The sequence below is a fragment of the Mobula hypostoma genome, chromosome 2 (genome assembly GCF_963921235.1).
Source record: "Mobula hypostoma chromosome 2, sMobHyp1.1, whole genome shotgun sequence".
Classification (NCBI taxonomy): domain Eukaryota; kingdom Metazoa; phylum Chordata; class Chondrichthyes; order Myliobatiformes; family Myliobatidae; genus Mobula; species Mobula hypostoma.
The window spans coordinates 201,991,231-202,135,409 of NC_086098.1; the positions used below are offsets into that span (position 1 = coordinate 201,991,231).

General features: G+C 41.0%; 2 protein-coding genes across 2 annotated transcripts; both read right to left on the minus strand.

The window, feature by feature from the left end:
• Window positions 1-3,335: 3,335 nt before the first annotated feature.
• Window positions 3,336-34,389, minus strand: nsfl1c (NSFL1 (p97) cofactor (p47)). Its single transcript, XM_063041414.1, has 9 exons — window positions 34,238-34,389; window positions 30,800-30,891; window positions 28,632-28,703; window positions 25,931-26,096; window positions 17,559-17,651; window positions 13,982-14,091; window positions 12,494-12,631; window positions 7,922-8,086; window positions 3,336-6,301 (listed from the first exon to the last, which is right to left on the minus strand). The coding sequence occupies exons 1-9, from the start codon at window positions 34,340-34,342 to the stop codon at window positions 6,139-6,141; spliced, it is 1,104 nt and encodes a 367-aa protein (XP_062897484.1). The 5' UTR covers window positions 34,343-34,389; the 3' UTR covers window positions 3,336-6,138.
• A 10,037-nt stretch (window positions 34,390-44,426) lies between these two features.
• On the minus strand, window positions 44,427-58,230 carry LOC134336570 (protein FAM110B-like). Its single transcript, XM_063030858.1, has 2 exons — window positions 58,042-58,230; window positions 44,427-46,561 (listed from the first exon to the last, which is right to left on the minus strand). The coding sequence occupies exon 2, from the start codon at window positions 46,312-46,314 to the stop codon at window positions 45,325-45,327; it is 990 nt and encodes a 329-aa protein (XP_062886928.1). The 5' UTR covers window positions 46,315-46,561; window positions 58,042-58,230; the 3' UTR covers window positions 44,427-45,324.
• Between the last annotated feature and the right edge of the window lie 85,949 nt (window positions 58,231-144,179).

Consider the following 144,179-nt stretch of genomic DNA (forward strand, 5'->3'; position numbering starts at 1 on the left):
TTATTCACCCATCACATGGGGAAAGCATTTCGTCAAAACTATGAACTTGAAATGTTACTTTTGTTTCAAAATAATTCATGATTTTGAATCTTTTTCAAACGTCAGCATCTACAGTTTTGATCCTTCAATCCTGCTTTTATTAAATTTCATCTCCACCCCTTTCAGAAGGATGTCGATTATGACATCTAGAATTGTATGCAGTACTGAAGCTGACACTTTGTGATTTAGAAGATACATTCAAGGCATTTAAAGTACAGGTTTCACTTTTAAACAAATGTTTCTCAACTTGTCCTACCATGATCATAGATTTCAGAAATCCGCTTTTGTATCTACTTCAAAATTATATTTTATGACATAGGGATAAGGCGATTGTCCTCAAGCCTATGCTGACTCACAAAACAGTTCTCCTTCACATGCCCATCAAGTCCACACTGTTTCTGCTACCTCCCACTTAACTTATACCAGCACATTCCTGAGATGGAACAGACGAACACTTGTGCTAACAAGAGAGAATGTGGAGACTCCACATGGATGTTATTTGAGAGCAGGATCCAAGCTGAGATAGCAGCACCACCTATTACACCACTATGCACCCATAACAATACAAATTAGTTTTCATATTTTTTCCTACCAACATGAACCAGTTGTTAAAATTTTACATTATTTTCCAACGCAGATTTAAATTCATATGTAAAAGAAAGGACCGGGGTTTCCTTTGAATGTATTCAATTAAATGAGCTGTTAAGAAGAAATATACTATTTAATTTCAGTTTTGTAAATCTACTGTTTTCAACCTAGTCATTATCCTATGCAATCGTGTAAGACAGAGGAAGACAGGAACTACTACTAGAAATAAGGGCCATATCATGTAATTCACCTTCATAAATCTTATTGGTCATTTGCCCGATCAATTATTTGGTTCACAATACCCAAATACAAGATCTATTTCTACCGATCATCCACTAGCCGGTCTGCCTGCCAGACCCCTCCCCGGTACCATCTCAACTTGGTACCACCTATCATCTGTCAGTCCCTGCATCACCTTTCGCTCATTTTCATACTAGATAGCTCCCTTCCACATTCTCAGTCTTGATGCAAGGTGTTGACTCAAAATGTTGACCATGATTGTTGCTGAAAGCACCGAGTTCCTCCAACAGTTTGTTTTGTGTTGCAGATTTTAACAACAGCAGTTTCATATCTCCTAGTTCAATAAATATCTGTAATGGAAAACTTTAATAACATAGGCTAAAAGACAACCATTTGTCCAGATCTACATACAAAGTTTCCAACAGTTTACTATCTATGTAATTCACTGCATCTGAACATCTTCTTGAAGGAATTATCAGAATCAGAGTTATTATCACCGGTATGTGACATGAAATTTGTTATCTTAGCAGCAGTTCAATACAATACATAATCTAGCAGAGAGAAAAAAATGATAATAAAAGAAAACATAATAAATAAACAAGTAAATCAATTACGTATATTGAATAGAATTAAAATGTGCAAAAATAGACATACTGTATATTCAATAAAAAGTGTAGTAGTGTCCAAAGCTTCAATGTCCATTTAGGAATCGGATGGCAGAGGGGAAGACGCTGTTCCTGAATCGCTGAGTGTGTGTCTTCAAGCTTCTGTATCTCCTACCTGATGGTAACAGTGAGAAAAGGACATGCCCTGGGTACTGGAAGTGTTTAATAATGGATGCTGCCTTTTTCCAATACCACTCCCTATAGATGTCCTGGGTACTTTGTAGGAGCTGGTGGTAGACCTGAGGAGAGCTGAGGTACCGGTGACCCCTGTTTCCATCCAGGGGGTCAGTGTGGACATGGTGGAGGATTACAAATACCTGGGGATACGAATTGACAATAAACTGGACTGGTCAAAGAACACCGAGGCTGTCTACAGGAAGGGTCAGAGCCGTCTCTATTTCCTGAGGAGACTGAGGTCCTTTAACATCTGCCGGACGATGCTGAGGATGTTCTACGAGTCTGTGGTGGCCAGTGCGATCATGTTTGTTGTTGTGTGCTGGGGCAGCACGCTGAGGGTAGCAGACACCAACAGAATCAACAAACTCATTCTTAAGGCCAGTGATGTTCTGGGGATGGAATTGGACTCTCTGACGGTGGTGTCTGAAAAGAGGATGCTGTCCAAATTGCATGCCATCTTGGACAATGTCTCCCACCCACTACATAATGTACTGGTTGGGCACAGGAGTACATTCAGGTAGAGACTCATTCCACTGAGATGCAAAACACAGTGTCATAGGAAGTCATTCCTGCCTGTGGCTATCAAACTTTACAACCCCTCCCTTGGAGGGTCAGACACCCTGAGCCAGTAGGTTGGTCCTGGACTTATTTCCTGGCATAATTTACATATTACTTATTTAATTATTTATGGTGCAACTGTAACGAAAACCAATTTCCCCCGGGATCAATAAAGTATGACTATGACTAGTGCCCAAGATAGAGCTGACTAGATTTACAGCCTTCTGCAGGAGCTTCTTTCAGTCCTGTGCAGTACCCCCCCCCCCCTCCAATACCAGACAGTGATGCAGCCTGTCAGAATGCTCTCCACGGTACAACTGTGTAAGTTTTTGAGTGTATTTGTTGACATGCCAAATCTCTTCAAACTCCTAATGAAGTATAGCCGCTGTCTTGCCTTCTTTATAACTACATCGGTATGTTGGGACCAAGTTAGATCGTCAGAGATCTTGACACTGAGGAAATTGAAGCTGCTCACTCTCTCCACTTCTGATCCCTCTATGAGGATTGGGATGTGTTCCTACGTCTACCCTTCCTGAAGTCCACAATCAGCTCTTTTGTCTTACTGACGTTGAGTGCCAGGTTGTTGCTGTGACACCATTCCACCATTCCACTCACTCCCGTACACCCTCTCATCACCACCTGAGATTCGATCAGCAATGGTTGCATAGTCAGCAAATTTATAGATGGTATTTGAGCTATGCCTAGCCACACGGTCATGTGTATACAGAGAGTAGAGCAGTTGACGAAGCACACACCTGAGGTGTGCTAGTTTTGATCGTCAGCAAGGAAAGTATGTTTTCACCAATCCGCACAGACTGTGGTCTTTCAGATAGGAAGTCAAGGATCCAATTACAGAGGGAGGTCGAGGTTCTGCAACTTCTCAATCAGGATTGTAGGAATTAAATGCTGAGCCATAGTTGATGAACAGCATCTTGACGTAGGTGTTTGTGTTGTCTATGTGGTCTAAAGCCATGTGGACCTATTGAGATATATTTATATAAGATGTGGTCCAATAGTGCATTTTTAATTCATCAAAGCCAATGAGGAATACATGGTGATACGTGATACTTAAAGAAATTTAGGCTTTATTCAAGATGTCACTTATTTAACTAGAATTTAAGAAAGTTAAAAAGGTACACTAGATGACAAAGGGGCTGTTGAAACTACTTTTGGAATTGTTGGTGACTTGAAGACATAAAAAACTGGTTATAAACAAAATGAAATACACATAATTATGTTTCCATTCTTTTGATAAATTAGGGTACCGTCAGGCATCACACTTCCCACTTAAAACTAATTAAAATCATAAATGTAACCAACTAAAATCAGAATACCCGGTTATACATCAATGATTCCCTGATATCAACACTGATAATTGTGAAGAGAGCAAAAAATGACAGGGCAGAATAGTCCGTGTATTATTGGAGCATCGTAAAACATTGTCTCTGTTGACGACTCATTCTGGATGAGTGCAATTAATTAAGTTAAACGAATCAAATCTTATATTCAAGAGATACTTGGAAAATAGTTTGCCTTTGGTTAGATTGTGGACAAGCTGTAGAGAGAAACACTTCCTTAGGACTTAAAATTTTTAACCTTTAACACCTTTCTTTCAGTAAACACCCTGACCAACATTGGTGAGTAAAAGGGTGTTTGACTTATTTGATTTTTGAAGTTGTGTTATACATGTCGACTGACATGTTTGAGCTCAAAGTACTGGCAATATTGAACTGCAAAGTGTTTCACAATTTCTAAAGATATTATCAAACTTTTGATAAATGCCCATTTTCTTTGTAAAGGATTAACACTTAATAAAGAGTTAATCAGAGGCAAGGAAGAGGGGAGGGAAGAATCACAAATGAAATAGTTTTTTATGAGTTGCAGAATCATCTAGTGAACCCATTTCAAGCACTTCTAGCTAGTTGCACTTATAAACTTGCCCATCTCTGCAATACACGACAGACAAAAGCACATTGGGAAAAGCACATTTGTGTGTGCAAGTTGGGAATTAGGCACCAATGTCATCCTTCCTGTCAAGAGTAACATTTCTGCCTATGAAATGTAATCTATGTAAAATCTTCCATGAAACAGTACAATCTGACATCTTAATATAAAAATGTATACTTTTGTTACATTAAAGTATGGTAATGTTTTGTTCCTGTAATACAAGCTGAATAAATGGAATTACAATACAAAATATTTTAATAGTCTTTCATTTGTGAATAACCTAATAACTCATTAAGATTTTGAAATTATGACAAACCATTTAATATTTCCAGGGACACACGCTCTTCAGCTTTGTTAATAAATTAATTTTAAAATGCAGATATCACCTAGGTTTGAAGAGCCATCACAAATGGCCACAAACAGCAGAATCATTACTTCCAGTTGGAGAGTGATCACTTGATTGATACTGGCAAAAAAAAACATCAAGCTTAAGAACTGTGTATATTCTAGTCACACGTGAAATGCTTAAAATGGCAATCTTTGGATTTACTTACTTTGTGCAGATTTACTAGTTGCAACCAGTCCAACTAGCAGAAAGTAATAATTTCAGAATAATACAATCTGCAACTTACTGTTCAAATACCTTAGCATCACCAAATCTAACACTTTTCTATTATAGATACAAGATGAAAAACATCTCTATCCTTTTGAGCTTTGTTTTACGATACTCTTCTGTAAACTATCCTGGGATATTCTTCTTCCATAAAAAATGGTTATATTAAAATAAACTGGATGTAATATCCATAAAAAATAAACTTGAATTGCTTTCGCCAACCTGTTTTGACACTACACTTTGCTTAACATGACAAGGTGTTATGTTCATGTTTGACATCTGCTAAATGTGTACTCAGAAAGCAAGGCAGTTTTCATCAATAGGCAATAATTCCAAATTTTAGAACTTACGTTCAAAAGCCGCATCCTCCATAATCCTCATTCTTCAGGGAGAAAACTGAAGAGTTTTTATTCCCATTTTGCATCCAATGGATACGAGACTTTCAAGATTATGGAAGGTTATACAGTACCTTCAATTGTTTCTACTGGTCAGAGAGTGCCAAGGTTTATCATAAAATTACAGTTTAAAGGTCTTCATTCTACTTGGAAGAAATTCTATGCCACAAGTCACTACTAAAGTGAAATTTACAAGTCAGTTTGAAAGGAATTTCAGAAGAAAAACAAGCTCATTTTATAACATAATAAGTGGATTTGGATTGACTGGTAAAAATAACACCAACGTTAATAACTGAAGAACAGGAACAAAAATAGATGTTCTCTTAGCTACAAGTGAATTTCATTCTGAAACCTAATGAATAGTAGAAAGTATTTTGACCCAAGAAGGACAAAAACTTTTTAGCAAACTTCCATATTTGGCAAAGAAAGTCACAACTCAGGCTGAAAATAAAACTCACAATAACATTGTGCTCAGATTATTCATTCAATGCAGCGGTGTACAAAATGAACAATGCTAGGTACAAGACCCATTTCACAAACATAGAATGTTTTAAATTTGATTTGATTTTTAGAATGCAATTTCCTATCAAGGTCCACCTCCCCCTATACAATTGCAGTCACAAATGTTAGAGCTAGTTGGGATGTATTAACTTATATTGGTGAATTTGAATTTTAATGTATAATATTTCACTTCAAAATTGAAAAATTATACATAAATCAAATACACAATTAGGTTTTTAAATCACAAAGTCACGCTGAAAGCTGTGTAACTGAATGAGCACATGAATAACCTTAAAGGCAAACTGTTTTGTCTAAAAGCATTGTCACCAATTTATTACAACCAGTGAGTTTAACTAATGGAAAGTCTGAACAGTTCAAGTACTCCACCAACATGAGGTTAGATGGAGAAGTGCATTCATTTCAGCCTCTGTACTATTACAGCATTCAGCAGATTGGCATCTTTTAGGGTTTCGTTCTCATTTGTCAGCTCTTTACTAGGGAAGGTTGTCATCAGCACAAAAGGAGTATAAGCCAAAGCTGGGCGGGCGTCGATAATAAAATGTCGAACATCCTGAATCCTGTAGACAAGAAAACATCTGTCAGGTTTCTTAAAATAAGGCATAAAAATCAAATTTCAGACTCTCTAGGGTGAATTCTTCAAAATTTCCAGAGAGTACCATCATGTCCCTATTGTTATTGTGTCAACAAATCTAATCTTAACTAAATTGCAATAAGTAATTAACTCTCACCCCGCCCCGACTTCTATATGTAAATAGAACACCTCATCTACTATACAAAGAAATTCCAATACAGATGGGTTTTGAAACTGCACAGCTTTTTTTTAATATTTAAAGTGGCATGCTGCTAGATTTACACCACAATTTTAATTGCATAAATCCTTTGAAAAAAAGATTAACAATTTAGAGAATTTATTTTTCTTTTACAGCTAAGATCAAAGTACAGCTGCTGATTATCTTTCTTGGGTATTTAGACCAGAAAATCTATGAATCAGAATTATCCCATCTCACAGACAGAACTATCCACTGGGCTGACATCAGGGATTGGTTGTAACTGATTTTGGAACTCTGAATACAGGAGGAGAAACATATTCAGCCTGAGTTCTGACCTAGGAAACCAGTCATTTTCTAAAGGTTATCAAAGAAATCCAACTGAATATTCAAACACTAAGTACCAATATATTAAGAGTCAAATAGTTCAATCAAAATCCTAAACCTGAGATGCTGACTTGAGGGCTTATTCAAAAATGAAGAATGATGAACAGACTCTGCAATTGCAATACTTAGTAACCAGACTACCTTTATAGTGCCCCAAGCAACATCATTTCCGCAAGATGGCACTGTGAGAACCAAGATGACTCATTATTTACACCATGGGAAGATTGCATTTGCCGATCCAAGATACTTTTCATGAAATCACCTCTGCATTTCATGAACAGAATTTTGATAAAGTGCTAATAAAATAAAATTATTTCATTCTAATCTCAACTGTTATATTTAAAAACCAAGTTACGCTTTTTCTTGCATTGGGATTCAAATACAAACAAAACTTTGCTTAGAACTTTAGCAATTAGGTCTAACAACATGATAATTATTGAAAGGGAAAAGGAAAGTATGCATGCCTCTTCCTACAACTTTATAAAATTCACTATTTTCCTATAATCTGAATAAGGCACATTCTTGCTACATAGATCAATATAAGAAATCTGGTTTCCTTTTTGTGCTGACGTATGATGGAGATACAGTACTACTTGCCTTAAATCTAAAGGGCAGAGAGATACATGAATGCTGTGATGTCTTCCACATGAAGCTCAGTATGTATTATTCATCAAACCATACCCAACGCAGGACATGCCAGCAATCAAGGTTAAACTGACACTGAAATTATGGGTCCTCTTTAAGTACCAGTTGGCCTTCAGTACCAGAAATATACAGTTAAGAGTCGGTGCTTTTAGTAGAGAGGTAGAAAGAAAAATAAACAAATTTTTTTTTCCCCTGATGAAAGCTTCCCATGCAATGGCAAAGCCAACCAAATGTAATTTTCTATATAACATGAGGTAATACAGGAGAGATATGGGAACTAACAGGATACAATTTTATACATAGGCTAATATAAGACATTAACTCACTTACAAAATCGAGAAATGGCCTTCAAAATAACATTAGCTTCCATCATCTTACCTATGCGTATGATTAAACTTCTGAACAAGACGTCCTCCATCTGCAAGTCGAATCTGGATACTGGTGGTTGGTTCTGATTCATTTAGATTTACAGAAGAACTGGCCTTTGCTTCATTTTCCGCTTGCTGCGCTGGAGTAGTTGTAGTTACTAGCTGGGGTGTGGCACTGCAAAATAAAAACAGGGTTGTTTACTGTGTAGATCACACCTACTTAATACTAATGCAAAACAGCAACTTTATCTCAATTAAGGGGCATTAAACAGAAATTTTACGCAAGTATGCTTTTTTAAATCTAGTCTAAAATGTAAAATAATAGAGCTCCAAAAAGGTTTAAGCTCAAATATCCCACAACTAAGATGTCCTTCATTCTGGTCCCACAGCAACAAAACAATTAGCAGCTACTTCTGGCAGAAAAATAAAGCAAGGAATGCCATGTTCTGATGAACAGATTTGACCTCTTACAATGTACACATTCAAATGAAAGGTGTACTTTCACCATGAAAGTTGAGCATTACACTCTTGTGGAATTGGAGCTGCAGCACAATCAGGGAACCGGTGGAGCAGTAATCCTCATATGAACAAAGCATGACATAAGAGTACAGAAAGGGAAGAATGGGTGGGTAATAAGATAAAGTGACTTGATTCTTCAGGAAGCTCTGTTAGAGAACATGGTTCCCAACCGTTCTGACTAGAAATATGTTGTGCAATAAAAAATTCTGGACTTGCTGTTGACTATTAAATCAAAAGAATGGAGATTACTGCAAGTGTTCAAATAGACAGATCATGCCAATAGGGATTTTAACCAACCTACTATAAACTGGGAAATCCCAAGTGGTATGGAATCTCAACGAGTAAATGTTATGCATGACTGCTTTCCGTGCCAATGTGCGAGGGACTCCAGGAGAGACATCTTTATCTAGTGAATAGCAAATGAATCAAACAGTACATTATGAATGGAAGTAGTGGCATCCCATGGAGAAAGCAACCATAACATGATTATATTTTTAAAAAATTGGAATAGAACTAATATTAAGTGCATGTTTAAGAAGGATCAACTTCAGGGAAATAATTATAAAATCAGTAAACCTCAGCTGGGATTAATCAGATAAACTTAAGAATGCAACTGTTATGAATACAGCATGTGCTTATGTATACTGAATGAGGCAACACTATGATGAAGCCGGCCAGTGGTGTAATGCCATCAGTGCTGGACTTTCAAGCCCAATGGTCCCAGATCTGAATCCAGCCGGCTCTGTGCATGTTTTCCATCCATGCTGGGCTGAGTGTCAAGCGAGCAGCTCGCTCTTGTAAAAAAAGAAAATCAGACAAATGCTAAAGAAATTGCAAAAAAATGCCACCCCATGCACCACGATAAGGGAAATATCATGGATCTCACTTGTAAAGCACCTTAGCAATTAAGGTACATTTTCATACTTTTGGCTAAATAGTGCAATTTGTAGTCACAGGCATAACTAATCACAGTATTACTTGGGTCTTCCACTGAATGACAAATCACTGAAGCTCAACAACTGTTGATCCTTGAACTTGTATACATTTGGTACTAATTAGATCAGGCAGGATTAAATAAAAACCAGTATTTCAAGTTACACTACTATTACTTTGAAAGAAATATAAGCACCTACGAATGAAAGGCAATTTATTCACCTTCAACAAGATTAATGGCTGGAATATCCTATGTTAGATTTGTTGAAATAGCAACACGAATTTACATGTTTTTGGTTGCAGAAAGGGTGGGTGTAGAGCTACTCAGTTTTCATAAAAACAAACACCCTCCCTTCTACATTATTAGAACGTCTTTGACAGAGTGTCTTGTACATGCATGCAAAGATTGACAGGATTAGAAAAAAAACATTCTGCAACTTTCTCTCTCCTCCTCCTACTAACCACCGACTTAGCCCTAGAGGTCATCTCATGACAACTTAATTGCACGTTACACCACAATCTCACATTCAATCTTTCTTGCTAACCAGCTCTGATAATTCCTTAAACTTTTATTGAGTACAACTATAACTTACAGAAAAAAATATATAAAACAAGCAATGATCAAGATTAGGCAAACTAGGAATAGAAACAGATGCAAGAGGTACTGCAGATGCTGGAAACCTAGAGCAATAAAAACAATGCACTCGAGGAGCTCAGCAGGTCAGGGAGCATCTATAGATGGAAATAAACAGTTGATGCTTCAGGTAAGACCCTTCATCAGGATCCGATGAAGGGGCACAACCAAAAACGTCAACTGCTTATCCCTATCCATAGATGCTACCTGACCTACTGAGCTCCTCCAGCATATTGTGTGCATTGTGCTAGGAATAGAAGCACATATACTGAACCCAATACTATCCAAACCAAATTTCTTCCTAGAATCCAGAGACTAAAGATATATATCTAGCAATCTGATATTTAGTTGGTGTTTAGATGTTGACATTATACAGATACAGGTGGCTGTACTTTTAACAGAGCTATGTGGGAAATACATTAGGCAGAAGGTAAGGAGGTAATTTGGCTTTTCATGAACAGAAGCAAGCAGATAGTTGAGAACTTTTGAAGAGGTGAAAAGCTCCTGCTACAGGAGTAGATGCAGAGGATTAGAGTACTACTAACATAATACAATATTTAAAATGGGAGACATGGATAACTAATTATAAGCCAATTAGTTTAATTTCAGTGGCAGCAAATTCATGGAATCAATTCATCAATTTAGACATGCAAAGATTAATAAATTCAGTCAGCATATACTTGTTAAATAAAACAAAAACTGCAGATGCTGGTAATCAAAAATAAAAACAGAAAACACTGGAGGTACACAGCAGGTCAGGCCACATCAGCAGGAACAAAAAGAGAGCCATTTTTTCCAGATTGAAGACCTTTGGTGCAAACTAAGTGTCTTCAACCTGAAAGTTTATTTTAAGTTTTATTCTTGTAGATTGGCTCAACCTGTATTTAACACTTTGTTTTTATTTATTAATTGCAGATTGCAACTGAATAACCTAATAGGGTTTTGTTAGGAGATTACAAAGGGTGGATAACAACAGTACACTTGGCATAATCTACACTGAGTTTTAGCAAGGCTTTTAAAAGTTCATACTTCCAAGGTTGATAAGAAAACATAAAAGCTCACGAGATCCATAGGAAAGTGGTACCTTGGATCCAAAACTGGCTCAGTAGCAAAGAGTAATGCTGTTTTTCTGACTGGGAATATATTAATAAGAGTGAATAATCATCGTTTGATTATTGCAGGGGCGTGACAAAGATTCCATTATACAAAAACTGGTTCTGTGCTAATAGCAAGGAGCAAAACTATAGTTAGATATAAATGATCACTTTTGCAGAAATAGAAAATCACTAATCCAGAAAAATGGAAGATAATGTATTTAGAGAATTGCAAAGATTAGGGAATGCAAAATAATTGAGAACAAACAGAGAGGTGTAGAGAAACAAAAAGGATTTGAAAGTACATCCATGCATTATTAGCAGTAGAACGTCAGATGAATAAGGCAATTAGTAAGACATGCAGAATGTTTTTCTTTATTAGCCAAAGCACAGAGCACAGAATACTAAAACTCGATATCACACTTGACTAGATAGTCCATGACGGGACCACTGCATACAATTCTGTTCACATTATAGGAAAGATGCACTTCCATTAAAGCAAGCAAAAAGGGAATGAATAACATGTTGTTAGTGTTGAAAGCTGCAGCTATGAAGATAAACTGGATCGGCAGGAATTGTTTTCCTTGTAACAGAGAAGGCCAATAAAAATTTTTACTGGAATAATAAAGTGAATAGATAGGATAAATAGGAAGGGCCCATTTCTATAAGTAAAACAATCAAAAATTATGGGGGCTAGATCTAAACTAACTGATGATTATCCAAAGAAGTTTGGAACTCACTGTTGGAAAGTGTGGTAGACGCAAATCCTTACCCCACTTAAAACAATATTTTGATATACACTTAAAGAATCATAACATACAAGGACCTGGACCAAGTACTGAAAAATTAGATTAAGCTGGTTAGTGTTTCTCATTCCACTACGTGTCAGACATAATGGGCTAAATTACCTTCTCCTGAGTCTTAATTTTCTATGATTAAGGAAAACACTGGAATTGTTGTCTTGGGAGTCATAGATCAAATGGCAGAGCGTATACCCCATCTATATGGGGAAAGGCAAAGAAATGGGAAAGTAACATGGTGCTTACAGCAAAGACTGAATTCAATAAAGGCTTATGATTTGAACATTTTCTTTTGTCTTTCCAGGTGCTTCGGTATAACTTGTAAAGCTGACCAGTGTAGTATGAGCACTTTATTTCTATATATAATGTGCTATTAAGCTCCTGCCAACGTACCATCAGGAAGGATACTGCATTAGTTTACTCAATTTCTCAAAGAAAGAACAATTCCTTAAATGCTCACCATCTGTTACATAATCATTCCCCCAGAACATAGTGCATAAATCTGCTGGAGAAATTTATAGTGACTTCTAAATTAAATCCATTTAAAAAAGTGTTTAAATTATTGACTTTTTAAAGAAATGTGTGCAAATGACTACCATTACCTCCCCAATTTTTGTCCTTCACCTCCAAATGCCTTAAATACAGGCTTAGACTTTACATATTCTTGATCCCGATGATCTTCCATGTCCAGATTTACCTGCCCACCTCGAGCCAATCGCCGCAGCTCCAGTGGAATCTCACTGCAAAGGGCAAAATGCAGAGATACTTATTCCAAAATATTCAAATGTGAATCAACATAAATAACTAAAACTTACCTTCTGTACTCAATGCTCCATGCAAATAAAAATAAATGCCTGGATTTTTGCAGTAGTAATAAAAAATAAATTACTCTTAAATTGATAGCTCAAGCATGGTTTAGAAGTTGTGATTTAATGCAGTTCCACTACCTGCAGTCTGCTCCAAAGGAATCAAAGGAAATCACTTGAACCAATGTTATAAGTTAAGCATTGTTAAACTATTAAACATAAACACATTGAGTGACATGAATGCCTCCATACACAAAAACACAAAAGAAATTCAGCAGGTAAATGGAATGCTGTATTAAAGTGCAAAGGGAAAGGTGGGTGGAGTAACAAACTCTTGCTGAACTGTATAGAGTTTTGGCGAGACCATACCTGGAAAGATGAATTATACAGTAGTTCTTCCCTCCTTATTTAATAATGAAAGTATCTGTGGACCAAATCTGAAATGAAGTATCCCTCCTTAGAAGGAAGTACATTAAACAGCCTTAAACCTCCAGGAGTTAAGAACGAGATGCCCAATTTGAAATACATGAGATTTGAAGAGGCTTGATAGAAGATACTGTGACAGTCCATCCATTGGTGGCTCCACCTAGGACTGAAAGCATGGTCTCTGGATTTGAAATCAATGACTTAAAAAGAAAATAAATCCTCCTAATTGTGACTCTTTGGAATTCTTCAACCTTGAAAATATGGCTGTTGGTTCAAGTTCAAGGTTCAGATAGATTTTACGTGTACAAGAGAATCAGGAGTAATCAGGAGTCAGACAAGAAAGTGAAGTTCCAAATAAATCATCCAGGGGCTCTTGTTTCTAAGATAGTTATGTACAAACTAATTCTACAAGAAAATATCCTTACACCAGCTTTAAGTTTTTATACGGCATACTGCACCATAATTACTGCTCATCAAATTGTCTGCCCTCAACTAATTTTATGTATGGCAATTGCCTCATGAATTATTTTGAAATGAATGATATGATTTTTAATTTGTTAATCTAAGACAGTAGATGGAGTTCATTATGAAATGACTGTTGGATTAATTCACGCCTGCAACAGCAAGCAGCACAACGTCCTGCAAAAAAAAAACCTCATGCATGTCCTCTAATTGCCACTAGATGGCCCATATTTGCAAAATGCCCCTTTTATAACAAACCAAAAGCATTTTTACCAGACTAGATGAATTTCAGACATTTAGCTCCTGCATCCAGAATTTATCTATTACCAATTATCTCAGAGAAGTTACTTTGTACAAGAGTTATTTGTAACCAAACTACAGCAAGAAACCACTTACCCTCTCCTAATAGATTCTAAAAACTGAGCATTTGTGGGGTCAGTGTAATTTCTCAGCTCACCATCATCAACACTGAAACCACTTTTCCAAAGCTTCAGTACAACGTGAACCTGTTGAATAACATTCAAATATAAACTGAATTCAGTAAAATCAACTTTTAAATTAAAATAATACCTAAATCATCATTAGCTTTAAGGCAAACTGATCCCTTCTCTAAACATTGGTCATTTATTTATTGACTTAAAGATTCCCAATGAGTCAGAACGTACCTATATTTACCCCTAGCTTAACCAAAGGAAAATTTACAAAGACCAGTTAACATACTAACCTGCACATCTTTGGACTGTGGGAGGAAACCAGAACTGTGGGAGAAAGATACCCTAGCAGGGATGACAGTGGAACAACAATGGCAGGTACTTCTGGGAATAACACAGAAGGTGCAGGATCAGTTCATTCCAAAGAGGAAGAAAGAATCTAAGGGGAGTAAGGGGTGACCATGGCTGACAAGGCAAGTCAAGGACAGTATAAAAATAAAAGAGAAGTATAACATAGCAAAGGTGAGCGGGAAGCTAGAGGATTGGGAAACTTTTAAAGAGCAACAGAGGATAACTAAAAAAGCAATACGGGGAGAAAAGATGAGATACGAAGGCAAGCTAGCCAAGAATATAAAGGAGGATAATAAAAGCTTCTTTAGGTGTGTGAAGAGGAAAAAATCAGTTAAGACCAAAGTTGGGCCCTTGAAGACAGAAACCGGTGAATTTATTATGGGGAACAAGGAAATGGCAGACGAGTTGAACAGGTACTTTGGTTCTGTCTTCACTAGGGAAGACACAAATAATCTCCCAGATGTAATAGTGGTCAGAGGACCTAGGGTAACGGAGGAACTAAAGGAGATTCACATAAGGCAGAAAATGGTGTTGGATAGACTGATGGGACTAAAGGCTGATAAATCCCCAGGGCCTGATGGTCTGCACCCCAGTATACTTAAGGAGGTGGCTCTAGAAATCATGGACGCATTGGTAATTATTTTCCAATGTTTTATAGATTCAGGATCAGTTCCTGAAGACTGGAGGGTAGCTAATGTTATCCCACTTTTTAAGAAAGGAGGGAGAGAGAAAACAGGGAATTATAGACCAGTTAGCCTGACATCAGTGGTGGGGAAGATGCTGGAGTCAATTATAAAGGATGAAATAGCAGCACATTTGAATAACAGTAACAGGATCGGTCCAAGTCAGCATGGATTTACGAAGGGGAAATCATGCTTGACTAATCTTCTGGAATTTTTTGAGGATGTAACTATGAAAATGGACAAGGGACAACCAGTGGATGTAGTGTACCTGGACTTTCAGAAAGCCTTTGATAAGGTCCCACATAGGAGATTAGTAGGCAAAATTAGAGCACATGGTATTGGGGGTAGGGTATTGACATGAATAGAAAATTGGTTGACAGACAGGGAACAAAGGGTAGGGATTAATGGGTCCCTTTCAGAATGGCAGGCAGTGACTAGTGGGGTACCACAAGGCTCAGTGCTGGGACTGCAGCTATTTACAATATACATTAATGATTTAGATGAAGGGATTAAAAGTAACATTAGCAAATTTGCAGATGACACAAAGCTGGGTGGCAGTGTGAAATGTGCGGAGGATGTTAAGATAATGCAGGATGACTTGGACAGGTTGGTGGGTGGGCAGATGTATGGCAGATGCAGTTTAATGTAGATAAATGTGAGGTTATCCACTTTGGTGGCAAGAACAGGAAGGCAGATTACTATTTGAATGGTGTCAAGTTAGGAAAAAGGAAAGTACAACGAGATCTAGGTGTCCTTGTTCATCAGTCACTGAAAGTAAGCATGCAGGTACAGCAGGCAGTGAAGAAAGCTAATAGCATGTTGGCCTTCATAACAAGGGGAGTTGAGTATAGGAGCAAAGAGGTCATTCTGCAGTTGTACAGGGCCCTGGTGAGACCACACCTGGAGTACCGTGTACAGTTTTGGTCTCCAAATTTGAGGAAGGACATTCTTGCTATTGAAGGAGTGCAGTGGAGGTTCACGAGGTTAATTCCAGGGATGGAAGGACTGTCATATGTTGAAAGATTGGAGCGACTGGGCTTGTATACACTGGAATTTAGAAGAATGAGAGGGGATCTGATTGAAACATATAAGATTATTAAGGGATTGGACACACTAGAGGCAGGAAACATGTTTCCGATGTTGGGGGAGTCCAGAACCAGAGGCCACAATTTGAGGATAAGGGGTAGGCTATTTAGAATGGAGTTGAGGAAAAACTTTTTCACCCAGAGAGTTGTGGATCTGTGGAATGCTCTGCCTCAGAAGGCAGTGGAGGCCAATTCTCTGGATGCTTTCAAGAAAGAGTTAGAGAGAGCTTTTAATGATAGCAGAGTCAAGGGATATGGGGAGAAGGCAGGAACGGGGTACTGATTGTGGATGATCAGCCACGATCACAGTGAATGGTGGTGCTGGGTCGAAGGGCCGAATGGCCTACTCCTGCTGCTATTGTCTATTGTCTATTAACACCCGAAGGAAACCCACGTGGTCACAGAGAGAACGGACAAACTCCTTACAGACAGCGCTGTAACAGCGTCACACAACCGCTACACTACTGTGGCACCTATACTAATGAATCCCAAGTACCTACCTTCAGTGAAGGCTACAAATCTACTTCCCTAAGATGTCACACAAGTCAAACCCCAGTAGCATGCTAAATAATAGCCGATTTAGCTCAAAGGATGCTAATAATAATGTTGGAAATTTTAAAAATGTAAGCATGTTTAACAAAGTCTTCATGAAGTACAGATATTTGGGAAGAGACTACCTAATGTTCTGTTTTGAACAATTTTCTTTCCGTGAATTACTTTGAATACAATATTTATTTCTAGTTCCTTAAAGCTTCAGCTGACTTTAAAGGGTTTTAATATTCATTCTAACTTTCTTATTGATCGGAAGCTAAAAATGCACTTGAAAGCAACTAGCTTCTTTGCTACTCTATTTATAAGGATCCTGTATCTTTGTAGTTATAGCAACCCAGAGGTAATGGGTTCAAACTTAAGCAATTCTGATAAATGTAATTGGTTTATTCGTTTAGAGACAGTTCTTCCACTGCTACCTGATCTTGCTTCACGTGACTCAAAATCAAACTATGCAGTTAGGTAGAAATATCTCCACTTCAGTGGTGGGGGTGGGGTAATAAATCCTGTCTATACATGTGTCTATTTAATACAACAATAAAGTATGCAGAAATACGCACTAGTTCTGAAGGTGTGGAGAACACCTGACTTAACTCCCACTGGAAATTTGTTTAGTGTTATTTGATGTTATCATGTAAATTGCTCTATAGAATCGACCTTTTATTGGGACAATACTTTTCAGATTATACACAAATAGCAAAGCAAAGATTGACATATACAAATTATGTTTCAAAGTTGTCCATATATATTATTATCTATTCACACCATTGTTACCAAGAAAATAACAAATACCATTGTTTCCATCGTAGTTTTCACTTTCAAGCAGAAATACTGGTTTTACTTAAGACAACATGCATTTTCTTGGAACACTTACATCTTGTGCGGTTTCAGGTCTCCGCTCTCCTGTAACATATGCAGACTGTTCTCCCTCAGCTGCACCCAAACGGTAACCACCACCACCAAATGGCTTTAGAAAAGACAGAAGATAAAGTTTCACAGCTTAATGAAAAAAATTAAATACACTAATATTTTTATTGTAGACAAAACCAATGTATTAACTCTCTCAAACAACATAGGTTAATAACACTTCTAAAACTGAAACTGCAAGCAAGCATGATACCAGAACCAAGCAACAAGAAATCCTCTGAGTCAATGGCGAAATATAAACCCTGTAGTATAGGACTGATCTAATTTAGTTGTTAAGGTGCTAAAATTGGTCTCAGCAGCACCTGGCTGGAAGGTGTTTCAGAGGAGACTGAAATGCCCATGTAATGAATGTTTAATGATAAAGCTTGACAGCAATGCCCAGCAAGAATATCCCATAGCTGAAAATAAAGAATAAAAATTGACACACTTGTGAGAACAGAAAGTGCACATGTACTGCAAATAGTCTGAATCTCCAAGTCATTAAAACAAAAGTTACAAAAATTATTTTCTAGATACTATCCCAGTATCAATAAATCAAAAATTCCAGAAAGGACAGAAGCATAACAGACGTCCCCAAGGTCTTTGAAGTCTTTGATAGAGTAAATGTCAGAATGCTTCCATGTCAGTAAAATGAGGACAAATACCAGTTAGTCAATAATCAGTCTAATAGCAATGTGATACGAAACCCCTTTACTTAGAGGTTAAAATGTGAAAAATCACTTAATAACTTCTTGAATGGACAATGCACCCACATTTTTCTTTCGTTTTTGTTCTCTTTTTGCTCTGTTTAATTAAATTTCTATATACATTTCCTTATTGCAATCTGTAGTTTTTTTTATTATGTATTGCACTGTACTGCTGCTAAAAAAAATTTCATGATATATAGTCATAGTCATACTTTATTGATCCCGGGGGAAATTGGTTTTTGTTACAGTTGCACCATAAATAATTAAATAGTAATAAAACTATGAATAATTAAATAGTAATATGTAAATTATGCCAGGAAATAAGTCCAGGACCAGTCTATTGGCGCAGGGTGTCTGACCCTCCAAGGGAGGAGTTATAAAGTTTGATGGCCACAGGCAGGAATGACCTCCTGTGACGCTCTGTCTTGCATCTCGGTGGAATGAGTCTCTGGCTGAATGTACTCCTGTGCCCAATCAGTACATTATGTAGTGGATGGGAGACATTATCCAAGATGGCATGCAACTTAGACAGCATCCTCTTTTCAAACACCACCGTCAGAGTCTAGTTCCATCCCCACAACATCACTGGCCTTACGAATGGGTTTGTTGATTCTATTGGTTTCTGCTACCCTCAGCCTGCTGCCCCAGCACACAACAGCAAATATGATCGCAATGGCCACCACAGACTCGTAGAACATCCTCAGCATCGTCCGGCAGATGTTATAAGGACCTCAGTCTCCTCAGGAAATAGAGACGGCTCTGACCCTTCTTGTAGACAGCCTCAGTGTTCTTTGACCAGTCCAGTTTATTGTCAATTCGTATCCCTAGGTACTTGTAATCCTCCACCATGTCCACACTGACCCCCTGCATGGAAACAGGGGTCACCGGTACCTTAGCTCTCCTCAGGTCCACCACTAGCTCCTTAGTCTTTTTCACATTAAGCTGCAGATAATTCTGCTCACACCATGTGACAAAGTTTCCTACCGTAGCCCTGTACTCAGCCTCATCCCCCCTGCTGATGCATCCAACTATGGCAGAGTCATCAGAAAACTTCTGAAGATGACAAGACTCTGTACAATAGTTGAAGTCCGAGGTGTAAATGGTGAAGAGAAAGGGAGACAAGACAGTCCCTTGTGGAGCCCCAGTGCTGCTGATCACTCTGTCGGACACACAATCATATGCCAGTGATATTAACCCTGATTCTGATTCTAAAAAAGATGGGGGTAATTTTACCCTAGAATCAGATGCAGACAAGAAAAATAAATTGGATGAAGTGCTATAGAACTTCGAAGATCACTAAAAATGAAAGCCCACTATTAGAATTTATGAGGAAGGTAAAAAACAAAGCATTTAAGATATACTAATATGCATCAAAATCATTAACTTAAATCCCTTTACTGATTTGATATTTGCATGAAATGAAATAAGTGAACAGTTTATTATCCAGGGAACAGGGCAAATTCTTGAAGTAGATCTAATCAAATTCTGCTTCAAAATATTGTTTCTAAGGTACACTTGTCCACAAATTGGATATATAAACATTTTTTAAAATATCCCCCTGAAAAAACAACTTTCAAATTTTAATGTGAAATAATACATTTTACTTCTCCAATCATAGTACACAAAGAAAAACTGCCAGAAGATAGCATAATGCACAGCTGCCGGGAGATAAAATTTACAACACTGCCTATTCTACTCATAGTCCAGCACAGGTATGTAATTGAACACTACTATAAAAATCAGCATTTGTATAGTATTGGTACAATTGTAGGGCACCATAACTGGTGGAAACATACATTATTCACAACCACCAACTTTGAGTTGGGGTTCACTACAAGAGATGGGTCTGACGTGATGACGTTTTATGCCAAGTACTGTTACCATGCTTTGTGTTCAGTTTTTTTTTAAAGAGTACAATAAATGAGTTGTTACGGTTTTTCTTAAACATAAAACAACCTCACGCTGTTTTATTTCTGAAAACCTATCCTGGTCTCCCTGATACTCTACGACAATTCCAGAGTTATTGAATATTTTGGCCAACACAGTCACTTTGAAACTGGCAGAGCTCTGGAAGCAAACTGCCGTTGTTTGGCTTGTACAAGTCAAGGCCCAATTCGCGCTGCAAGAAATCACCACCAACACCACCAAATATTTCTATGTGGTAGTGTCACTCAGTAACTCCACGGCTGCAAGAGTGGTGAATCCACTAGAATACCCGTCTGAACCTGATAAACACCAACTGCTGAAAAGTCACCTTTTACTGATTTTTGGACTACCGGAGTCTGAACGCGCCTAACAGTTGCTCTGCTTGTCTCTGTTCGGTGATGCTAAGTCTTCAGAGCTAACGGACGACATGCTGTCTCTTCTGGTAAATTACCATCCTTGTTTTATTGTTAAAGAACTCTTAATGGAGCAAATGCCTGATTAAGTTTACATAGCCCTCACTAATGCACTCATAAAGATTATAGGCAGTTTGCTAAAATGATTGATAGTCTCCACTCAGTGCGCAGTGGTGCATCATTCCTCTTCCTTTTTCTACCTCAATAAGCCCAGTCAGCAAAGCCAACATACAGATGCCTGCAGTTGAGAAACAGACAATGCTGGGCTTGTGTTTTTACCACGCTTGCTTTGGTACCAACGCTAGGAAGTGCCAACCGCATTGCAGCTTTGATAGTGGTAGAACGGATCATCAGAAGTCTGTGAACACCATGGGGTCCAGCTGCCAGTGTCATCTACCGTTCATTACGGACACCTTTTCAGGCCGACGCATCCTGTGAGACTTGGGTGCTTAAGTGAGTGTGCTGCATCGCCTATTGTTGAGAAGGCAAATAGCGACAAAACCTTGCTGGAGGATGCCAACGGCAGCAGGATCCAAACTTATGGGACACGGCTGGTGACATTCTGCTTCAGTGGGCAATGTTACACATGGGACTTCGTCCTGGCTAAAGCAGCTATATCTCTGCTTGGTGCAGATTTCCCGTGTGCCCAAGGGCTATTAGTTGATCTTAAGAACTGCCAGATTGTGGATGTCAAGGTCTTTTGGTCATTACCCTGCTCCCCCAGCAAGTTCCTCACAACGACTCTGGCAAATGCGTGCACAACTGCATGTGAGTTTTCTCTACTGCTGGGCGAACCTCACGAAGCCTACATTCTCCACTAGTCACTGGACATGGGGTCGTGCGCCACATTTCTACAACTGGCCCGCCAGTCCATGCCCACACATGTAGACTGGACTCAGAAATGCTGGCAACCGTGAAGGCCGAGTTTGCCAACTTGGAAAGACTTAGCATTGTACGTTGGTCAAATATAGCTCCTAGGCTTCTCCCCTCCATATGCTGGTGGTTGTCACTCATGTGGCTATTACCAATGCTTTAACGAGGTCACCACTCCCGATTGTTCCCTGGTCCCACACATGCAGGACTTTTCAGCACATTTAGATCACAAGATCACAAGACAAAGGAGCAGAAGTAGGCCATTTGGCCCATCGAGTCTGCTCCACAGATCCCCCATGAGCTAAACTATTCACCCATCTAGTTCTAATTTCCGGCTTTTTCCCCATATCCCTTGATACCCTGACTAATTAGATACCTGTCAATCTCCTCCTTAAACACCCTCAATGATTGGGCCTCCACAGCTGCATGTGGCAACGAATTCCACAAATCCACGACCCTCTGGCTAAAAAAATTTCTCCTCATCTCTGTTTTAACTGGGTACCCTCTAATTCTAAGACTATGGCCTCTTGCCCTGGACTCACCCACCAAGGGAAACAACCTTTCCACATCTACTCTCTCCAACCCTTTCAACATTCAAAATGTTTCTGTGAGATCCCCTGTGTGCTTGGAGGACATTCCCAAAATGGCTCTGAGATTCTGCACATGCCATATGGGCTGAAAAATGCAGCACAAACTTTCCAAGGGTTGATGGACTCTGCATTAGAAGACGTAGATTTTCTTTTTGTTTCCCTGGATGTTGCCAGTGCATCCAAATCTGAACATGCATCTCATCTCCGCGCACTTTGAGAGCTTAAGCCAACATAGATTGATTATTAACCCTGCTAAGTGCTAGTTTGGATTGTCAACAATTGACTTTCTCACCCATCACATCTCTGCAGAAGGTGCAAAACTCCCTCCATCAAAAGTAGCCACTATGACGGATTTCCCACCGCTCCGCAATACTAAAAAAACTACAGCAGTTTTTAGACATGATGAATTTCTATCACCTCTTTATTCTGAAAGCTGCAGAACTTATGCTCCCTCCTGTATAGTGCACTTAAAGACAGTACCCTTAATCATGTCCTTGACTGGTTAGCGAGCATGGCAAGAGCATTTGATGACACCAAACAAGCTCTTTCCAACACAATCCTGCTGGCACACTTGCTTTCCAAAGCACCTATAGCCATTACTACTGACACTTCAGACTACGCTGTGGGTGCTGTGCACAAACAGTTGGTTGAAGGCATGTGGCAGCTGCTCCCCTTCTTCAGTCAGCAGCTCCATGCCCCCGAAAGGAGATATAGCACGTGTGACCATGGGCTTCTCAGTTTCTATCTGACCACCCACCATCTTTGTTGTCATCCAGAAATGCAATTTCACAGTGTTCGTTGACCACAAACCTCTCATGCACACAATGGCCAAAATATCAGGCCCTTGGTCTGCACGGCAGTAACACCAACTGGCCTACATATCAGTGTTTATAACTGATACACAACATATCAAGGGGATAAATAATGCTGTGGCTGATTGCCTCTCACACCAAGCCATTGAGGCTATACACAAAGGCTGACTATGACAGCATGACAGCCAACCAAGCTATTGACCCAGAGGTCCAGATTTACCGAATAGCAGTCACGGGCCTGCAGTTGGCTGACAACAAGTTTGAGGAAGCTGGGGTTTCCCTCCTATCCAGTTGCCCTTACCCATACTGCACACAAACTGGAGGTGGACTGTTTTTGATTCCATAAATGGCTCCTCACATCCGGGCCGGAAGGCCTCACAGAAACTGACTGCACGAAGGTTTGTGTGGCATGGCCTTAGAAAGGACATGCGCGATTGGACTGCAGTCTGAGTGGAGTACCAGCAGGCCAAAATTAACCATCATGTTCAGGTGCTACTGGCACCTTCTGAGGTCCCTGAATGACAGCTTAGCTATGTCAACATGTACAGTGGCATGCAAAAGTTTGGGCACCCCGGTCAAAATTTCTGTTACTGTGAATAGTTAATTGGGTGGAAGATGAACTGATCTCCAAAAGTCATAGAGTTAAAGATGAAACATCCTTTTCGACATTTTAAGCAAGATTAATGTATTATTTTTGTTTTGTACAATTTTAGAGTGAAAAAAAGGAAGGGAGCACCATGCAAAAGTTTGGGCACCTCAAGAGATTTGAGCTCTCAGATAACTTTTACCAAGGTCTCAGGCCTTAATTAGCTTGTTAGGGCTATGGCTTGTTCACAGTCATCATTTGGAAAGGCCAGGTGATGAAAATTTCAAAGCTTTATAAATACCCTGACTCATCAAACCTTGTCCCAACAATCAGCAGCCATGGGCTCCTCTAAGCAGCTGCCCAGCACTCTGAAAATTAAAATAATTGATGCCCACAAAGCAGGAGAAGGCTATAAGAAGATAGCAAAGCGCTTTCAGGTAGCCGTTTCCTCAGTTTGTAATGTAGTTAAGAAATGGCAGTTAACAGGAACGGTGAAGGTTAAGTTGAGGTCTGGAAGACCAAGAAAACTTTCCGAGAGAACTGCTCGTAGGATTGCTAGAAAGGCAAATCAAAACCCCCATTTGACTGCAAAAGACCTTCAGGAAGATTTAGCAGACTCTGGAGTGGTGGTGCACTGTTCTACTGTGCAGCGACACCTGCACAAATATGACCTTTATGGAAGAGTCATCAGAAGAAAACCTTTCCTGCGTCCTCACCACAAAATTCAGTGTCAGAAGTTTGAAAAGGAACATCTAAACAAGCCTGATGCATTTTGGAAACAAGTCCTGTGGACTGATGAAGTTAAAATAGAACTTTTTGGCTGCAATGAGCAAGGGTACGTTTGGAGAAAAAAGGGTGCAGAATTTCATGAAAAGAACACCTCTCCAACTGTTAAGCACGGGGGTGGATGATCATGCTTTGGGCTTGTGTTGCAGCCAGTGGCACAGGGAACATTTCACTGGTAGAGGGAAGAATGAATTCAATTAAATACCAGCAAATTCTGGAAGCAAACATCACACCATGTGTAAAAAAGCTGAAGATGAAAAGAGGATGGCTTCTACAACAGGATAATGATCCCAAACACACCTCAAAATCCACAATGGACTACCTCAAGAGGCGCAAGCTGAAGGTCTTGCCATGGCCCTCACAGTCCCCCGACCTAAACATCATCGAAAATCTGTGGATAGACCTCAAGAGAGCAGTGCATGCAAGACGGCCCAAGAATCTCACAGAACTAGAAGCCTTTTTTAAGGAAGAATGGACAAAAATCCCCCAAACAAGAATTGAAAGACTCTTAGCTGGCTACAGAAAGCGTTTACAAGCTGTGATACTTGCCAAAGGGGGTGTTACTAAGTACTGACTATGCAGGGTGCCCAAACTTTTGCTTCGGCCCCTTTTCCTTTTTTCTTATTTTGAAACTGTAAAAGATGGAAGTAATCTTGCTTAAAATATTAAAGAAATGTGTCATCTTTAACTTTATGCCTTTTGGAAATCAGGTCATCTTTTACTCGCTTACAGTAACAGAAATTTTGACCATGGGTGTCCAAACTTTTGCATGCCACTATAACTTCCTCTCCACCACCCCCGCCCCCCAACAGTTTCACACACATCCTTACCATGGTGTATCATACCACCAAGTGGCGAGAGGTCATTCCTCTAACATCGAAAATGACTGCTGATGTGGCTCAGGTGTTTATCAGCACCTGGATTGCTAAGTTTGGCACCGCATCAGATATTTCCTCTGACCATGGTCCCTAGTTCATATCAGATCTCTGGGCTGTGTTAGGCTACATCACACCATGGCAAATCACCCACAGTCCAATAGCCTATGCGAGTGCTTTCACTGCTCCTTAAAGGCTGCTCTGAGGGCTTCCCTGATGGATGAGTGTTAGCATGAGTCTCCCGTGGGTCCTGCTGAGGTTCAGAACAGCTTCAAAAGAGGACCTGCATTTGGAGGATTCTGTTACCACGCCCGTCATCATGACATGACCATGAATGTCAACACACCTCTGGATGAGCCAGAAGCCTCTGCTGTTCCTCCACTCATGGAACATAGGACTCGAGCAGAACGGCTCGTCCAAGCGCAAGAGAGGCTCACAACGCTGGTATTAGTGAATTCTGGGACTGGGGGGAGTCCTGTGTAGGGTAATGTAATTGGTGGAAACATACACAATTCTCAAAAATTCGCAACCATTGACATTGAGTTAGAGTTCATTTTAAGAGACTGGTCCGACTTGATGTTGTAATTATGTAAAGTATTATTACTGCTGCTTGTGTTCAGTTTTTTTTGGAGTACAATAAATGAGTTGTTACTGTTTGTCTTAAACAAAACAGCTCATTTATTTGCAAAAACCTACACACTTACTATGATAACTGTCTAGCCAATCAGAAACTTGCAAGGCACTTATAGACCGGGAAACTTAATATGCATACCTTAGGTTTACTGGTTTCTCCAGGACTTCTGCCAGCTCGTTCAACAGCAACTGCACCATGTTCCTTTGCTCCTTTAAAAAGGTCTTCTACAACTTCATTTGAATTCTTCTTTTTAGGAGGACCAACAATTTGTTGTCCACTTCTTTCTGAACCACCGGCATAAAATCTTTGAAACAGAAAACATATCTCAAATTATTTGTTATGTACTGGTGACTCACAGAAAAATTAAAATTTCCTTGTATTCTAATGATCAATTGTATCTCAATTAATAAGGCCAAAAATATTCAGCAACCACAAACCCTTGCATTAAAAAAAAATCCAGAATTGGATAGTTATTTGATTTCCCAGTACAGGTTTAGCTTCAATGAGCCCAAACCACATGCTATGCTCCAATAAAAGGTAAAGTTAATAAAACATCATCATCATGTGCCAAAAAATAGGAAAACAGATTATTATCTGAATGGTGGCCGATTAGGAAAAGGGGAGGTGCAATGAGACCTGGGTGTCGTTATACACCGTCATTGAAAGTGGGCATGCAGGTACAGCAGGCGGTGAAAAAGGCGAACGGTATGCTGGCATTTATAGCGAGAGGATTCGAGTACAGGAGCAGGGAGGTACTACTGCAGTTGTACAAGGCCTTGGTGAGACCACACCTGGAGTATTGTGTGCAGTTTTGGTCCCCTAATCTGAGGAAAGACATCCTTGCCATAGAGGGAGTACAAAGAAGGTTCACCAGATTGATTCCTGGGATGGCAGGACTTTCATATGAAGAAAGACTGGATGAACTGGGCTTGTACTCGTTGGAATTTAGGAGATTGAGGGGGGATCTGATTGAAACGTATAAGATCCTAAAGGGATTGGACAGGCTAGATGCAGGAAGATTGTTCCCGATGTTGGGGAAGTCCAGAACAAGGGGCCACAGTTTGAGGATAGAGGGGAAGCCTTTTAGGACCGAGATTAGGAAAAACTTCTTCACACAGAGAGTGGTGAATCTGTGGAATTCTCTGCCACAGGAAACAGTTGAGGCCAGTTCATTGGCTATATTTAAAAGGGAGTTAGATGTGGCCCTTGTGGCTACAGGGGTCAGGGGGTATGGAGGGAAGGCTGGGGCGGGGTTCTGAGTTGGAGTATCAGCCATGATCATAATAAATGGCGGTGCAGGCTCGAAGGGCCGAATGGCCTACTCCTGCACCTATTTTCTATGTTTCTATGTTTCTATTGTATGAAGTGGGCGATCATGGTCTTCCATCTGTCGTTAATCTAAGCATTGCCAACAGGGAAGACACCCTTCACACTGTTGTTCTTATTCTTTTCTCTATCTATGACCATGATTGTTCCTGACAAATTTTTCCACAGAAGTGGTTAGCCACTCCCTTCTTCTGGGCAGTGACTTTACAAGACGGGTGACCCCAGCCATTATCAATACTCTTCAGAGATTGTCTGCCTGGTGTCAGTGGTTGCATAACTAGGACTTGTGACATCCACCACCTGCTCCCATAGCTTCACCTGACCCTGACCGGGGGTGAGGGCTAAGGAGGCGCTAAACCTTGCCTAAGGGTGACCTGCAGGCTCACAGAGGGAAGAAGCACCATCCTTTGTTAAAGATGTATCGCCACCCTGTCACCCAGTTAATAAAACAGAGGTACATAATCAAGCATCATATAAGCACTGAACCCCATCTCCACACCACAGTAAGCAAGCCAAACAGTGTGCTTAAACATATTCAATGCATACAATGGAAGCTCCGTTCAAGAAAATACCAATTTCAATGGCTGCAAAAGAAAATCATGAAAAGCTAATATTCTATCCCTTTGAGCAAACTAATCTACACATTGTTATTTTCACTAAAAGATTTTTAGTTTAAAGAGTTGTACAGTTCAAAATAAACTCATCTGTGCCTTTGAATATATAATTAGGACTGAAAGTAGTAATTTTGATGACCAATTGAAGTAGCATGCATGCATATAATCAAATGAAATAGGCAATAAGCATCAGAGGTCATGGACTTGGTACCTAGTTGGGCAGATGCTGCTCATCGGCAGAACTCAATTGCCTATTTAAAGTGTTTGCATATTTTAAAACTATTACCTTCTTACACTTCAAAAGAGCACAGCTCCATGCCTCACCAAATTTTAAAATTCCCCACCCATAGATAACTAAAACCCCTTCAGGTTAAACTTTGAAAGCTACATTATTCCACTCATTTTTGAGGTCAGACTGAATACTCCACAAGTGTTGAGTCTCAGCAGTGGAAACATCCCCCAAAATATGAAGAGAAGAGCACAATTAAAAAGACTAATAAAAACAACTGCAACTCAATTGTCAAGAGCACGAAGGTATTGACTGCCTGTATCTCACACCATAAATCACACACAAGAGTCCACGTTGGCTTTTCTGTACAGCTCACTACTTTTGTTCTAGAACTGTAATGTTTTCATCTCACTGCAGATATCCATTTAATTATGCAAGTCCAGACAAGTTAGAAACTGAAAACATAGAATTCAAAAGAAAATCTGAAATAAAAAGAGGCTGGTGGTATTCAACAGACCAGGCAGCATCTCTTTCCACAGAATTCAATCTGTCTGCTGAGTAGTCCCAGCATTTATTTTTTTAAAATTATAAATGAAAACATGTTTCCATCAGAGGATTTTAATGCAGAATACAAATACCAGAATATTTTGAGATTATTTATTTTACAAACCTTTGGCCTTCATCCTCCTCTTCATCCTTCTCTTCATTCCACAAATCTCTGAATGAGGTTACTCGGGCATCACTACAATTGCAACCAACACTTTACATCAATTATGTAAAGGACACTTACAATAATCTGCACACTGTTTTATCAAACAAATGATTTAATCATATGCCTATCCTCCTTTAAATGAAGTAATATTCATTATTAGTTACTTCTCTGAGGGAATATGAAGTTAACCAATGCACAGAACACTATCATATATTATAGCAGTGAATGATAAACAGAAATTAAAATAATAAAACATTTTACTTAGCAAAACTCAGTGGGCAAAAATACAGGTTCTTATAAAGCATTGATGTAATATTATAAGTGATTATAGTAGGTTGCCAGTACATTTACTCTACAGCCAATTCACAATATATGCATTTATAAAGAAAACTTCTCTCTGCTCTTAAATAGGAATTGATTTGAGGTACATTATTTATAATGGGATTGTATCAATTTCTTTTCCTTTTAGTTCTCTTGCAGATGAACTCTTAAATTCATTGAGCTTTGTACGCATTTGGCCTGATTAAATGGAGTTTATTGTTCCATTCTCCCATAGGCTTTACTCAACATAGCAACTGACAATTCCCCAGTGATTAGCTTGTTTTTATTCAAAATCAAAATACATCACACTATATCCCAAGAAGCAATGAGAAGCATCAAAGTTCTCTCTGGATGGGCCTCCAGCTCAGTGAGAAGATGCAAAAAAAAAGTGACACCGGCAAACAGAGTGGCAGGTGTAGATAGAACAGTCTAAAATAAGAAAGATGTCAATTTAACATACAAAAGCAATTAAGTAATTCATGCTCTCAACATTACCACTGACTAATATTGTTACAATGTTTAACTCAGAGAATTTCTTTTTGCATTATGCAGGGGCTGGGAAAAATTCTGATGTTGTTTTGTCACTCTGTGTCAAATATTATCAGTCACAAAACTGGCCACAACATAATTTGGAAGCACTGAAGCAACAAAGCATTGGAACAGTTTTAAGCTAAATTATATTCCCGTAAAGATATAGCTATAGATTCAACATTCAGATCTTGGAAAACTAACTCTAATTTCACTTTTTATATTTGTTTGCCTATAACCAAAGTGTCCGAAAGGGAAATTAAACACATTTTCAATACCTGATACTCACTGTAAGCAAACAGTATCCCAAGGGCAAAAACCTCAAATCATAGCTGTTAGTTCACTAAGGATAAGCATAACTTACAATACCAGCAAAAGAAAGGACAATGTTATTTTGCATGACCACTATAAATTTCAAATATCTAGTCATCATCCAAAAATTGCAAATATTGGATTTAAACTTTCAGCACTAACTATATATGCATCTAGGGGTAAAAACACCAATAATAATGGCACATTACTAACAAATAGAAAAGAACAGAGGGGACCTGAAGTGTACATCCACAAATCTCTGAACGTAGGTCAAATAGATAGGTAATTAAGAAGAAATACAGGTAATTGCCTCCATTGGTCGATGCATAGAATACGTAAGCAAGAGTGCCATGATAGAACGTCACATTAGTTAGATTAGGGTTAGAACACCATATACATTTTGCAGCACCACACTACAGGAAGGATATGATAGCGCAAAAGAGGATGCAGGGGAGATTTGAGGAGGTGGCCAGGCTGGGGAAGTGCAATTACATGTAGAGACTGTCAAGGCCAAAGTTGCTCTCTTTGGGAGAAGAAAGGGACCAAGGAGAGATTGTATTGGAGGCAGAGACAGAAGAACAATTACGATTAGCTGCGAAGTCAATAACCGGGATGGAAAGTTTTGGATTAATTGAGAAAATAATTAATCATTGAAAAGTGAAAATCGGATTGTTGCCAGAAGGAAAGTCAGAAACAAAATTCTCAATCACAAGTGAACTCAAAAGACCAGAAACAACAAAGTTAAGGGTTAAAAGCCGAGAAGAAAGATTATGTCAGAGTATATTCAGCCAGCATGAACCTATTGGGCAAAATGACTTCCTTCTATACCACCAAATTCTATGAACGGTCAAAAAAACTGATATATGTGGCATATCAATGCTTCAATAGGTATCGATGACTAAAAGAAGACATAAGAGAATAGCACAGGGTTAAAGAATCACAGAAGAATACATTAATGCTCTCACCTCGGCACATTTCTGGAACCGCTGCTAGATTCAGGCTGAGGTAGCGTTATGACATCATCACCACCATCTTCAAAAAAGCTTCCCAGTGCCAGCTATAAACATTCAGAAGCACACAACACTACATTAACTTTCTTGGAGGATCAAATTAACTTACTGATAGTTTAAAAAAAATCACCAATTTTATTTTAAAAGTGGCATCAGGATCAGTCATGAGCCTATTAATCCTTTAAGTCGTACAACACAGTATTATGAGATAGGTATTTCAATGGCAATAAAAAGATTAGAAAATCCTGCACAGTTGGAACCTTGTCCAAAGTCCAGCAAACACAAATCAGTATATTAGCAATTAAAACCAGAATGAGCTCATTCAAACATATCAACATTTTGAAGTCCTAAGCATTGCAACTTTGCAAGCATACCTTTTAAAAATTAAGATAATTGAATCTGCTTCCACCACTCTTTCTCGCAGTGATATCCACATTATAACTACCTAGTGGGTGTAAACATTTTGCCCCATGTTACAGCTTTCTTCTTTTATAAATTACCTTTCACTGATATTGTAGCATCTATTTTACTTTACCCAGGTCCCTCACAAAATTCAAAATATCAAGTTAATCCTAAACTTGTATCTTTGGTGAATAACCCAAGCTTCTGTGGCACGTCCATGTAATTGTTCTTCCTTTCCAAGGGGCGATTTTAACAATTTCTTTCTTGGTCCTTCACATTCCCTGAGGGTCCAGCCAGCATTGACAGTGCAACTATTTTTTGTTTCATAGAGGTTAAACATTGCATTCTTGTGTTTATGCTTCCATTTATAAAGTCCAGGATGCTAAGAATTACACTATTCACAATTGCAAGAAGGTACCAGCAGAATTCACTGTACTACTGTATTGTTTGCCGCACACCAGCATGAACCTCTCACACTCATGCACTCAAGACAATGCAAATTACCTACACTAAACAAGACTACTCTCAATTAAGGATAACTTTATTAAATACTGGATAAATTAAACTATAAAGCCAATTGATCAATGTACTTTGCATGCAAAACTTCAACTTATAGTGCTAGTAAGGAGTTGCTATTGATCTACACCAGCAAGAAGAAAGTTCGTTCATGGCTTCTGATCTTCAACTCTATCAAGAGACTTCTGCTAGAAGCTGTGAAACTAGATCAAAACAAAGGACAGTTCATCCGTGATTTTGACTATATCAGAATACATTAGTAATATTGACTTCGTAAACTAACAATTGAAGAACAGCCATTTGACAGAAATAGCAAGAGAACAGCTGATGTTATGGAATTAAAAGTCTATGGATCACCATGACTCAGCAATGAAAAAGGTCATTACCAGAACAGAACAGGACCAACTCTTAGACTGGCATGGATCAGCATTACCTTTAACGTGTTTAGTTCTCAACTGTCTAAAATGTTTCATTCAGATGAATCATTAGCTTTACCACATACTGTTAATACATTCAAAACAGGAGGGGGCAAATGAATTCTGTGACTGTTCCACTCACCATGACTGTAACTGCTCATTATCTTTGGAAGTGCACAAAGTATGAAAATATTTGCAATCTCAATAGTCACAGTTTGCATCAAACATCGACACCACCGCCAAATTTATTTTTTCTTCACTGCAGCATTATCTTCCTTTGTGTTTTCTCATCACTTTCATAAATCTCCCCCTCAAGGTTTAATATTCACTTTCAATTTTTTTTTTCCCATTTGGTAAGGAAAGCACAGAAACTACATCAAACATGGAAACAATTTATAACTTGAACTGTCAACTCTAATTTTATTTCACTTGCTTATATCACACTTGCTTAGATCATTTTGTTTCTGTCAAGTGGTTATCAATCTCTCTTTGGTAATGACAAACTTGTTAGAGTCCCATTGCAAATTAAATATAGTTTGAAACTTTCACTTTCACTTTGCAGTTACCAAGTTTAAACCTCCCTGTCATGCTTTCAATTTTTAGGTATATAGATTTTGAAAACCTCTACTTGATCCCTTTTTAATTTAAGTTTCATTAAAAGTTACGTAACTATACATTATCAGTTGAATTATTATTCTGACTTAGAAATAAAATTTCCTTTCTTCATTACCAACTGAGTCAAAAAGACAAAATCATTTTAACCAATAATAGTGTGGCAACTTCACCACACAGAATGCAGTTCTTCAACGTAATTACTCACTATTGTACCACCTTCCTGAGGCAATTAGTACTAGGCTTGCTCACAATGTCCACAGCATACAATAAATATTACACCCCAAAAAAATCAGTTATTGTATCATTGCAATTTCAACCCTTGTTAAAACAATTATTGGCATTCAGGAATCTGCTTTACCCAAGCAGCAGACTACATGGTCACCACACCACTCTCAAAGGATAACCACCCACTCTGTTAAAACTGTGATCCAGCATTTGGGTATTACAAAATACTCCTCTTACTAAACAAGTAAACTACATAAACTTGTCACAGTATTTGGCTCATAGACTTAATAGAAGAAGGTGAGAAATAGAACTTCATATCCATCAAGAAAGACTAGAATCCTCCAAGAGAAAAATAAACTGAGAGGTGACTTCAATAATATGGTGGTTTTTGGTTAGGATAATCATTCCAGCCAGAGACCAGAAATATGGATGCTAAATGTAGGATAGAAATCAATCAAAAGTACGTAATTTAAGATAAAAGACGAAGGGTCTCGGCCTGAAACGTCGACTGCACCTCTTCCTAGAGATGCTGCCTGGCCTGCTGCGTTCACCAGCAACTTTTATGTGTGTTGCTTGAATTTCCAGCATCTGCAGAATTCCTGTTGTTTGAATTTAAGATAAACTTCGTTTCCTGCTATATAGTGTGATTGACATGTAAAATTTGTAACAGCTCTCTGTAACTGCAACTTGCAAAGCAGGACTTGGGGGAAATCACAGAAAAATAAATCAAAGGGTAAAAACACTGAAAGCCTCAAGATAAACAAGGGACTCGCGGGACAGACTTGCAGAATGGAAGGCCCTGTCCCGTGCGGCAAATGCTATAATGCTACGTACCCACCATTTCAAGGACGATAATGGAATCAAATCAGGTGTACAAGACCTTGCACTTTTCCATCTACAATCATCCCCCCAGCTCAGAACCACCTAGACATCAAACCCAGATCTGCCGCGACGGGGGGTCCTTGGGCCTGGATCCCACAATGCCCCTGATATTGCTGAATCACCACGCCATCCTCAACCTCTCCCCGGGAGAAGTGGGAGATGAAAACGGCGAGCATCACCCTACCCCGAAGGGGGATCAAATTCAGGGAGAACCGCACTAACCCGGCGCCATTTAGCGGTACACTACTACAGGCCCAAACGCCAGCCTAAGCCGGCAGAGCCCTGATGGCGGCAACCTACAGCCATCTTCCCTCCACCCCTCGGACACCGGCCTTACCTCCAAGTCCCAATCCGCGGACTCTAGATAGAACCGCGCCCGCTCCTCCTCTGCGCCCGTTACGGTCACGAACTCACGAATAGCTTCCTGCTCCGGCAACGCCATCTCCCTGTGGCACAACCGTACTGTTCCCTCCGTCCCCCCACACGTAAAAGCTCACGCTAAAGGTTCCGTGGGAAACAAATGATCCATCTACGAACAGAGTACTGTACACAAGGAGCTCGGACGTATGACTGCAACATTGTGTATGCAATTGTCATTGGTAACGTCCTCAGCTGTGATGCAAATAAAACAGGTCCAAAAACTTGCAGTCACAGATGATCCCTTTGCTGGTTGCTTGCTGTTAAATCATTATATTCAATTTAAATAATCAGTTTATACAGTACAAAGAAATGAGTTAGATGTACTAATGTTTTTTTTATAAATACAATTATGATGTACACTCATTTTCACAGTTGGAAATGCATGGTGAGAACCTCCGTTTACAAGATTGGTGGGATGTTGTGGGACTCATTGGCGTTGTTATTGTAAAAGTGCATCGGGTTGGATTCAAGATTCTTCACTACATGAGTGTAAAGGAAAACGAAATGTTTGTTACTCAGGATCCGACGCAGCACCGCCAGAGGGGTGTAAGTTGTGTGGATTTTCTTGAAATAGATGAACATCTCCTTTGTCTTATTGGCATTGAGGAAGATGTTATTTGCCTGGCACCAGGCCTTGTGCCCTTCCACCTCCTCTCTGTGGGTTGTCTCATCGTTGTTGGCGATAAGCCCCACCATCAGTGAAATTGGCAATGTCATTGCTTGGGTCTTTGGCCGTGCAGCCTTGTGTGAGCAGAGTATACAGTATAGCATTAGGCTCAGCACTCAGCCCTGATGGGCACTCACGTTAAGGCTGATGGGGAGAGAGGAGTGGTTGTGCATCCTAACTGTCTGAGATCTGTGGGTTAGGAAGTATAACATGTAGTTGCACATTAGACCAGGGAGTATGAGTTTATTTGCCAAGATCTGTGGGACAATAATGTTGAATGCTGAACTGAAATCCAGGAACAGTGTTTTGACATGTGTCCTTGTTTGTCAGGTGTGGCAGGGCCAGGTATATGATAAATGCTATGGCAGCTGTCACAGAACAGTTCTGTCTGTAAGCAAACAAGACAAAATCTGCAGATGCTGGCAATCAAAGCAATACGCACAAAATGCTGGAGGAACTCAGCAGGCCAAGCAGCATCAATGGAAATGAGTAACAGTCGCTGTTTAGGGACGAGAATCTCCAGCAGGACTGATGAAGAGTCTTGGCCTTAAATGTCAACCATTTTCTCTTTTCCATGGATGCTGCCCGGCCTGCTGAGTTCCTGCAGTATCTTGTGTGCATTGCCGTCAGTAAGCATTTGTGGCAGTAAGCATCGTTGAAAGTGGTGTCACAGGTAGATATGGCCGTAAAGAAAGCCTTCATAAATCAAAGTATTGAATACAGGAGATGGGATATTATCTTGAAGTTGTATAAGACTTTGTTGGTGAGGCCTAATTTAGAGTATTGCAATTTTGGTCACCTACCCTATAGGAAAGATGTAAATAAGTTTGAAAAAGGTACAGAGAAAATCTACAAAGATGTTAGCACGGCTGGAGGAAATGAGTTGTAAGGAAAGATTGAATAGGTTAGGACTTTATTCCTTGGAATGCTGAAGATTGAGGGGATAGGAATATATGAAATTATGAGGGGTTTGGATAGGGTAAATGTAAACAGGCTTTTTCCACTGAGGTTGGGGGTGTGCCCTATGTGTCAGGTATGGAGTTTTTGAGATGTACCCATACCAGCCGTTCAAAGCACTTTATGATGATTGGTGTCAGTGCCACCAGGCAGTAGTGGTTTAGTTCTGAAACTGTAGAGTTCTTTGGTACAGGATCATGATGGCTGATTTGAAGCACGCAGTGACAGTAACCAAGATAAGGTGAAGTGCTGAAGATGTCTCTGATGGGACATTTTTGTTTGGGAGGGTCAATAATGGAGTTGGGCAGTGTGTCATGTATGGTAGGGAGGTGCGGTATATGTCAAAAAGATGCATGCATATCCACAGTCTGAGATGAACTTTAAATATACTAGGCCAGCCTTGGAAAGTGCTCCATATTTAGAGGCTTCCATGTACTTGAGCTCTTTTTGTTTTCCACATACTAATCTGTATTTACTGAATGCTTCCTTGCTGAAAATTAATAATAGATAAGGACCTAAACCTTGTTTTGTGGAGAAGAATGGTGTGAAAAAGAATTGAAGCTACCCAAGGTAACAGAGCTGTAGAATGCATTTAATATTGCTATGCGCATGAGGCTGAAAATTCACAATCAGCCATGTAAATTTATCCTTTGGACTTGAAACGACAGGATTTAAGTTCAGACTTGAGGAAGGAGAAATAAAGAGAAGTGCATGTGAATTGCCAAGTATCTTGTAAATTTTAAAGTTGCAACAACAAAGTCATAGAAAAGTACAGCAAAGAAACAGGCCCTTCAGCCCATCTAATCCATGCTAAACAATTTAAACTGCTTATTCTCATCGACCTGCACCCGGAGCATAACCCTCCATACCCCTACCATCCATGTACCTACCCAAACTTCTCTTAAATGTTGAAATCAAGCTCGCTGGCAGCTCATTCCACACTCTCACGACCCTCTGAGTGAAGAAGTTTCTCCTCATGTTCCCCTGAAACTTTTCACCTTCCACCCCTTAACCCATGATGTCATACCCAACCTCTGTGGAAAAAGCCTGTTTACATTTACCCTATCTAAACCCCTCATAATTTCATATATTCCTATCCCCTCAATCTTCAGCATTCCAAGGAATAAAGTCCTAACCTTTTCAATCTTTCCTTACAACTCATATCCTCCAGTCGTGCTAACATCTTTGTAGATTTTCTCTGTACCTTTTTCAAACTTATTTACATCTTTCCTGTAGGGTAGGTGACCAAAATTGCAATACTCTAAATTAGGCCTCACCAACAAAGTCTTATACAACTTCAAGATAACATCCCATCTCCTGTACTCAATACTTTGATTTATGAAGGCTTTCTTTACGGCCATATCTACCTGTGACACCACTTTCAATGAATTATGGACCTGTACTCCCAGATCCTTTTGTTGTACGACACTCCTCAGTGCCCTACCGTTCACTGTGTAAGGCCTACCCTGACTGGTCCTACCAAAGTGCAACACCTTGCAGATGTCAGTATTAAATTCCTTCTGCCATTTTTCATCTGGTCCAGATCCCACTGCAACTCAGGTAGTCTTCCTGACTGTCCATTACACCCGCAACCTTGGTGTCAGTATTAAATTCCATCTGCCATTTTTCATCTGGTCCAGATCCCACTGCAACTCTGGTAGTCTTCCTGACTGTCCATTACACCCGCAATCTTGGTGTCATCTACAAATCTGCTGATCCGGTTAATCACGTTATGATCCAGATCATTGATATAGGTGACAGACATCAACGGACTCAACACCAATTCCTACAGCACTCCACTAGTCACAGGCCTCCAGGGTCAGAGAAGCAACCATCTGGCTTCCCTCACAAAGCCAATGTTTAATCCAGTTTACTACCTCATCTTGAGTGCTAAGTGGTTGAACCTTCTTGACCAACCTCCCATGCGGGACCTTATCCAATGCCTTATCTACTGCCTTGCCTTCATCAACTTCCTGGTAACTTTCTTGAAAAGCTCTATAATGTTGATTAGACACAACCTACCATGCACAAAGCCATGCTGACTATCCCTAATCAGTCCATGTCTTTCCAAGTAACTCATATATCCAGTTGCTTATAATACCTTCCAAGATCTTTCCCTCTACGGATGTCAGGCTCACCAGTATATAATTTCCTAGTTTATTTTTAGAGCCTTTCTTAAACAGCGGAACAATATTAGCTAACCTCCAATCCTCTGGTACCTCACATGTCACTACGAATGATTAGATATCTCTGCTAGTGCACTCTGCAATTTCTGCACTTGCCTCCCACAGGGTATGAGTGAACACCTTGCCAGACCCTGGGGATTTTCCACCCTAATTTGCCTCAAGACACAAATACCTCTTCCTCTCTAATCTGTATAGGTTCCATGACCTTGTTGCTGCTTTGCCTCACTTCTACAGACTCTGTGTCCATCTCCTGAGTAAATACAGATGCAAAAATCCATTAAGATCTCCCCCATCTTTTTTGGTTCCACACATAGATCACCATTTTGATTTTCCAGAGGACCAACTTTATCCCTAGCAATCCTTTTACTCTATCCCTTGGGATTTTCCTTCACCTTGTCTGTTATGGCAATCTCATGCCCTCCTGATTTCTTTCTTGCAGTTCTTATATTCCATAAGTACCTCATTTGTTGCAACCTGCCTATACCTGAAATGTCCTCCTCTTTTTTAACCAGGGCCTCAATATGTCTTGAAAGCCAAGGTTCCCTAAACCTTTTATTCTGATAGGCACATACGGGCTTTATACTCCCGAAATTTTACTTTTGAAGGCCTCACACTTCCCAAGTACACTTTTGCCCTAAAACAGCCTGTCCTAATGCACACTTGCCAGATCTTTTCTGATGTCATGACAATTGGCTTTTCTCCAATTTAGAATTTCAACCTGCAGACCAGACCTATCTCTTTCTGTCACCTGCCCTGTCTCATTCCCTATTAGAAGATCAAGAATTGCACATTCTCTCATTGGGACTTCTATGTACTAATTTAGGAATCTTTCCTGAATACGTTAGACAATCTGTATCCCATCTAGTCCTTTTACAGTATGGGAGTCCCACTCAATATGTAGAAGGTTAGTATCACCTACTATAACAATCTTGTGTTTCTCGTAACAGCCTGCGATATCTCTACAAATTTGTTCTGCTAAATCCCACAGACTATTGTGTGGTCTTTAATATAGCCTCATTATTGTAGTTATATTCCTCATTTGCACCCATAATGCCTCAGTAGATGAGCTCTCCAGTCAGAGCATTGCTGTAAAATTTTCCCTGACCAGTGAAGCCATCCCTCTCCTTTAATCCTTCCCACTCTGACATGTCTAAAACAACAGAATATTGAGTTGTCAGTCCTGCCCCTCCTGCAACTAAGTCTCACTAATGGCTACAACATCATAATTCTAGATGTTGATCCATGTCCTGAGCTCATTTGCCTTTCCTACAATACTTCTTGCATTGAAATATAGGCAGAACATTAGTCAAACATACCCAACCTTTTGTCTGAGGTCTTAACAACATCTATCCCCACAATCTTCAGAGAGTGACGAGGTTGTGGAAACAGATGTTGTTCAGATGTCTCAATTTTAACACCACATCAACAGCCTCTACTTTAACGCTCCTCTCTCCAATTCTAACCTCACTCCCTCTGAACATGCTGTGCTCCACTCTCTCTGCATTAATCGCAACCGCACCATCAAACCTGCAGATGAGAGGGGTGCTGTAGTAGTCTGGCACACTGACCTCTACTTTGCCGAGACTAGGCAGCAACTCCCTGACACCTCCTCTTACATACTCCTTGAACAGGACCCCACCAAGAAGCACATAGCCTTTGTTTTCTGCACCGTCACTGATCTTATCAACTCTAGGGATCTCCCATCCACTACCACCAACCTCATAGTTCCTTTACCCAGCACCTCCTACCCAAGATCCACAAACCTGACCATCCAGGTAGACCCATTGTTTCAGCCTGCTCCTGCCCCACTGAACTTGTGTCTGCATACCTCGATTCTTGTTTTATCCATCTTAGTAAGGTCCCTTCCTACCTACATCCATGACACTTGACACAGTTTTGATCTTTTCAATGACTTTAGGTTCCCTGGCCCTGATCATCTCATTTTCACTCTAGATGTCCAGTCCCTATATACTTCTGTCTCCCATCAGGAGGGCCTTTGGCTCTCCGCTTCTTTCTAGGCAACACACCCAACCAGTTCCCCTCCACAACCACTCTCTTCCATCTGGTAGAACTGGTCCTCATCCTCAACAATCCCTCTTTCAGCTCTTCCCACTTCCTTCAAACCATGGGCACTCTCACAGGTCCTGGCTATGCCTGCCTCTTTACTGGCTACATGGAATAGTCCATGTTTCAAGCCTACGCCGGCATTGCTCCCCAGCTCTTCCTACGCTACATCGATGACCGCATTGGTGCTGCTTCCTGCACCCATGCTGAGCTCATCTACTTCATTAACTTTGCCTCCAACTTCCACCCTGCCCTCAAATTTACCTGGTCCATTTCCGAACCCTCCCTCCCCTTTCTTGATCTCTCTGTCTCTGTTGCTAGAGTCTACGTACTGATATCTTTCATAAGCCTACCAACTCTCACAACTATCTGGACTGTACCTCTTCCCACCCGGTCTCTTGTAAAAATGCCATTCCTTCTTTCAGTTTCTCTGTCTCTCCCTCTCCCTCATCCGCTTTCAGGATGAGCCAAACATTACAAAACAACTGAGATGCCTTCCTTCCTCAAAGAAAGGGGCTTCCCTTCTTTCACCATCAACACTGCCCTCAACCACATCTCTTCCATTTCACACATATCTGCCCTCACCCCATGCTCCCGCCGCCACACCAGGGATAGGGCTCCTCTTGTCCTCACCTACCACCCGAATAGCCTCCGCGTCCAGCACATAATTCTCTGTAACTTCCGTCATCGCCAAAGAGATCCCACCACCAAGCACATCTTTCTCGCCCCTCCACTTTGTTTTTCTCAGGGATTGCCCCCCTACACGAGTCCCTTATCCACTTGTCCCTCCCTACTGATCTCCCACTGAAAGGGTAATCTTGCCTGGTCATCTGCCTGTCCTTCCCCAAACTAGTGAGCCAAATGACATCTTGCATATTTTCTGAGTTGAATGCTATTGGGTAATTTAGTGAGGCCAGCTAATTCAAAAGGAAAAGTAAGACTGAGTGGATGGTAAGTTTATGATGAACCAGTTTGCAAGAGACTAGATGGAGTTGGCAGGATGCAGAGAAAAGGGGAAGGGGGGGGCTGGGATTCAGCAACTGTTTGAGGCAGATTCTTGCAAACTGAAATGAAATTGACTCGTGAGCAGCTGGTACATATCACTAGTCCTGGTTATGACACCATTGACACCAGGCAGACAATCTCTGAGTATTGAAAATGGCTGGGGTCACCCATCTTGTAAAGACACTGCCCAGTAAAAGGCAATGGGAAACCATTTTTGTAGCAAAATTTGCAAAGTGCAATCATGGTCATGCATCCTCCAATGCGCTGAATATAACTAGTAATTAAATGCCTATCTGAAATATCAGCCCCGGCTGGGTCACCTGGAGGAGGTTGTATGATGTTGAAAGACCCGAAACACCCGATGATTCCAGGAACATCACTGAAGATGTGTCCAGAAGCATCAACAGATGTATGTACACAGCTTACACCGAGTTCATCAGTGACACCCAGGAAAGACTGGTGACAACCGCGAAAAGAGTGGTGACGACTGGTACTGGTACTGTGCCATTCAGAATTAGGTCTGTATGTGGCAATATTTCTGTTAGCTGAAGACAGAATGTAGATCCATTTAAGATGTGAATGATATAAATTAGGATACCAAAAGTTTTTCCCGTTATATAAAAAGGGTAACGGAGGTGAGGGTTGATATTGGACAACTGGAAAATGATGCTGGTGAGGTAGTAATGGGGGACAAAGAAATGACAGATGAAATTAAGGGGCACTTTGCATCAGTCTTCACTTTGAAAGATATTAGCAGTGTGCCAAAGGTCCCTGGGTGTCAGGGAGCAGTAGTGAATGCCATTGCTATTACAGAGGAAAAAGTGCTAGGCAAATTCAAAGGTCTTAAGGTGGATAAGTCACCTGGACCTGATGGACTACGTTCCAGAGTCCCGAGAGAGGTTGCTGAAGAGATAACGGATGCATTGGTCATGATCTTTCAAGAATCATTTGGTTCCGGCATGGTCCCAGAGGACTGGAAGATTGCAAATGTCACTGCACTCTTTAGGAAGGGAGGAAGGCAAAAGAAAGGAAATTATAGGCCAGTTAGCCTATCCTCTGGTTGGGAAAAGAGTTGGAGTCTATTATTAAGGATGAGGTTTCAGGGTACTTGGAGACTAATGATAAAATAAGCATGGTCAACATGGTTTCTGTAAAGGGAAATCTTGCCTGATAAATCTGTTCAAATTCTTTGAGGAAGTAACAAGCAGGGTGGACAAAAGAGAGGCAGTGGATGTCATTTACTTGGATCTTCAGAAAGTATCTGATAGAATGCCACATAGGAGGCTGCTTAATATTATAAAATCTTATGGCACTATGGGGAAAGATACTGGCATGGATAGCGGAATGCCTGGCAGGTAGGAGACAGTGAGTGCGAATAAAAAGGTTCCTTTTCTGGTTGGTTGCCAGTGACTAGTGGTGTTCCCCAGGGGTTAGTATTGGGACCACTGCTTTTCACCTTGTCAATGATTTGGATAATGGAATTGATGGTTTTGTGGCAAAGTTTTCAGATAATACAAAGATGGGGAGGGGTAGATAGTGAGGTGGAAGCAACGTGTTTGCAGCAGGACTTCGACAAATTGGAAGAATGGGCAAAAAAGTGGCAGATGGAAAACAGTGTTAGTATATATTTGATAATGCATTTAGGTAAAAGAAACAGTAATGCAGACTATTACCTAAATGGGGAGAAGGTTCAAACATCAGAAGTGCAGAGTGACTTAGGATTTCTTGTGCAAGACTTCCAGAAGGTTAATTTAAAGGTTGAGTCTGTGGTAAAGTAGGCAAATGCAACATTGGCATTTATTTCAAGGAGAATAGAATATAAGAGATAGGAGATAATTCTGAGCATTTATAAGATTGTAGTCACGCTGCACTTGCAGGATTGTCAACAGTTTTGTGCCTGAAATGGCCTAATTCTGCTGCTACATCTTATAATTTATGTAGTCTGAGGCCCCACGCTTAGAGTTGCAAGTTGTGTACAAGGGCAGGATCCAGAATGGGGAAGCTGATTTGTTCAGACTTAACTGCTTTGCATTGAGGAATGGTGTCAGCATTATCTACGGAGGCTTGTATTTGGATGTGGAGATAATAGTGGTGCATGAACATTTTTATTTCTAGGACTGATTCATGAATTACTATGAACTCTGAATATTGAGGTGTGTGTTTTCCCAAGGAAGTACTTACTGGAAATGGAATGTTTTGGAATAAACCACAAACACAAATATACTAACCCATTCTGCCATGCAATACTCTGAAAGAGATTGACAGAACACTTATGAAAAATATTTTCTTCTTCGTGTGGGATCAAAACTAGGGGAGCAGTGGGGAGTGGTACGGGGCAGGATGTGCACAGATGTTATCATCTCTGGGAAGGGAGTCTGTCAATCAAGACTGAGATGGAAAGAAGCTTAGGATTTCTCCACCTTTTCAGTGGTTTGGGTGCTCTGATGTTATGAATATGATACTTGGAGACAATGGAGAGTTAGGAAATATGGTGATCAGGCAAGAAAGTGAAGACGACTTGGGAACATCCATGACCTTATTAAATGGTGGAGAAGGCAGCGGTGATCGTATGGCTTATTTGAGCCTTTGTTTCTTACCTCTTAAACAAGTTTCGGGTTTCTCAGGAGTTTTTCCTGTATTGCTCTATCAGAAATACTGGTTGTGAATGAAATAGTGTGAGTGTGAGTGTGTATATATGTGTGTGTGTATATTATATATATATATATATATATACATACACACACACACATACAGTAATTCACATTTTTTTCTATTTATTGCATTGTACTACTGCTGTAAAGTTAACAAATATCACTACATATCCCTGTGATATTAAATCTGCTTGTGATTAGTGTCCAGACCTAAATTTAATCTTAAACAGTCACCTAATATTTTTGTTATTTCTCATTTGCAATAAAGTTTTGAAGTCTGGATAGCCCCTGATTTATGCTACCAGAGAAAGCCCTCCCTTGACCTTCAGTGCTTTTCTCAGTTATATTCAAACATAGTTAGAAACCATACACTTTGTTCCAGGGTTGGCGTCACATATTGGCCACACCTGATAAGGATCGTAAGATCCCCTCAAGGGCATGAGTGAACTAGGCTGGATTTTAATGACAATCCAATTGCTCATTACCTGCTTCCAGCTTTTTTAAAATAAAAAGTATAGTGTTTTTTTTTGAAACTCTTCACCTCTAAATTATTAACCCAAACCACTTTGTCTTTTAGTCTTTTATTGAAAGTAGTCACTGTAAAACCTTTTGTATTATGTTACTAACCAATACAATGCAAATTCAAACTGTAGGTTGAATTTAGCTAGACAGATCATATATAATATTGATTATAATTCAGATGCCTTAATTTCTTTACAATGGTGATCATGTCCATTCTCCAAAAACCAAAACAGAAAGATATTTTCTCACATCAACAGGTATTGATCTTTAATTTAAAAAGTAGCAGAACAGCAACTTGCAAACTTATTATATCATTACAAAAGATCTGTGTTAAGAAAACAGATACTTAAAAACAATTACAAAACATTATCAGAAAGAATTAATATAGTTTTAGCTCAAGATGAAATATTAATGCTACAAGAACAAAAAAGGTAATACTAATTGCTGAAATTTGAGACACAGCAGATTAATGTCTAAGATAGGAATTATATTCATATTTAGGCTAACCTTCAGGAGGATGATCTGTTTGTACCCTTTGGTTTATCCTGTCTTTTCCCTAAAATATCAATGACCTGTGTACATTTATTTTATATTTGCTACTGTTAAGTATTCAAACAGAAGTAAATTTACACAGTTATCCTATTTCAGATTTTTTGTAATGATCTTATAAATCAAGGAAGATCTACTTTTCTTTTAAATCACACAAGTCCTTCAGTTTATCTCAACAGACAGAAAATATTTTAAGTGAAATTGTGCAGTCTTATTTTCACAGTGTAGGATAAAGACAGCCCTTTAAAAAAGTTTAAACAGCCTTTTAAAAATAGGCAGCCAATGGCAGTAATGAACAATAAAGCTCGAGTTTCACAGATTGCAAATGAAATGACAAATGCCACATCAAAGATTATGAAGTCTCAGTTCATGCTTCTTCTCCATTGTCCTAGTATCTTCTGCCTTAAACAGGTGAAACTCTCTGTGATTCCTTCGCTTCCCTGCAGCTGTACAACCACTTAATGACTCTGGCATTGCGTTCAATGATGGAGATCCCATATGGAATGCGCTCATTTGGCTTCTCTTCAATTGCATTACTGCACTGAGAAGGACCATACTCAGAGCTGAGGTTACTAGCACTGTAGAGTTTTAGGGACACTATGTCAGAGCTAGCTCGGGCCAAGCATTCCATCCCCATGTTCTCCAGCTCCTCAGGATCCAGACCACAATAGTTGAAGAATCGCTCCAGGTTGGCACTAACTCGTGAGTAGCGGTCACTGAGATCAGATTTGGACCTGTGCAGTGAGACTTGTTGTCGATTGGTCATATCAGGGTGAAGTTTCCCTGATGAAGCCCTGGAACTGGAAGATGGAAGTCTTGACTTGGGAAGGGAAGGGCATGGCGGACTCCTGACACGCCTGCTCACACTGGGGCGCACATCCACCCGTCTTACTGCTGCATTGTGGGCTGGCACAAGGATGTTGTTGCGTAGCTCAGACCCAAAGTGACTCACAGGCTCCTGGCCACCGTGGTTCTGTAGGTCTCCACAGCTTGAAACCTTAGCCTGTTCAGCAGAGCTAGACTGTTTTGTTGGTGAGTTTGGTGACTCATAAATGAGGATTAAATTTCTTAAGGTCTCCAGGTTTAAAGCTCCTCTCCAATCAGAGTTATCTGTCCTGTTGGCCCCAGCAATGGAGGTTTTCCTGGGACTTTGGAGGGTCCTTTTGACCTTTGGTAACAGGACAGGTACACTTGGTTTGACTGGCTCCTGTCGGGTACTTGCTACTTGCTGGCTCTTCACGTATTTTAATTTATCAGCCTCCAGTCGTTCTACAGCACTTGGCTTCCGGCTGCTGCTCTCCATCTGCTTTCGAAAATAATCTGGCCCCTTGTTCAGAATCCGGAAAGGGATTGGTGGGGTGAATGTAGAGGTACCAGAGACTTGTTTCAGCATTTTTTTTTATATTCTTAAAAAACTTATCACCTTCTGTTTCTTGTTGCCAAAAACCCAAGACTTAGTATCCACTTGTACTCAGCAGAATCGGGACATCATGCTTGACATTCAGTCCAGCCCGTTGAATGCATCAGTAAAGCTGCGAGCTTCTTCACTCTGTGTTCGCTAATTATTCGTCAAATTCTTTGTTCCTTCTTTAAATTAGTTTTTAACAGCGTTGAGAATGTCTCTATTTAGCAGGTATTTTCTGAAAGGCATGAAGAATATTAGTACAAGACATTAGTATAATAGCTTGAAATCTCTTAAAATCTGCAAAGTTCTAGCAATAGCTGCTTAATAAGATACAGGTCATTTCAAAAGAAATAAACTCCACCCACTTGCCCCTAAGTCTGCATCATCAAACATTGATTGTTCTACCTGTATCGGTCTCTACAATTTCTGAGGAAGTCCACTTCACTAAGTTATACTGTGATTAACAAGCATATCAATATTAAGCATTTTTGGGTGTTTTCCCAATTTTAGAAAAGCTAAAAGGTCTTTATAGAGACATAATTTAATATGTACTTAAACAGCATTGATTTTAGACAGCAAAACTACAAACAACATTGGTTGAGCAGTATTAATGATGTTTGTTAAAGTAAATGCACTATTTCCTTTAGAATTGGGGGATTATCATTAACTTTTATCAATGATTATCAAGTTATACCCTTGTAGCACTAAACTACTGCTCAATCATAGATAACTGAAAAAGCATTTCAGAATGTATATTGTATACATTTTTCTGACATTAAATGTACCTTTTAAACCAACAACAAAAATCAGTGGACACAATGGATTCCAGTGAACGATATAAAAACTCAGATGGTGAGCTGTAATACCACACCTAGTGGTATAGTTTACCTTCACTACATTGCCACTGGCTATACCTCTCCCATCTGTTGCATAAAAATAGCTGGGATAGGCTGGGCCAGGACAGAGCCAAGGTCTAAATCCCGCATTGTTTGCCAAGTAGTGTAATCAGAGCAACATTTTCCATAACAAAACTAAGTAAGCCTATTATACAGAATAAAAACCAAGAAAAACTGCAGATGCTGGAAATCTGAAGTTAAAAGCTCCAAAAATTTACTCTCTCTTTTGCAGATGCTGCATGATCTGCTAATTTTATCCAACATTTTCTCTTTTATATCAGCTGGTGTACATTTTTCCATTGAATTTCTTTAGCATTAATTTAGAGACAATGATTTTTTTTACAAAATTTCCCATAAATGCATGAAATTTGTGGATTAAACAAAATTAAACCCAAAGTGGATTTTAATTGTTGGTTTCACACACACGTCAGTGTACTCAGAGGACTCTTAATATCTTACAAAGTCAATTGTATGATGGACTTGCATACCAGAATCTCAAACAATGAACATGTAGCTGATCTAAGGGTTAATCATTGGTGGAACTTTGCATAAATATTGTTGCAGATCAAACTGTAATAAATCATGAGATACAAACCTGAAAATAACTGGCTTAGCACTTTTTGCAATTCAAATGCTATCCAAGTAACAATTATTGTTTACAACCACTGAAATATTAAAAGCTTTTACATTTAACTCATCAGAATCATACTACACCTGTAGCTGTGCTTCTTGTGTCTTATTTAGAACTCGCGGATCAACCAGATTTTGTGTTATCTATCTTTGGATTCATATGTTTATCCTGATGGCTATTAAAAGGTATTGTATTAGTTCTCCTAGCGATAAGACCTCAGACAGTCAGGATGCTCCTCCCTCCCCAACAGCCTCAACACAGCTGCCGCCCAGTGCTGTATACTCTGCTCACACATGACCGCACTGACAAAATATCTGAGCAATCACATCGTCAAGATCGCTGATGACACAACAGAGGTGAGGCTCATCACCAACAAATATGAAATGGCCTACAGAGAGGAGGTAGAAGAGCTCTAGGCCTGGTGTCAGGCAAATAACCTCATCCTTAATGTCTGCTGAGCCTCAAGTACATCCTGTGTTTCCCACGCATTGGACTTCTACTGATTCCCCTTACTGCTAAGTTGTCCCATTTAGGGCAGATGCTGCATAACAGTTTTGTTGTGACCTTTGCTGACCTTCCACATCTCTTTTAGTGATGTTTTTACTCAATGGTGTAAACTGCCTTTATACACAATGCTCTTCATAATTTATCAAACAAATGTCATCTAAACTAGAAACTGTTTGGTGATATGACAACATTTATAGTGCAATCTGTGCAGACGTATGGTGTCCGGATGCATTATCCTCTCTAGATCGACTGAAATGATCCAGAAGTAACTTCCATACTAAAGTATTGTTTCAGAGGGTCCATTCTCCAATTCTGGTTCACTATACATCTACTGTCTATACCTTTGTAGGCAACAGAAATAGTAAAGTCCTCTGGCTATCAGCTTCATGTTTATTATCCAAATGTTCTGCATGGAAATCTTCCATAATCTTGCCTAGCAATTCCTTTGTTATCACCACCCCATGTCCTCAGCATGGCTAACATACAATCCATCTCACTTTGGATGAAATTGCTTCATGTTGTCCTTCTGACTATTTATCCACTTAGTGTGATTACTCGTCTTCCTCAAAACAGGACTTTTAGCTTAGTTCTAGCTTTTTCCATTGCTGTGACAAGAAGTTATTCTCTAAACTTGTAGAATAAAAAGCAATTTTATGTTAGTGACATTATCTTCATATAACTAGTTTCAATTAGGCACCAGTGTAGAGATTTGTGGATGCTCTATCCCCAACACCAGTATTATATCGAGCAAGTGGGGTGCCCTACTCTGCATCCTTGATGCTGCTGCCCTTAAAGTCTTGTGGTCAGTAAATGATACCTTCCCAGCAAGAATCAGGAAAGAACTTCAAAAGTACTTTACAATACCAGCTTCTCCATGTGAACATAATTCATTTCATTTTTGTCAATACGTATAATGCCAAAGGGTTATAACCATGAGATGGTAATCGCTGCCAAATTATGTGCTTACAAGCCTTGCACACAAGTCTTAGAACGTAGTAGACATTGTAATTAAGGGTGAAAGGTGAAAAGTTTAAGGGGAACACGAGTGGAAACTTCTTCACTCAGAGGGTCGTGGGAGTGTGGAAAGAGCTGCTAGTGTAAATGGTGCATACAAGTTCGATTTTAAAGTTTCAGAAGTTTGGATAGGTACATGAATGGTAGGGGTATAGGGGCTCTGGCTCAGATCAACGGGCGTAGGCAGTTTAAGTGGTTTGGCATGGACTAGATGAGCGAAGGGCCTGTTTCTATGCGGTACTTTTCTATGACTCTATAATGGACCAAAATGAGCTCACTGCTGATAATTTTCTTGCACAAGTTAAGCACCATTTGCCATGGTTTGCTTCTCAGTAAAAGATGAAGCAGAGTTAACACACGGCAAGGCCAGCTTTTTCTTTAATTATCAATGGCTCACAAAGCTAAATAAATCACTTGCTTCTGCAGAAGGGCACATTTACTTTTCTTTGAAGTGTAACACCATTTTGACGATCCTCTCTGAAAGCCTCCTTAAATTTTTGAAGATTTTTCTCTTCTGTGAAGGTTGCATTTAGAATACTACCCTTATTGCATAAATGATGTTGGGTCCCAAAAACATTACTAAATGTAACTCAGTTGCTATAATACATTTCCTAATGTTTTTATTCTACTTGGTGATCTGATACACAAGTATAATTCCTTACGGGTGTTGATTCTGCTTTCTTCACCTACATTAAACTGGCATGGGTCCAAAACATGTTTAGTGGTGACATTTGTCACTACTAAATCAGCATACAAACATTAAGATGTGGATACAACGTATTCTTCATCATCCACCCAATATTAGCAGACATCCCACCCTGCAAAAACCCATTTCAGGGAGGTAGCACCCCCACCCCCTGCAACCCCATATACCCCCTACCCCTGGTCGACCTCCAAGGGTAATACTTTGTTTAGTGATTTTTGTCTAATCTGTAAACCAAGTTGGGTATATGCAGAAAATGTGACATTAAAATATGTACTTATATTATCGTATTTATTCTATTACAACTTTAAACAAGTCTACAGTGAGTTTGGCCTCATCACGTAGGACATCAATAGAGTAGCTCCTTAGCAGCTAGCCAGCTAGTTTAAATAGTGTTAGCTATGCTAATGAACGAATGACACCTGTTAAACTCACCTCAACATGCCTTTTACATTTTAACCCACCATGGGCAATAAAAAAGTCACTGTTGCAAACAGTGCAGCAAGCAACACTGTCATTATTTTTGAGGTCAACTGTAAAGCCCGCCCACAGAGAAAACTGATAGGTCTACTTAGCACGAAGAGAGACCAATCAGGATGCTCGCTCTCCCTCTCAAAAAAAAATCGATTTCCAGGATATTGTATATAATTTACGGGCATCAGAGAGCCACTATCAATATGCAGGAGACTCCCGGAACTTCCAGGAGAGGTGGGATGTCTGTTAAGGTTCTGTTAACAGACTCTCTCATGTCTGGCCCATCTGTCTGTGATCAAAGTCATCCAATCATACTATAAGACCATAAGACATAGGAGCAGAATTCAGCCATTTGGCCCATCGAGTCTGCTCTGCTATTCAATCACTCCCAGCCTTCTCCCTGTTTCCAATCAAGAACCGATTAAGCTTGGCCTTAAATATGCCCTACGAACTGGTCTCCCCAGCTGCCTCTGGTAATAAATTCCAGAGATTCACCATCCTCTGGCTAAAGAAATCTCTCTGCATCTGTTTTAAATGAACACCCCTCTATCCTGAGGCTGTGCCCTCTTGTCCTAGAATCCCTGACATGGGAAGCATCCTTTCCACATCTACTCTGTCTAGGCCTTTCAACATTCGAAAGGTTTCAATGAGATTTCCCCCCCCCCGCTCCCCAGTCCTTCTAAATTCCAGTGAGTACAGACCCAGAGCTATCAAACATTCCCTGTATGATAACCCTTTCATTCTTGAAATCATCTTTGTGAACCTCCTCTGAATCTTTTCCAATGACAGCACATCTTTTCTTAGATGAGGAGTCCAAAATTGTTCACAATACTCAGGGTGAGGCCTCACCAGTACCTTATAAAGCCTCAGCATCACATCCCTGTTCTTGTATTCTAGACCTCTTGAAATGAATGCTAACATTGCATTTGCCTTCCTCACCACTGACTCTACCTACAAGTTAACCTTTAGGGTGTTCTGCACAAGGACTCCCAAGTACCTTTGCACTTCAGATTTTTGAATTTTCTCCCCATTTACCATGACACTTTCATCAAAATTGTGTGCCACATCAGTTTGTAGAGTTCTCCATCTAGGTCAAGTTTTACAATAGGTTAATTTCACATTTAGTTTCACACTTAACTACAGTGTCCACTTTATTTTGTACAGTATACCTGCTCAATAATGCAAATATCTAATCAGCTAATCATGTGGCCTCAACTCAATGCATAAAAGCATGCAGATATGGTCAACAGGTTCAGTTGTTGCTCAGACCAAACATCAGAATGGGGAAGAAATGTGATCCAAGTGACACTTATCATGGAATGATTGTTCATGCCAGATCAGGTGGTTTGAGTATCACAGAAACTGCTGATCTCCTGGGATTTTCACACACAACAGCCTAGTAGGCATCAGTTCTGTGGGTGAAAAAAACCTTGTAAATTAGAGGGGTCGGGGAGAATGGCCATACTGGCTTAAAGAGACAGCAACTCAAATAACCACATGTTACAACAGTGGTGTGCTGATGAGAACTCTGAATGCACAACACTTCGAACGTTGAAACTGACGGGCTACAGCAGCAGGCGGCCATGAAAATACACTCAGTAGCCACTTTGTTAGGTACAGGAACTACCTAATAAAGTGGCTACTGAGTGCAAACTTGGCCACAATATAATACGAACATGATACATTCCATTATTTTTATGAAGATACATCAAAATAGCGCCACATGGAGAATTCATAAAAAATCCATTTCTTTAATGCTGTTCTCTAAGTAGCATGATTCACAGCCTCTTGCCTGGTTATGCACGTTAAAAGCTTGCAATGCTAAGAGTCAGGGAAGTATCAATAATAAACTTATGCAATATCCCATCACCTGAGGTGCAAGTTGGAATGTAAAGTTATCAGGCATTAGGTCGGAAGAAATCAGCATCTAGAGAATGAATCACTGATCTGGTTCGTCATTATATCTGCGCTATCTCTGCTGATAGCTTCTTCAGGGGATCCCCCAACAGATAAAGGTTAAGGATATCTATTAAATTTATACACAAGTAAATCTACTTCGTTCTGGGAGAATCTACTCTCCCATGTGTTTTTTCCCCCATTATAAATTCACATCTGATGGGGGGACATCAATGTCAAATAAGCATTCCACAAATTCTGAGGTCAGTGTTGTGTGCCTACCGTTCTTTACAGAGACACATGGAAACAAGGCACCCAAAATTTCAGTGTGCACTCAAGTTTCTGTTTGGATTCTGCGGTCAAATTTACACCTCCATTTAATTCTGCACCATAACAATCATATACTTGTGATTGAATCACTTCATCTTAAGTCTTCAACTGTTTTCAGAACTTGAGAGTTCAAGTTATAGGGAGATTAAGCAGGTTAGGACTTTATCCCATAGCCAAAGGTCACTGAGGGGTGACCTTGTAGAGGTGCACAAAAACATGAGGGTCAGAGTAGATAGGGTGAAGGCACATTGTTTTTCTTCCAAGGGTAAAGTAACTAAAAACTAGAGGGCATAAATTTAAGATGAGGAGGAAAGACTGAAAAGGGGCATGGGGGCATCTTCTTCATGCAGTGGGTGGTGTATATATGGAATAAGCTACCAAAAACTGTCAATAAGACAGATACATTTAAAAGACATTTGATAAAGTACAAGGGTAGGGAAGGTTTAGAGGGATATGAGCCATGTAACACTAGCTTGGGTCAGCACCTTGGTTGGCTTGGATAGTTTAGGCCAAAGGACCTGTTTCTCTGCTGTATTGCTCTGTGATTCTAATATTAGCTTTGTTGTACTAAGTATACCACAATGAATCTCGTAGTTCTTAAGAAACGACAAAATTAGACCAAGTAAGAGATAGATAGAGAGAAAAGGGTAAGCTGCAATAAAGTGAAGCAGATATAGATATACTTACGTAAAATAATAAACTAGAATAGTAACATAAAATGCATCTTTGTGGTTAGACGAATTTACTTGATGTTAAGTCCTTTGTAATTTCTGCTATAATTTTACATGATCAGATTTCGCTTTCCAAGTTTAATTTGAAGTAATAGTCTTCTCTTACTCACTGTGCTGCTAATTACCATGTCAAATCCCTGAATACTGTTTTTAAGTTCAAAGAAAGACAAATATATGCTCTAGAAAATGGCCCAGGAAACCATATCCATATAACACATGTGAGCAAATGTGATCATTTTGGTAAAACAATGTTTTATTCAATCACCTGCTGTGAATGTCATTGGCAATACTAACATTTATCTGCCCTTTTTCTAAGTTCCCAGAACTGAGGTTGTAAAGGTCAACCACATTGGTGAGTCTGGAATTGTATATAAAAATGAGATAAGAATGGCAGACATCCTTTCATGAAGTATATTAACCATCTTCCATTACTATTCTTTTTCCTTGTATGACTATTTAGATAGGTGTCTGTCAATCCAAACTTGTCTTTGAAATTGCATTGTCAGTCAATGGTTATAACAGATCAGAAGCTGAAATGAACCAACTTAATAAACACTGCTACAAGAGGTAGACCAAAGCCGGTCCCACATGACTGGTCACTCATCTTCTCACTCCCCAAAAATATCAAAACTAATTTGTCCATCTAATTATTCTTGTAATGTCAATGCTTGCCTTATAGTGGTGGTGCAAACACAGGAAAGAATTGTGTGTATGTGCACTTGTGTTCAATGCCTTTCTGTTGTGGATGGTGCCGGAAAGAAGTCCTCTGTTTAAGATACACAACAATTGGAGCAGGATATGAAGTAAAAAAAAACGATACTAGATACAGAACAAAAATCTTCAAATCTGCCTAACGTTATTTCAACTAGAAGCTCATTTCTGCCATGGCAGATTTTTTGCAACACACCCAACATGCTGGAGGAACTCAGCAGGTGGGGCAGCATCCATGGAAACGAATGGTCAATGTTTCGGGCCGAGACCCTTCGTCAGGACTGAAGAGGGAAGGGGGAGGAGCCCTATAATGAAGGTGGGGGGAGGGTGGGAAGAAGGCTGGTAGGTACCAGGTGAAAAACCAGTAAGGGGAAAGATCAAAGGGTGGGGGAGGGGATAGGCAGGAAAGGTGAAGGAGGAATAAGGGAAAGCACAATGGGTAGAAGAAGGAAGCAGAACCATGACAGAGGTGATAGGCAGCTGGGGGAGGGGGCAGAGTGAAACTGGGATGGGGGAAAGGGAGGGGGAGGGAGTTACCGGAAGTTGGAGAATTCAATGTTTATGCCAAGGTGCTGGAGACTACCTAGATGGTATATGAGGTGTTGCTCCTCCAACCTGAGTTTGGCCTCATCATGGCAGTAGAGGAGGCCATATGTGTGTACATATCCAAATGGGAATGGGAAGCAGAGTTGAAGTGGGTGGCTACCGGGAGATCCTGTCTGTTGTGGCGGACAGAGTGGAGGTGCTCGACAAAGCGGTCCCCCAATCTGCGTCGGGTCTCACCAATGTAGAGGAGGCCTCACCGGGAGCACCAGATGCAATAGATGACCCCAACAGACTCACAAGTGAAGTGTTATCTCACCTGGAAGGACTGTTTGGGGTGAGAGAGGAGGTGTATTCACTGATTTCACTGTATTCAGTGAATTCACCTATTCAATGGTGTATTCACCATTCCCTGAATGGTGGTGAGAGAGGACGTGTAGGGACAGGTGTAGCACTTACGCTTGCAGGGATAAGTGCCAGGTGGGAGATCCGTGGGGAGGGACGTGTGGACCAGGGAGTCACCGAGGGACTTTCCCCTATTCCTTCTTCACCTTTCCCGCCTATCCCCTCCCCCACCCCTTGATCTTTCCCCTTACTAGTTTTTCACCTGGCACCTACCAGCCTTCTCCTTCCCACCCTCCCCCCACCTTCTTTATAGTGCCCCTGCCCCCTCCCTCTTCAGTCCTGACGAAGGGTCTCAGCCCAAAACATTGACTCTTCGTTTCCACGGATGCTGCCCGAACTGCTGTGTTCCTCCAGCGTGCTGTGCGTGTTGCTTTGACCCCAGCATCTGCAGAGTATTTTGTGTTTATGGCAGATTTTTTTTCCACTTCTCATACAAGATATCTTGTGAGCCATCAAAATGAGAGTATTAACAAATCCCAAATTTGGAAGGGTTTGTATCATAGGCCAAGCCTACCAGGAAATGAATTGCGACCACTCAAATGTACGATATAGAAGGGAATGTTACCCTTTTAGCACACTCTGTAGTCTGGAGTAATTTGAAAGCAGGTGTCAAGAGGTGTTTAACTCTCAGTCACATGATTTGACATTCCCTAAAATCCAGCCAGTAAAATAGTCATCTCAAAAGGTCCAAATGTTGCATCTTATTTTCTTCGAATAAGATCTTCGATTTTCTTGTATTAGCCATAAACAGATTTAGACCAATAATTCAGAGAAGCTCATATCAGCTTCACTGCAGAGATAAAAATGTGGTAGTCTTCACCATTTGTGGAAAAGCCAAGCTTCCCAGCTTAAATCTAGGCCAATAAGTGCTTTCCCCATTTCAATGAAACAAAACCATTTATACAAAAGCCTGTATCACAGTGTCCCAAGGGATTTCGCAAGGGTACAAACAAAACATATCCTTTCTAAATCAGTGGAATGAAGGTCTTAAAAAAAATAAATTGCACAAATAATAGGTCAGGAGGGAGGCTGAAAATAATGTGACTACACCAGAGTTCACCGGACTTAACACAATGAACTCAGTAATACAAAATTCCTGAAATGACCTGTAATTCTTCTGATATCTTAAGATATTCCAGAGCATCTCTTAACAATAAGCTATTAAAAAGAGAATGATAAATATTTTGTATTAACGATTTGCTCATGGTGTACAGTATTCATAAAGTTCACACGGAGCTTAATTTTTGACAGCAAGTCCTACCCAATTAATGTGGAAGTTTATTAGAAAAAACAAAGATTTGTGAACTTAATTTAGCAAATACAGCACTAAATTTATCCCATTTTCTTTTCTGAGCAATAATTAGATGTCCACTGAATTTGGTTTAAGCTGGGATTTATTTTGGAAGAAAGCAGTATATTTATTGTAAATTTCCTTAATATTACTCCAAAGTTTTGGATACAATTGTGAAATAATAGGGTCTTTTAAGAGACTCTTTGATAGGGCATGAAGCTTAGAAAAATAGAGGGCTGTGCTAAGGAGATTCTAGGCATTTTCTAGAGTTGGTTACAAGGTCAGCACAACATTGTGGGCCGAAGGGCCTGTAATGTGCTGTAGATTTCCATGGTCCACGTTTCAATGAACAATACCTCACTGAGTCAATTCATTTTTGTTCTACACATTGATTTCATATCTGATACATCTGTCAAACTAATGGTTTTATGAAAAAAACTTACTGTTCCCTTTTGCTGTTACTATTGAAACCATAAAATACTGAATACACTGCTAACCAAAAACCTAGCTTTTATCCCCAGTGAAATAATGCACAATAAAGTACTTCCATTATCACAACATGCAATAAACATTTTACAGTAATATTAAGTTTTGGCATTAGGTAGACAATACAAATTTAGACATAGATCCGCAAACCAGTAATGGAATTGACATTGACTTTATTATTTGCTTTGTTGCTGTTGATCGAGGGCGACATATTTGGTCCACGTTTGAAAGCCAACCGTCCACGGTTCACGCCTCCTTCAAAAATAGCGCCTCCAGGATTACAGCTCTCCTGAAATTTGACCTAGGTTCCGCCCAGAATACGTTTTCCGTTTCTATATTAAACTGTAAAACAAGATTGGCTAGTCTCAGGTATGGCATCAAATGCTGGGGCAGCCAGCAGGTCAGAATGCATCAACAGAAGTGAATAAATTGTCCACCTTTCTGGCCAGACGCGTCGACTGTTGATTCATTTCCATAGACGCTGCCTGACCTGCTGAGTTTCTCCAGAATTTTGCGTGCGTTTCTCTCATTTCCAGCATTTGCCGAATCTCGTGGGTCTAGTCTCAGGTATGTTTGTCCCGTGAATTTTCCTTCACACAACTTTAGCTGGAATGATCCGAGCTGTCACCTGGGGGAAATATTTCACTTGCGCACTGGATGGATTTGAAACAGCAAATAAAAATGGGTGTCCTATTTCATTAATCCCAGAACACGGAAAAAAGCTGTAACTGGCAGGCTAGACGTTCCCAGGGTTAGAAAAGCCTACTAATGTCTAGAGTCGACGGTGACACGAAGATAGACAGTCGTACGAAATCCAAGAAGTGCACCTAGACATTCGCTGGTGAACAAGACCATCCTTTGTCAATGGTCGCGGCGATAAAAAGATCATCAGAATTCGAGAAATATAAATTAAAACACAATAAATAAGCGTTTTGTTTAAACAGGACCCAAACTTATATTTCGTACACAAGTACAATACAGTATTAATAGGGCGACCGCAGTTGCTCCTCGTAGCTCCGTACCTGAAAAAAAAATCGTTCCTCGCTCTGCGTAACGAGCCGCCCAAAGTGGTCTGACCGTAGAGTGTAACAACCTACCTGCAAATTAATCTTTTTCCCTTTACTCCAAACGCTGACGAAGTGGACTGATCATAAAAGCGCAAGTAAAGAATGACTGGCTGATCCGAACGTACAAGTTCCAGATTCGGTGCTGTGTCTGGACTGGTTTCATGTGCAGTGCGATTCGTCCGACAAAGAACTCATTTCCTGTTAATTTGTGGGCGGGGCGGCAACCTATAAGAAATTAACCCTTTCATTTCCCCCTGACTATACTATTGTGGTTTAAAATTGCAAAGATGAGAGGAATTGCCAATGGTCTTGCCGACATTCTTCGTCGGTATCACGTCCCCTCCCTCCGCACCCATTCCCAGTCTGGATGGGGAACTCAGAAATTCTGTCAGTTGCGTGAACGTTAAGGTACATAACACAAAGGGAGTGGGCGAAAAGCCCGAACGCTTTTTCTCTTCCTTCGCTTATTTACTCCTGTTGGCTTTAGTATTACGCTCCTTATCACCAGACCTGTTTCGGGTATTTCACTTCACTCTATTCCATTAACCCTTCTAGCTCCTGTCTGCCGCCTTTACATTTCCAGCGCGAGGGACCGGGGCGTGTAAAGCACTTGCATAAATAATTGTGCATCTCACTAGTTTAACCAAGAGTTGGTAGAGCTAATTGCTAACTATCCGAGTGTATTTAATTATAACATTAAAACCTCCTTTTGTTGTAGGAAATATTCAGATTCTATCTACAATGAAGCTGACCTCAACTAGGCGCTCCTAAACGCCACGCCTGAACACCTGGAGGAAGCTGCCGAAAACCAAATCAATCTTTAAGAATACCACATAGTTGGCTAGATGCTGGAATTCGGTTTTTCTGAAGTCCTGCGCCAATTTAAGCCAAACCAAAAGTCCCACAGCAATCCTTCCTCCTTGGGGCTTGTAGAGAGTCATCACATTACAGAAAGAATATTGAGTATTGGGCCATGCTTTTAATTTTTTTTCACGTAAAGTCGGTCTTAGTGATTATAAAGATGATTCTCTTTCCCAGCACCTGGCGCATTTCCCCCCACCACAGCTAATTACCCATAGATTTAGCTCTGACGCAGAAATATCTCGCTCATCTTTTATTAGTCATAGGCAGAGCTCCGAAACGAATGTGGAGGAAGCTCATTATCTGATTGCATATCATAGAATGCAGAGCCAATAGAGTAACGATGACAAAAAAATCATCAGTTGGCAGATCTGAACTTGAACGCTCCACACCTATCCGGCATCCAGGGAGGACAGCCAATGAAACGTGGCAGAGCTCGCCCGGATTCTACCGTTTCCAGGCAGAGTTAAAAATACATACAAAACTAAGCGTTGTGGGGGATGAATTCCTTCAGTATATTAGAAAAATGGCTCCAAACTCTGTTTAATACAGTGCAGCAGCATAGTGTTTTGTAGTTAACTTTTGAAAGCATAAAACTGGCCAAGATTCAATAATGTGTACATATTCTGAAAGAAAAATGCCACAAAAGGAAATCAGAAATGGCTGAATAATGTTTATGTACCATTACTGAAAATCATTTACTGGGATATTTTATGAGGTGTGCTTAATATTTTAATCACCATCCTTGAATGATATGATTTAGCTTTTCAGATCAAATAAGAACTCCTAAAGGACATGCAGAAATTATTTGGGATTTTTACAATGGGAAACAACACTTCATTGTCATCATTACTCAAAGAAGCTTTTCAACTCCAGGTTTAGTTTTACTTTAGCTGTGGTGGTGTGATTTGGAGTTGTATCTTCAAATATTTAATACAGAACTTTAACCACTATCATACCTCAGCACATGCCATTCAGCCATCCTCTCTGAAAGCAAAAAAGAAATCAGTCTTCTGAAATGTATATAGTAAACTGCAAGAAAGGAAAGAAAACACATTTGATTAAACTTTGTATGTTTCCTGCAGTGGTATTGTTCACAGTAATTTCCAAGCTAACATATGAGGCAATGAATTCCACTGGACTCTGAAGGAGTTAGCAGAGACCATGCACAGATTGAAATTTCAAAACAAAATAAAAACAGGGAAGAGCACTAGGATGAGAATGGTGTCACTCAGTTCAGCAACCCATTCATCTGAAACATGATCCGTGTGCCATTTGTTTTTGCATTTCATTCAAGCTTTTGACAACTATGAAACTGTAGCTGGTTATCCAAAGAGGGAGATCCACATTCTTTCTATCCAACAGGATGACAAAAAGGTCTGTTTGAATAAACAGTACTCAAGCAAATGACTAAATTTATTAACAGGAGGAATTCTGCAGATGCTGGAAATTCAGGCAACACACATGGACTGTAGCTCTTCCTCTTGATGCTGCCTGGCCTGCTGCGTTCACCAGCAACATTGATGTGTGTTGACTAAAATCATTAATTGGACTTAATGTTTACTAACTTAGAAGGCTTTAATTAGCACCAATGCATGGGTCAAATACAAGAAGGTTATGACCTTCATCAATGGCCGTAACCCCAGAGCAATCATCCCAATATGTACTACTGCTCTTTATTTAATTGTGGAATCATTCATTATGGCGAAAGTAAGATCAAGCTTCTGTGTTTCAACACTGACACTCTTTTGTCCCCATAGCTTTATTCCTCATTTTCAATAAATAATGAAGTTTCTCTGTTTCGCTGTTCTTCAGACTTAAATCCTTCACTTCTGTTATCATCATCCTACCCGCCTCTTTTTTCTCTCGTTCACAATGGTATTCAACTATTATTTATTATTATTTATGTTTTTCCTCAGTTCAAGCTGTAAAACTTGAGGCACAGGCATAGTCAAGCACACTTATTTGTCAATTGCTAGAAACTTTTGGACTAAACTAGCAGTGTTTAGTATCATGGCTTTCTGAAGGTTTACATAGATATTGCTGTGTAGCCCTGATTATTTAGTGTTATTATGTAGTGCCTTTGGAATGACACCAGTAGTAGATATTACTATCAACACAATGTATACCTTGTTCATGTTCCATAGTCTTTCAATTTCCTCTTTTAATTCAGCTTATTTCTGGTGTGTTTCACTTTCTGATTTCTGTAAGTTAGGTGTGTTTGGAATGGCTATATCTATTAAATAAGTTGTTCTTGCTTGTTTATCCAGTATTATATCCAGATGGTTATTATGGATTGTCCTAACTGTAATAACTGATCGGTCATAATATAATTTGTGGTAATCTGACTCTAAAACTGGATCAGGCTTGTATTTATAGTTAGGTGTGATTTCATATTTTTAAGGCAAGATTTTGATGAATGATGTTTGTCTCTTGATTGCGCCTGTGTTAAACTGCTACAGAATCCTGTAATGTGTTGGATTGTTTCTGTTTCTTTATCTGCATTTTCTACATTTATCATCTTGAATTTCTTCGTCTTTTATTATGTATTTTTGAGATTTGTTTTGTGTTAACCACCTGGTCATGTATTACCACGAGGAACACATCTGGTTCTGGGAAGAGATCTCCAACTCTGAGCCAGGTGTTCAATGCTTCCTTGTCAACATCTAGTCTGCTCTAACAACAGGAATTCTGCAGATGCTGGAAATTCAAGCAACACACATCAAAGTTGCTGGTGAATGCAGCAGGCCAGGCAGCATTGCTAGGAAGAGGTACAGTTGATGTTTCAGGCCGAGACCCTTCGTCAGGACTAACTGAAGGAAGAGTTAGTAAGAGATTTGAAAGTGGGAGGGGGAGGGGGAGATCCAAAATGATAGGAGAAGACAGGAAGGGGAGGGATGGAGCCAAGAGCTAGACAGGTGATTGGCAAAGGGGATATGAGAGGATCATGGGACAGGAGGCCCAGGGAGAAAGACAAGGCGGGGGGAACCCAGAGGATGGGCAAGGGGTATAGTCAGAGGGACAGAGGGAGAAAAAGGAGGGTGAGAGAAAGAATGTGTGTATATAAATAAATAACGGATGGGGTACGAGGGGGAGGTGGGGCATTAGCGGAAGTTAGAGAAGTCAATGTTCATGCCATCAGGTTGGAGGTTACCCAGACGGATTATAAGGTGTTGTTCCTCCATCCTGAGTGTGACTTCATCTTTACAGTAGAGGAGGCCATGGATAGATATGTCAGAATGGGAATGGGACGTGGAATTAAAATGTGTGGCCATGGGATGTGGTCTGCTCTGCTCTGATCATGGGGATGTCTTCCATAGAGAATCAAGCTCTTCCATTGGTTAACTTTCTCCAATATTTATTATTTTTTTTCTTTTTGCATTTGCACGGTTTGTTGTATTTTTTCCATTGGTTGTTTGTCTGTCCTGTTGGTTGTTATCTTTCATTGATTCTGTTCTATTTCTTGTAGTTACTGTGAATGTCCACAAGAAAAGTAATCTCAGACTTGTACATGGTGGCATATATGTACCATAATAATAAACTTACTTTGAACTTGAACTTTGAATTTGTTTTCATTAGGAAAATTACCACTTGTTCCCACAACCAATTCTCCTCAATCTTTGAACAATCAACCTTTTATCTTTCCATGAACTCTGACAATATTGTTATTTCCTCTTGATACATCTGGGATTATTTCATCCCTTACAAAATTGCTATCATCAGCTAACTCTAAAAGTAAGTTTACAGTAGTTTGCAATATTACTGCAACTAATTACCATGTTCAATCTAACATCTTACTTTCATAGCTTTTTAGATCCACTATCCAAATACTGCATATTTAAGTCTCTCTAACCTAATCTCTCAGTCACAAACAACAATCCTGAGAGAAGATTATCATCATAAATTATCTAAAAATCTAACTTTATCTTTTGACAGGCTCTGGGATATGAAATACAGAAGAAGATGTGGGTTTTCACATGGGACTGGCTTGAGATTTGTACTCTTGCACCCTTCCACTATTTTCCAAAAATGGTGTGCAACATGAGGTTGTGGAGCCATATTCACCCCATAATATTACGGGTACATATGTACCTGATCCTCCAAAAACTGCTAAATTAGATTCCACATACATAACTGGAAGCATCCCTGCTTTTCACTGGCTGCTTTTTAGAGCAATTATTGATTACCTCACTCTATCCTTGTATTCTTGTACTTACCCTACTTCAAATATTTATCACAATTCTCCTTAGGATCTGCAATATGGATAAATAATATTCCCTTAGCCATTATCTGCATGAAAACTTCTCATATTCCAACATTACTAAGTGTAATAAACTTCCACGAATCTTATATGACATTTCTCTAATGGGCTGTTACAGTTTTAGCTCCTCATGCCTGAAATTCAGTATAACAATCTGTCTCCTAATTTATCTATAAAAGTCTCCACAAATGTGTTATATTCTATATTAGAATTGAATTAGTTGCAGTAAAGAAGTAGCATAACGATGTGTCATTGGGATTGCAATAATACAGGCTGCACAGCCTTATTAACAATCACACTATCTTTTAACAAGTCTGTACAGTTTTGGATTAAACAAAATATTTTAGAATCTATGCCAATATGATCTTGATTACAGATTCTAAGAATTTCCCATTGATATTAGCTTAACCAGTCTACATTTATTCAGTTAATCCTTCTGTCCTTGATCAAGAGTCACAGCAAGTAGTCCCAAGTGTCACAACACATATTTGCATATCTTTAGGGATGCAAAGAATAGTCTTACTTTATACTTCAGTTTGAATGTAGAAAGAGTTGCTCCAGTTGCTGGCTGTAGAGAAGAGTTAGACACTAATAAAACAATAACAATATCCCACTTCTGTATTTACACTGGATTTACGGAAAGTTCTGAATTATCCAGAAACTACTCTTGTAATGGAAATTTTCCCAGACTTGTTACTCATGATGTTTTTAGTTATCTTGAATATAATGTTAATATACAGCAACAACAGATCTATTTCCATTTAAATAACTATTAATTTAAAGCACATTATAGAATATATATACCTGGCTTTCATCCAAATATTTGTAGGCTTATTTCACCATTGATTCAAGAGCTGATTATAATTCTTTTGCTCCTCAAGATATCTGGCACCAGCTAAACACTAACAACATTTAAAAATGTGCTTTCCTTTACTCTCAAACTGTATTAATCAGCAATCTACATAGATAATCAACCACTAGCTTTTTGTCTATGAGAAACCAGTCAAAATCTATCCCATAAGATTCTTTCAAGTATTGAAGACCATTGTGAGGCATCTTAGAAAGTATACAATGGCAATCAATCAGCTTGATAACTATCTTGAGGATTTCAGCCAGGTTGGCTAAAACTAGCTTGCTTTTCCAGAGGACTTAATTGAAAAACGGTATTTTTCAATTGTTCTTTTGTAAAAAATCTGTGTGGAGACTATGGAAGAATTTATTGCTGCAGAGAAAAGGCCTCATCCTAGTGTCAGTTTATCATGCAATAGATCAGACTCTATACATCCAGAGTATTATATAGAAAAATTAATACAGAACCTTTGAAAATATGGTGTATAATCTTTTATTTGCATAGGATATTTTCACAGGTTGTTTGTCTTTTGCTGAATAATTGCAAAACCTTTTGTGAACTTGTAATCTATTCTCACTAGGTTACCTGTGCTATTTCAATCATTGCACAGATAAGACAATGATAGAGATCAATACATATATGTGTAAGTACAAAAAACATTTTTACTTCATTGTTGCATTGTACTTACATTTAGAGGTATTGGGTACTTGAATGGTGATAAGTCAGTTATTAAGTTGCTTCAGTAAGAGAGAACATGAAAAGTGTTTTGAAAATAAATCCGCTTTGTTTTAATATCATTCTATTTGTGATAAATTCTGAAAACCATTCTTTACACATATTGGCCTGTGCCATTAATTTTCCATATTGGAAAGGTATTTCCTCGCTGCTCTACAATCACAGCATGTGCTAACATATGTTATGTCATATGCCTCATGAAAATTTAAACAGCTTTATTGCATTCAGCATGTAACTGCTTCAGAAAGAGCACCCTCTCTGCCTGTCAGTTAATATGCAATAGGCATACTCATAGCGTTGGAGGTCATGATTTAGGTTGTGCACTGGATGACCATTGACTGCTGTAGCCCTAACAGATGGGGATTTACTGATGTCATTGTAATTATAAACCAGGGAATTACCTTTTGTCTGTTGACAGCTGCAGTTTAATACATGTTGATAATGGCCCTCTCAAACTCAGTCTGTACTCTGGCTCGTGTCTGGCTTATTTCCAGACTGCCAGCTGCCATGAAAACTCCCTCTAGAAAGGTGCAATATGTTTAGCAATGCAAAATTTTGGAACTGAGACAGACCAGACACTCTAGCCTTTGGGTCAGAGCACACGTGCCAGACCTTTTGTTTGTACATGGGTTGATTTGCAAAGGTCTATGCCCATTGAGACTATTCATGTGTCTGCATTTTCATTGAGAACTCTGTTCTATAATGAGATAGCACATTAATCATAACACTGGAGTGAACTACGAAAGTCTAAACTTTTTTTCCAGCAACTGATTAAATATTAAATAATTAGACATTGAAGTATTGAATGCAGAACCTGTATCTCATCACTGTAATGTGAATCAAAGTTACTTTTAGCAAAATTAGCTAAATATATTTTGCCCATGAATGTCCAATTGGTTCATATATTTAACGAGATAAAGAACAAACTAATAACAAAGTCTTTTCAGGGTTATAAACATGATGGAGATTCTAAAGATCTTCTTAAGCAGACACTTAACTGAGGTAACTTATTTCCTCTCCAGTTTTGTGGATTTTGAGGTGGCTAATGAGTGTTGGAGCTACAGATGGACAGAAGACACTAAGAAGGTAGTTTGTAAGGAAGTGTGCCTTATTAGCTGTTTACGTAGAGCTTTGATGTGTTTTGTGGTTCTCAATACTGCCTTAAAATCTCCTGCTACACTTTGAGTGGGTACGGAGCAGAGATTCCTAGGCGGCAGGAGTATGTCACATATCTTCAAAGATGTTTTGAGCACATTCTTGGGTCTTTTCTTCTGTCAACCTGGAAATGTCCTCCTATGACAATTTCAGCTAGATTGTCTGTTTTGGGAATCTGTTAATGGACATTGTCTGTCTGTGTGGAAGTGTAGCCCTGATGGAGAGTGTTTTGTCTTGAAAAATCACTAAGTTGTTGGGTTACTTATCCTTTCAATGAATTTGGAGAATTTTGCAGAGATGCATTGATGGTATTTTCCAGTGCCATAGATCTCTGCTGAAGGCACTCCTGGTCTCAGAAGGATAGAGGAGGAAGAGACTTGCTCAGTGGACCATGAGTTTTATGCCAGGTCTGAGGTCTAAATCTTCAAATACCTTTTCCACTCTCCTTTAGAGAATGTGTTGGCACATTAAAGGCAGCATTTACTTTTATCATCAATGTCTGCCTTCACTGAGAAGTGGTTCCTGAGATATAGTAAGTTGTCCTCGCTTTCCAGGCTTTGCCGTGAATCTTGCAGTGAAGGCAAGCTGGTAGGGAAACATTGTTTTGGGTAGTAACAAGCACCCTGCTGAAGGAACTCCGTGCATCTGTGGGAGGATAGGAATTGTCGATGTTTGGGTTGAAACCCTGCATCAGGACTGAGACTGGAGAGGGAAGATGGCTATAAATTGTTAAATTGGTTTATTAGCATCACGTTTAGTGAGTTACAGGGAAAAACCCGTCTTGCATGAAATCCATACAGATTAATTCATTACAACAGTGCTTTGAGGTAGTACATGGTGAGACCATAGCCCAGCGCAGAATAAACTGTTATGGTTTAGATTCAGAGTTTCTTAACCTCAGGTTCATGGACCCCTGATTCTAGGGGGTCCATGAACTTGGATGGGAAAACAATTATATCTATGGTTTCACTAACCTCTAACCGAAATTTAACCTTTCCTTCAATGATGAACGTAGGTAACACACCACATAGTATTAGCAGCGTCTGTGCCTTTGTCACCAATAGAAATCACAGATATTTTCATTAACATCGCATTACAGCTGTTACAAATATCTCAAAATATCGCTTATGAAATACTCATCACTACTTCAAAATTACGGTCGTTATTAGACCCACCACTGGATCGAATGTGATCACAATCTTCCTGTCTGCAGACGCTTGCGTGACATAGCTGACCAACTATAGGGCAGCCCTGTGATTGGATGTCCAACATGGCATGTGTGTTGCTTTGTCAAAGACCGCCCCACAGTTTAATGTTCTTATTAAATCTAGGCAACAACAGCCTTCACACTGATATGTCTCTAAAAGATAAAACTTAATTTTAGCTTGCCTATATTTTAAGTATATAGTCTTGTTATTTAATGTGTTAATAAAGAAGCACATAGGTTACTTTATCACAAATTTGTTTTCTGTAATGTTTTGGTAACTGTATTTCAATATAATTTTTTTCTTTTGTAATCCAATGTATTTTACTTTAGTTTGGTTTGGGAACACCCGGATTGTCCATATTGGGACACAGTCCTCAACACATATGCTGATAATGTGGACCAGTCTACTGACTCAAAGCAATTGTGTAGCAACTCATCTGTTTCCTCAGATCAGCACTTTACAACTTTCTGTCTGGATCCTTTATGACTCAGCTTCTGTTTGTATTCAGGGAGAAGAAACTCAGCTGGCTGATCTGAGCCGGAGGAGAGGAAAAGATGGCGACGTGACACAGCACGCAGCGGCCACTCCGGTGATGAATATCTGTTATCTGTCAAGTAGGGTGCCATGCACAATCCTGATTTGATGGAGACAGACGTGAGAAGCATAGAGGAACATATGGTGAAACTTCTGAAATGCCTGTTTCGCTGCCGCTGCTACTGTGTGATCCAGAATCTCTGGAGGGGAAGGCCCCAAATCCTTGGCTTTGTTTTGTTGCTCGGCGGCCAGGGCAGGGTCGAAGCACTTGGCAGAGATGGTGCTCGGTGTCGGAGGGCTGGTCAGAGGCTCGAAGTTTTTGTACAGACTTAGAGTCGGCTGTGGTCAGGTGCTTCCAGGGTGCTGCATTGGCAAGTTTGCGGTGCTGGAGGCTCATGGCAGGGAGGGTTTCTCCCTTCGACCGTCTGCATGAGATGATGGGCGATCGGGACTTTGAGACTATTTTTTACCGTGCCCATGATCTGCTCTTTATCAAATTACGGAATTGCTTTGCACTGTTGTAACTATATGTTATAATTATGTGGTTTTTGTCAGTTTTATTCTTGGTCTGTCATGTGTTTCTGTGATATCATACTGGAGGAACATTGTTTCATTTCTTAATGTATGCATTTCTAAATGACAATAAACGAGGACTGAGTGTCCTCATAATCTAATCTAATTTAATTTCCCAAAGTGTGGGTGGTTGCTTGGTAGATGACTGCCCAGTGGTAGTAGTGAGAAGAGAGCATGGCCTGGATGGTGGGGATCCTCGAGGTTCGATGTTGCTTTCTTGGGGTAGTGCTCCTTGTACATGAGCTCATTGGTGGAGGGGGCATTTCCTGTGATGGAGTAGGCTGGATCCACCATATTCTGTTGGCTTCTCTGTTTTTGGACACTGGTGTTCCCATATCAGGCCGTAATGGAACCAGTCAGGCAACTCTGCATTGTACATCCATAGAGGTTTCTCAAATTTTTAGACTACAGGGCCAAATCTCTGCAAACTTCTAAGAAAATGCCTCCTTTGTAATGGCACTTATGAAATGGCCCCAGAACAGATCCTTGGAAGTGATTACACCAAGGGACCTCCATCTCAGATCCCCTAATGAGGACTGGCTCATGGACCACTGGCTTCTTCCTCCTAGTCAAGAATCAGTTCTTTGGTTTTATTGACATTGAGTGAGAAGTTATCGCTGTGGCACCATTCTACCAGATTTTCAATCACTTTCCTTATATATCTCTTCATCACTGTTATGTTTTGTAACTTCAAAACATATCACATAGAAACTTATCACATAGAAAATAGGTGCAGGAGTAGGCCATTTGGCCCTGCAATCTGTAGTAATGAATTCAAGGGGTGGAGCACAGTAGCCAGGTTTGGCAGGAATCTGTTATAGTAATTGAAAAGGACCGTGATGGTGACACACCTTTTTAGCCTTGGGTATCCACCACTGCTAGAATGCTGACCCATATGATGTGGTGGCACAATTACGTTTCTGTTCACGAAAATTTACATATAACCTTAATGAATTATGTAAATGACAAAGAATGCTTAGTCAAACAATATATTTAGGATATTTTGAAAGCTATTGAGTTAGATAAGTCACCGAGACCGGACGAGATATACCTCTGGCTACTGTGGAAAGCAAGGGAGGAGATTGCTGAGCCTCTGGCGATGATCTTTGCATCATCAATAGGGATGGAAGAACTACCAAAGGATTGGAAGGTTGCAAACATTGTTCCCTTGTTCAAGAAAGGGAGTAGAGATAACCCAGGAAATTATAGACCAGTGAGTCTTATTTCAGTGGTGGACAAGTTGTTGGAGAAGATCCTGAGAGGCAAGATTTATGAGTATTTGGAAAGACATAATCTGATTAGGGATAGTCAGCATGGCTTTGTCAAGCTCATGATACCTTTCTTCTCTAATGGGTGAAGACACTGCATTCTTCAACTGATCGTTGTGTTGACTCCAGATGATATTTGGTGCCATCTGTACAGTGTAAGAGAGTGGTCTCATTCTGCCCTTAATCTTTCGAAGTACCCACTTTTGATCACCTCAGTAGCGGCTCTCCAGGACTGCTTGTCCAGGAGCTAAACATTGAACCTCCTTGTTTGAGGAACCCTTAATTTGTCTCAGTAGTTTGTCCTACATACCCCTTCTGAGATTGGGTTTGAGGAAATCCAAGTGTGAGCTAAAAGGATGATCCAGGAACAACATAGCTGGTGATTTGGCTGTGGAGGGCATTGCATTGCAATATGCGAGGAGGTGATTGGTTCAATGTAAGTAAAGTGTGTTCTGCTGACATTGCTCTGGATAAACATTTCTGCCAAACCATTTGTAGCTGGGTAGTATGGTGTAGATGAAATATGTCTTAGTCCATTCATGTTCGGGAATGACTGAAAATATTCCACAATGAGCCATGGACAATGTCACTGACTAAGTATTCTGGAGCACAGGCCCGTGGGAAGAAGCTTCTCAACGCTTCAGCACCATATGAGGCTGTCGTGGAAACTATTGGGAACTCTTCTGGACAATTTGTAGCTGCATCCACTAATATCAAGAAACTTGTGCCCATGAATGATCCGGCAAAATCCATGTGAATCCTCTGCCAATGCAGGATATTCCCAGGGATGGAGAGGGGGCCACTCTTGGCATCTCCTGGATAGGTTGGCATCCAGAGCAGTGCATAGTAAGCTGCTCGATTTGCTGGTCTATCCCAGCCCTCCCGACACTGAGTCAACAATTTCATTTTGACCACACCTGGGTGATCAGGTCTATGGGGTGTTTAATCCCATCACCCATGACATGTGATGCGACTGGGTGAGGCATCACTGGCAATCTTCACTAGATGATGCAGGTCATAATGTCTGAGTACAGTGTCTGTCATCACCATTTCTTTTGTCTTTTGGAAAGCCACCTCACACTGCTTTGTCCATTGCCATTTCATCACGATCTGTAGTAATGAATTCAAGGGGTGGAGCACAGCAGCCAGGTTTGGCAGGAATCTGTTACAGTAATTGAAAAGGACCATAATGGTGACACACCTTTTTAGCCTTGGGGCATCCACCACTGCTAGAATTTTCGAAGAACTCTTGTGTAATCTTTCTATATCAATGCTGTGAACAATGTAAGTGACCCTTGGTCTAAGGAATTTACACCTGTTGCGTAATGCTCTGAACCCATAATCTCCTAATTTTTTTCAACACTGTCTTCAGATTTTGGAAAAGTTTCTTGTCATCCTCACAAGTAATCGTGAGTGCCTGGCTCACAGCTTTCTGCCAGAGTACAGGTGCAAATGCTACTCCAAAAATTATTCTATTATAGTGACAAAGCCCTTTGTGAGCATTTATGGTGATAGGTACTTTGGATTCTTCTTCCATCTCCATTTGTAGGTAGGCCTCAGCTAAGTCCTCCTCCAACCAACACACATCAAAGTTGCTGGTGAACGCAGCAGGCCAAGCAGCATCTCTAGGAAGAGGTACAATTGACGTTTCAGGCCGAGACCCTTTGTCAGGACTAACTGAAGGAAGAGTTAGTAAGAGATTTGAAAGTGGAAGGGGGAGGGGGAGATCCAAGATGATAGGAGAAGACAGGAAGGGGAGAGATGGAGCCAAGAGCTGGCCAGTTGATTGGTAAAGGGGATATGAGAGGATCATGGGACAGGAGGCCCAGGGAGAAGGAAAGGGGGGAGGGGGGGAACGATTGGATGGGCAAGGGGTATAGTCAGAGGGACAGAGGGAGAAAAAAGAGAGTGGGAGAAAGAATGTGTGTATATAAATAAATAACGGATGGGGTACGAGGGGGAGATGGGGCATTAACGGAAGTTAGAGAAGTCAGTGTTCATGCCATCAGGTTGGAGGCTACCCAGACGGAATATAAGGTGGTGTTCCTCCAACCTGAGTGTGGCTTCATCCTTACAGTAGAGGAGGCCATGGATAGACATGTCAGAATGGGAATGGGATGTGGAATTAAAATGTGTGGCCACAGGGAGATCCTGCTTTCTCTGGTGGACAGAGTGTAGGTGTTCAGCAAAGTGGTCTGCCAGTCTGCGTCGGGTCTCGCCAATATATAGAAGGCCACATCGGGAGCACCGGACGCAGTATATCACCCCAGCCGACTCACAGGTGAAGTGTCGCCTCACCTGGAAGGACTGTCTGGGGCTCTGAATGATGGTAAGGGAGGAAGTGTAAGGGGATGTGTAGCACTTGTTTCGCCTACAGGGATAACTGCCAGGAAGGAGATCAGTGGGGAGGGATGGGGGGGACGAATGGACAAGGGAGTCGCATCGGGAGCGATCCCTGCGGAAAGCAGAGGGTGGGGGAGGGAAAGATGTGTTTAGTGGTGGGATCCCGTTGGAGGTGGCGGAAGTTACGGAGAAAATATGTTGGACCCGGAGGCTGGTGGGGTGGTAGGTGAGGACCAGGGGAACCCTATTCCTAGTGGGGTCGCTGGGGTGATATACTGTATCCGGTGCTCCCGATGTGGCTTTCTATATATTGGCGAGACCCGACGCAGACTGGGAGACCGCTTTGCAGAACACCTACGCTCTGTCCGCCAGAGAAAGCAGGATCTCCCAGTGGCCACACATTTTAATTCCACATCCCATTCCCATTCTGACATGTCTATCCATGGCCTCCTCTACTGTAAAGATAAAGCCACGCTCAGGTTGGAGGAGCAACACCTTATATTCCGTCTGGGAAGCCTCCAACCTGATGGCATGAACATTGACTTCTCTAACTTCTGCTAATGCCCCACCTCCCCCTTGTACCCCATCCGTTATTTATTTATATACACACATTCTTTCTCTCACTCTCCTTTTTCTCCCCCTGTCCCTCTGACTATACCCCTTGCCCATCCTCTGGATTCCCCCCCTCCCCCATCTTTCTCCCTGGGCCTCCTGTCCCATAATCCCCTTTGCCAATCACCTGTCCAGCTCTTGGCTCCATCCCTCCCCCTCCTGCCTTCTCCTATCATTTTGGATCTCCCCCTCCCCCTCCCACTTTCAAATCTCTTACTAACTCTTCCTTCGGTTAGTCCTGACGAAGGGTCTCGGCCCGAAACGTCGACTGTACCTCTTCCTAGAGATGCTGCCTGGCCTGCTGCGTTCACCAGCAACTTTGATGTGTGTTGATTGAATTTCCAGCATCTGCAGAATTCCTGTTGTTTGCGTTTTTAAAAGTCCTCCTCCAGAAAGGTTTGCAAAAATATCTTCTATCCTCGGCAGAAATAATGATTTAATTTCAGTACTGAGTTAATGGTCACCTTAAAATCATCACAAATCCTGACAAACCCATCCCTTCTGGCTGCTGGAATCTCTGGCATTGTCCATGGAGAAAGAATTCCTTCAGCCTCAGTGCAAACCAACTCTCTAACTACTTTATCACAGATTGTATAAAGAACTGGATGGGCTTTGAAAAACTTGGGTGTGGCATTTTCATTTAAACACTATCTTATCCTTGATATGTTTGAGTTTTTCAATGCCACCCTTGAAATGGGTGCTGTGGCCTCATCCAGTACCTTTCTTAATTCAATTTATGTTGACTGTGACATGCAAATAGTGGATAGATCTCCAATCAAGCTGTAGTTGTCTCAGCCAGGCATGACTCCACAAAAGTGGCCCTCCTGTTTTTTTCCCCACATACAAGCTCACATTGTATATCTCAAAGCTACCTAGTCCTGTGTCACTCTCATTACTTGCAGATATTTCATCAACAGCATGCAGATTAGTGCTCCTTTTGAAACTGCAACCTGACTTTTTATCTTTTACTCTTCCTGACATGCTCATTGTTGTGTCCTATTTTGTTACATTTACTCCAAATTTCGACTGTAAACCTGTATTGGCCTGTTGTATGTGAGGCCCTGCCACAATGGTGACCCAATTTGTTTGGCCACGCAAGTTGCAATTTTTTTCATGCTCTCTTTCATGCCTGACTGCAGCTCAATTGTGTCTCTGGCTGCTGTTTCCATTGATACAGTGGTTTCAACTACTCTTTTGAATTTGATTTGTGTTTCAGTTAAGAGCTTTTTTTGATTGCTTTCTTGTAAGATTCCAAAAAGGAAATGATCTCTCAATGCATTATTAAGCTCATCACTGAACTGGCAATGCTTGGCCACATAAGCTGAAATGAATTCGCTTTCTATTTGATTCCACTTATGAAATACAAAGCATTCTGCGATCAGCAGTGGTTTTGGCTTTAAAATGTTCCTGCATTACTTTCACGATATCTGCAAAGCTAATGTTGGCTGGTTTGCTTGGAGCAGTTAAACTTCTCAGCAAATTGCATGGTCTTCCACCTATAGCACTTAGCCCCACTGGCATTCTTTTCTTATTGGCTAGTCGATTTGCTTTAAAATATTGCTCAATTCTTTCAGTATCCATCATTTAGTTATCTGTTGTGCACTCAAAGGCGTTTATCTTTCCGATGTAGCCAGCCGTTTCTGTTTCTCTTTTCTTTATTATTTTTATCACTCAGTACTCACAGTTTCAAATTTCAACAATTTTCTGCCTTTTATTTTTAAGCTCAAATGTCTTGTTGTGCTTCCAAAGCAAAAGAAAATATATGGTGCTTTGACAGGTAGGTAGTTGTCTTGGTTCACTTTAAAAATTACTCATCACCACTGTTATGTTTTGTAACTCTGAAACATAAAGCCAATTGAAAGGAAAACACAGGAGCCTGGGAGAAGCAGGTGTACTTCGTTTCACTTTAGTGGTGGCATAATAATGTGTGCCATTCACGTACTTTAACATATAACCTGGAAAGAATTATGTAAACAACAAAGAATACTTAATCAAACAAGATATTTACAATTTTAATCAAATATTACTTAAATATTAAATACATAATGATCACCGCCAGTAATTTGACCAACAATGGTGTCATCAGCAAAATTAAATATGCCATTGTAGCTGCACTTAGCCTCGCATTCATAAGTATAAAGTGAGTTGAGCAAGGGGCTAAGCACACAGCCTTGGGGTACACTTGTCTTGAAGGTGATTGTGAAGGAGATGCTGTTGCCAATCCCAACAGACACAGGGCTGCGAGTGAGAAAATCAAGGATTCAATTGCAAGGCGAGGTATTGAGGTCAATGTCTTGAAGCTCGCTGATTAGTTTTGAGGGGATGATGGCATTTTAATGTTGAGCTATCGTCAATAAAGAATATCCTATTGTAGGTATCTTTGCTGTCCGGGTGTTCCGGGTTTAATCAAGGAGCTAATAACATGGCATCTGCACGTGATCTGTTGTGACTATGGGCCAATTGCAGTGGATCCAAATCACTCCCCAGGCAGGAGTTGATCTGCTTCATCCATCCCTCACCATTGATGTGAGATCTACTGGATGATAATCATTGAGGCAGGTTTCCACATTCTTCTGGAGCGCTGGTATGACTGATGCCTGCTCGAAGTAGGTGGATACCACAATGTCAAAGCAAGAGGTTAAAGATGTCAATAAATGCTCCAGCCAATTGATTAACACGGGTCTTTGGTACTCGGCTAGATACATCGTCTGGGCCAAATCCTTTCCATGAGTTCGCCCTTTTGAAGGATGCTCTCACGGCGGCCTCAGAGACTAAAATCACAGAGTCATCAGGAATCAGTGTCTCTCAAAGCCTCCTCTTTGTTGTCTTTACCTCCTATGTGGGATCTTCTCAAAGGCCTTGCGAAAGTCCATGTAGACAAAACCCAATACATTGCCTTCATCAACTTTCTTGGTAACCTGCTCAAAAAGCCCTTTAAGATTCAGTAGTCGCAACCTACCTTGCACAAAGCCCTGTTGTCTATCCCTAATCAGGCCCTGTCTATCAAAATATATCCAGTCCCTTCCAATACCTTCCAATAACTTACCCACTGTTGACATCAGGCTCACTGGCCTATAATTTCCTGACTTATCCTTGGAGCCTTTCTTGAACAATGGAACACGTTTAGTTACAGTAACCTCCAGATCATCTAGCATCTTAGCCATGGCTAAGTAACCTTAAATACCTTTGTCAAGGTGCCTGCAATTTCTGCACCAGCCTCCCACAAGGTCCGAGGAGGTACCTTATCAGACCTTGGGGACTTATCCACCCTAATTTGCCTGAAGACAGCAAGTAACTCCTCTTCTGTAATCTGGATACAGTTCATGACCTTAATGCTGTTTTGTCCCAATTCTATAGACTCTATGTCATTCTCCCAAATAAATAGACATGTAAAAAATCTATTTAACATCGCACCCATTTCATTTGACTCTATGTGTAGATGACCATGCTGATCTTAAAGTGGACCATTTTTGCCCCTCGCTATCCGTTTGCTTTTGGGATTCTCATTCACCTTGTCTGCCAGAGCAACCTCATGCCTTCATTTAGCCCTCCAGATTTCCTTCTTAAGTGTTCTCTTGAATTTCTCATACTTCTCAATCATCTCATTTGTTCCTTACTGTCTGTACTTGCAATGCACCTTCTTCGAAAATCAAAGTTCCCTAAACCTTACATTATTAAACATGCAGTGGTTTCAATAGGTACACTTAATGTCAGAGAAATAGAAAGAATATACATCCTGAAATTCTTTTTCTTCACAACCATCCACCAAAACAAAGGAGTGCCACAAAGAATGAATGACAGTTAAATATGAGAACCCCAAATCCCCCCCAGCTCCCCACTCAAACACGTAAACAGCAGCAAAGCAATGACCCCCCCTCCCCCACCAGCAGAAAAGCACCAGTGCCCCCACCCCACTGAGCACTCAAGCATCAGTAAAAACACAGACTAACAGTACCCCAAAGACTATTCATTCACCCAGTAATTAGACATACCACCGTCTCTCTCTCTCTCTCTCTCTCTCCCTAATAAGGGAAAATGAGATGTCCCTGTTTCACAGCGAGAGGGGAGACATAACAAAACAACTCACCGATTTATGGTGTTAAAAGTCTGTTGAATCACTTTTTCTGAGCTCTGTGAAGAACTCGGGTCTCTGGGCACACAGACAGCAGCCAGCTCACTGCTTACGATCTTCTCTCTCCCACAACGCACCAGGTGGCGGAACCAACCTCAAGTCCACCTGCCTCCAGAGCCATGAAAATCCAAAACTCTGAAGGTGTGCTAGTCTTCCAGGCCGTGTCCTTGGCATATCGAAAAGTGGCCGGTTGTGAGGCCCTGAGAGCGAGTCCCTTTTCCGCAAAGAACCGAAGTCAGCGTGTGACTCCAGGCCAGGGTCTTCAAAACCCTGAAAAAGGGAAAAAGAGATATTAAAGATAGAAATAGAGCTGTTTCCGAAGATGCAAGCAAAGGAGTTGCTGTTCGGTGCCATCTTCCTAAGTTCCGCCCTCTGAAAATAATAAATTAATTTAGTGAACTACTACAGGGTTTTCTGTCTAGCCATGTTTTTGGTACGAACTTGAGGTAATGTCAAAGATGGTGATCTAGATCACTTTTGTAACAAGAGATAAACCTTAAGATCTTGAAGATATGTATGATAATGACTTATTTTCAGAAGTGTATATAGAGCTGAATACTTGAGTGGAAGCACCAGTAACATATTGTTGACAAAGGTACTCCAGTGCTGGACACATGAAGGTTGAAGCATCTTGGAAAACCTATTGGCAGTCTGAAGCTGTAACTACTATGCATGTGAAATGAACTAAAATATGACTTTTATTCGAAGAGAGAACCATGGTAAAATTGCATATAAACATGTATGTGAATTATGTGATGTAAGTTATGTGAATATGTAGTGATGTCATCACAGATTGTGTAGAGGGAGAGAGAGTTTAAAAGAAGCGAGCAGGGGCTTTTGCATGCCAGAGTTCCTGAGGAGACATTGGATTGCACATAATTAAATGCTTGGCAAGGACCAATAAAATGAAGTTAGGTTTAAACAGAGTAGCCATTGTGTGAGTGGACCAGTGTTAGGATGGGGAGTTGAGGCTTTGGTTCATTGAAGAAATGATGAGAAAAGGTATAGGCCACAGGCAGATCTTTTTTTCTTTTTTTTTTCCTTTCTTATTGCACATTTAGAGCAGTGAATATAGCAGGCAGGATAGTGGAATGGACCTCTTGTGGGTTTTGGAAGGCAGGGAGACATTCAGTGTCCCTGGTGACTACACCTGCAAGGAGTGCATCCAGCTGTAGCTTCTAACAGACTGTCTGAAGGATTTGGCACTTGAACTGGATGAACTCTAGATCGTTCGGGAGGCTAAGGGACTGATAGGACATACAGAGAGATAGTTACACCTAAGGTGCAGATCTCTGGGTGACCATCAGAAGGGTGAAAGTAGATAAGCAGCCAATGCAGAGTACCGTTCTGGCTGTTCCCCTCAACAATAGGTATACTGCACTGGAAACCGTGATTACAGTGGAGGAAGTGTTTGCTGTCTTGCACAAATTGAGGGATAAATTATCAGGGCCTGACAGTGTTTCCATGGATCCTGTGGGAGGCTAGTGCAGAAATTGCAGGGGCTCTAGCAGAGATATTTAAAACATCCTTAGCTACAGAGGAGATGCCAGAAGATTGGACGATAACTAATGTTGTTCTGTCATTTAAGAAAGGCTCTAAGAATAAACTAGGAAATTATAAGACGGTGAGCCTGATATCAGTAGTGGCAAAGTTATTGGAAGATACTCTAAGGGACTGGATACATAGTATTTGGATAGACAGAGAACATGACCTTCTGTGCGGTAAGTCGTGTCTAACCGAACTTATAGATTTTTTTGTTGTAGTTACCAAGAAAGGTGATGAAGGCAAGGCAATGGATGTTGTCTACATGGAGTTTAGCAAGGCCTATGCCAAGGTCTTGCATAGGACGTTGGTCAAGAAAGTTTAGTCGCTTGGCATTCAAGAGGAGGTATTAGACATTGGGTTCATGGAAGAAACGACAGAGTAATTGTAGATGGTTGCCTCTCTGACTGGAGGTCTGTGCCAGAGAGATTGGGGCTGGGTCTGTTGTTGTGGGTTATCTATATGAATGATCTTGATGATAAAGTTGAACTCTGGATCAACAAAGTTGTGGATGATACCAAGTACTTAATGTAGGTATTCGGGAGATGTTACAGTTTGGGAGTATAAACCAGAGTAGGACTTACACAGGTCACTGAGGCGTGCTGTAGAAGAGAGGAATCTGGGAATACAGATCCAATTGTCCAATCCTCTGGCAACTCCAGTGTGGCTAAGGTTGTTTTAAATACCTCTGCTAGGGCCCCTGAATACAGATCCATAATTCTGAGAAAGTGATGTTATAGATAGATAGGGTTGTAAAAAATCTTTTGGCACATTGGACTTCATAAATCAGTATACCGTGTATAGGAAACACACAAATTTTGGTCTCGGCCCCAAACGTCAACTGTACTTTTTTCTATAGATGCTGCCTGACCTGCTGAGTTCCTTCAGCATTTTTGTGTGCTGTTTGGATTTCCAGCATCTGCAGATTTTCTCTAGTTTGTTATTGAGTACAAGAGTTATGTTATGTTGAAATTAGATAAAGCATTGATGAGACCTAATTTGGAGTATAGTGTCCAGTTTTGGCACCTACCTACAGGAAAGTTGTAAATAAGATGACCGTTTACCAGAAAAGATGCGACTAATGAAGTACTTAGCTATTTAGTTTGTGGTATTTGCCACCAGCAAGTAGTCGCCGAGCTTCACCAGCTCCATCTTAAACTGAAAGAGTCATTGCTAGTCGATAAAAAAATTGATACTATTGTTCTGACGCTTCTGCTATCTAGAGATTTGTATTGTTAGAGATAATTACTATAAAGTCAGGTTCACCTTCACATACACTAGAGAATACTCATTGGGCAGTGAGGTGTGAGATAGGAAGAGGAATTAGTTGTGATTAGGATCTTAAGAGCCAAGTTAGGTCATGGAACATTTCATAATATACCAAAAGAAAGATTTGGGATCTTGATTAAGTTGGGTGTAATAGACTTGCAAATGGTTTGTAAATGGGAGTCACAAAGCATATTTTCAGGCACACTGGACTCAGTGCCATGAAAAATGCTCAAGCCTCACGTGTGCTGTGAGGCTTTCTTTCTGCATAAGTTGCCCACACCATCAGCATGGTGAAAGTCATCGCAACAGAGCTCCACAGGACGCCACTGGATATGCTGGCAATCCTCAATGAGGAGGTCTGAGAAAGGAAGTGCATGAAACTCTTGATCTTCCTTTGTGACACGCGTTAACACTATGCACATCACTGGATTTCTAGGCTTGTATCCATCATCTTGTTCCTCAGCAAACCAGTTAGTAGAAAATCACAATGGAAGCTATACTTCACCATAAAGATAAAAATGCTATACCAGTTCAATAGGTTATAAATAAAATAAACATAAATAGATGAAAATTGAAATTGAAAATACTTTGTGAATACATTTAGCAATTTGTTTATGATGATGCTATTGGTCATGATATTGTAACTTAATTTTTCACTTTTGAATTTTATCTTGCAACAATTAATACTTCTTTATTGTTGTTCTTAACAATTCATGATGTGACTGTATTAACCCAATGCTGAAGTATTTTTGAAATGTGAGAATTCCTGGAAACAGCAGTGTACAGCAAATTATTCTTCACAGGTTAGCAGGAAAATTAACCATAAGTAGGACATAAAGCAAACATTGAGATAAAAAACTATTTAGGTTACGTTATCGTTTATTGTTGGTAAAGTGTTGTGGTGCTATGATACCAAGATACATTCATACAAATTCAGGCTTCACAAGTTTAATCCTTTGTTCACTTTGCCATCTTTCTCTCCTCCCCATGACAGTATTAATGTATATAATTTTAATTTGACTAAATACATAACGTTTTAGCTTGTCCAGAGATGCAAAATGGCCATGATCAAGTTCATGTTTTAATTGGCCAGCTTTTTAGCATTCTTTGTTAGAGATCCTGCTGACAGAAAAGAAAATTCCAAGTCAATGTAATGAATAAAACAGATTTTGAAAGCAGTAATTGTGTCAGTATGAAGGCTTCAAATGTTTTAATATGCATCTTTGAAATTATCTACAACAGGGATAGAATGAAGTATCATTATACTTTTTTCAAAAATGAAAAGCATTGGCCTCATCTAATTCACCAAAGGTTTAAATGGATCTTTTGTTTTATGACAACAGCAGCAGCTGTGTTGATAATGAGAAAGGGTTGTTCAAGTGCTTCCAGATATCCCTCCAGCTTTGCATTTGGCATGTGCCTTAATGATTAATGCAAATATAATGGAACAAAAGCCACACTTTGCTTGCATGCTCATTATTATCTTTTATGCTTGCTGCCCCATATTTCAGGTTTTCTGAAATGTGTCATTAGACTTGCAAATCTAAACTGTCTTCGTAAGTTTTCTGTCTTTTTAATAAATATTTATTGGTAGTTCAATATTGTTAAGAATGCTTAATTTAGTGTCTTTTGTTTGCTTTTAGATAAAAATAAGCAAATACCTTTTTTGCGAAGTGACTATTTACAATATATATAAATATAAAATATACTGTTGAATTATGCAGCCTCAAAGCTGTGCAGGAAGTTGGGAGTGTGACTAATCATCTTTAGCTACAGTAACAAACTTGGCAAATTAAAATAGTCCCCATTATGTCCGTTGTCAGACCATTGAATTATGCAGATTAATAGAATGTAATTTTTTTTTCAAAATGTGTTACAGATGAAATATTGTTTTCTTACCTAATGTTTCCAATTTTATTGGAAAAAGTTTACCATTTTTGAAGGGATGCTAAATTCATCCCAGTATGCAGATAGTTCATTAAGTGGAAGCACACGATATCCTCTAGGATTTTTGCTGTAAATTTATAATTTTAGAGTGTTTTTAGAAGATTGGGTATTTTAGATTCATTTAGATTAAGAAGAACAACATTCATGACTGAACAATCCAAATATAATGCTCAGTGAAACCCACATCTTACTCCATGGCCACAGAAGCAGCTTATATGTTGATGTCTAACTTATGACACATGACTATTGGCCACGTTGCCATATTTTCTGGAAAAATTGGAGAAGGCAGTCCATGTTTATGCAGACAACCCACCCTGCAAAAACTCATTTCAGGGAGGTAGCATCATCAATTTGCAGGAGACTTCCCGGAGAGGTGGGATGTCTGCAATAGAGTAGCTCCTTAGCAGCCAGCCAGCTAGTTTAAATAACGTTAGCTATGCTAATGAACGAATGACACCTGTTAAACTCACCTCAACATGACTTTTACGATCTTAACCCACCATGGGCAATAGAAAAGTCACTGTTGCAAACAGCACAGCGAGCAACACTGTCATTATTTTTGACCCTTATTAGGCAGGGGTTCACTTTAGGGTAGTCTGGGGTGACGTACGGTTTATATTTTCTTTTCTTGGAACACTCTCCCATGGCGCGCTCTCGCTCGCTCGCTCGTGGTCACTCTCTCTCTTGCTTGCTTTCTCACTTGCTCGCGTGCTCTGGCTTGCTTTCTCTCGTTCGCTCTCTCTCGTGGTCACTCTCACGCTTTCTCTCTCACTCGCTCGCGCTCTCTCCCTCTCTCGCTTGCTCGCACGTGCTCTCTCTCACTTGCTTTCTCTCTCACTCACGTGCTCTCGCTTGCTTGCTCTCGCACTCTCTCTCTTGTGCTCGCTCTCGTGCTCTCTCCCTCTCTCTCTCTCTCTCCCCCCCCCCCCCCCAATCACTTGCTTTCGCTCTCTCTCGTGGTCGGTCTTGTGCTTTCTCTTTTGCTTTCTCTCTCGTTCTCAAAAAAATTGATCTTCGTGACATTGTATATAATTTGCGGGCATCAGGGAGCCACTATTAATATGCCGGAGGCTCCCGGAATTTCCGGGAGAGGTGGGATGTCTAATTATGTGTTTCCTTCTTTGACTTTTCTACTGCATTTGCAGCTAGGCCTTGATTGAGTTTCAATCTGCATTAAAGGTGGTCTCATCATCCTTTAACCAGTTTGTATCTAGTTCAAGGATGTCCATGGGATATCTGGTCCACGTTATGGTTGTATAGGATCAGTAATGTGATGTTTGTCCTGAATGTTATGGTATTATCCCAAGTATTTTTTCCAATTAAAAGAGGTGTACCATCAGAATTTCTTCTATGGTTGTTACTTTGATCTGAGCCATGAGGATGGGATTATGAAGATGTCTTCAGTGAAGAAAGTAATACCTGCGGCTTCCTGTGCTGTTTCTATGGCACCCAGTGTAGGCTTGAGCACCGACAGTTTCAAGAACATCTGCTTCCCTTCAACCTCTCATTTCTTGAAGCAACTAGTGTTTTTCTTTGTTCTAAATATGTTCTTTCTTGCAGAAGTTTAGTATTATCTATGTTCATGTTTTTTCTTGCAAATGCTGCTTATCTGATGCTACAGTATGTGTCTGTGATGTTGCTGCAAGTGAGTTTTTCATTACACCTGTGCATACATGTTCTGACATATATGACAATAGACTTGAATTTGACTTTGAAGCTGAGGAACAGCACCTCATCTTTTGTCTGACCATGTTATAGCCTTTAGGATTCATTTACAAAATCTATAAATTCAGTGTGACTCACAGTTTTTGCATGCGTCAGAACTGGCTGGTTCTGCTGTAAGGTTAGCCCTCTAATATTAATTCAATTTTTCTCTCTTCACAGACACTGCCTGATATGCTGATTTCAGCATGTTCCCTTTGGTGTCAAGTTCAGCAATGGCTCTGACCTCCATTTCACAGATCTAGCACATCCCTTTGTTATATTTCTCCTTCTCAATTATCTTCATTAACTCATTAGCCAGATGGCTCTGTTTGGCACTGAAATCACCTGGACTCACCCTATCAGAGATAGACACATTAGACAGAATCTGTGGGGAGAGAAAAATATCCAAGTTAGTATTACAGAGCATTAATATAACAGCAAAACTGGTCAATTCTAGCATAAAATACGAGTTTACTGATTTGGATTATCTATCCCTCCAAACACTCTCTCTGCAACTTTACTTTCTTAGTTCTATTGAAAGGTCTGAGTCGTGTATCAATAATTGTGTTATTTTTTCCAAGTCACTGCCTAACTTGCCTTGTGTTTCCAACGTTTTTATTAAAGTGATAGAGAGTACCATTCTAGTACCCAGGGGAACAATGCAGTCAATATCAGCCTCCAGTTGATTGCAGCTGACTTAATTGCTCTGATAATGGTGTGCATTATCTGGCAGAAAACTAGGAACAGCACAATGAGCACAAGTTTCAGTTTACAGATATGAGTTCTGCAGCTCTTGGTTGTTTAGGCAAAGACAAAGATTTAGTCTCGTGCATGGAAAAATATCTCTCATATAAACAAAGAGCCAAGAAGAGATTGGAGACCTTTTTCCTGAAAGATGTAATTACGTATTTAAAGGAATGGGAAGAAAACATTCAGTTTTTTTCTGTTTTGAATATTAAGATAAGAAATAAAATTGACCACAAGAAAAGAAAACATACTCTACTGTTTAAGTATGAAGTAATAGCAGGCTTGAATTACAATAGTTATACTATAATGGAAAGGATGGGTATAAAGAACTTGGTGATCAGCAGCACTTAATAGTGACTGTACAAGAGGTGCAGCTCAGAATGGTTATAAATTTTACTATTACTATCAGAGACAATCACAATGAACTTGGTGATCTCTCAGACATTAGGTAAACTAGCTAAGGTTCACAAATGATTTTTAGATGAGGATCTTCCATTTCTAGTTTTCAAAGATAATTCCCACTAATCTTCATCTAAAAAGTTACTATTACTAACTTGGTACTTAATAACTGTTGGTTTATTTACTTTATGTATATGCTATTACAATTCCATTTATCCGATTGGCTACATGTCACATTTAGAGCTTAATAAAGTTCTAATTAAGGCCTTTACATAGAGGCTCCTGCCAGTCTCCAACCAGCTAACAGGAGTCTCCTGCCGCTCGTTTCCAACTCCTCACCTGCAGCCTATTTAAACCCAGCTCTCATCCACAATCCTTGCTCACTCATTGAACCAGCTACCCTCAACCAGTTGCTCCAAGCCCTCAGTTACATTGTGCCTGCAAGTTTAGTATATGTTCTCTCTTGTTTAGAGGCCCCTCTTGGCTTGTTATTTTACAGTTGATTATTAAAGTTATCGCTCACTGCTAACTTGTCTCTGCTGCTCTGCTTTTGAGTTAAGCTTCGTCTACACTTCCTGCCAGCCAGAGTGAACCATTGATTGATCCAATAGAGTATGCTTGTCTAAAGAAAATCATCTGTCAACATGAGCAGACCATCCAGAAGCAGCAGCAAACCCCAGACCATCTGCTCGCCACTCTCAACCACCTCTCCGTCTTGATACAGCAAGGTCGTAGGAGTCAACCTCTTCCCTCTGAGCCCTGGATTCCAGTGGCCGAACGGTTTGATGGAACCCCAACCCGCTGCCGCAACTTCTTGTCCCAGTGCGTTTTACACTTCGAGCTCCAGCCACCTCTGTGTTCTACGGACTGAGCCAAAATTGCCTTTGTCATCTCTCTCCTGACTGGGCGAGCTCTGATCTGGGCCCCCGCTAACTGGGATAACATGACCACCATTTGCAATAAATATGAGGAAGTCACCACTGAGATACACTGGGTTTTCGACCATCAGAGATTTGGAGAGGTGCAGCAGATTAGGTACTTTGCCTCCATCAAGGCACATGCTCAGTGCTCGTTTACACCATGGAATTTACCCCTTTGAAGCAGGTGGGAGCCTCTGACTGCAACAGAGAGAGACCAAAAATGTCCTTGAACACTCCTGTCAGTTGGCTGGCACAGGTTTTCTGAGCCCTACCAAGTACACTGTCAGGACCTGATGCCTTGTGAGGGTTAGCCCTCTTAAAAGATGTTCTGACATCAATCTCCAATGCAGAAATCACCAGATACTGCAGGGATTTGAACATGTGTAGTTTTAGTCTCTCTTTCAAAGTGTGCATAAAAGGCTTTGAGCTCATCTGGGATTGAAGTGTCACAGCCATTCACGATAAGTGTTGCTTTGTAGCAAGTAATGGCTTGCAAACACTACCAGTGCTGACGTCCATCCTGTTCCGTCTCTGACATCAATTGGAATTGTTTCTCTGCTCTTAAAATAGCTTTCTATAGGTTGTACCTGGACTTCTGGATAGTTCTAGATCACTGGTCTTGAGTGCCATACGTCTTGAGTGATGCATGTCAAACCCTCAGTAGACTATGAATCTCCTGGTTTATTCATGGATTTTGGCTTGGGTATATCCATTATACTCTCAAAGCCACACACGCATCAACGCAGGTCTTGATAGAGTCAATGACAACTGTGCGGTATTTATTCAGATTCAAAGATGAATCCCTGAATATTGTCCAGTCCTTCAACTCAAAGCAGTCCTGTCAGTGCTCCTCTGCCTCCCTTGGCCATACCTTGGTCCTCAGCACTGGTGCTGTAGTCTTTAGTCTCTGCCTACATGCAGGGAGTAGAAGTACAGTCAGGTGATTGGACTTCCCAAAGTGTGGACATAGGTTTGCACTGTAAGCGTTCTTGATGGTGGTATTACAATGGTCCAATGTGTTTGTTCCTCTGTTCCCACAGATGATACATTCGTGGTCGTTTGTTCAGAGACTTCTTCAAGTTGGCTTAGTTAAAATGCCTGCAATGATAGGGAAGACATCCGGGTCAGCTGTTTTGGGCCTGTTGATTATGAAACTTCCTTCCTTCCGTGCGTTCCCAAAATTGGCCTGAGGTGAAACGTATACAACTACCAGGATGATGGAGGAAAAGTCTCTTGGCAGGTAAAATGGATGACATTTGACCACCAGATGTTCCAAGTAAGGTGAGCAGGACTAAGGCAGAACTGCCACGCCTGTGCACCATAATTTCTTTATTTCTGCATTTCTGCATTTCTTTAGCCCACAGCCCAACTGAGATACCACTGCTCCACTTTTTGTATCTTTGGGCAGAGAACTACTGTTTTGCCTGAGCTATAATGAATATCATAACATTCTCCTTTATTGAGCATTGCACTTGAAGTTGGACACAAACAATAGATGATTGACCATGGTCATTAATCCATAATGAAAATGACAGGAACAGACCAAAGAAAAAAGAAGTCACACACAAAATGCTGGAGGAACTCAGCAGGCCAGGCAGCGTCTATGGAAAAGTGTACAGGTGACATTTTGGGCCGAGACCTTTCCTTGGGGCTCGAAATGTCAGCTGTACTCTTTTCCATAGATGCCATTTGGCTTGCTGAGTTCCTCCAGTATTTTGTTTGTGTTTCTTGGATTTCCAGCAGCTGCAGATTTCCTTTAGTTTGTGAGAAAAGTAGTGTCGACAGTAGGGTGTAAAGGATCTGAAATATGGATTTATATCGGCACTAAGCAACCAACAGAAGCCAAAGTGGCTGTTGTGTGGATTTCTTTTCTTCAAATGAAGCAATGAAATCGTCCTGGCTCCTTGAACACTTGAAGAGAATACGCTCTGATAAGGCAAACAAGAACTTATTTTCAGTCATTTCATGAAAACTTTCAGAAACAGAAAACTCTTCAAAATATGTTTGCCAACACTTCACAACAAAGCAGTGATGGTTTGTGTGCTTCATACAATATTTCGTTGCTCATTACTAAATCTTGAAAGCCTCACGAAATTGGAGGACTTATTCTACCAGCAATAAGGTAGGTTCTAAGTATGGTTTTGCATGAATCATCAGACCAAATAATTAAAGTGATTCTGCTCAGCAAAAACTCTGTTCAAGAGCGAGTAGATGAAATGTCTGAGAATGTGGAAGACACATTGTGCAACGTTATTAAGACAGCAGTATTTGTTCTGCAGTTGGATGAGTCAACTTTGCCGGGCAACAAATCTTTGCTTCTTGGTTATGTTTGGTTCACAGAAGAAGCATGGTTCATGAGTTGTTATTTGCAAGTGGACTAGAAACAGCCAATATTTTGGGTTGTTGAGCAATTTTTCAAAGGGAAAGACATTCTGCTCACCAACATTTTGTGCTGAGGTGAATTAAGGTGGAAAAATCCTCAGGGCCTGATGAGATGTTCTCTTGTGCTTTGTGGGAGCTAGTGGAAAAAATGCTAGGGTCTTGGCAGAGATAATTAAAGTGACCTTAGCTATAGGTGAGGTGCCAGAGGACTGAAAGGTAGATGACGCTGTTCTGTTGTTTAGAACATGGAACATAGAAGTTTACAGCACATTACAGGCCCTTCGGCTCACAATGTTGTGCCGGCCATGTAACCTACTCTAGAAACTGCCTAGAATTTCCCTACCAAATAGCCCTCACTTTTCTAAGCTCTATGTACCTATCTAAGAGTCTTTTAAAAGACCCTATTGTATCTGCCTTCACCTACATCGCTGGCAGTCCATTCCATGCTCCCACCACTTAACAAAGGCTCAAAGAATAAACCATGAATTTATAGGCCAGTGAGCCTGATGTCAGTCGTGGGTAAATTATTGGAGGGTATTCTAAGGGACAAGATACATTCTGTAAGTATTTGAATAGATAGTGTCAGATTAGGGATAGTCAACATAGCTTTGTGTGCGGTAGATCATGTCTAACCAGTCTTATAGAGATTTTAAGGTTAGCAAGAGGCTTGACCATAAGATCATAAGGCAAAGGAGTAGAATTAGGTCAATTGGCCCATCAAGCCTGCTCTGCCATTCAATCATGCCTGATCCTTTTTTCCCCCTCCTCAGCCCCACTCCCCAGCCTTCTCCCCATCACCTTTGATGCCGTGTCCAATCAAGTATCTATCAAGCTCTGCCTTAAATACACCCAACAGCTGCCTGTGGTAACAAATTCACCATACTCTGGCTAAAGAAATGTCTCTGCATCTCTTTTTTAAATGGACATCCCTCTAGTCTGAGGCTCTGCATTCTTGTCCTAAACTCCCCCACCATGAGAAACATCCTTTCCACATCTACTCTGTCTAGGCCATTCAACATTTGAAATGTTTCAATGAGATCCCCCCTCATCCTTCTAAATTCCAGTGAGTACCTACCTAAAGCTATCAAACTTTCCTTGTACGATAACACTTTAATTCCTGGAATCATCCTTGTGAATTTCCTCTGGACCCTCTCCAATGCTAACACATCTTTTCTTAGATGAGCAGCCCAGAACTATTCATAACACTCAAGGTGTGGCCTCACCAGTGCCTTATAAAGCCTCAGCATTACATTCCTGCTCTTGTATTCTAGATCTCTTGAAATTTATACTAACATTGAATTTGCCTTCCTCACCACTAACTCTACCTGCATGTTAACCTTTAGGGTGTTCTTCACAAGGACTCCCAAGTCCCTTTGCATCTCAGGGTTTTGAATTTTCTACTCATTTAGAAAATAGTCTGTACATTTATTTCTTCTACCAAAGTGCATGACCATGCATTTTCCAACATTGTGTTTCAGTTGCCACTTTCTTGCCCATTCTCCTCATCTTTCTAAGTCCTTCTGCAGCCTACCTGTTTCCTCAACACTACCTGCCCCTCTACCAATCTCCATATCGTCCGCAAACTTGGCAATAAAGCTATTTATTCCATCATCTAAATCACTGATATACAGCATAAAAAGAAGCAGTCCCAACATTGACCCCTGTGGACCACAACTAGTTATTGGCTGCCAACCAGAAAAGGATCTTTCTATTCCCACGCACTGCCTTCTACCAATCAGCCAATGCTCTAACCATGCCAGTAAATTTCCTGTAATACCATGGACTCTCAACTAGGTAAGCAGCCTCATGTGTGGCTCCTTTTCAAAGGCCTTCTGAGAATCTAAATATACAAAATCCACTGCATTCCCTTTATCTATCCTACGTGTAATTTCCTCAAAGAATTTCAGCAGGTTCATCAGGCAAGATTTTTTCCTTAAGGAAACCATTCTGACTTTGTCCTATCTTGTCCTGTGTCACCAAATACTCTATAACCTCATCCTAACAGTTGAGCCCAATATCTTCCCAAACACTGAGGTCAGGCTAACTGGTCTATAAATTCCTTTCTGCTGCCTTCCTCCTTTTTTAAAGAATAGAATGACATTTACAACTTCCCATTCCTCTGGCACCATGCCAGAGTCCAATCATTTTTTAATGATCATTACTAAGTGCCTCCACAATCTTTACCACTACCACCTACAGAACCTTAGGGTGCAGTTCATCTGGTCTAGGTGATTTGTGTGTCCTTAAGTCTTTCAGCATTTTGAGCACCTTCTCCCTTGTAATAGTAACTGCACTCACTTCTCTTCCCTCACACCCTTCAGCACCTGGCACACTGCTAGTGTCTTCCACAGTGAAGACTGATGCAAAATACTCATTTAATTCATCTAACATCTCTTTGTTGCCCGTTATTATTTCTCCAGCCTCATTTTCTAGTGATTTTATATCCACTGTTACCTCTCTTTTATTTTTTACATATTTGAAAAAGCTTTTACTATCCACTTCCATATTGTTTGCTAGCTTGCTTTCATATTTCATCTTTTCCCTCCTAATGAGTCTTTTAGTTTTTCTCTGTAGGTTTTTAAAATCTTTCAAATCCTCTGTCTTACCACTAATTTTTGTGTTGTTGTATGCCCTCTCTTTTGCTTTTACATTAGCTTTGACATCCCTTGTAAGTCCTAGTTGCACTATTTTGCCATTTGAGTATTTCTTCATTTTTGGAATACATCTATCCTGCATCTATCATCTCTCAATTTCCCCTGAAACTCACACCATTGCTGCTCTGCTATCACCCTTGCCAGCAGCTCCTTCCAATTTACTTTGGCCAGCTCCTCTCTCATGCCATAAACAAGAGAAAATCTGCAGAAGCTGGAAATCTAAGCAACACACACAAAATGCCGGAGAAACTTAACAGACCAGTCAGCATCTGAAGGGTCTCCAGCATTTTGTGTGTGTTTCTTGGATCTCCAGCAACAGACCCATCCTCCTGAAGGGTCTTAGCCTGAAACATCGACCATACTCCTTGCTATAGCTGCTGCTTGGCCTGCTGATTTCCTCCAGCATTTTGTGTGTGTTCCTCTCTCACACTACTGTAATTTCCTTTACTCTACTGAAATACTGCTACATCACACATTACTTTCTCCCTACCAAATTTCAAGTTGAACTCAATCATATTGTGATAAATGCCTCCTTTTGCCATAAGAGCCCTAATCACCTCCAGTTCATGATATAACACTCAATCCAGTATAGCTGATTCCCCCAGTAGGCTCAATGACAAACTGCTCTAAAAAGCAATTTTATAGGCATTCAGCAAACTCACACTCTTACCAACCTAATTTTCCCAATTGACCTGCACGTTGAAATCTCTCATGACTATCAGAACATTGCCCTTTTGATACGCTCTTTCCATTTGCTGTTGTAATCTGTGGTCCACATTCCAGCTACTGTTGGGAGACCATCAGGGCCTTTTATCCTTGCAGTTTCTTAACTCAACCCACGAGGACTCAACATCTTCTAATCCTTTGTCACATCTTTCTATTGATTTGATGCCATTCATTACCAGAAGAGCCACACCACCCACTCTGCCTACCTTCCTATCTCTCCAATACAACATATAACCTTGGACATTCAGCTCCCAACTACAACCATCCTTCAGCTACAATTCAGTGATGGCCACAATATCATACCTGACAATCTTTAAAAGTGCGACAAGATTATTCACCTTATTTCTTATACTCCTGGCATTAAGATATAACAATCTGAGTTTTGTATTTGCTACCCTTTTTGATTCTGCATCTCTAATGCACTGACACTCACCCTGCTGGCAGCAGTTTTGTCCTACCATCTGCCTGCCCTTCCTGATAGCCTGACTGCACGCCATCTTTGCTTTTTTACCATCTGTCCTATCCTGAGTCCCTTCATTCTGGTTTCCATCCTCCTCCCAAATTAGTTGAAACCCTCCCCAACAGCTGTAACAAACCTGCCCGGGAGAATATCAGTTCCATCAGGCTGACAAAGGGAAGGTAGTAGACGTTGTTTACACGGACTTTAGCAAGACCGTTACCAAAGTCCCACATAGATGGCTGGTCCAGAATTTCAAGGCACTCGACATTCAGGATGAAGTAGTCAATTGGATTTGATGTTGGCTTGGTGGGAGAAACCAGAGAGTGGAAATAGATGGTTGACTCTCTGATTGGAGGCCTGTCACTAATGGTGTGCTGCAGGGATCAAGAGATCAGTGCTGGGTTCACTGTTGTTTATTATCTATGTTATTGATTTGGATGATAATGTGGTAAACTGGATCAGCAAATTTGTGATGACGCCAACACCGAGGAAGCAGTGGGTCAGCAAGGAAGGCTGTCAAAGCTCGTAGGCCTGTGAAAATGGGCTGATAAAATGGCAGATGAAATTTACTGCAGACTTGTGTAAAGTGTTGCATTTTGGGAAAACAAACCAGAGTTGGACTTGTGCCGTGAACGATAGGGCACTGACCTGTCTGGTGGAACAAAGGGAATACAGATTCACAATTTCCTTGAAAGCTGTGTCACAGGTGGATAGGATCACAATGAGAGTCTTCACACATTGGCCTTCATAAATCCAGACAATGAGTACAGGAGTAGGATGTAATGTTCAAACTGTGTAAGTGTATTGTGTGTAGTAATAGTCACCTGTCTATAGGTAATATATCAATATACTTGAATGAGTACAGAGAAAAGTTACATGAATGTTACATGAGAGTCTAAGTTACAGGGCTAGAACTGGGTTAGGAATAGTTCAGGACTTTATTCCCTGGAGTACAGCAAAATTAGGGGTGATATTCATGACATATACTTAATTATGCATATAGATACTCATAATTTTGAGTATACAGGTTTTTGAACATCAGGCTATTTTTCCTCCTCAGGTGGGCTGAGACGAGAACTACAGCTCATAGGCTTAAGGTGAAAGGTGAAATATTTAACTGGAAGCTAAGGAGGAACTTTTTCACTCAGAGGGTGGTGTAAGTGTGGAACAAGTTTACACCACTCTCTGAGGGTCAGAGGAAGTGATAGATATGAACAAACTACTTGCTGTAGGATCACAATTAGGTCATTCAGCCCATCAGATCTGCCCCACCATTCCATCACAGCAGATTTATTATCCCTCTCAACCCCCATTCTTCTGCCTTGTCATTATAATCTTTGATGACCTGACAAATCAAGAACTTATCAAACTGCTTTAATTATACCCAATGACTTGGCCTCCACAGCCATCTGTGGCAATGAATTACACAGATTCACCTCACTCTGACCAAAGAAATTCCTCCTCATCTCTGTTCTAGATGGATGTCTCTCTTTCTTCTGAGGCTGAGCTCTCTGACCCTGGACTCACTCACTGTGGCAAACTAATGCACTCTATCTAGGCCTTTCAATATTTGATAGGTTTCAATGAGATCACTCTCTCATTCTTCCAAACTCCAGCAAGTACAGGGCAGAGCCAGCAAACACTGCTCATACAATAACTCTTTCATTCCCAGAATCAATCTCATGAACTTCCTCTGGACCCTCCCAAATGCCAGCACATTTCTTCTTAGGTAAATGGCCCAAAACTGTTCACAATACTCCAAGTAGGTATTGACCAATATCTTATAAATCCTCAGCACTACATCTTTGTTTCTACATTATTGTCCTCTCAAAATGAGTGTTAACATTGCATTTGCCTTCCATAACACTGAGTCAACCTGCAAGTTAACTTTTTAGCAAGGACTCCTAAGTCACTTAGCACCTCTAATTTTTGAATTTTCTCTGCATTTAGAAAACAATCTACACCTGTATTCCTTCTACCAAAGTGCATGAACATACACTTCCCTGCACTGTATTCCATCTGCCACTTTTTTGCCCATTCTCCCAATCTATATGACCTTCTGCAGACTCCATTTCCTTAACACTAATTGCCCCTCCACCTATCTTCGTATTGACCAGAAACGTTGCCTCAAAGCCATCAATTCTGTCATCTAAATCCTTGACATATAATGTGAAAAGAAGTGGTTCCAAAAGTCCCCCTGCAGAACACTACTAGTCACTGACAGCCAATGAGAAAAAGCTTCCTTTATTGCCAATCTTTGCCTCCTGCCTTTCAGCCAATCTTCTATCTATGCTAATATCTTTTCTGCAACACCGTGGGCTCTTATCTTGTTAAGCAGCCTCATATGTGTCACCTTGTCAAAGACCTTCTGAAAATCCAAGTAAACAATATCTATGGACTCTCCTTTGCCCATTCCACCTGTTATTTCCTCAAAGAAGTTCAAGAGATTTGTGGGGCAGGATTTACTCTCAAGGAAATCATGCTAACTTTGGCCTATATTATCATGTGCCTCCAAGTATCCAAACCTATCATCCTTAATGGTTTTCAACATCTCCTCAATTGCTGAAGTTAGACAAACTAGCCAATAATTTCCTTTCTTCTGCCTCCCTCCCTTCTTAAAGAATAGAATAATATTTGCAAATTTCTGGACCTCTAGAACCATTCCAGAATCTAGTGATTCTTGAAAGATCATTACTAATGTCTCACCAATCTCTTCAGCTACCTCTTTCATAACCCTGGAACATAGTCCATCTGGTGAAGGTGACTTATAGTAATAGCAAGTACACTCTCCTCTACCCCTTGACACTTTTGAATTTCTGGCATACTGCTAGTGCCTTCCACAGTGAAGACTGACACAAAATACTTACTAAGTTCCTCCGCTGTTTCTTTGTCTCCAGTTGCTACCTCTCTAGCATCGTTTTCCAATGGTCTGATGTCCACTTTTGCCCAGGGGTGCAGTGCTAGCCAGAGTGCGTCCGGACCTCTTTAAGAAAAATGCTGAAATAAACAAGCTAATTAATTAGGTGCCGCCCAGGGTGATTTGAGTATCTCAGAAACTGCTGATCTCCTGGGATTTTTACACACAACAGACTCTAGAGTTTGCAAAGAATGGTGCCAAAAACAAAAAAAAACATCCAGTGAGTGGATTTAACAAGTTGTTTTCACTCATAGAACAGCCACTCGCTGGATTTTTTTTTGTTTTTGGCACCATTCTTTGTAAACTCCAGAGTTTGTTGTGCGTAAAAACCCCAGGAGATCAGCAGTTTCTGAGATACTCAAATCACCCTGGGTGGCACCTAATTAATTAGCTGGTTTATTTTGGCTTTTTTCTTAAAGAGGTGCCAGATGTGCTCCAGCTAGCACTGCACTCCAGCTTTTGCTTCTCTTTTACTCTCTGGATATCTGAAACTTTTTGTATCCTCTTTTATAGCATCGATTAGTTCATCTTTTCTCTCCTTAGGGTTTTGTGAGTTCCTTATATGAGTTCAGTTGTAACTTTTAAGAGAAGTTTGGATATGTACATGGATGACAGATGAATGGGGGGCTTAGTCTCGGTGTAAGAAGTTGGCACTAGGCAGAAAACAAGGTTGGCAGTCGAAATGGGCAGAAGGATATATTTCTATGTGGTAGTTTTCTATGACTGTAATTAGGCCAGTTTCAAAGATTTCTTGGATGCACAAGAGATTGCAAATGCTGGAACCTGGAGCAACAAACAACCCACTGGAGGTTAATTCAGTGGGTCGAGCAGTATCTGTGGGAGGTATTTAGGCAATTTATTTCCTACTACAAATATTGCCTGACCTGGTGGTTGATGCTTCCTCCAGCAGATTGATGAGTTATTTTCTTGTGGTTTTAGCAATAATAGGGATTCCCTCATAATGTATTGATGCTCAAATAGTACGAAGTCCAACAGTGTGACAATGAATCAATCAATGCACTCAGCCACATGCCTTGTATTTTCCTCATGCATACTACCTTCACTTGCAAGAAGCTTTTTGTGGTCACCTGGTTCCTAATGTCCTGCTGGGATTTTTGTGGTGGCTCTCCATGAGGTGAATATAGTGATTGATCTGCATGTCATTAGTCGTCACTACCTTGACGCCAGTAGTGGGAAAGTTATTGGAAAATATACTAAGGGACTGGATATGAAAATTTGGATAGGCATCAACTGATTAAGGATAGTCAGCATGGCTTCATGCATGATAGGTCATGTCTAACCAATCTTATAGTATTTCTCAAGGAAGATACCAGGAAAGTTGATGAAGGCAAGGTAGTAGATGTTTTCTACATGGACTTTAGCAGGATACTTGATAAGGTCCTGCATGGGAGGCTGGTCAAGAAGATCACGTTGCTCAGCATTCAAGATGAGGTAGTAAATTAGAATAGACATTGGCTTTGTGAGAGAAGCCAAAGGGTGGTAGTAAATAGTTGCCTCTCTGACTGGAGGCCTGTGACTAGTGGATTGCCACAGGGATTGGAGCTGGGTTCATTGTTGTTTGTCATCTACATTAACAATCTGGATGATAATGTGGTTAACTGGATCAGCAAATTTGCGGATGACACCAAAACAGGAGGTGTAATGGACAGCGAGAAAAACTATCATGGCTTGCAGCAGGATCTGGACCAACTGGAAAAATGGGCTGAAAAATGGCAGATTCAATTTAATGCAGATACGTGCAAGCCACTGCACGTAGGACCAACCGGGGTAGGTTCTACACAGTGAACAGTAGGGCACTGAGGAAATGCAGTAGAACAAAGGGATCTGGGAGTACAGGTCCATAATTCATTGGTAGATAGGTAATAAAGAAAGCTTTTGGGTTATTGGCCTTCATGAATCAAAGTATTGAGAATAGGAGATGGGATGTTATGTTGAAGATGTATAAGACATTAGTGAGGCCTAATTTGGATCTTTGGTCACCTACCTACAGGAAAAATGTAAATAAGGTTGAAAGAGTACAGGGAAAATTTACAAGGATGTTGCTGGTCTGTTGGACTGAAGTTACATGGAAAGGTTGAATAGGTTAGAATTTATTCCTTGGAATGTAGAAGACTGAGAGGAGATTTGATAGAGGTATACAAAATTATGAGGAGTATAGATAGATAGGGTAAATGCAAACAGGCTTTTTCTATTGAGGTTGGGTGGGACTATAACTAGAGGTCATGGATTAAGGGTAAAAGGTGAAAGTTTAAGCAGAACATGAGAGGAAACTTCATCATTCAGACGATTGTGAGAATGTGGAATGAGCTGCCAGCATAAGTGGTGCAAACGAGTTCGATTTCAACATTTAAGAGAAATTTGGATAAGTACATGGATTTTAGGGGTACAGAGGGCTATGGTTTCAGTGCAGGGCAATGCGAGTATATAGTTTAAATGGCTCAGCATAGACTAGATGGGCTGAAGAGCCTGTTTCAGTGCTGTACTTTTCTATGACTCTATGACTATGTAGTGAAACTTAAGTTCTTTCCTGACCACCATATTCATCCAGGGCTTTGTGAGTCATCTAAACAGTTAAAAAGAAGGTAACAGAGAAATAAATGAAATCATAATATTCTCTCTCTGAATAAAAATGATTAATTTTAATTAAGATAAAATAATAAAAAAGACATTTGCCATTTTTGTCAAGGCAAATGATCATACTCAAATGAATAGGGTTGCACCTGATAGCAAGCTGCCTTGATAGCAACATTCTGCAATCCAAAATTTCTTCATATAGCTCCTGTCCATCAACATCAGAGCTGTATAATTTGCCCAAGTTTTCCCCACCCGATACACCTGTGGCTCCACGTAACTGTTTGCATGCGACAGGTGGACTAAACCAGGTGAGGGTAGCCGGGAACCTCCAACCCCAGTGAGAGAAGGGTATGTCTACCCCAGCATGCAAAGCCAGTTCCGGCGGACTGGGCGGATGAGATCAACTACAGGATCCAATGGTCAATTAGATGTTGCCGCAATGCTTCATGGAGAGTGGAGGGCATGACAAGGCACAGAAGGCATCATGGCTATCCACTGCAGCTGAGGAAGTATCCAGTTGTGACGATTTTTTGTACCATTGGACCAAGATTTTTGAGGCCAAGGGAATGGAACTGCCCCAGTGCAGCACAGGCAAATGATGTCGTCGTTGGATTGATGGACAACCAAGACTCCATGTAAATGTGCTCATAGTGGGGAGGGCTTTGTCTCTGATGGACTGGACTGTAGAACTATTCTCAAAGATTTGATGGTCCACTGATTTAGAAAGACAGTAGTGAGAAAAAAAGTTAGCCTGCGTGAGTGAGAGGGAAATGCAAATATCTATTAAGTAATGGTAACATGGCAATCATATGGAATATGGAATGATATCATCACCAAGTTTGGCAGTGAAAGTCATCCCTCGCTGAGGATCATCACCTTGTCATGATGGAGAGGTTGCGAGTTCCCGAGATCCTGACAGCGATGCTGACTGGAGTTTAGCCATCTGGTGCTTAGCACCTAGTAGGGTCACCCATTGGGAAAAGGTCAATGGGGAGGTTTCAGACAGACAGCAATACAATCAAGACCTCAGTGATGGAGCGGAAGGAAGATAATAACACATCTCAATGGCTGTGAAGGCAGCGGAAGATATAAGCCAGGTACTCAAGCCAGAGACATCATTACTTCAAAGCCAACTTAACTGCTCATAGCTCCTGGTTCCTGAGATGCAGAGAAATTTCTTCAGCCAGAGGGTGGTGAATTTGTGGAACTTGTTACCTCAGGCAACTGTGGAGGCCAGGTCATTGGGTGTATTTAAGATAGAGCTTGATGAGTTCTTGATTGAACACGGCATCAAAGGTTACGGGGAGAAGGATATGGAGTGGAGCTGTAAAGGGGAAAAAAGAATCAGCCATGATTGAATGATGGGGCAGACTCGATGGGCCAAATGGCCTAATTCTGCTCCTACGTCTTACAGTCTTATGATTCCTAATGTCATAATATCTCTCTGCTGGGGATAGCCGCCTGGAGAAGAATGCATATGGGTGCAGTTTACTCTCCAAAGGTGACTGCTGAGACAACACTGTAGCCACTCCAAAGTCCGAGGCGTTCACCTCCACGATGGAGGGAAGGTCCGAGGTAGGTGAAACCAAGAGGGGATCTGATGTGAACCACTGTTTATCCTCTACAAAAGCAGCCTCTGCTTTGGTAGTCCAGTTGAAGGAGCCTGCGGATCTCTTAGTTAGAGCCATCAGCTGAGCTGCCACTGTGCTGAAGTTCTTGATGAACTTCTGGTAAAAGCAAACCGCAGGAACCATTGGACTTGTTTGACACTGGATGGTTGCAGCCAACCTCTGACTGCCTGGGTCTTGGTAGAGTCCATTTTGAGATTGCCGTTGGAGATGATGAAACCCAAAAATAAAATGGTTGTGACGTGTAATTCAGACTTCTTCAACTTGACATAAAGTCCATGGTCTAGTAGCCTCTCTATGGAGTTTGAGAAGAATAGGATATCATCCAAATAGACAAAGGCATACTTGTCGACAGTATCCTGGAGCACATTGTTTATAAAGGCCTGTAAAACTGCTAGAACATTTGCAAGGCCCAAGGGCCTAACCAGATATTCATTGTGTCCTGTCGGTGTATTGAATGCAGCCTTCCACTTATTGCCTTCCCTAATATGTACCAGCTTGTACACACTCCGTAGGTCTAGCTTTATGAATACTCTTAACTCTTGGAGAATCTCAAGGGCTGTATTCAGGAGTGAAATGAGGTAACGATTCTTGACAGTTATGTGTTTAATCCTTTATAATCAATACATGGCCGCAGCCTCCCATCCTTCTTTTGTACGAGGAAGGAACCAGCACAGGCTGGTGAGGTGGAGGGCTGAATGAATTCCATTACACTTCTTTCTGGACCTGAGAGCATGTATATTTGATTATGCAGACTACAAGTACCAGGCAGAAGATTTATAACACAGTTGTAGGGTCAGTGTGGAAGAGTTGAGGTCTTTCCCTTGCTGAAGGCCTCTTCCAAGTCCATGTATACAGAAGGAACTTCGACAGGCCTGGGTGTTACAAGTTCTTCTGGGCCCTCCTTCAAGGACAACTCCTGAGGCTCAGCTGGCAGGGGTGGTTCGACCGACCAGTGAGTCTCCTCCCTGGGTTCACTAGACTCCACTGCATCCTCAGGTGATGGCAATGAGGTGTTACAGATGGTCCTTTTGCCCCCAGGAACAGGTTTCAAAGATCTGCATTTAGGAATCTCCCCTTTAGTCGGGTCCTGGTGGCTGGATCCCTTAGACTTCGGGTTACCTCACAGTGAAGCCTGCCCCTTTCTGGTTTTTGGTCTCGGGAAAGTCTAGGGGTCAGAACATCACACTGCAAGTAAACCCTCTTACAATAACGGGACCAAGCAATGATTCTCCCCTCCCTCCAGTGCACGGATGGGTTATACTGGGACAGACAAGGGGACTTGAGGATCAGGAGTATGAAAAGTGAGACAATGATATAGAAACTAATGGCTTCCACGTGATCCCCGATGCTCATCTGCTACACCACAGTCTGTTGCTGGATCTGCCCAGAACCTGGTGGGTGGCCATCCAAGACAATTGCGGGCATGGACTGGCTCAAATCTTGCAGTGGTACGTTGAGCTGACTGGCAGTTCCTAAGTCCAGAAAACCCTTCAGCTGCCTCAAGTTTTTGCCCCAGATGAAGTCTGCCTTCAGCACGAAACCAGATTCTGTGGCACTGGGAGCAGTGGCTGCTACTGTCACAGCCCTCCCGACACTGGCCAGTCTTAGCAGTTCTCCAGGTGCCTGCAGTTTCAGACATTCAGCCTGCAGGTGACCTGCTTCTCCATAGTAATAGCAGCAGCCTTGATTCTGACGCCGGGACCTGTCGTCAGCAGAGAGCCTTGTGTAACTAATCTGCATGAGCAGGGTCCCAAGCAGGTGACGACATTGGTCATGGTCTGAGATTGAGGAGTGGAACCGTAATGGATTGAGGCTGGGCTTGGGCTAGTCCTCTTCAGACTCATAATGTAATCCCTTTTATGCTCTGCCAGACAATTGTCAAGGCGCATGGACTGGTTGATGAGGATCACCAAGACCCCTGTTGGCTCTCGCAAGGCAAGAGCATCCTTTCGTTCACCCCAGAGACCGTGGCAGTACAGAGTGACCAAGGCTTCCCTGTTCCAACCATTCTCTTGGGCCAAAGTTCAGAAGTCAATAGAGCAGTCAGCCACTGACCAACCTCCCTGATGCAGTTTCATCAGAACATCTGAGGCTCTGGGATGATAAAATACCTTTCTCATAGTGGCCATGAATTCCTCTGAATCCATGCAAATCTCTGACCTTTATTCCCAATGCGCAGCAGCCTAGGCGAGGTCTTTCCTGGTCAGCAGAGATATTATAATGGACACCTTTCCACTTTCAGAAGGGAACCAGGATGGCTGGAGTTTGAACACCAATGAGCATTGAGCGAGGAAGCCATGGCAAGGACCCAGGCCTCTATCGAATCTCTCCAGGATCGGAAGATGTACTGGCTCCTCAAAGCGACAGACAGCCTCACCCGAGCGACTCTGGCATCCTCCTTGTGATAGCTGGTACACGGCAGCCTAGAGGTCGTGTATCTCCAAGTTCTGCTGGAAATCCTCTTGCTGTGGCTGGCCAAGAGACTCTGATACGACACTGAATCAATGTTGGCTCATTCATACGGTGATGAGATGGTTTGGACCCAAGTGCTGGAGTATCTGAGGCTGGAATTGAGACCCAGTATAAAGCTGGAATGAGAACTGAGCAAAAACAGCATCTCGGTAGGTGATAAAGAGGTATGCTAGTGAGATATATCGCCTGATTGAGTGCTATTGCAACAACTCAAAACCTGCAAAAGCAAGGAATTGATTGTGAACTTCAGGAAGAGGAAGTCAGGAGAACTTGTACTACTTCTAATTGAGGGGTCAGCAATAGAAATGGTGAGCAGATTCAAGTTCCTGAGTAGCAACATCTCAGAGGGTTTATCTTGTGCCCAACACAAGGAAGTCACACCAGTGGCTCTGCTTCAATTCGTGTTTGAGGAGATCTGCTGTGTCACTAAAGACTTTCCCTTGTAGATTTCTGTAGATGTATATTGTGAATGATTGTCTCATTGCCTGGTATGGATCTCCAATGGGTAGGATCAACAGAGCCTGCAGAGGGTTGTAGACTCAGCCATCTCCATCATGGTCACAACCTTCCACACCATCGAGGACACCCTCAAGAGGCAGTGCCTCGAGAAGGTTACAGCCATCATTAACTACCCTCGCTATCAAGGTCATGGTCTCTTCTCATTATTACCATCAGGCAGGAGGTTCAGGAGCCTGAAGACTCAAACTCAATGTTTTAGGAACAGCTTTATCCCCTGTGCCATCAGATTCCTGAATGGTCCATAGACTCAAAATATTCCCTTGTTATTCCTCTTTTCATACTTACACATTTTTTTGTCTTCCTATGTTCTGCTGCCTCAAAACAACAAATTTCATGACGTATGTCAGTGATAATAAACCCGATTCTTATTCTTTATTTAACGTTAAGTGATGGAAGAGTTTGTACTCAGAGGGAGCAAAACCCCAAACTGCTAGAGGAACTAGTGGACCAGGCAGCATTTGTGGAGAGAAAGACAGAGTCAATGTTTTGGGTTGAGGCCCTTCACCTGGACTGAAGATACTGCCTGACGCTGAGTTCCTCCAGCAGTTTCTTTTCAGGCTTCAGATTCCAGCATCTGAATTCTCTTGTGTCTGTAGCATTCAGTGGGATTTCAGTGTTGTACACAAATTACAGCAGGTTAATATGCAGGTATTACAAGCACAGCAAAGTTTGCGTAATAATTTATGGACAGCTGAAAATATCAAGTTGTTGAAAAATATCAATAGTTTTTAAAAACGGAGTTCACCTGAGATAGAATTTGTGGCTTTGGGCTGCTAAGTGCAAGGATGACCTCCACTATGCTGCAGAGAAAAAGCAGCAGTTGTGGAAGGAGAGACTGAATAACTAAAAGACCAGACCACTTACTACAGCCACCACTTACCCTTGCCCACACCGCAGCTGAACATGTGGATCCCGGATCGGCCTCCACAGCCATCTGAAGTCAGCCCCTTATGAGAACATCATACTTGGCTTGAGTGATTACACTGCTGCTATTAATAATTACAAGCAGACTAAAAGTTCACTGAATGCTGAAACTGTATAGATCTAATGAAGAAAGAGCAGAATGCTTTTAGCAATGGAGAAAGAACAATCAATAGAAGATGAGAATTGATGCTTCAACTAGAAAATGGATATAAATGCCAACCTGACGAGAATCTCAAACGGAATGGTACGTGTATTCAAAGGCATGCTGACGAAATTGGAAAGTACCTGGCATGGCTCTTACAAAAACAAAACAAAGAGAAACTGAAAATGTGCAGCAAATGCTGGAAATACCTGTGGACTTTCAACAGATCCACTCCCACCCTTTTTGTCACTGCCTAACAGAATCTCACTCCCACCCCTATCTTTTCAATATTCCAAAGGACCTGCTTGCTCCATGGTACTCTGGCCTGTTTCTCAACAACTTCATCAAACATTCTCATCTCCATGCCTTCTTTGATCAGCCAACACAAAAAAATACCAGCTCCCTTGCAATCATTAGAGTTTCAGCAGTTCTTTCCTTTAATCCTTGGAATGAGGGGTGCCTTGTAGAAATATTTAAAATTATGGGAAGCGTAGATAAGATAGATGGTAACAGTCTTTTCTCCATGATAGGGGAGTCAAAAACTATAGGGCACAAGTTTAGGATGAAAGAGTGGTGAGTTTATGGAATGAACTGCCCAGCAATGTGGTTGTGTGTAGGACTTCTAATTGGATCCCTGACAGATGGTAAAGATGGGCTTTCTCACTTCTGCCCCTCTGACCCTCAACACAGGTGTCCCCAGGGTTGAGTCCTGAGTCCCCTCCTCTACTCCCTTTACACCCACGACTGTGCTGTCACACACAGCTCCAATCTGCTGATCAAGTCTGCAGATGACATGATATTGACCAACCTTATTTCTAGTGGTGACAAGACAGCCTACAGAAGAGAGGTTGACACCCTGACACAGTGGTGCCAAGATAGCAACCTCTCCCTCAATGTCCAAAGAACAAAAGAGCTGATCGTGGATTACAGGAGGAACGGGGACAGGCTCAATAGGACTGCAGTTGAGAGGGTGAGTAGTTTCAAGTTCCTCAGTACGTACATCTCCAAAGGTCTCACCTAGATTGTACACACAATCTGTGTGTCAAAAAAGCACAACAGCGTCTCTTCCACCTCAGGCGCCTAAAGAGGTTTGTCATGGGCCCCCAAACCTTCAAGATCTTCTACAGGGACATCACTTAGAGCATACTGACTGGCTGCATTATTTTTGGGTACGGGAATTGTACCAACCTTGATCACTGGGCACTGCAGAGTAGTATGGACAGCCCAGCACATCAGTGGATGTGAACTTTCCTCCGTTGAGGACATTTACAGCGGCAGGTGCAGAAAGAAAGCCTAGAAGATCACTGGGGACACCAGTCACCCCAACCATAAGCTGTTTCAACTGCTTCCATCTGAGAAATGGTACCACAGCACTAAAGCCAGGACCAACAGGCTACGGGACAGCTTCTTTCTACAAGTCATTAGACTTATAAATTCACATGTCAGTACGTTGTGATGGAGTCATTATGCAAAGATTTTTACTCCCTCACATTGTGGGATGGTTGTAAGATATAAATAAATTCAATCAATAGGTCATGAAAGGTTGAAATCACGCACACAAAAGCCACAAGGGCATTGGAAGAAACAATTCCTTTGTTTTTTGCAAATGCCCGCAGCTGTGATCATGAATGATTTTGACAATTAACTGTGTAATTAAAAGATAAAATAGTATCATATAGGAAGCAATTGGATAGGTGCATGGAGGGGCATAGTTTTAAACTTTAGCTGGTGATGGGCTGAACATAGGAAACTGGGTAGGCACCATGGCCAGCCAGGATTGGTTAGGCTGAAGGACCTGTATCAGTGTTGAATTGCTCTACGATCCTATGACTCTATAGCTCAGCATACTGCAATGCTGCTCAAAATAATATCCTGCAGCATCAGAATTAGTTTATTATCACTGACACATGTTGTAAAATTTGTTGTTTTAGAGCAGCAGTACAGTGCAATACTAAATATTACTACTGGTTACAATAAGAAAAATAAAAATAAATTCGTAGCAGAGAAAGAGCAAAATGGTGAGGTAGTGATTATGGGTTCATTGACTATTTGGAAATCTGCTGGAGGGGTTGTGTATTTAATAGTTCTGTAATATTTGAGTAATATAGAGTCATAGAATCACAGGAAAGTAGAGCACAGAAGCAGGCCCTTTGGCCCATCTACTCCATACTGAATCATTTAAACTGCCTACTCCCATTGTCCTGCACTGGGAACATAGCCCTCGATTACCATACATATACTTATCCAAACTTCCCTTGAAAATTGAAATTGGGCTTTCATGCACCGTTTGTGCTGGTAGCTAGATCCACACCCTCATGACCCTTTGAGTCAAGAAATTCCCTGTCATGTTCCCCTAAACTTTTTACTTTTCACCCTTATCCCTTGACCTCTGATTGTAGTCACACTCAACCTCAGTGGAAAATGCCAGCTTGCATTTACCCTATCTATACCCCTCATAACTTTGTATACCACTATCAAATCTCCCCTCCATCTTCTATGTTCCAAGGAATAAAGTCCTATCCTATTCAATCTTTCCTTATAACTCAGGTCCTGTAGACCCAACAACATCCTTGTAAATTTTCTCTGTACTCTTTTGACCTTATTTACATCTTTCCTGTAGGTAGGTGACCAAAACTTCAAACAATATTCAAAATTAGGCCTTACCAATGTCTTATACAACTTGGACATAATATCCCATCTGCTGTACTCAATACTTTGATTTATGAAGTTCAATGTGCCAAAAGCTTTGTATATGGCCTTACTACCTGTGACGACAATTCCGTTGAATTATGGACCTGTATTCCCAGATCCCTTTGCTCTACTGCACTCCACAGTGCCCTGCTGTTCACTATGTAAGAACTACCCTGGTCGGTCCTGTCTTGCACTTGTCTGCATTAAATTCCATGCTATAAATTTTGTGACTATATTATTGATGAAACATTTTTTGTTTAAATAATTCATTATGGGTTATATATAAGAGTATGTAAGTGGCATACGTCATCACACCACTGTGTCGTAAGTAATGCAGGAATATTTAGAACCAACACCACAGTTGTTTGTAGAACATTTTAGTTTTCATAAGTGTAATCAAAAGGAAGGGGAGTCCATTTTAACAGATGTGGTTGAGTTGAAAAGGTTGTCTGAGCATTGTCAGTTCATTATTGGGCTTAATGATGCACTGATAAATCATTTAGTTTGTGGAATCTTACAAGAAATTCTTCAAAAATGGCTCCTAATTGATGCCCCTTTGAAGTAGGTGGGAACCTCCAAATGCAGCAGTGTTGAAGACGCCGTCCTGTTGGTTGGCACAGGTTTTCAGTGCCCTGCCAGGTAACCCACGGGTACGCCACACAACAGAACCATCTCCATTCAGCTCATAAGTGCAACCCTGTGCTTATCGCCACCTGGAATTTTTATTTTCCTCCTTATGCCCTTTTCTGTGCTTTTTAAAAAATCTTTCCTTGTTCCATTATCCTCACCTTTTACCTTTTACTAGCATTCCTTAATCAGTGAATATCTTCCTTTATTTCTCATTCAACTTCTTTCCCGTTTTCTCTTGCCCGGTACCTGCACTGGCTTTTAGCATTAAGTCTCCCCGCCCTCCCCCCTTCACAATGCACATCAGCAGCTTTGCTACTTCTAGTATTATCTGTTTTCTCTGTTATTTTTTTCTTGGGTAGCCCCACAAGGTTGAGGATGAATTGTTTTGAGGCCCATTCTGTTGGTACTGATATGGCTGAACAATTCAGAGTTAGGATGTAGGCTTTCTGATGCATGGTTTTGACTTGAAGGTCAAAAATGATTTATTTTCTGCCACAGGTTCTGCTCTAGCTGCTGAGCTCCTCAACAGACTGATGCTTCTTTTCCCAGATCCAGGCCATGCTCTCTTCTCACTGCTGCCATCGGGAAGGAGGTACAGGAGCTTTGGGTACCACACCACCAGATTCACCAACAGTTGTTTGCCCTCACCATCAGGCTTCTGATCAGGAGTGGACTAATTCCACAAGCTATAGGCTCACTTTCAAGGACTCTACAACTCAAGTTCTCAATATTATTTATTACTTAATTATTTGTTTTCCTTTCTTTTGTATTTGCACAGTTTATCATCTTTGGCTCATAGATTGTTCGTCCATCTTTGCTTGTGTGTAGTTTTTCATTGATTCTATTCTGTTTATCTGTATCTACTGTGACCATTCACAAGAAAATGAATCTCAGGGTAGTATATGGTGACATACAGTATATGCACTTACATAATAAATTTACTATGAACTTTGAGATTACATTGTTCTGCAGTACCAGTGGCTTCCAACAGATGGTGCAGTTGTATCACAAATCTGCAGTTTATTATAGCATCCACTGATAGAATGAAAGCACTGCTGGAGTTTTTCCACAGAAATTGCTTTGTAATTATACGGTTATAAAGTTTCATTTGAACTTACATAAAAAGGAACCAGACACATAAAAAGCCAGTTAATATTTATCGATTGTTTCAATACCTTTAGTTGAAAAGTGAAAGACAAATTTCCAGCTTGCAAGAGAATGAACTCTGGCGGCTAATAATGAAAAATGAAATTCTGTACAATTTCCTGAAATGACACTGTATGCATTTGGAATTAAATACACCCTCCTTTGGTACTAAGAAGCAAACTGATTCCTGAGACTAACACTTCACTTGAATGGATTAACACCTGAGAACAAAGCAAATTGTCTACCAATTGTGTGCTATCACCGCAATGATATAGTAGGTTTCGAAATTATCTAAGGTAAATGTTTTTTAGCTGTGGGAAGATGGGCTTGAAAGCAGTATGTCTTATGGTTTAATTCACTTTCTCGAGTCAGTTCAAACAATTGCTTTTCTTGCCAGCGGGGATGTAACTGGTATTGAACATACTGAAATCACTTGGATAATGGTTTGATAGTTATAAAAAAGCAATTGAACACCTTAGAAAGAAGTACCACCCACAGATGTAGGTGACTGCATTCATTTCAACTGCACTATTAGATGACTGATGATTTCACTGGATAGATAGTTGTCCAGAGGTCAAACACCAATTAAAGCTGGTCTGTCTTCATAAAAGTTGATTTCCATCCAATGAAAGGGGAGATGTATTAGGAAACAGTGAACAATTGCTAACTGTAGGAATAAGCAGGTTTCAAGAAGTCTTGGCAGAGGGGATGTTCTTTATTATTAAAGTGACACAAGACTCTCCAGACATGTACTTAGAAGGTTGTTGGCGAAAAGATTTCTGGAGGTCATCGCCACAATTTAAGCACCAAATTCGTGAATGCACTGCTACAAGATGTTCAGTTAGCTCCAATGACATAGTTAAGTTCAGCTGCCAATCCCTACAAATTTCCTAGCCGGTTTTGGCTACTACTTGATTTATCATACATCACTCACCGCAGAAAAATTCGAAGCCAATCAGGTCTCACACCGAAGTTCCTCTGTAATGCCCGTACTGTAAATGTTGTAATTCTCACCCTTACACCCCTCAGCACATGCCTGCTTCAGGTGCTTGACCATCGCAGCTGCATCACCCAAAGAGACACCATAACTTGTACAGACATATTTCTCTCTTTCGAATCAGTGAGGTTTTGTTTCCTTCCAATAGAATGGCCTCCCCTGGTGAGTTTATTAAAGCATTTTTTGTTTTTATTTTATATTTCCACTATCTTGCACTTATTTTGATTTTCAAAGCACACAAATGAGGTAGTGTTTTCTGTGGGTGAATACACAACTTAATTCACCTGTACCACTGGTTTAAAATGGGTGCCAAAAGACACTCATTTAAACTCATTTATCACAATTGTTACCAAAATATCATTCTATATTCTAAGCTCCTCCTTCCCTGAAGATACAATATATGCATCACCTTTCTCCATTGTGAAGAGAGGTGCAAGGTATTCCACGGGAAATATATCCATGTTTCCCCGTGCACACAGTTTAATGTTTCTGTTTCTGTTCATGTCCTGTTAATTCATCACTAATTGATCATTCTAGTGCTCTTATATGTTTACACAAAAGTTTGAGGTTTCCTTCATTTCATTTATTAATCATTGCTTTGGATTTTCCTTGATTTCCTTTCTGAGTTTGGTTCCTTGTCTCTGCACTCTTTGCACTCTGCTGTGCTGAGTCTTGGGTAACTGCCATAAGTTTTGTCTTTTTTGCTTTATTTTACTTTAGCAGGATTTGGTTTTGGAATTCTACCTGTTTAGTTATTCTGGTTCATTGGTTTATTATTGTGTCATACACCAAGGTATAGTGAAAAGCTTGTCTTGCACATAGTTAAAACAGATCAAGTCATTGAGCTAGAATAAGGTAAGACAATAACTGCAGAATAAAGTGTAACACTTCTGAAAATGTGCAATGCAGGTATTGTAAATGATAAAATACGAGATTATAACAAGGTAGATTGTGAGACCAAGAGTCCATTTTATCATAGAAGAGGTCCATTCAAGGGTTTGATTAACAGCGGGATAGAAGCGTTATGGTCCATGCTTTCTGCCGGATGGGAGAAAGGAGAAGGGAGAATGTGCACTTGGTCTTTAATTATGCTGACTGCTTTACTGTGGCAGAGAGAAGTATAGATGGAGTCCATAGAGAGGAGGTAGGTTTATATGATGTCCTCAGCTGTGTCCGTCTCCCTCTGCCGTGGCCGCATACAGAGCAGATTCCATGTTTCTAGGGAGCATTGATAACAACTGCTAAGAGTTGATGGGAGCATGCTGAACTTCTTTAGTCTGCCGAGGAAGTAGAAGCATTTGTAAGCTTTCTTTGCCATGATATTAACATAATTGGAGCAGGACAGGCTATTGATGATGTTTTCAATTAGGAACTTGAAGCTCTCAACCTCAACACTGTAGATATAGACAGGAGCATGTGCACCACCCCGCTTGCTGAAGTCAATAACCAACTCCTTTGTTTGTTTACATTGAAGGAAAGCTTGTTGTCACGACATCCGGTCACTAAGCTTTCTGTCTCCCTTCTGTACTCTGACTCATCATTATGAGTGGGAGCATATTTGGAGTAAATTGGCACTTCACATTAGAGAACTTTTACTCCTGATTTACTTTGTCATTTTTCTATTAGTAAATTAAATCTAATTGAGTTAGGATGGAAAATTTGTGGTTAACTGCTAGACATCAATGGTTACTGCTGATCAACAAGATGACTATAAACCAGTTCCTCCTATAAGAATTGGCTAACAGACATTATTTTAAATGACAAAATCCTATTCAGCATTGAGGCCTTCAAACCTGGGAGGGGTATGGTGAGGTTTGGGGACCTGTGTGTAAGAGATTACATTCAGAAGAAGCCCTGTCATCAAGTGCAATGAAGAAACTTTATTATCTTTCTAAGCACACTCCTATCTTAGCCACTATTAAAGTTGTTAAGAAATCTGATTTTTTTTTCAAACAGTCAATAATTATTAAAAAACATTTATACTACCTATAGATCATAAAATGAATTTAAACTGAGCTAAAATAATAAAAAATAGTTAAATCAATTTAGACAAATAAACACCTAGAAGAATTAACAACTATGTTCCTCCAATTCATTCTCAATCATTGAGAACCATTCTCAGCAATTCTGTGTCCCATGTTCAACCTGACTGTAATATTGGTGCAAGCGACACAAAGTGCTGGAGGAACTCAACAAGTCAGGTTGACTTTTTGAGTTCCTCTGGCATCTGCTGTATGTTGCTCAAGATGTACAATGTCTACGCAATCTCCCGTGTCTATGATTATTGAGTGCAATTCCCGCAATAATTGGCATGGAAGTCTTTGCTTTGGAGCCGCTCTCTGGAATCCATGAGATGTCTAAAGATGGAAAAAGTACCACAAGCACATGCCGACACCTTTGGGAAATCTGTAGGTGAACTGAAAGCTGCAGGATGCTGCCAGCTACAGTACGGTAGAGGTGTAGTCATGACACAAATAACTGCTGACATTGTTTATTAACACTTGTACTGCTGTTCTACTGTTGTGACTGCTGGACATTAGATAGGACCTTGAAACATAGAACATAGAAAGCCTACAGCACAATACAGGCCCTTCAGCCCACATGTCCCTACCTGAGAAATTACCTAGGGTTACCCATAGCCCTCTAATTTTCTGAGCTCCATATACCTGTCCAGGAGTCTCTTCAAAGACCCTATTGTACCCACCTCCACCACTGTCGCTGGCAGCCCATTCCAGCCCATTCCACACACTCTCCACTCTCTGCGTAAAAAACTTACCCCGATATCTCCTCTGTACCTACTTCCAAGCACCTTAAACCTGTGCCATCTCGTGCTAGCCATTTCAGCCCTGGGAGAAAACCTCTGACTATCCACATGATCAATGCCTCTCATCATCTTATACACCTCTGTCTGGTCACCTCTCATCCTCCATCGCTCCAAGGAGAAGAGGCTGAGTTCACTCAACCTATTCTCATAAGGTATGCACCCCGTAGACAGGTAGACAGATACTTTATTGATCCCGAGGGAAATTATAGTGTCACAGTAGCATTACAAGCATACGGATATACAAATATTAGAAGAGAAGTAAGAAAATAATAAAAATTAAGTTACCTCAGAACAGTCTAACAACAGGGGTCATCACTTGCCCAGCTATAAATTGACTTATTATAGAGTGTCATGAAGTAATGACCTCATATAGCTCACTCTGGAGCACAGCACTTATCCCGGTACTTAAAATTACTTTTGGATTTCTTCCTCCCTTATTGTGCTGTGTGCTGCCTAAAACAAATTCATGAGTTATTTTAAGAATTGTACAGCCTTTATACCTTTCATTGATTCTGTATCAATCAATTCAGGGCAGTTTACATCATCCATAATGATTATCTCATTGCTTTAATACCTCCAGACATTTGCCTGTATGTTTGCCTTTTTCCCTCCTTCTGATTATTTGGGAGTCTCTACTACAATTCTAGAACATGAAAACCTTTCTTTCTTCTATCAGTTCTATCCACATTCTTTGGTTCATATGCATCCCTCCCCATTGTTATGATATTTTAACTAATTTTGAAAAGCAGCCACATTTTAACCTACGTTCAACTAAAACTGTAGAGGAATGATGAGTTATTGTTCCCAATCTGCTTGAGATGGCAATGAACTGCAACCTCTATTGAGGTGGTGGCTCAGTTTTAGTTGCTTTTAGTGCTTTTTTTTTGGATTTGTGGGATGGTTTTGTTGACAGCGGGGCTGGAGTTCGAGGCCTGGTGTTCTGTGATCCACTAGTAGTGGGTCGATTCTGAGGATCGAGTCCTGAGGTCAAATCAAAAGTCTGGAAGTAGAGTCCTGTTGGCTGGAGCCCCATGTCTGCAGAACTCTGCAAGTTCATTGGGTATTTGAAGATCCAGAGCTTGCATGTTCAAGTCTGAAGCCCCAGCACAAATCTGGATCTGCTGGAGGCCCAAGAATACGGAATGTCTTGGGGTTAGAGGGCTGTGTATGTGTGTGTGTGGAAAGGAAGATCAGGGACTTGTTTTGTTGTGATTTTGTTGCTTGCTGCGTTACTTTGTTGTGCTCTATGTCGTTCTGCCAAGCATTGTGGGAATGCTACGGTAAGATTGTGCCGGAATGTGTGGCGACACTTGTGGGTTGCCATGAACATGTTGGTTGTTAACGCAAAAGGGACATTGACTGTATGTTTCAATCTACACGTGATAAATAAACTTGAATCTTGAATCTAATCATCTTTGTATATTAGATGTCATCGGTTTGGTTTGGTTTGTTAAGTCCCACTTTTCAGAGCCCATTCCATTTCTTAAGGAATCTCAGGCCCACCTAGCACAATTTCTCCAATGCAGGTTCACTGTATCCCTCTATTTTTGTACAAGACATCAGTGGTATTCAATAGTCAAAATCTTGCAGTTTAATCTATTTGATAACTTGCTGCCTCCAGTTAATAATATTCTGCAACCATGATGTTTGATCCAGTCCGCCAAGGAGGCAACCAACTAGACTGGAATCATGTCTATCACAACGAAAATATCTACCTGCTCCAATAATTCTTTCGTCGTTTTTCAGGCTGTACCCATCACTAGGAAGGCCATTCCTTATTCTCAATGGGAAGATGATGATTCATCTTCCTGTAAACCCGTGGTCCTTCTGATGAAGCTACCTTCCAATGTACTATCGGTAGAGAGTTCAAGGAATTCATTACTGCGATTACTTTCGAGATCTCTCTCCTCCTCCAAAACTGACCGAACCTCTTTTGCTGCTATGATGCTTTTTCCATGGAAACATAGAAAACCAGCCTGAGTCTAGATCACACTTGGGGAATGTTCTTATGCCCATTGAAACATAAAGTCACAGAAGATTAAAGAAAAACAACTGTAGTCTGTTTTGTACAAGTGTCATTAAGCTTAAAGTCTTCCTAAACCCATTCTAAACCAAGCCTTTAATGTGAAAAGTGACTTACAAGCCCAAGCGACTCTTCCTGAGGTGCTCTGAAAGTTTCAGTTACAGAAGGGCCTCCAGCAGTGGTAATTCAATGTTAGGAAATTGAAAGGTGACATCTTCTTCCGCCTGCTCCGTCTTCGAGCCTACTTCTTTGGTAAGGACTCTCCCACCCCCACCAATGACCCCTTCTCCCATCTTCAACCCTCCTCCTCTTCATGGACACCCCGCTCTGGTCTTCTGCCTGCTCTGGATCTCTTTATTGCTAACTGCCGATAGGACATCAACTGTCTCAACTTCACCACACCTTGTTCCAATTCCAACCTCACTCCTTCCAAACGCTCTGCTCTCCACTCCCTCTGCACTAATCCTAACCTTACTATAAAACCTGCCGATAAGGGGGGTGCTGTTGTAGTCTGGCGTACTGACCTCTACCTTGCTGAGGCACAGCGTCAACTCGCGGATACCTCCTCTTATTTACCCCTCGATCATGAACCCACTAAGGAGCACCAGGCCATTGTCTCCCACATCATCACCAACTTTATCCGCTCAGGGAATCTCCCATCATCTGCTATCAACCTTATAGTTCCCACACCCCGCACTTCCCGTTTCTACCTCCTATGCAAGATCCACAAACCTGCCTGCCCAGGTAGACCCATTGTCTCAGCTTGCTCCTGCCCCACTGAACTTATTTCTGCATACCTCGATACGGTTTTATCCCCCCTTGTTCAATCCCTTCCCACCTATATTCGTGACACTTCTCACGCTCTGAATCTTGTCAATGATTTTAAGTTCCCTGGCCCCCACCGCTTTATTTTCACCATGGGTGTCCAGTCCCTATGTACCTCCATCCCCCACCAGGAAGGTCTCAAAGCTCTCCACTTCTTTTTGGATTCCAGACCTAACCAGTTCCCCTCTACCACCACTCTGCTCCGTCTAGCGGAATCAATCATTACTCTTAATAATTTCTCCTTTGGCTCCTCCCACTTCTTCCAAACTAAAGGTGTAACCATGGGCATCTGTATGGGTCCCAGCTATGCCTGCCTTTTCGTTGGCTTTGTGGAACAATCCATGTTCCAAGCCTATACTGGTATCTGTCCCCCTTTTCCTTCGCTACATCGATGACTGCATTGGCGCTGCTTCCTGCACGCATGCTGAGCGCATTGACTTCATTAACTTTTCCTCCAACTTTCACCCTGCCCTCAAGTTTACCTGGTCCATTTCTGACACCTCCCTCCCCTTTCTTGATCTTTCTGTCTCTATCTCTGGAGACAGCTTATCTACTGAAGTCTACTATAAGCCTACAGACTCCCTGGACTACCTGGACTATTCCTCTTCCCACTCTGTCTCTTGCAAAAATGCCATCCCCTTCTCGCAATTCCTCCGTCTCCGCCGCATCTGCTCTCAGGAAGAGGCTTTTCATTCCAGGACAAAGGAGATGTAAACAACAGGAATTCTGCACATGCTGGAAATTCAAGCAACACACATCAAAGTTGCTGGTGAACGCAGCAGGCCAGGCAGCATCTATAGGAAGAGGCGCAGTCGACGTTTCAGGCCGAGACCCTTCGTCAGGACTAACTGAAGGAAGAGTGAGTAAGGGATTTGAAAGCTGGAGGGGGAGGGGGAGATGCAAAATGATAGGAGAAGACAGGAGGGGGAGGGATAGAGCCGAGAGCTGGACAGGTGATAGGCAAAAGGGGATACGAGAGGATCATGGGACAGGAGGTCCGGGAAGAAAGACGGGGGGGGGGTGACCCAGAGGATGGGCAAGAGGTATATTCAGAGGGACCCTTCCTCCACTATCAACTCCGCTCTCAAAAGTATCTCTCCCATTTCACGCACATCTGTTCTCACCCCATCCTCCCGCCACCCCACCAGGAATAGGGTTCCCCTTGTCCTTACTTACCACCCCACCAGCCTCTGGGTCCAACATATAATTCTCCGCATCTTCTGCTACCTCCAATGGGATCCCACCACCAAGCACATCTTTCCCTCCCACCCTTCTGCTTTCCACAGGGATCGCTTCCTACGCGACTCCCTTGTCCATTCGTCCCCCCCATCCCTTCCCACCGATCTCCCTCCTGGCACTTATCCGTGTAAGCGGAACAAATGCTACACATGCCCTTACACTTCCTCCCTCACCACCATTCAGGGCCCCAGACAGTCCTTCCAGGTGAGGCAACGCTTCACCTGTGAGTCGGCTGGGGCGATATACTGCGTCCGGTGCTCCCAGTGCGGCCTTCTATATATTCGCGAGACCCGACACAGGCTGGGAGACCGTTTCGCTGAACACCTACGCTCTGTCCGCCAGAGAAAGCAGGATCTCCCAGTGGCCACACATTTTAATTCCACATCCCATTCCCATTCTGATATGTCAATCCACGGCCCCCTCTACTGTCAAGATGAAACCACACTCAAGTTGGAGGAACAACACCTTATATTCCGTCTGGGTAGCCTCTAACCTGATGACATGAACATTGACTTCTCTAACTTCTGTTAATGCCCCCCCTCCCCTTCACACCCCATTATTTATTTATTTATTTACTTACTTATTCCCCCTTTTTTTCTCTCTCTTTTTTTTCTCCCTCTGTCCCTCTCACTATAACTCCTTGCCTGCTCTCCACTCTCTGGGCTCCCCTCCCCCTTTCTTTCTCGCCAGGCTTCCCGTCCCATGATCCTCTCCCTTCTCCAGCCTGGTATCCCTTTTGCCAATCAACTTTCCAGCTCTTAGATCCACCCTTCCCCTCCCGTCTTCCCCTATCATTTTGGATCTCCCCCTCCCCTTCCCATTTTCAAATCTCTTACTATCTCTTCTTTCAGTTAGTCCTGACGAAGGGTCCTGGCCTGAAACGTTGACTGTACCTCTTCCTGGAGATGCTGCCTGGCCTGCTGCGTTCACCAGTATTTTATGTGTGTGTTGCTTGAATTTCCAGCATCTGCAGAATTCCTCGTGAAAGGTGACATTTGATTGGCTAGGTAACTAGGACGTCACATAATTGTAGTACAGCAAGGTTTGTTACCAAGATGGATACTTAAGATATTAAATAATATTTAGAATATCTTGGCATTACATTCTAATATAACTAAAAGGTTTGAATAAACTGTGAGCGTGTTCCATCCAACCATTTATTAACACTGCAGTACTTTCCACAGAAAGTAATTATTTCTTCAGTGTAAGAGGAATGATTTTAACAATATTTCTTCTAACCTCTCTCGATGATTGCTTTATTCTAAGTTGCAGATTAAAAGCTTTTATACAACTAATTAATGCAAAGCACTCAGACAAGCTCATTCATCATACTCTGAGTATGTGGTGGGAACAGATTTCAATTAGTATTTCCCTTCAGAATTCTATAATTACTTTGACAATCTTTTCTTAAATTTTTTGAACTCAAAATTCAAGACTCAAATTTACTTATCACACGTACATTGAAACGTACAGTGAAATGTGCCATTTGCGTTCACAGCCCAACACAACCAGGCGTAGGCTAAGGGCAGCATTCAGTAACTTTATTATCAAACTACATATATCTCGCCATGTACAATGAGATTCATTTTATTGAGGGCATTCACAGTAGAACAAAGACATACAACAGGATCAATGAAAAGCTAAACACAAAGACTGACACTTAATGTGCTGAAGAAGATAAACTACAAATACAAAAAAAAGTAAATAAATAATACTGAGAACATGAGTTGTAAAGTCCCTGAAAGTGGGTCCATAGGTGTGGAATCAGTTCAGTGTTGAGCTGAATGAATTTATCCACACTGGTTCAAGAGCCTGACTCACCACAACACGGAACTCAGAACATTCTGCTGCTGACATAGAACGCCCACAATGCAAACTGAAGTTTCCGTAAGATTTCGGAGTTGTTAATTTTTGGGCACCTGGTTTCATTATGAAGGATTACACAAACAGGTAGAACATAACCAGATAGTGAAAGAGACTTGGCTCCCCAAAAGAGGCTTCGATTAAAGAACCATAGCTACTATAGTACTTCAGTATTTAAAGTATCCTCTTCTACTGCTGGTGGTAAGTGTTGAATTGTCAGCTATTTTGCGTGATGTCTCATTTCTATAAAGAACCAGGCAGTCTCCCAAATGATCCTTGAAGCCAGCATAAAGAAGTAAAATTTGAATGTGAGCTCGCTTATTTGTTGATCTGCATTCAAACATAATTCACACTTCCTGTGTGAAAGTAATTCACATATATACAACACCCAGCATTGTACAGAAATCAGCTAGCGGAGAGCACGTTACAGTGACTGACAAGATTATGAAAGATGCAAAAGGCAACTAAATGTGGAAGCCTCTCTGGAACATTGCAGGAAATGTTCTAATCAGGCCAGATGCTGGACGCTCCATAACCTATCTTTTATTCAGTCTCAAAGAAGAGAAAATCTGTGGATGCTGGAAATCAGAGAGAGGTGATGGGTAGGCAAGGAGATAAGGTGAGAGAGGGAAATGGGAATGACGGATGGTGAAGTGGTCTGGCATTACCAGAAGAAATCGATATTCATGCCATCAGATTGGTAGATGGGATATAAAGTGTTGTTCCTCCAACCTGAGTTGGCCTCCTCGCGACAGTACAGAAGGCCATGGATTGATATATTGGAATGGGAATGGGGAGTGGAATTAAAATGGGTGGTCACTGGGCTAAATGATTGATATGCTGTCACATTCCAAGTTCAGGGACATGAACCAGCTGTTCTGCCGGTGCTAAGGGTTAGAGATCATGGGCACGGAGATGGGAACCAGGAATGTTGCAGGGTATCCTGCGAAGATCCGAAGTTGGAAAACGGAGCATGGACAAGGTTGTGAATGGAGGGTGGGTGGGTCTGGTGGGGGGAAGGTTTGGGGGCAGTGGTGTTGGTGAAAGGAGAGCAGGGGCAAAAATTCCCATGCTAAAGGTCATACGTCCGTGTGCATGTTGTATAGTAACTAAGTGCATACATGCCAGTGGCATTTACCTCTCTGCATTTTGTTGTATGAACATTAAATCTTATGAAGCAAATCCTACCATCCAGTTTTCTGGGTTTTATTGCTACTGATAACTTTTTATTGGTATACTTTCATGTAATGTCATTTTTTGAATTTTAAGATTATGTCAGCATTATTTCAGGGTTAACCTGCAATTTTAGGCCAGTCAAAACTGATCTCAGTCTGATTGACATTTAGATTTGCAAGTGATACCAAGGGAAATGGCCCCTTTAGTCCATTAAGTCTGCACTGACCATTAAGTACCCATACACACATGCTATATTAATTCCAATTTTTTATTCTCCCCCCAGAGTCTATGTTCCAGGGGCTAAGTATAGTGGTGAGTTACAACAATTAACCACCAACTTGCACATCTGAAGGATGTGGGAGGAAATACGAACATCTCGAGAAAACCAATGCAGTCAGTAGAAGAATTTGCACACTCTACATATGCAGCACTTGTGATCAGGACTAAACCAGTTTCTCTGGCACTTTGATATCTGAAAAATTTATCATATCCATGTGAGTCCCGCAGCTTATGAAGTCTTTGGTGATGCCTATCTGTACTAATCTCAATTGCCTGCTTTAATTCCATATCCCCATGTGCCCTGATCATTGAAATGTATCCAAATATCTCTTAAGTGTTATTACTATTCCTGCCTCCACCTCCTCTGACAGCAAATTCCAATACCAATTGCTCTTTGTTTGAAATATTTATCCTCAGATCTCCTTTAAACCTTCTCCCCCTTATGCTAAATCTATCCCCTCTAGCCTTCGACACCCCTGCCATGGACACAAACGCTAGCTATCTACCTTATACCTCTGCTTCTCATAATTTGATATCCCTCTATCATGACACTTCTCAGCCTCCCCTGCCACTTACTGTAAAGGTGCTATCCAATCTGACTTAAACTACAAGTCCATCCGACTATAGGAGCATAAGACACAAATGCAGATTTGGGACCTTTGACCAATCAAGTCTGTTCCACCATTCGATTATGGTGAATTTATTTTCTGTTCTCCTGCGTTCTCCAGATGTGGTCTGACCACTGCCTTATAATACTTCAGCATTACATCATCATCAACATTATGTACTGGGTCATACGACGTAGGCAATCGTTGAATCACAACCATAATAGTTCTTGGCAAATTTTTCTATAGAAGTGGTTTGCTGTTGCCTTCTTGCTCTCTTTAGGGCAGTGTCTGGGAAGCGGGTGGTGGGGTGGAGATACATTTCTGCCAAAGGAGATATATGGCGTTCCTTCCCTCCGCTAACCTACAGATCACCTTTAGCACTTGTTTAGCCACCCCCTCCCCCCGATCAGGGTCACTTGAACCCATAGGAGCAGGTGGTGGATGGTCGTAGGAGCAGGTGGTGTATATCACAAGTCCTGGTTATGTGACCAGTGATGCCAGACAATCTTTGAAGAGTATTGATAATGGCTGGGGTCACCCATCTTGTAAAGACACTGCCCAGTACTACACCATCGCTCTTACATTCGAGTCATCTCAGATTGAAGGCTGACATTGTATTTGCCTTCTTTACTATTAAATCAACCGGCAAGTTAACCTTCAGGGAATGCTACACTAAGACTCTCAAATCCATTTATATCCCTAACTTCTGAATGTTCCCATTTAGAAAACAGCTTCCACCTTTGTTATTTCTATCAAAGTGCATGACCATACACTTTCCTACCCTGTAGTCCATCTACCACTTCCTTGCCCATTCTCCTAATCTGTCCGAAACCTTTGTAGACTCCCTACTTCCTCAATACCACCTGCCCCTCCACTTTTCTTCCTATTATCCAAAAACTTGGCCACAAAGCCAACAATTGTGTTATTCAGATCATTAATGTATAATGCGAAAATTAGTGGACCCAACACTGACCAATGCGGAACACCACTAGTCACCGGCAGCCAGCCAGGAAAGGCCCCTTTATTCCCATTCTTTGCCTTGTGCCAGTCAGCCATTCTTCTATATATTTTAATATCTTTCCTGTAATACTGTGCACTCTTATCTTGTTTAGCAGTGTCATGTGTGGCACCTTGTCAAAGGCCTTTTGAAAATCCAAGTAAACAACATCCACTGACTCTTCTTTGTCAATTTTGCCTGTTATTTCCTCAATGAATTCTAGTAGACTGTTTAGGCAAGATTTCCTCTGAAGGAAACCATGCTGGACTTTGGTCCATTTTATTGTGTGCCTCCAAATATCTCATAATCCCTTCCTTAATAATCAGCTCTAACATCTAACCAGCAACTGAATTCAGACTAACTGGCCTATAATGTCTAGTCTTTTGCCTCACTCACTTCTCAAAGAGTGGAGTAACATTTGCAGTTTTCCAGCCCTCTGGAAAATTGATTGGCTCTGTAATATAGATTATCCATTTTATCTCGAAGCGGTCATGCTTGCCCACCTACCTGGATCCCTTCTTACACCCAATATCTTATAAAATATCTTAGGATTTTCCTTCATCTTACTTGCTCAGATTATTGTGTGACCTAATTTTGTCCTCCTAACTTATTTCTTAAGTTTGTTCCTACACACTTTATGTGCTGCAAGAGAATAAGAACATAAGAAATAGGAGCAGGAGCAGGCCATCCGGTCCATCGAGCCTGCCCCGCCATTCAATAAGATCATGGCTGATCTGTCCGTAAACTCAGCTCCATCTACCTACCCCATAACCCTTAATTCCCTTACTATGCAAAAACCTATCTAACTGTTTCTTAAGTATATTTAGTGAGGAAGCCTCAACTGCTTCCCTGGGCAGAGAATTCCACAGATTCACCACTCTCTGGGAAAAAAACAGTTTCTCCTCATCTCCATTCTAAATCTTCTCCCCTAAGTCTTGAGGCAATGTCCCCTAGTTCTAGTCTCACCTACCAATGGAAACAACTTTCCTATTTCTATCTTTTCTGTCCCTTTCAAAATTTTGAATCCCTGGTTCCCACATGTTTATACCTGCCTTATGCTTCCTTTTCTCCCGATATAACCCTTTGTCATCTGAGGTTCTCTAACCTTGTTGTCTTTGCCTTTCATCCTTATGGGGCATGTTGACCTTCTCAGCTGTCATGTTATCCTCCAGTGACTTCTCTCAATCTACTATCACCAGGTCCTCTTTGATGCAATTGCAAACATTTTCCTTCTAATTCAAGATCTTACCTTGATGACAAATCCTATTCTTTCCCTTAAGTAGTTTGAGACTTACAGAATGATCGTCACTTTTCACAGAGCTTTCTCCCATTCACACATACACCACCTGCACAGTTTAATTCCTAAAGTAAGTTTAAGTAATGTGAGCTTTCTGTACTTGCTTCAGTGGGAACTACACACATCCTAATGATGTGAATGAACTACAACGCAAAATGTCATGGTGTTAACTTCAATTTTCACTCTTTTCGTATCTGAATGGCGTTACCACCAGCAAAAGTCTATCTCAACAAAATGAGTTTGAATTACAATTTTTCTTTTTCAAATTTTGTTGCAGTGAATAGTTATTTTTAAATTTTATGTTACCTTTCAAAATGTCAGGTCGTTTTGATCCAAGTTTCATTATGAACCTCAGTTTCAGACGTCTGCTGTGGTGTGGCTGCCTCAATTCTATTGATTTACATTTATTTCCTCTTATTTTATTCTGCAGTCATCGCCTGTATCTGCTGATCCTTAGAATATTTGTTTTGAGGTTGTGGATGATACCTATTCTTTCATTAATACTTAAGGTATTTGAATACTCCATTAAATTTTGTAATCTAATGCTTATTGAATGTTACCTGCTCATATTTAAATTCAAAGAAAATCCTATATTGTAGATTAATCCTCAGCACTGATAAACCTTTCACGCTAATTTCATGCTGCTGTGTTTAACTTGGAAAATTGCCAAGTCTGATCTGATTCTCAAAATCTTAGTTATGCAGCAAGATTTTTCTGACTGCATTTACTGCTAGCTATTTAACTACACCATTGCTCGACAGATCCTTCCCAGATTAGTAGGTCTGCTTCAGTGTATTGTTTACAACCTGAACAGGTCACTGGTCAGATAGATGGCCTCAAACTGAGTTCCCAGAAGATGTCTGCAGCAGATGGAAAATCCCCCCAACTGTTCTTTCATTCGTATCTACTGTATGGATGTACTGTGCATAGTCAGGCATTTGTACGCTGGGGAGGACCTGTACCTTGAACTGGTTTGGTAAGTACAATGAATCAATTTGTGGAGGTTCTGTTTTGTGCTGAGTTGAGTTGTCTGACATGATATAATTGTTTTTTTGGTAGACAGGTTGGGAAATCACCACCTGTAAGGTTGGTGAGAAACCTCTGCTAGACAAAAGCATCATGCCAATGACTCACCTGTCAAAACTGTCAATCTTTAGTAGGAATGCAATTTAAAAAGAAACATGATCTTTACATTTACTTGGCTCTGTGATCAGTTTTTTTGTACTTTGCTCTTATCACGACTAATGCAACTTACTCTGTTGTTAAACCCACATCCTCCCGCCACCCCACGAGGGATAGGGTTCCCCTTGTCGTCACCTACCACCCCACCAGCCTCCGGTTCCAACATATAATTCTCCATAATTTCCGCCACCTGCAACGGAATCCCACCACCCAGCACATCTTTCCCTCCCCCCCCTTTCTCCTTTCCGCAGGGATCGCTCCCTACATGACTCCCTTGTCCATTTGTTCCCCCCCCATCCCTTCCCACTGATCTCCCTCCCGGTGCTTATCCTTGTAAGCGGAACAAGTGCTACACACGCCCTTACACTTCCTCCCTCACCGCCATTCAGGGCCCCAGACAGTCCTTCCAGGTGAGGCGACACTTCACCTGTGAGTCGGCTGGTGTGATATACTGTGTCCAGTGCTCCTGATGCAGCCTTCTATATATTGGTGAGACCCGACACAGACTGGGAGACCGTTTCGCTGAACACCTACGCTATGTCCGCCAGAGAAAGCAGGATCTCCCTGTGGCCACACATTTTAATTCCATGTCCCATTCCCATTCTGATATGTCTATCCACGACCTCCTCTCCTGTCAAGATGAGGCCACACTCAGGTTGGAGGAACAACACCTTATATTCCGTCTGGGTAGCCTCCAACCTGATTGCATGAACATTAACTTCTCTAACTTCTGTTAATGCCCCTCCTCCCCTTCTTACCCTATCCCTTATTTATTTATTCATTTATTTATTTGTTTGTTATTTTTACCTTTTTTTCTTTCTCTCTTTCTTTCTCTCTCTGTCCTTCTCACAATAACTCCTTGCCTGCTCTTCATCTTCCTCTAGTGCTCCCCTCTCCCTTTCTTTCTCCCTAGGCCTCCCATCCCATGATCTTCTCCCTTCTCCAGCCTTGTATCCCTTTTGCCAATCACCTGTCCAGCTGTTAGCTTTATCCCTCCCCCTCCTGTCTTCTCCTATCATTTTGGATCTCCCCCTCCCCCTCCAACTTTCAAATCTCTTACTCTCTCTTCTTTCAGTTAGTCCTGACGAAGGGTCTCGGTCCGAAACGTCGACTGTGCTTCTTCCTATGGATGCTGTCTGGCCTGCTGTGTTCCACCAGCATTTTTTGTGTGTTGCTTGATATTTCCAAAATGTTCATTTCCAAAACCTGCAAACCAAACATTTGCTCCTCGATCTCACTCCCTTCCTTAATATTAGCATTGGCTTCTGCACGCCTCCCAACCCCAACACATACACCGAACTATGCTGTGTGTGGCTGATGAACATGAAGGGAATTATGTGTGTACAACTGCTGCCATGTAAGTAAACACTGGATTTCTGTGGAACCATTTTAAAGCTCGAACATGCTGAATGACATTAGCCGGCTGGTGGTGTGGTGGTATCCACACTGGAGTTCAAGGTGAGTGGTCCCCGATTTGAATCTGGCCAGCTCCTTGCATGTTTTCCATCCTTGCTCGGTTAAGCATCAAGCTAGCAACTTGGTCCAGGCAAATACAAATAAGATGGCAAGGTCGCCACCCGATGTGCCACGTGGTGCAGAGAGGAACAACAAATGCTGAATGACGGATGTTGATCCATGCTGAGCTCATCAATTTCATCAACTTTGCCTCCTACTTCCAATCTGCCATTAACTCTGTCTCCATCTCTGGAGACAAACTGTCGACCAACATCTTTTATAAATCTACCAATTCCCATGGTCGTATTGACTATACCTCTCCCCATGCTGCCTCCTGTAAAAATGCTTTCCCCTTTTCTCAGTTCCTTCATCTCTGCCACATCTGTTCCCAGGATGAGGCTTTTCTTTCAAGGACATCAGAGATGTCCCCCTTCTTCAAAGAATGGGGTTTTCCTTCCTCCACTCTCCTCCACCATTGCCCTCACCCTCATCTCCTCCATTTCACGGACATCGTGATCACCCTGTCTTCTCGCTGCCTTAGCAGTGCTAAAGCTCCTCTTGTCCTTATATACTATCCCATGAGCTGCCACACCCAACACATCAGTCTCTGCAACTTCCGTCATCTCCAAAGGGATCCTATCACTAAACAAATCTTTACCTCTTTCTCATTTTCTGCTTTCCATAGGGATTGCTCCCTCTGTGATTCCCTTGTCCTTTTGCCCCTCCCCACTAATTCTCCTCTCCTCAGCGCTTATCCCTGCGTGGTTAAAGTGCTACACCTGCTCATTCACCTCCTCCCTCACCTCCATTCAGAGTTGCAGACAGTCCTTCCAGGTGAGGCAACACTTCACGTGCAGATCTGCTGGGGTCATTGTTTGTATTCGGTTCTCCTGATGCAGTTGCCTCCATATTGGTGTGACCCGTCTTAAGTTGGGGGACCTCTTCACTGAGCACCTCCTCTTCATCTGCCAAAACTAGAACTTCCTAGTGGCTCCACATTTTGATTTTGATTCCCATTCCCATTCCTATATATCGGCCTATGGCTTCCTCTGTGCCCTCAGGGTGAAGGAGCAATACCTTATCTTCCGTTTGGGTAGGCTCCAATCTGATGGCATGAATATCAAGTTCTCCTTCCTGTAATTTTTCCCTACCACCGCCCTCCATCTCCACTGCCCCCTGGATTCTTACCTCTCACCTGTCTCTCAGCTCCCCCAGTGCCCCTCCTCCTTTCCTTTCTCCTTTGGCCTTTACCTCCTTCCCCTGTACCTTTCCCACCTAGCTGGCTTCATCTATCACCTTCTAGCTTTCCTTCCCCCCATCCTCCCACCTTTTTATTCTGGTGTCTTCTCCTTTCATTTCCAGTGCTGAAGACTGGTGTCGGTCTGAAATGTTCATTTCCACAGATGCTGCCTGACCTGCTGAGTTCCTCCAGCACTTTGTGTGTGTTGATTTGGATTTTCAGCATCTGCAGGATTTCTCATGTTGAGATGTTATTTCATGTCTTTCCATGTGGAACCAGGACCCCGTCTTGCTGGTTATGCTGAGGGAGTCGATGGCTTTCAGATTGAGCAAGGCAATGGTGACCCCATTCACTTGTATGAGACTATTCATTTGAAGATTAGTATGAAAATGGCATGATAATTAATTTGTTATTTATTTATTCTTGTTTATAATGATTTTAATATACATAACATCTTTAATTTGCATTAAAAATTTTAAATAGGTCTTAACTATTTTTGAAAATATAAAAAGCAGTTAAAACTTGTTAAGTACCCTTGATTTGATTACGGGCAAATTTCTGCCTTCAGCTTTACTTTCTACCAAACTGTGTCAGGGGTAGGGTTACAGAACTACGTCATCTGATGCCTAATCATCATTGACACTTCCTGCGATGACAGTCTGCTTGATTGGCCCTGTGCATCTGAACCCGGGAGGTCTGGGGTACGGACTGGATCCAGCCTGGTCTGTGGGCTAATGGGTATATGTGCAACTCAGGAGATTAAGGAGTCTCTTCCAGCATTGTTGCACTATAAGTACTGAAGTTGTAAACACTGCTGCCATTTCTCTTATTAATTCCCATGGTCATATAATATGTGTTCAGCTACAACTCCAAATTAAAACAGATAAGTAAAAGGAATTAAAAATATGTGTTTGTATGTCCATAGCAATACAGCATTGCTTAACTGACTTGGTTGCCTGTGCAACATTATTAGCTCTTTATACATAACTCTGGTAGACTGCTGAGAAGGCATTTTCACTTCAACTGTACAAGTGATTTATCTGATTCAATTTAAATTAATTCTGACTTTGGCATAACAATACCAAGGCATAATGTAATGTATTACACTGCATCTGACTTCTGCTTACCACATGTCATCTTGTGACTACATATTTGTCCCAGGAAAACTATTGTTTTGCCAATTAGATTCTCGGTTTTAAAGCTGTGTTTTTTGTTGTATTTATTGGACTGACTCATCATCCATGATGCAATGTTAAATACAATAATTTTAAATTCATAGAGCCCTTCAAGTCCTTCTGCCCATCTAGTCCTGTTTTAAGTGTTGGAATCAAACCCCTATCCACCACTTTCACTAACAGCTCATTCCACACTTCCTTTTCTTCTGATTTTGAATGGCAGTTGGCAGTCCAACTTAAAGGTGCATTACCACCACCTGCTGGACCACAGTGTGGTGTAGAGAGCTGGGAAATAAAACCCCGACTAGCTCTTTATCAAATGAAAACTACATTACCCCAACAATTCCTATATATTGTAAATATTGAAAGAGGTTAAATTAAAGCTCCACACTCAGACCACGCTCTGAGTGAAGAAGTTCACCCTTATGTTCTCAAATATTTCACCTTTCACCCTTAAATTATGACTTCTAGTTCTAGTCTCACCTGATATTAGTGGGAAAAAACAACTTGCATTTACCCTATCTATACCCCTCATAATTTTGTAAACCTCTATCAAATCTGCCCTCATTTTCATCTGCTTCAGGCAATAAAATCCTAAAGTACTCAACCTTTCCCTGTAACTTAAGCCCTCGAGTCCCAACATCATTCCTTGTAAATTTTCTCTGTACACCTTCTATCTAATTAGTCACTCTGCTGTATGTAGGTGATCAAAGCTGTTCATAATACTCCAAATTTGGCCTCACTAGCATTTTGTGCAGCATTCTTAGGACAACATAATTTGCTTTGCAGTTGGATGAGTCAACTTTGCCAGGCAATGATTCTTTTCTTCTTGGTTATGTTCGCTTCATTAAAGATGAAAGCATAGTTCAAGAGTTGTTATTTGCAAGGGGCTTAGAAACAGATACAAAGGGGGAGTCAATATTTGGGGTTGTTGAGCAATTTTTCAAAAAGGAGGATACTCCACTCATCAAGATTCTTGGTTGTACAATGGATGGGGGACAATCAATGACAGGATGCCACTGTGGGGTTATTACTTTTCTGAAAAAAGTTTCAACTAACATACTTATCATTCAATGTGTAATTTACAGACAATATCTTGTCAAAAAAACCTAAGTGATCTGCTGCATAAACCATTAAATGCCGTTATCATAGTGGAAAATAAAATCAAGTCCCGTGCTCTCCTCCTGACTATTTCAAGACCATTTTATTGAGAATGATGAACAGTTTGAACAATCGCTGTTGCACACGGAAGTAACATGGCTCTCAAAATGAAACTACCTAAGATGCTTTTATGCACTCTTTGAAATTGTGATTTAAATGCTTTGAAGACTCAAATGCTTTATTCAGTAATCAATTCAAGAATATTAGACATAACATTGCTCATTTGTCAGAATTATTCGCAATGTTTAATGAAATCAATCTTCAATTGCAAGGAAATTATGTGAATCTTATTAAAGTCAAATCAGTGAAATCCACATTTCTAAGTTAACTATTTAAGTGCAACTCGGACGTCATGACCTTTTCCCATTTCTGAGCCTCTCTGAATTGGAAGAGATAGAAAGAGTACCAGGTGATTATCTTCAAGTATTCTGTGCCCACCTGGGTGAGCTGCATAAAGATATGGCAGAGAAATTTCAGGATCTTCTCTCAATCCAAATTCTAGATTGGGTAAAAATCCATTTCTGGCCACTTGTAATGAGGAACTAACAGGAAGGATGGAGGAAGAACTGATCTTGCTAGGAAATGACAAGTTGAAGCCAAGGTTCAAAAAATCATATCAAGAATTTTAGTTGCAGAAAGAAACCTCTGAACACTATTTTGCACTGTGAAAAAAAAGGCCAAAATGTTCTTTATTGTCTTTCCAGCATCATATTTAGAGGAGCGCAGTTTCAGTGCAGTCACCCATCTTCTTACAAAGCAAGAAAACTGACTGAATATTACTGAACGTGGAGATCTGAGACTCCTGAGTGACGTCAATAAACTACTAAAACTCTCATGCTCTGTCTGTCTGTCTGTTTGTCACCTCCAATTAGCACAAATGGTGCATTACAGTGACACTTTTTTTGGCTAAATCGAATTAAAATGCGCTAACTTACAGAATGCAGGCAAAGTTCAGGGTTATATATTTGTATAAAATTGCTCATTCACCAAAATAAACAGGCTCCCTTTTAACCCGACACCCGAGTCGGCCATCATGGAAATCGGGACGCGACAGCTCGACACATGCACACAGCCAGTCTCAGCAGCAACACCTACAGGAGCAAAAGGACAGGGCAGCTCTATTTTGCGGGGTCACATTCTGCTAATCACCATCATCAGCATGTGCAGGACTGGGACAGATCTAACTGCCACCCATCAATAAGAGATAATTAAATCTTATTGTAATAATATACTTCGAAACACCCATAAAACCCTTTGCTGCAGTTAAAAAACAGCGGTTACAATATCACATCCATTTAGGAGAGCACCAACCACAGCATCAAGAATAATCAGCATCCTTTGGTGTTACTGCTTCGTATCTTCTATCCAGCATTAGGGTAAAAAAAAGGTCAGCCTAATTATACCGTGTGGAAAGGGAAGGAGGACATTATGGTCAAGAGATGATGCCAAATGTCGTCGAAAAGCGGCAAGGAGAGGGAGAGAACAAGAATCGGATGAGGCCAGGACCACACGACTCCAGGATCAAAGAGTCAGGACAAAAAAAAATGAGAGAGGAAGAGACAAAGAAGCTGAGAAATGCACGTCTCCAGGATCAGAGACAAAGAACAAACAGCAGAAGAGATGAAGAGACAGGGGATGAAAGGACTGCACATTTCCAGAATGACAACGAGAGGCACAAGGGTGGCAGATAAACCAGAAATGATGCCGTCAAAAGTGTCCTTCATTAAACAAGGAGAAGCTATATTTGCTTTGCTATACGTCGTTCTTCTTTAATAAACTGAGGTTTTCTACTTCAGTTTCCAAAGCAAAGCAATACCTATAGCATTCAGGAAAATTTAATGTTCATTCTGGTCACATCAGACTGCACTATCCTTCTCTCAAAAGGTGCCCCAACGGGTCACCCCGTTGTCTAGTTCAACCCAAAGTGGAGAAGCTGATATCACTGCACCAAACCCATCCATCACATTGAATGGTGAAAAAGCAATGAATAGTGCATAGTTGGATGACTAATGTCCCCTCTAAAATTATTGATGTAAATAGCACTGTAATTAAATAAAGAAATAATTTTATTTTTAACTTTTAATAGATTTGAATAATTTTAGCAATTTTTTGTTACTGCTTTGAATTTGCAGTCTCAATTTTCTTTCACTCTTCATAGTTTTTATGTACTGGCCAGAAAGGGAGAAGAGAGCACTGAGGGCGTTGGCTGAGAGCTAAGGATGCAGTAATTCAATACAGTTTGGGAACCACTGCTCTAGCCCCTTGGATACTGCAGTCTATAATCTCTATGTAACACTTGACAGCAATACAGCATAGTTTCTTATGGCCTCTAACACCTAGAAGAATATGGGCAGTACTGTAATCACAAAGTTATAGCATTATTACAGGATTCTCACTGTCTCTCCTTTGTTATTAGAATGTAAAACTTTGAACAATACAACAAAGGAATAGGCCCTTTGACCCAGTCTGTCTGTGCTGACCATGACCTCAAATTAAATAATCGTATCTGTCTTATCGGGATCTACAGTACCTCTGCTCCGTCCACCAAAATAGACAGGATCTCCCAGTAGCCAGCCACTTCAACTCTGCTTCCTACTCCCATTCAGATATGTCCATACGTGGCCTCCTCTACTGCTATGATGAGGCTAAACTCAGGTTGGAGGAGCAACACCTCACATACCGTCTAGGTAGTCTCCGGCCACTTGGTATGAACATAGAATTCTCCAACTTCCGGTAATTGCCTCCCCCTCCCTTCCCCTATCCCTATGTCACTCTGCCCCCTCCCCCAGCTGCCCATCACCTCCCTCATGGTTCCACCTCCTTCTACTACCCATTGTGTTTTCCCCTATTCTTTCTTCACCTTTCCTGCCTATCACCTCCCTGCTTCCCCTCCCCCACCCCTTTATCTTTCCCCTTACTGGTTTTTCACCTGGAACCTACCAGCCTTCTCCTTCCCACCCTCCCCCAACCTTCTTTATAGGGCCTCTGCCCCTTCCCCCTACAGTCCTGATGAAGGGATCCGGCCCGAAACGTTGACCGATCTTTTCCACGGATGCTGCCCGATCTGTTGAGTTCCTCCAGCGTGTTGTGAGTATCTACAGTACATCCCTCTACTCCCTGCCTCTCAGAATCAGAATCAGAATCAGGTTTATTATCAGTGATAAGGTGACTATTCAGACCAGATTTTCAATTTCCTTTTGTATTTGTATCTCACTGCACAATGTGAATGACAACTGCTTCTGGAAGGTCATTTCAATTGCTGAAAATACAGATAAACATGAAAACTTTCAGGAAGAGGATACCTTCTTGAAGTAGAACCCTTTGACCTTGTTCCACAAGTATCATATCAGAAAATGGCACTTCATCTATTAAAAAGACAAACTTTTGGATGTAGCTTCACATAATTGTCATTCGCCACAATTGGGCAGGAACTGGGTAACAGAACACTCTAAGTGCTAGCTCTTAGGAGTGAAATCAACCCTAAAACCATAAGATTCAGGAACAGAATTGGGCCATCTGCTCCATCGAGTCTGCTGCTCCATTTGATCATGGCTCATCTTTTTAACCCTATTTTCCTGCCTTCTCCCTGTAACCATTAAGCCCTTCATGAATCAATAACCTCTCAATCTCTGCCTTAAATATGCCTGATAATTTGTTCTCCACACCTGAATATAGCATTGTATTCAATGGATTCACCCCACTCGGGTTGAAAATAAAATCTTCCTTATCTTAGTTTTAAAGGGATATCCCTTTATTCTGAGGTGTACCCTGAAAGGCCTGGATAGATTGAACATGAAGAGAGTGTTTCCATTGAACTCTCTGCTAATGGAAACATCCTTCCCATGTCCACTCTATCCAGGCATTTCAGGTTTTGCTAATCTTTCTGAACTCCACTGCATACAGATCTAAGCCATCAAATGCTCCTCATAAGTTAAGTTTTCATTCCTGAGATCATTCTTGTGAACCTGCTTTGAAAATTCTCCAGGGACAGCACATCTTTTCTCAAACATGGGACCCAAAATTGCTGATGATATTCCGAATGCAGATGCTGATTTCAATGTCCTGTACCATCAGAGAAACCTGAAAATCATATTCTCAGGGATGCTGGGTGGAGTTAGTTGCAATGAACCAAAGCAGAGAAGTGTCTAACACGTGTAGAGTGGGAGGTCATTCTTATCCAATGCGGAGCAATCTATGACCATGAATTTGCACTCCTTCTGACAAAACTTTTGCTGACAGTTCCCGTGTCAGCTTTGGAGGTTAGTCTTTACCAAGGTTTCTACAGCATCTGGATTTGTTTTAGAAACATAGAAACATAGAAAATAGGTGCAGGAGTAGGCCATTCGGCCCTTCGAGCCTGCACCGCCATTTATTATGATCATAGCTGATCATCCAACTCAGAACCCTGCACCAGCCTTCCCTCCATACCCCCTGATCCCCGTAGTCACAAGGGCCATATCTAACTCCCTCTTAAATATAGCCAATGAACTAGCCTCAACTGTTTCCTGTGGCAGAGAATTCCACAGATTCACCACTCTCTGTGTGAAGAAGTTTTTCCTAATCTCAGTCCTAAAAGGCTTCCCCCTTATCCTCAATCTGTGACCCCTGGTTCTGGACTTCCCCAACATCGGGAACAATCTTCCTGCATCTAGCCTGTCCAATCCCTTTAGAATTTTAAATGTTTCAATCAGATCCCCCCCTCAATCTTCTAAATTCCAACGAGTACAAGCCTAGTTCATCCAGTCTTTCTTCATATGAAAGTCCTGCCATCCCAGGAATCAATCTGGTGAACCTTCTTTGTACTTCCTCTATGGCAAGGATGTCTTTCCTCAGATTAGGGGACCAAAACTGCACACAATACTCCAGGTGTGGTCTCACCAAGGGCTTGTACAACTGCAGTAGTACCTCCCTGCTCCTGTACTTGAATCCTCTCACTCTAAATGCCAGCATACCATTAGCCTTTTTCACCGCCTGCTGTACCTGCATGCCCACTTTCAATGACTGGTGTATAATGACACCCAGGTCTCGTTGCACCTCCCCTTTTCCTAATCGGCCACCATTCAGATAATAATCTGTTTTCCTATTTTTGCCACCAAAGTGGATAACTTCACATTTATCCACATTAAATTGCATCTGCCATGAATTTGCCCACTCACCCAACCTATCCAAGTCACCCTGCATCCTCTTAGCATCCTCCTCACAGCTAACACTGCCACCCAGCTTCGTGTCATCCGCAAACTTGGAGATGCTGCATTTAATTCCCTCATCCAAGTCATTAATATATATTGTAAACAACTGGGGTCCCAGCACTGAGCCTTGCGGTACCCCACTAGTCACTGCCTGCCATTCTGAAAAGGTCCCGTTTATTCCCACTCTTTGCTTCCTGTCTGCTAACCAATTCTCTATCCACATCAATACCTTACCCCCAATACCGTGTGCTTTAAGTTTGCACACTAATCTCCTGTGTAGGACCTTGTCAAAAGCCTTTTGAAAATCCAAATATATCACATCCACTGGTTCTCCCCTATCCATGCTACTAGTTACATCCTCAAAAAATTCTATGAGATTCGTCAGACATGACTTTCCTTTCACAAATCCATGCTGACTTTGTCCGATGATTTCTAGGACAGCAGAAGTGCAATCTAAGGAATGTGATCTCAGCTCCATCAAATCTCTTATAAACAGTGGCATATTGGAAAGCATTAAGGTGGATCAGCTCCTGGGCCTGATGGCATATACCCCAACATTTTAAAAGAAGCAAGTGAAGAGACTGTTGGGGCTTTGACAATGATTTTTATGTCCTTGCTAGTAACTGGTGATGTCCCGGGGACAAGAGAGTAGCAAATATTTTCCTTCAAGAAAGGAAATTGGGATAATCCAGCTATTTTTAGGCCAGTGAGCCCCACATCAGTGGTAGGGAAGCTATTGGAGAGCCTACTGAGGGATTGGATTTCTGCACATTTGGAAAGGCATATAAATTGGGTGGCTTAAAAAGATTGTGAATAAGACCAGAAGACCGTAGCCATATGATATAAATGCAGAATCAGGCCATTTGGCCCATCAAGTCTGCTCTGCTATTTCAATATGGCTGATCCAATTTTCTTCTCAGCCCCAATCTCCTGCCTTCTCCTTGTGTCCCTGCAATCAAGAATCTATCAACCTCTGCTTTAAATATACATAAAGACTTTGTAAAGAATTCCACAGATTCACCATCCTCTGGCTAAAGAAATTCCTCCTCATCTCTATTCTGATGATGTGTCATCTTGTCTTCGACTCTCCCACCATAGGCAACATCTTCTCCACATTCAGTCTATCAGGGCCTTTCACTATTCGATAAGTTTTAATGAGGTCACCCCTCATTCTTCTGAATACAAGTCCAGAGCCATGAGATGCTCTTCATGCTCTCCAGGAGCCATTCAATCCTGGAATCATTTTCATGATCCTCCTTTGAATCTTCTGCAGTTTCAGCACATCCTTTCTAAGATAAAAGGCCCAAATCTGCTCAAAATACTCAAAGTGAGGCCTCAGCAGTGCTTTATAAAGTTTCAACATTATATCCTTGCTTTTATAATCTAGTCCACTTGAAATGAATGCTAACATTTACCTTCCACACCACAAACTCAACCTATAAGTTAACATTTAGGCTAGGGAATCCTTCTCAAGGACTCCCAAATAGCTTTCCATCTCACTTTTTTGTATTTTCTCTCCATTTAGAAAATGATCACACCTTTCATTTCTTCTACTGAAGTACATGACCATACACTTCCCAACACTGTATTTCATCTGCCATTTCATTGCTAATCTGCCTAAATCCCTCTGTAACTTCTCTGCTTCCTCAAAACTACCTTCCCCTCCAACTATCTTCATATCATCTGCAAACTTTGTATCAAAGCCATCAATACCATCATCCAAATCATTGACATATAACATAAAAACAATCGGTCCCAACACAGACCCCTGTGGAACATTACTAGTCAATGGCAGCCAGTCAGAAAAGGCTTCCTCTATTCCCACTCTTTGCCTCCTGCCACTCAGCCATTGCTTTATCCATGTTCGAATCTTTCCTGTAATAAAATGGGCTCGCAACTTGTTAAGCAGCCTCATGTGTGCACTTTGTCAAAGGCCTTCTGAAAATCCAAGAACACAACGTCAATCAATTCTTCTTTGTCTATCCTGTTTGTTATTTCTTCAAAGCAATTCAACAGATTTGTCAGACAAGATTTTACCTTGAGGAAACCATACTGACAAAGGCCTATTTTAACATGTGCCTCCAAGCACACTGAGACCTCATCCTTAATAATCGACTCAACGTATCCCCAACCACTGAAGTCAAACTAAATACCTATATTTTCTTTTCTTCTGGCTCTCTTCCTTCTTGAAGAGTGGAATGACAGCTGCAATTTTCCAGTCCCCTGGAACCATTCAGAAACTAGTGATTCTTGAGAGATCATTACTGATGCCTCCACAATCTCTTCAGCTACCTCTTTCAGAACTCTGGTGTGTACACCATATGGTCCAGGGGATTTATCTACCTTCAGACCTTTCAGTTTCCCAAAATCCTTCTCTCTAGTTAGGGTAACTTCACACGCTTCATGCCCCCTGAAACCTGGAACTTCCACCATACTTCTATTATCTTCCACAGTGAAGACTGATGCAAAATACTTATTCAGTTCATCCGCTATGCCCTTGTACCCCATTACTACCTCTCCAGTATCATTTTCCAGTGGTCCAATATCCACTCTCATCTCTCTTTTACACTTCATGTATCTGAAAAACTTTTGGTATCCTCTTTAATATTATTGGCTAGCTCACTTTTGTATTCCATCTTTACCTTCTTAATGACATTTTTAGTTGCCTTCTGTTGGTTTTAGGAAGCTTCTCAATCTTCTAACTTTTCATAAATCTTTGGTCTATTATATTCCCTCTCTTTGGCTTTTATGTTGGCTTTGACTTCTCTTGATAGCCATGGTCGTGTCATCTTTCCTTTAGAATACTTCTTTCTCTTTGGGATGGATATCTCCAGTACCTTCAGAATTGCTTCCAGAAATTCCATTCATTGCTGCTCAGCCATTGTTCTTTTCAGATCAATTCTGGCCAACTCCTGTCTCATGCCTCTGTAATTTCCTTTACTCCACTGTAATATTGATACATCTGACTTTAGCTTCTCCTTCTCAAAGTTTATGATCCCTTGTCTCTCAGGGTTCTTTTACCTTAAGCTCTCTAATTAATTCTGGTTCATTGGGTCCAACACCCAATCCAGAATAGATAATCCCCTAGTGGACTCAACCATGAGCTGCTCTGAAAAGCCATCTTGTAGGCACTCTAGAAATTTTCGCTCCTGTAATCCAGCACCAACCTGATTTTTCCAATCTACCTGCATATCGAAGTACCCCATGACTATTGTAACATTGCCCTTTAGGCATGTATTTTCTATCTCCCATTGTAATTTGTAGGCAACATCCTTACTACTGTTTGGGGGTCTGTATAGAACTCCCTTCAGGGTCTTTTATCCCTTGCGGTTCCTTAGCTCTATCCACAATGATACAACATCTTGCACCCCTATGTCACTTTTTTCTAAAGATTTGATTTCATTTTTTACCAGCATGTAACACTGCCCCATTTGCTTTCCTGCCTAACATCTGTCTCCCTGCCTATCCTTTTGATAAGATGTGCATCCTTGGATATTAAACTCCCATCTGTAGTCTATCAGCCATGATTCCTACAACATCATACCTGCCGATCTGCAACTGTACTGCAAGTTCATCTACCTTGTTCCGTATACTGCACACATTTAGATACAACACCTTCAGTCCTTTATTCACCTATTTTAATTTTGTCGCACTATACTCAACCTTTTGGTTCCTAACTTTCACTGGTGTCTTCTAACATCTGCCTCCACAACCTCTCCACTAACTCTTCTGGCACTCTGGTTCCCATCCCCCTGCAACTCTAGTTTAAAACCCAACCATGCAGCAGAAACAAATCTTCCTGCTAGGATATTTGTCCCCCTCCAGTTCAGGAACAAACTGTCCCGTCTCACCTTCCCTGGAGTAAAAACCAATGATCCAAAAATCTTCTGCCTCCCTCCTACACCAACTCCTTAGCCATGTATTAAATTGTATAATTTTCCCAGTTTTAACCTCACTAACATGTGGCATCGGTAGCAATCCTGAGATCACAACCCTGGAGGTCCTGAACTCCCTAACTCCCTGAACTCTCTAAGCAGCATCTCATCAATTGTCCTACCTATGTTATTGGTTCCTACATGGACCACGACTTCTGGCCGTTCACTCTTGAAGCCTCGAAGAGCTAACTTCTTAAGATCACCAATCTGACTATGTCTATTCAGACAACTGCCACTGTGCTGGCCACTGCCTTCCTTTAATTTGCTCTTACTGATCTATAATGAACAGTGGAGATGTGAACAGTGTAAAAGGCTTTTAAGAATATAGTGGAATGTAGCTGAGTTATGGATATCAGCAGAGAAGTAGCAGATGGAGTTTAATTCAGGGGTGTGTGAGGTCTGCACTTTGTGAAATGAAAGGGGAAAGTATACAGTTAATGGTAGACCTGTCAATGACATTTAGGTACAGAAGGATTTTGGGATCCAGGTTCATAGTTCACTGAAAGTAGTTATGCAACTGGATAAAGTGGTACAGAAGGCGTATGGCCATGCTTGTCTTCATTGTTAAGGGTGTTGAGTACAGATGATTGAAGTGACGTTGTAGCCATGTATATAAAACTTTAGTCATTCCACACTTGGAATATTGTGTGCGTCTGGTTGCGCGACTATAGGAAGAACATGGATACTGTGGAGAAGGTACAGAAGATTTTTATCAAGATGTTGCCTAGTTTAAAGTTTATGATCTATACAGAAAGTTTGGACAATCTTTGGTTGTTCTCCCTAGAGCATTGAAGATTGAAGGAGGTTTTTAAAAATATGAGAGGAAGATTTTTTTTTTCAAACACCAGAGGACATGATTCTACAGTTAGAGAGAAGACTTTTAAAGGTGACATGAGGGTTAATTTTTTTTTATGCAGAGAATGGTAGGTGCCTATAATAAATTGCTAAAGGGAGTAATGAAAGCTGACAGTCTGACAAAGTTTGAGAAGCTTTTAGAGAGACATGAATATGAAGGGAAGGAAGGAATATGGATGTACACAAGAGATGTCAATCATCATGGGTCAAAAGGCCTGTCCTATGCAGTACTGTTCCATGTTCTATGTTTATCCCACTTTTCTCAGTCAATGGAGCCAGATGTCCCTCACCAATACTGAGATACTGCAGGTTAGAGTTGGACCCTTGAGACCTATAGGCAATCATCTGAAATCATCTGAAATACCTTTCATTTACATTACTGAGGAAATATTTGTGTAAGGGGTTTCTTCTTTTATGTTACTGTGAAGGCTAACAAAATGGCTTTTCTGTAAGAATAACTGAGATGTAAGGAGTTCTCTCTCTCTGCTTGTTTGGGTTATATTACTGATAAGAGAGGCAACAAACCAATTGGGATCGATGTTATTCTTTCTTGTGTGTCTGTAAGCTATTGTTTTTCACGGGCTTTGGGTCAGAAGGCGGCTGGGGACAGAGAGAGGAGACATGATGCTGTTAGCTGGCCGATGGGATGGACCCTGAGCGGGAGTCCAAGGCCCAGGGTTTTCGGGAGGAGACGGAGACAGACTCGTGTGAAGCATCTGGTCGACCACTATGGTTGGTCCCAGGCGGTGGGTCGAGGGGGTCGGAGGGGATCGAATGGTGGAAAGAAGACTCCATTAATTGAGCTCCAACTGTTGTGCACGAGGTGGTTGAACTTTGACAAGTTTGGCGCCTTTTACTTTCCTTTTATATTTTATCTCTATTAATTACATGGTTCCAGTAAGATCTATAAAGTGTAATCATTTAATCACATATGGTGTATTGTCTGTTATTTGGCGGGGTGGGGTACATCACACAGCATCCACACAAACTTGATTACCCAGTTTGGTGGGGCCAAAGGTGCTCCCTCTAGACAAAAGCGAGCTGAGCGAGCCTGAGGCTGACCGGGGGCTACATTTGGTATGTATATTAGGATACAGAAACAGTATCAAGATCACCATGAAGCACTTCATACGGGTTATTTATAATTATTTCTACTAACTACTAGGTACAATAGGATTGAAATGTTTCTTCAATTTGGTTTTACTTTGCACTTGCTGTTTACATTTATGTCTGTAATCGGGATGGAAAATGTTTTCAGGTGAAGTGCTCTCAAATTTACAAATCCCTTTTTGATGTAGATTATTAGTTTGTTTGAAAAAGATAGGTTATGCATTTTAATTCAACACTCAGATTTATAGATTGCTCCTGGAAACTTCTTAGCTTCCATGCTTGCACCACTAACCCAGTTGTTATGATGTTATTTGCCAAATAAGAGCTCTTGAAATGGATGAATAAAATGCAATGCTATAAATGCTATATATAATGCTTCGCCTTTATACCAAGTCAGTGCTCCACTGAGAGTATTTTGAACAATTACTCGTTTAACGTTCTACACACACACACATACACACCAAATTTTGTTCTCCTTTTCTTTACTTCTTCCATCACCCTTCATTCATCCAAATTCATCTGCCCATTATCCCATCCCCATGTGGTTCCACCTATCATATACCAGTTTATACTACTCCCCCACCCTCTCCCCAGTACTACAATATACTGGCAATCGTCTGTCTTCCTTCTTAGTCCTGATGCAGCTCTCAATCTGAGGTATGAACTTGCACAGTTTTCTTCCACAGATGCTGCCTGACGTGTTGATACCTTCTAGAATTCTGTCTTCTACTGGGTGTTTCAAATTCCACCATCTTGACTTACACTAACGCAATCTTTTTCCAAATTGTTGCCAATGTTTATTTTCAAAACAGGGTGCACAAAAAATGTACAACAAAACAAAAACCACATAATTATAACATATAGTTACAACAGTGCAACAATACCATAACTTGATAAAGAACAGGCCATGGCACAGTAAAGAAGTTCAAAGTCTCTCGAAAGTCCCACATCTTACACAGACGGAAGAAGGAAGAAAATTCTCCCTGTCATGCCTGACCACTGTCCGACTCTGAGTCGTCCGAAAACTTTGAGCTCCAATCAACCCTCTGACACCGAGTACTAAGCCCCATCTCTGCTGAACGCTTCGACCTCAGCCTCGGTCACCAGCAGCAGGCAAAGCCGGGGATTTTGGGGTCTTCCCTCCGGAGATTCTCGATTGCACAGTAGCAGCGCCAGCGAACTGGGCATTTCAGAAATTTCTCCAGGTGTTCCTCTGCTTCTCACGTCTGTCTGCATCAAATCAGAATTGTGCACAGCATCCTACTTACAAATACAATATCATTTCACTGAAGAGCTGCGCGTGCCGCATCGTACTGCCATCTTCTCCTCCCGATGAGAAAAGATATAAGTTTCAAGTGCATAAAGGAGTGTGCAGTGGGAGGAGCTCAGCAAAGTCAACATCAGGAATGAAGGACGAAGGTCAGAGTGTGTGCACAGATATAAATCAATGTCCTACAAGATGCTCTCTGTGGTGGACTGGATGACCTTTTGTGAGGACTTGGTTAGGTACTTGTCTTAGTGCACCCTTTCTGTGTTTTGATTATGAGCTTCTACTCACACTTCTTATCCACATCCATCTCCACACAGACATTTCAACAAACATTTCAAGTTTGCAAAGGAAATATTGGATCCTGCCAACTGTGCAGTCAAGGCTCGGGAAGTTGGTAAGGAATATTGTTCATGGCTACCAAGTTAGTATTATTTTATTGCTGGTTAAGAATCTTCTTATCTTATTTGGATTAGCTATGATTTCATCAGTCGTCAAAACTATTTGAACAAATACCTATTTCCTTCTGATTTCTCAAAACCTATTTCCAGTTGGCTCAAGAAATAAGGAATTGGCTGATGTGGCGGACTGTATAATGGTGAGACATGACGGAGATTGGGAGACCATTTCGCTGCGCACCTATGCCAGAAAAAGCGGTATCTCCCAGTGGCCACCCATTTTAATTTCATTTCCCATTCCCATTCTCATATGTCTATCCATGGCCTCCTCCATTGTCATGATGAAGCCACACTCAGGTTGGAGGAACAACACCTTATATTCCCTCTAGGTAGCCTCCAACCTGATGGTATGAATATCAATTTCTCGAAATTCCAGTAATGCCCCCTCCTTCTCCTTCACCATTCCCCATCCCCTTTTCCCTTTCTCTCCTTATCTCCTTGCCCACCCATTGCCTCCCTCTGGTTCTCCTCCTTTTTCTTTCTTCCATGACCTTCTGTCCTCTTCTATCAGATACCCCCTTCTCCAGCTCTTTATCTCTTTCATCAATCAACTTCCCAGCTCTTTACTTCATCCTTCCCCCTTCAGGTTTCACCTCTCACCTTGTGTTTCTCTCTCCCCTTCCCCTACTATTTAAATCTGCTCCTCAGCTTTTTCCCTCCAGTCCTGCCAAAGGGTCTTGGCCTGAAACATTGACTGTACTCTTTTCCACAGATGCTGCCTGGCCTGCTGAGTTCCTCCAGCATTTTGTGTGTGTTACTCGGATTTCCAGCATCTGCAGATTTTCTCTTGCTTGTTTGAATGGTTTGAATCAGGTGTCATGCTGGGGTAGAAGTCAGCATTGCTACCCCACAAGTCCAGAGACTTGTGTTCACATTTGCTCTTGTGTGTGGTTTGTGCAGAGTTTTCATGTTGTCTCCATGACCTGGTGGGATTCTCTGGGTGCTGTCGTTTCATCCCACAGCCCAAAGATATGCTGCTGTAAATGATTCTATTGTATACGTTATTGGCACAAAGTAAAGATGACCTGATAAGCATGTGAGAGTGAATAACTTTCACAAATATGGGGCCATATGGAGAGAAGGAAAAGAATTCATGGCATTGGTCCCTTGACAGTTTGCATGATGGGCCAAACAATACAACAACATGAAGTCAATTTCAGGAATCTGCCTTGATTACTGTGTTGGGCGTCTTTTAAGAGCTCAATTTATTTGGATACCGGGGTGTCAAAAATTGATTTCGTCATATCTGTGCAAATACTCGGTATGTCATTCCAATAGTGTTTCAGCTTTCCATGCCAATCCATGCCTAACAGATCAGTCCATCACATCTAATGTGGGTCAAGACTCTGACCATCGTAGCATACCGTGTGTTGTGCCAAGACCTTTGAGATGTCTCCTACATTGAAATATAAGATATAGGAGTGCATTATGCTTGATCAACTATTTAATAAGGGTGATCTTGCATGTCTGCACCACCTTGCTCTGCTAACCCCTTGATTCCCTTAACATCTGAAAAGTTGTCAGTCCTTATTTTGAAGATACTAAGCCTCTGCGGTAACTTAGAGAATTCTGAAGAATGACTATCTTCTGGCTAAGATATTTCTTTTTATTGCAGTCTTGAATGGCCATATCCCTAGACTAAGGCAACTAATTCTTATTAGCACAATGGAGAATCATCTTCTCTGCCAAAGTCTGTCAGGATTTTATATGTTTCAACGTAATCACACCTCATTTCTCTAAACAACAGAGAGATTAATCCTGTCTGCCTATCCTAAAACAGTTCCAAAGACTTAAGAACAAGCTTGAGACTGATTATATTTCTTAATAAGAGTACATAATAACCGCTCGTTATAGTTATCCCTTCTCTCAATGAAATTAGTGACTCGCCTTCAATGAAAACTGACCTTGAAACGCTATTGTCTCATGCTTCAGGTTTCTTTCTAATCGCCAGAATAGTTTATTTGTATGTATTTCAAGTCTTCTGTAACTTAAGAATTTATAAAAAATAAATGATACCTTGTTCAGAGGGTACAAACAGCATTGAAGAAGTCTGTTAACATGTTTTTTTTGTTGTTGGCCTGATAGAATAATACATCATTATTTACAGTCTTGAGATATATTAGAGCAAATAAAGAAAAAACAAAAAGGCAATCTACTTTTTATCAGTGCATATGCTTGCAAAATAGTTATGTTCACTGATCTACCATCATGATAAGGGCGACATGGTAGTGTAGTGGTTAGCACAATGCTTCACAGTACCAGCGACTGGGTTCAATTCCCATCGATGCCTGTGAGGTGTTTGTACATTCTCCCTGTGACCGCTTGGCTTTCCTCTGGGTGATCCTGTTTCCTTCCACAGTGCAAACTTGTGCTGGTTGGTAGATTAATTGGTCATAGAATCAAAGAAATCGACAGCAAATACAGGCCTTTCTGCCCATAATGTTGTGCCGACCATGTAACCTAATTTTGAAACTGCCTAGAATTTCCCTAACATATAGCCCTCTATTTTTCTAAGCTCCATGTACATATCTAAGAGTCTCTTAAAAGACCCTATTGTATCCGCCTCTACCACTGTTGCTGGCAGTGCATTCCACACCCCTGCCACTCGCTGTGTAAAAAAACTTACCTCTGATAACTCCCTTGTACCTACTTCAAAGCACCTCAAAACTATCCCCTTTGTTTTAGCTATTTCAGCCCTGGGAAAAAGCCTCTGGCTATCCACATGATCACTGCCTCTCATCTTCTTATATACCTCTATCAGGTCATCTTTCATCCTCTGTTGCTCCAAAGAGAAAAGGCCAAGTTCACTCAACCCATTCTCATAATGCATGCTCTCCAATCCAGGCAACATCTCTTTAGATCTCCTCTGCACCCTCTCTATAGTATCCACGTCCTTACTGTAGTGAGGTGACCAGAACTGAACACAGTACTCTAAGTAGGGTCTGAGCAAGGTGTTATATAGCTTTAATATTACCTCACAGCTCTTGAACTCAGTCCCATGGTTGATGAAGGCCAAAACACCATTTGCCTTCTTAACAACAGTGTCAACCTGTGCAGCAGCTTTGAGTATCCTTTTGACACAGACCCAAAGATCTCACTGATCATATTATATTCTGTCTTCAAGTTTGACACACCAAAATGAACCACTTCACACTTATCTGGGTTGAACACCATTTGCCACTTCTCAGCCCATTGCTGTATCCTATCGATATCTTGCTGTACCCTCTGACAACTCTCCAGACTATCCACAACACCCCCAACTTTTGTGTCATCAGGAAACTTACTACCCACCCTGCTACTTCCTCATCCAGGTCATTCATAAAAATCACAAAGAGTAGGGGTCCCAGATCGGATCCCTGCAGAACACCACTGGTCACCGTCCTCCATGCTGAATATGAACCTTTGCCTTCTGCGGGCAAGCTAATTCTGGATCCACAAAGCAAGGGCTGCTTGGATCCCATGCCTCATTACTTTCTGAATGAGCCTTGCATAGGGAACCTTATCAATTGCCTTACTGAAATCCATATACACTACATCCACTGCTCTACCGTCATCAATATGTTTTGTTACATCCTCAAAGAATTTAATAGGGCTCATAAAGCACAATCTGCTCTTGACAAAGCCATGCTGACTATCCCCAAACAGTCTATGTCTCTCCAAATGCTCATAAATCCTGCCTCTCAAGATCTTCTCTAACAACTTGCCCACCACTGAAGTAAGACTCACTGGTCTATAATTTCCTGGTTATCTCTACTCCCCTACTCCCCTTCTTGAACAAGGGAACAACATTTTCAACCTTCCAATCCTCTAGTACTTCTCCTGTCCCAATTAATGATGCAAAGATCATCACCAGAGGCTCAGCAATCTCCTGTTTCGCTTCCCATAGTAGTCTGGGGTATATCTCGTTTGGTCCCAATGACTTATCTAACTTAATACCTTTCAAAAGCTCTGGCACATCCACTTTCTTAATGTCTATATGTTCAAGGTTTTCAGTCTGCTGTAAGTCATCCCCACAATTGCCAGGGTCGTTTTCCCTGGTGAATACTGAAGCAAAGTATTCATTA

Excerpts from the sequence above, each read along its gene's own strand:
- nsfl1c (XM_063041414.1), bottom strand. The coding sequence starts at position 34,342 with ATGGCGTTGCCGGAGCAGGAAGCTATTCGTGAGTTCGTGACCGTAACG. Across the intron at positions 14,092-17,558 it reads GACCTGAAACCGCACAAGAT|GTTCACGTTGTACTGAAGCT; the intron begins GTAAGTGTTCCA and ends GTTATTCAACAG. Across the intron at positions 6,302-7,921 it reads AAGTTTAATCATACGCATAG|GATTCAGGATGTTCGACATT; the intron begins GTAAGATGATGG and ends TCTTGTCTACAG.
- LOC134336570 (XM_063030858.1), bottom strand. The coding sequence starts at position 46,314 with ATGCTGAAACAAGTCTCTGGTACCTCTACATTCACCCCACCAATCCCT.